We start from the raw sequence: 144,179 nt of genomic DNA on the forward strand, positions 1-144,179 counted from the left end.
TAATGAATAAATAAAGACATTTCGGGCGTATGCCCTGATCTTCAGATGGAGTTTTTCTCCCCCAAAATAAGCCTTACTCTTTTACAAACGTGCACAATGCTGTTACAATTATTGGAAAAATAAAATAAATAAATTTTAAAAAGGGACCCTTCTTTACCATTGCAGCCTTCTGAAGGTTTAGTATATCTGCCCTACACCCATCCCATTTGAGACTAGGAGGAGGACTTATGTATAAAGATGAGGTGCTTTGAGGGAGACCAGAGTCAAGAACCACAGAGTTCCTGTGGCTGTAAGCCTTTACTGCCATAAAATCCTTTCTAATGCCTGTTTCCATCAATTTGGGTGCCAAAGAAGTCAGCGTGTGTCAGGCAGCAGGAGCGTGTGAGGGAGCCCATTCTGTCAAGTAAAACAAGGTTTTCTTCAAAAAAATGCAAGATGCTGGAGTGTGTATTTTCAGCAGTAATTCTTTTCACACAGGAACTGGCAGGTTTTTTACTGTTGATACAGTGACAGTGACAATTTTAATCATTTTGAGCTTCCAGCTTCCAAACTCAGTCACAGATCTCAGATGCAAAGATTGCTTGCTGTGTTATTGCCCTCTGAAGAATACAAATGTGAAAATGAACCAAGTAACTAATTTCAGTATCTTCTTCTACACTTATCATTCTCTTCTGATGTCTCTTCATGTGTTTTAGTAAACTTTTTTTTTTTTTTTTTTTCCAAAAAATGCACTTAACAGTAAAGTGCGTATCAAAAGTACTTGAAATGAATATTCCAGTCTTGCAAATAAATACAAGTATTCACAGGAAAATGAGGACACGTTTGCACTTAAATCCTATTAACAGTGTTTCTGGAGATTGCTCATATGAGAGATGAGCAGCTATAGACTATATACTAACAGCAGACAAGAAAATTGGGTATTTTTTATTTTCATTTATTTATTTTTTAGGATATAACTAAGTATCCATTTGTAAAAATCCTTAGTCATCAACTTTTAATATATATTTTTAAAATATAATATTATTAACTACAACAAAGTTATGTGGTTGTTACCGTACCTATGGGCAGTCTGGCTTCATGAAGGCAGTCTGACACCTCTCAACTACTTCATTACCTTCATTGTGTTGGGGACTCCTGGCAACTTGGTGAAAAATGAGTTGTTACAATATTTGTTTAGAAATGTCAGCAAGAATACTATGATGATAACTAGAACTAGATGCATAAAAATCTTACCAATGACAATTGAGAAACTGTGAAATAAAGGTAGTATTTTTTTTTTTTTTACAGTATTTACAACATGTAAATCGGAGACAATTATTGAAATGCAGCACCAAATTTCATTGTGTCCTTTTTGTCAAGATTGCTTTTATTGTAAATGAAAATGTCATGATTGCTTTTATAAAATTTTTCAAGAAACTATGGACTACAGGATTTTTTTTTTTTTTTCTGAATACTTTCTCCTGGGTACTAGGTAGAAAACAAAATTCTTCCAGCATTACTTTGCACAAAATGACCAATCGAAAATGAAAACGGAGGAGGGAACCAGAAGGAAAAAAAAAAACAAACAACCAAATCACCACTCCTATACTTCACAGAATCCTAAAATTAAATGATGGCAATTAGGGGAATTGACCTGGAACCTCATGTGGACAATACAGTAAACACATACTGGCTTAACATACAACTGTAATTAAAATATTAAATAAAAAACAAGATGTCAGGATGCGCGAGGAATGGGATGAGGAGTAATACAGAAAAATAAAACCCGCATGTGTCAGCTGGGTGGTGCATTCACCTACATGCTTGTTGTGTATGTCACACCTCCGTCCCTGAACAAGGATGCTGAAGGTCAATGAGCTCTAAGGAAAGCCAGCAAAAACAACTTCTGGGGGCATAGAAATGCTCCTGTGTGACGAGTGGAAAGTTTGAAATTGTTTGGTTGTCTCAGGAAACCAATAAGCAGGACATGATGAAAAGGAAAAACAAACAAACAAACAAACACAAAAAAGGTTCTTTTATTTTTCTTTGTAGCGCAGAGTTCAGTTAAATTACAAAGTGGTATGTTTAAAGCCGGTAAGAAGATAATCCCCCCACGTACATTAATAAATTAATTTCCTCATAATACCAATGAAGTCAGGGACAAGACTGATAAAGGAACTGGACATTTGTATTGACAGGAATTATAGACAGCTACGGGTTATCGCAAATGTTTTTTGAAAGAGAATAGAGATGTCATTCATGGGTGTCTAAGGGCAAATCTTCTGATCACTCTGATCAGTCTGAGGATCTGATTAACCCTTCTCAACACTCATAACCTAATCAACACTCATGTAATCTTTTACAGCAGCCAGTACCGAAATCAGGATACCCAAGGCAGAGCCTATGCTTGCAGTGGCGGGTTAAACCTGGTTGCAATTGTCCCCCAGCACCAAGACCAACAGGATGCGGACCATGCCCCATCATAGCCCAGGTGCTTGGTCTCTGAAGGTGGGTGAGCTCCACTGGGCTCCACTCAGTGGCCAGGAACGAATGGAGAGAAAGCCAGTTGGCTCAGGGCAAGCATTTTTAGGGGTCTTTCTAGAAGGTTACCTCTACAGGCATTCGGTGTCAGCATGAGCTCAGGCACTGCTCAGTGGACTTAATGCAGACAAAGCCAGAAAGACCAGAAGTGTGCCTGTTTTGATGCAGGTATGTTTCCTCCTCCTTAAAGATCCTATGCTCCAGTATTTTTGCCTGCTTAGGCAATGGTTCCAGGTCTTTCATTCACATTCCCACTACTTCTTTGAGGCCACGTCCAACCGAGAGAGATTATTGTTTCCACATCCACCCTAAATGTATGCAGAGGCTTCTCTCCACCCCGGCAATGCTCTTACAGTAGCACTTTTCATCCGCCCAGCACATGATGGGCTTGAAAGTCCTGTTATACATGGTACAGGATGCAAGCTGGTGATGATACAGCAGAAGCTAAACTGTTTGATGTTTAAATTGCAGGCATCGAAGTCAGACGAAAGAGCACCTGGCTGGCTAGCATTAACTTTTCTGAACTAGGTGGGAAAAGAAGCTAGATGTAATCAATCTATTCTCTGGTCATTATTTGACTGTTACATTGGGTCATTTCTCCTCAGGAAGGAGAAGATAGAAACAGTAGCTTTATCTGGCTCTAAAACCTCCTCATTTGAGCATGGAAACCATTGCTTAAGAGAACAAATAAATAAAAGTACTTGTAGAATTAGGGTTTGGTGCATGCATACAATTTAAAGAACCCCCCCACAACATTATTTTTTTATAGCATCATATATCAAAGCAGGCATCGGATCTTTACTCCTTTAATTTTATATATAAAACCCTTAACTAATTATGTTTTTCTTTTGGCTTTCCCTACTTTGCCAGGACCTCTTGCATGGAAAAAAAGCAACCTTCCTGCCCATGTAGTTTCGGATTAAGTACACTTCCTAAGTATATCTGGAAAGGTTTGTCATAGCCTCATGAATCCCTGAATTAGCACATGAAAACGTTCACAATCTGTCCCATAATGAAAACCATGCTTTTATGAAATGAAGCAAGTGATTCATTCTTCAAGCGAATTTTTGCAGGGTGCTGTCTCGTTAAAAATGACAGAGTGACAAACTAATGACAATTATTTTAGTTGCTCCTCCTCTTGCAGTGGTATTTAGTTAGAAGTAACAGCTGAAAAGTACATTATGAGTTTCGGAGTATATTTAGACATACTAGTAGATTTGTCTTTGCATTTACATATATATATATTTATATATATGAAGACCAAGCACTAAATGAATAAACTGAGAAGAAAATGAACACATGCAAGTCTTACAGTGTTTTACAGGAGTTGCCATTTTCTATATTGAAGTAATGAACTCCAATATAACACAAAGAATATGCAGCAGGAAATTCATTTGCCATGTTGTTAAAAAATAAAATAAAAATCAACAACAGTGATCTGAAAATATCCCAATATTTAAAACAAAGGAAAAAAAATAGCATTGGAAAGGAGTAGCTCAGAACAAAAATGTACTAGTGGCTAACATCATTTTATTCTATGCTACAGAACAATTATTGTTATAGAGGTATTAGTCAACATTTACTGAGACACAAGGTTTCAGGCCATACAAGACTGGACATTCCTCAAGACAGAAGTCTTAAAGACGCAGAAGCAGGGTGTCCCTGTGTGCCATAAGATGAGCCGGTGGGGAAAAAGACTGATATGGTTGAACAGGGAACTTTTGCTGAGTCTCCAGAAGAAAAAGAGAGCTTTTGTCTGGTGAAAGAAGGGGCAGGCAACTCGGGGAGAGTACAAGGAAGTTGCCAGCATATGCAGGGAAAAAGTCAGAAAGGCCGAAGTCCAGTATGAGCTTAACCTGGTCGCTGTGGTAAAAAGACAACAAAGATGTTTTTACAAATATATTAACAGTAAGAGGAGGACCAAGGAGAATATCCATCCTTTACTGGATGCGGTGGGGAACATGACTGCTGAGGATAAGGAAAAGGCTGAAGTTATTAATGCCTTCTTTGCATCTGTCTTTGCATCTGGCACTAGTCAGACCACTTATCCTCAGGGTACTCAGCCTCCCAAGCTGGAAGTCTGGAACAGAGACCAGAATAAATGCCCCAAGGTTCAGGTGGAAACAGAAACCTGCTGCTCCACTGGGACTGTCACAAGCCCACGAGGCCAGATGGGATCCACCTGATGGTGCTGAGAGAGCAGTCATGGTCATCCAGAGAGGTCCCAGATGACTGGAGGTGACGCCCATCTGTAAGAAGGGTTGTAAGGAGGACCCGGGGATCTACAGGCCTGTCAGCCTGACCTTGGTACCAGGAAAGGTGATGGAACAGGTCATCTTGAATGCAATCACACAGCATGGGACAACCAGGGAATCGAGACCAGTCAGCATGGGTTCATGAAGGGCAAATCCTGCCTGACCAACCTCATCTTCTTCTATGACCAGATGACCTGCCTGGTAGATGAGGGAAAGGCAATTGATGTAGCCTACCTAGACTTCAGCAAGGCCTTTGACACAGTCTCCCGCAGTATTCTCCTGGAGAAGCTGGCAGCCCATGGCTTGGACAGGTACATGCTTTGCCAGGTTAAAAACTGGCTGGATGGCCAGGCCCAGAAGGAGGTGGTGAACAGAGTGAAAAACTGCTGGCGATGGGTCATCAGTGGTGTTCCCCAGGGACTGGTGATGGGGCCCATCCTCTTTAATATCTTTACTGATGACTTGGACAAGGGAATTGAGTGCACCCTCGGTAAGTTTGCAGACAACACCATGTTGGGGGGAAGTGTGGATCTGTCAGAGGGTAGAAAGGCCCTGCGGAGGGACCTGAACTGGACGTCTCAATGGGCAGAGGCCAATGGGATGAGGTTCAACATGGCTAAGTGCTGGGTCCTGTGCTTTGGCCACAATGACCCCACGCAGTGCTACAGGCTTGGGGCAGAGTGGAGAAGCAAGGTCTGGGGAGCTGGGGGTCAGCCACTTCTCACAGGTAACTAGTGATAGAACTAGAGGGAATGGCCTCAAGCTGTGCCAGGGGATGCTCAGGTTGGAAATGAGGAGACATTTCTTCGCAGAAGGAGCAGTCAGGCACTGGGACGGGTTGCCCAGGGGGGTGGTGGCGGCATCACCGTCCCTGGGGGCGTTCAAGGAAAGGTTGGACGTGGTGCTTAGGGACATGGTTCAGTGGGTGACACTGGTGGTAGGGGGATGGTTGGACCAGGTGATCTTGGAGGGCTTTTCCAATGTTAATGATTCTATAACACATCTGTCTTCTAAACTTTTCCTGAATTGAAACCCAGACCATTATCAGTGTCGAACTCCAGCTATAATTCTACAAGTAGACTCCAGACCCAGAGCCTAGTGTAGCTGCTATTGCTTCTCTGCGCACTGCTAAGTAACCATATGCACTTCATCCTCCTTTATGTAATAGCTATTGCAAAGTAAAAGTCAATAATATTTGAGTACCCAACAGTTCAAGGATGCATCTCACAGTCACATGAAAGGGGTGATTAAAGAACAACCCTGCACTTAGTGCTATTCTTTAAATGTGCAGGGTTAAAACTGACCAACTGTGCTGTACTACATACATAGCTCCACCAAACAAAGAGGAAGATAATCAAACAGCAAAGAAAAAAACTAGTTTTGTGTTCCAAATGAAGTTGCAAATTAAGAAGCTTAGTTTACTGACACAATTCATGAAATAATAACAAAATTAAAGCTAACTGAAGCTTTAAAAGAACAGCTACAAACATCTGAGTAAAGTCATACATTTCACTACACTTTTTATTTCAAACATTTACAGTCTTTTAGTTTCTTCTAAACAAAACTTGTTAATATAGATTTTTTGCTTTTCCTTAATGTTTTAAACCTCTACATTTTCCATTACATTGTCTCTACAATTTAGTATTTTATATATATAATATATATAAGTGCATTTTAGCATCTATTCACTTCCAGTGCTTGGAATGTTGTTGTTAAAAAAAAGCAGCATATTTGCTTATTAAATATGTTATGACACATTTAGGCTACAAAGGCCTACAAAATACACTATGAAAATGAAGAGGTCTTTCTGTGTTCACCTTCTTGTCACATGCAATTAAAACTGATAGACAATTGTAACACTGAACTAAATAAAAGGTATGGAACAGTCCTGAAGACCGTATGGGGTTACCAAAATCTTATTTCAGCTTTCCAGGTTAAAACCAGATACAGAGATTTGAAAATATTAAGATGATTTTTGATAAGACTTTAAATATCAGAGCTCAGCAAAGTTAAGCCTTGCTACATTATTGCCTTTTCAAATGCAGAGCTACTTAGTGTTTTGTTTTTTTTTTTTTTAAACTTGCTTTTCATGCGACTTGTTAAGCTAAAGCACTGTATGTAGCAATAATCTTTTATGAAATACTGAATTTTATACCTATAACAATTATATAGGCTATGCTTACATGACAAGAAAGACGACGCTTGATGTATAAACTCCATGCAAATAAACAAGTCATGAATTTGAAAACATCAGTAATGATCAGGCTGGTTTTCAAGAAGCTCACACCTTTGAAGGAAGATACTGAGCTCTGAGTCATCCAGGGAAAACTTGCCAGTATCAGAACAGAACAACCTGGCTTTTCTAAGTCATATCAGGTGTCACGTCAAAATGTGTAGCAGACATCCTCATGCCTCCAGCTTAAATCTGTGAGCAATTTTATTTGTCAAAATGTAAGAGTAAGCATTAAGCTTTGAATAGTCTAATTTTAGTGAGGATGATGGATTTAACATTTGTGGCCTTTAATTCCAGATGTAAACAGCTCTTAAAGCACCCCTTACTTACTCCATGATTATTTTCCATCTGTTAACTAGGCGGGAAAGTGGGCCTTAAAGGTGAAAAACACTATCAAAATAAATTGTGCTTCAGATGATTTGTAGTTGAGAAAATGCATAGCAATAGCAAAACTAATTTTGGAAGCTGAATATATACATGTTTGAGATAATTTTTCATGAGAAATACAGAAGAGCTTCCTGTCCAAGCTGCTAACCGAAACAATTTTAAATAGTATTTTCTTACAGTAAATAGCAGTTAAAACTATTTAGCTCGTTTTGATTCCCATAGAATGAACATCGAGTGAATAATTACAGCTATAATCTTTTCAAGTCTCTTTCCAAAAGTTTTCTGTAGAATTATGTCATTAAGACAGAGCTTTCTGCACATAACATGGCTATAATTCAATTGTACTTAATGGCTCCTACTTCATTTTACCCATTTGCCTTCATACTTAGGACTTTGTGAATGCTTTGCCATGGTTTGTAAAATTGATGACAGAACATTAAGTTTTCATTTATATACATAAAGAAACTGACTTAACGATAAAACTATAGGAAAAACCCATACACCTAATGAGGATAAAAAAAAAAATCTTTAAAGAATTTTTTTATTTAAATTCCACATCTTAGACACTGTGACAAAGTATAGTTTTGAAAACTGCATTAATTCTGAAACTTTTGTCCCTTACCATGCCCTCCCTCCAAATGAATGAGCCAATTTTATACATATCTACAGTATTTAATAAAGATATCCAAACCAGCCAAAGTTCTACATAAATGTTTCAGCACTTAAAAAGAAACATTTAATTTCTTCTCACTCGGCAAAATTAAATGGAAACACAGCATTTATCCAAATAAAGAATGCATTAAACTGTTTTCCTCTATGGGAAAAAGCAGTATCTTAATATGATGACTTAATAAAAACAACAGGTTAACTCAAGAAGGTAGAAACTCTGTTCTTGTTTAAGTATTTGCCAGTTAATCATATCTGATCAATAATAAACCAGTACTTCTTTTGGAGTCTGAATGAATGTTTTAAACATTATAAGTTATTTGATAGGGTATTCTATACATTCTTTGGCTATATATGTTAAGGAAGTTAAATACACATGAAAGCTACTAACTACAAGTACCTTAAAATAATACACATTTACAGATTATACAGGGATCAGAGTGCAAGCACGATACAAGCATTGTTTTCAGGGACTAAGTTACAACATCCATTTTTACATCCCAAACTGAAGGCTGTAGACAATCTTAAGATTCTTAGATTTAGAAATCTCCTTGCAGAGCTTCTTCACCAGCTAAGAATTCCTCAAACTAAACTGTTGCTTCATGGACTAACGTTATCATTTTCAATTATTAGATATAACCTGCAGTGTCTGTCTTTTTTCTTTAAAAGAATGAAGAAGTTCAGAAATTGCTCATATAAAGAACAGAAATACTGGTTGTATCCCAATATGGAATTATAACAATTTTTAGATTCTTTTACGTCTTTTGAAGATCTTTAGGAAACAAAACATGAAAGCAGAAATCCATGTCAGTTTTCAGAAAAAGTTTAGGGTTATAGTGATTTTGTGAAAAATGCTTAACTTTCTTCTTGCAGCATTTCTTCTATTTCCTTATCCCAGTTTTCATCACGTTTTTCTGATTCTGTCACCACCTCATACTCTTGAAGCTCTTGTTGCAATTCCTTTTCCCAGTCAGCAGTCTCTTCTGTTAGAGAGAAATTATTTGTGAGAATAAACTTGATGACATAAAACGTTACTTATTTATACAAAATGAGATGAATTTGCACTGAGTCTCACTTATGTCCCTTGAATTTTATGGACAGCCTTCTTTAAAAACTAAAGAAACCACAAGATCAAATATTCATCTTCTGACTGACCACAGATAGGAATTAATTAATATACTAATCTGTATTCTTGTGTGCACACTATACTAAAGAAAGATAAAAAGCAAATACATAGCTTAGCTGTAAAAAGCATCCATTTGCTAACTTGTTTCCTACAGACTTTCAGTTTACTATCAATGGAATCTCCCTGCATGCTTTTAAGTCTTGGGGGGATGTGGAGGGAAGCTGTGATATTTAGAAAATGAATGAAGTTACAAAGTTTGTTGAATATACTATTAAGAAAAAGACAGGATCAAATACTGTGGATAATTTTGAAGTGAAGCAATTATTCTCCTCACTGATATTTGTAACTAGACAAGCCCATTTAATCCCAGTTGAAGGTAATCATATTTCATACTTCAGGGCAAAAAAAAGAATGAGTCAGAAGGCACTCCTGTGTTTTTAAGCTCTGTTTAATTAAATTTGCCTACGATATGTAAGAGCATGGGGGAATAAGTAGGTGTTTGATGTGTTACTTGTTGGTTAGTACTTCAGCCTAGAAGGTGGGTAATTCCACAGTCCAAGTCAGTAAGGCCAGCTGAGATTTCTTTGAACAAATTACTCATTAATGCCTTATTGAAACACTTCCATAACAAATTTAGATGCAAGTTTGGCTACACATTGGAAAAAATAGCAATTTCAAAAACCAAGGATTCAGCAACATCCATAACACAATGAAAAATAACTTCTGTAAAACATATTATGATTATCTACTTATAAAAGTGTCTTCACTGTAAATAGTTCATTGAGTATGGCCAGAGCCATGTCATTATAGATTATTTTTATGCTATTTTACATCAGTATTAGTTCTTCTGAACCACTTTATTCTTAAAAAAAAAAAAAAAGACTGCTTTTTTTCCTTCTCATCATTGTGAAAGCTATTTGTTGAATGTTAACCATTCCAAACACATGTAAACCTTTTGCAGCAAAGGCACCTGGCAAACTCATAGTCTGGTGCAAATACTGACTTTTTAGCTGGCATCACAAGAAGCCTGACTTCCAAATACTGTACTCTACCTACAGTAAAGAAAAAAACACATGCACGTAATGACCTATGAAAGAGAATGGTAGACAAAACAGTACTTCACCGTCACTTTCATAAAACAGCCACCTAAGAATTGTTAGTTACTTTGGACTTACACTCTTCACAGATAACATTTTGTACAAGACAGGCTGGTGGTAAGAACTACTATTATTTTCTTTTTAAATCAACCTAACTTAGAATTACTGTATTTAAGACACAGAAGCTTTACCTTCTACTACTGAAGTCTCTTCTTTCTTTTTGTCTAGCACCAGTTGTTCCATTTCTTTTCTTAGGTCTTCCTGATTCAGATTACAGGCATCAAAGGCATCACTCACAAATTCTGATACACCTGGACTTGTGGAAATCTCTTCCTCATCCTGTAATAAGATAGTGTTGTAAAAGCTTACCCCAAAAGTGGGAGGATAGAATGTCACCAATATAAACTTATTCTCATTCAAATGACTGCCTTTTAGTTACAGCCAGAAAAAAAAAAAAAGACAGCAAACCAAATGCATCACCCTGACAATTCTTTGTGCAGTTAAGAACATTAGACATTTACTCTGAAAATGATCTGCTTTTCATCCTAGCCGCCTTTCTGCATTCTCTTAAAAACTTTAAAACTGTTTTTGTAGCATTCAGAAACAATACCAAACCCATAAATAGTTTAGAAAAGTACTTAAGACGTATACTAAAGTTTGACCATTAATTCAGTAACAGTTTTCTACACACAAATAAGATTAAGAGGAGTCTGTTCTTTAGAAATGTTTCTGGCTTAATTTAGTCCACTGTATATTATTGCCAAGTGAATGCACAGTTCTGCTTCTGCCAAGAGTTTTCTCTGGCACTGATTTTACAATCCAGAAATGAACAAGGGTCATTAAGTGTCTAAGGTAAAACTTTCTGCAGTGTCAAGCAAAGCTCTTCTTGCTCTTGCAACAAAATAATGTTGCTATGGCAATGCATAATTTAGATTTCCAGCACTTAAGCTTGACACTGCTGAAGAGTTGGACAAAACATAGTACACATTTTTATGAAGGTATCCACTGTGTTTAAATAGAATGCAAACCTTCTACTCTGAACATTTTTGAAATGCTTCTCCGAAGAGTAAAAAAATCTTTATTATTATAATGTACAGGATACTAATGAAAGTATACCTCAGATAAATTATTATTTCTTCTACTGAAAATTAATACTACGGCAGAACAGCAGCAAGTTAGAACTGGACTGTCAGATATTATAATAGTTTCAACTTACTTAAAAGGATGCATAATTAACTAAGAAATAACAGTTTCACGTAATAAATGCTAGATAAATATGTTTTTACCTCTTGAGATTTTATCTGAGGCTTTATTGTAACAGGTGGTGTTTTTGGCCGTATTGTTTCTAGCAAGAGAGAGAAAATCATAGATTACATGTAAATACATACAGATTTCATTTAATCAAACAGCTATTAAATATAGAAAGAAACAGAAGGAAACATCGTATTTTAAATTTTAATGAATCCTGGTAGTTAGCGGTTGAACTCATCTATAGGTGGTAAGGCATTTGCAACAAACACAAAACCTAAAGAAGGAAATTTCTGATCTTAATTAACTACGGCAAATTCAGCAAGCCATTTACTTATTATGAATCCAAAGTTAAATCACTGGAACCCCTCTGCCCCATTAAGCAATCCAAAGAACCACATAAATAGGAACAGCTGGAAATGGGGAAAAATGCTTTCTATAAAAAACTCAGATTGCATCACACGCTGCGAGATCTTTCAAGTACTAAGGTGTAGACTTCCTCAGGAAATAGAGGTACCACCTACCATGGAACTTATCAATCTTCCCTGCTTGGGTACTACTATTGACACGGGTATCAGCTCTTACATACAGCAGACTTATCTGCATGCATACCCCTAAACCCACACAAGAGCACTCCAGAGTCTCACCTTCTTTCACTCAGGCAGAAGTCACTGAAAAACAAACCCTAGGAGCTGCTGCATATTTCCTAAAACTCACTGCACATTCTCCACGTAGCAGCATGGTACTGGGAAGACAATGGTTGTTTACAAGGAAGTACAGATCTTTTTCTTGGTAGATAAATGAACACCCCAGCTTTCTTCCTCAGATTACTAGAGGGGTAGAGGGTTAATAATAAGAGATGTTTGCAGGAACAATTAACATGCTGGACAGGTTGTAGTAGTGATGGAGTGCTTGCTTAGCAGTTTATTTGTTTAAACGTGCAAAGCAGCTGTGAGCTTGCAGCTGTGTTTATTGCAGTGTAGCCGGGTGGACCTTTCCTGCTTACTCAGTGATTTCTGAAGAGGGAATTTTTTCAGGTTTAATTTCTAAAATTAAGATCAGCTCTAATTAAAATAATTCTCTAATTGGTAGCTGTCACAGCTTATACAGCTCATCTGCTAAACGGCCACTGCTCTGTCACATCCTCTTTTCTCCTTCCCCTCCCTAGATCTTCACAGCATCTGTTCTTGTACCCAACACCATGTCCAAAGAGGCTCTGCTATTCTCAGCCGTGGGAGGCTGTGGAACACGGCACTAACACTTTGCTGCTCAATGATGAGTGCCCAAAGCACTGGGCAGGAAAGGTGCCTCAAGCTTCACCTCCTTCTCTCATGCAGAAGCAGCACAGCACTGCTGTGCTGGGCCATGCACCAGTCTAATGCGACTAACATACCATCAGCACTGTTCTGCATCTACTGGCCTGCCGTCATCTCCTCCACTGCTGATGTGCTCTCTGCCCATGTGGTAACTTAATTCCCAAGTAAATAGCTCTGCCTGAAGGAGCAGAATCTAACATTTTGTTATAGAACTTATGTGCATATAGTTTCCAGGTCAGAACATGAAAAGCTTTCAATTTTTCCTTTTTTTCTCCTTTGCATGAATCATGCTAGTTAAACTTTGTAAAAACAACATGTAAGGAGGAGACAGATGGAGATAAAATGAAGGCAATTAATTCTTTTTTGTAGATGCTGGCTTTATGAGACACTCTGAATATTAAGAAAAGTTACCAACAGGCAAGTAATTCTAGTTCTACACCCTCCCCCCCCAATTAGGGAATCCAACCTTCAAAAGTCATGTAAAACAACACCAACACAGATGATTCAGAGCTCCCTACACTTATGAAGTCTTGAAATCAAACAAAACATATTTACTATAGTTTAGTAAATGTATCTTTGCCATTACATAAAATATAGCCACTAGGAAGGTTAACCTATCTGCATATCAGTCTTCTGAATCATGAGAACCTTCACAGGCCAAAAGATGCTGTATATTTTTTCTCCCCTAAATGAACATGTTTTGTTTTCAGTCACAATAGTAAGTTTTACTGGAAGAGCTCTTCGTGTATAATCCAGCAACTTTCTCTAGCAATTTCTAAGCACTTGGATGACTCAAAGATGACAGTTTTGTCGTTCAGTAAGTTCAGTTGCCCTGTTTCTCCTGTAGAGTTGAGACACTTCCACCAGAACAGACATGGGTTGGCAGATTTGAATACTGAACTTTTTTTTTTTTTTTAAATATGGTTGTAAAGGAAACCTTCAGCACTTAAATAGAAGTTTTTCTGTCATTAATTAAACTAGCCAATCAGTCACAACAGTGATAGCTTTTTTTTTCTGAAATTGGTTTACTGAAGCAGTGATATGCAGAAACAGAAATCAAAAAGCTCAGTGGTAAGGGGAAGCTTACTAATAGTAAACAGGCTTTGCAAGGAATATGCTTATCAATGATAATGAAGAAAATCTTTTGGCAGAACTAATGTTTTCTAGTCTTTCCAAATGCAATCAAAAGGACTAAAAGGCAGTAATAAATGAAAGGATTCAATATGAAGATGTACTGCAAGGCACTACAGAAACCAGAGAAGACAGTCACCACTCTTAACAGTCTACAGTATAATCCTATCAGTTGGTGTAATGCAAAATCTGAAGGAAAAGAAATCTAAAAGGGAATCCAAAAGAAAAAAAAAAAAAAAGAACAAAATTACCACTACCAACAACAAAAACAAGCCAAACCCCCGAACTCTCAAAAAAAAAAAAAAAAAATAAAGACATCCAAGAAGAAACAAAATGATGTAAATGCATTTAGATGGCAGTTAGGTGCAAAGGTTTATGAAACAGTGAGAAACCCAGCGATTTCCTGAGTTGGATGGCACCTATGCAGAGTAACAGTAAACACAATTTGCAACAGTATGACAAAAATGGGAGCTGAATGTGGTGAGACTGTAGGAGTGCTATGACATGAACAGTTAATTAGGAAACAAGCTTAAGCACAGCCTGCACCAGAAGCTAATGACAGAAAATTTCTAGTTTGATAAAACTGTTAGTGCAGGGCACTGAAGAGCAGTTCCTTTATACAAGGAAAAAAAGATAAAGTTGCAGCTTCCACAAAGCCAAATCTTGGGGGATCCTCAGTTAACATTTGGTAAGAAGTGAAAGAAGTGACTTTGTTTTCCTTTTATGTTTTCCTTCCGTCTTCCTTTTCTTTGATTTTTTTTTTTAACCCAGACATCTAATTATGTGAATTTTGTCAAGAATTAACATCTCTGATGCTGTTTTCTCTTTCATAGAGAGTTGGCGTTTTTCACTCATCTCAATCTATCCTTCCTTTATAATTGCTGACCAGTTTATGGCTTCCTGAAGAAATGGCTTTTTGGCACATATTTTGATAAGCATAATAGTTAAAAAAAAATGCATGAACACAAAAATATTTTATGAAAAAATCAAATTCTAAATAATAATAGTTATCAACAGCATTACTATACATCTTGTCTGATTTCCAATTAATGCAATTAAGTATGGAAAAAGTATAAAAAAGGAAGAAAAACGAGGTTCATGGTTTTGGGCAAGCACAATGTAAGGCACCTATGACAAGATGCTAGATTTACATCAGAATACAGAACTACATGATGTGAAAATCAGAGGGTATACTTTAGTAATCACTGCTAGTAAAAAAAAAAAAGTACAGAATTGAAGCTACTTATGCAGGTAAGATTAAAAAGAGAATGTGAATGCAATTGATCAGATGGAGTCTGTCAAATAGACAGACAGATGTAACAGACAAAACCATACAGCACAGCACAAAGGGGCAGGAGACTATCTGCTGAAACAGTTACCACAGAGGCAGGGAAGGTGACACCAAAATGCAGCACCTTCAGCAGCGTCAAAGTCAGCTGTGAGAATACAACCATGGAATAAGGACTACACTGGCACCACTCTGCTTTGTTTGTTCTAGATGGGGTCTTTGCCTGTGCTAACACACACACCCTGAACAAATCCTACGAGAAACAGAATGAGGTAAAGTGACCAAGGCATGCATACACACACAACAAAAACAAAAACAAACAAACAAAAAAAAAAACAATTTGAGGAAACTACAATCCTTTTTTCAAAAGTACCTTCTATGCAACATGCCAGCCCAACTCTGTAATCCCCCAATAACCTTCCCTGCAACCCAAGATTCAGCTGCCTGTATCCAAGGAACCAAGGCCCAGGTGAGTAACCTTGGCTCAGATTGTGTAGAAAGTTACCAAGTTGAGAAAAAAAGCTGTGAGAAAGTCTGTAAAAAGTTAAGAAAGGTGACATTAGAAGTAGCATTACAAAGATGGGATCATTAGCAGTGTAAAGACTAGAGAGGAAAATTATCAATATGCAAAGATATATCTGAAAGGGGGGGGAAAGGATTCAGCTTGACACTGATCAGCTGGTTGTCAGTCAGGCTGGCAGTGTTATCAGAACATCAGCACCAGTGGATTTGATGATTTTTATTTATTTTTGATCTGGGGATATGCAAATCTGTTCCAAGGTACAGCAAAGGCTTTATCCTCCTGCCCCAATGCCTATTCCACCTGTAAAAATTCCTTGGAGATGATGAATGTACCTAGCTTTGGCTATTATTTTATGAGCTACTAGATATCTTTTGCATCTTAGCCAGTAACTTCTTCACACTCTTAAGCTGTACATATTCCTGCTTGAAGAATTGGTTTGCATACAGGTAAAGATGCTCAGTGACTCAGAAGAAGGTCAGTAAGAATATGTTGCACAAACTGATCAGCACAACTGAAGAAACATATGCTAAGGAGGCTTTTTTTATCTCAAGGTTGAATCTTGGATAACCTTACGTAATGATCTTCCTCCATTTCTATAATACACTGCATGCCTTTCCATCTCCTATGTGCCTCTGCCACCACAGTAATTTTACCCCAATATCACTAACTTACTTCTGTTTGACCTGAGGCCTAAGCAAAACAACATGTGCTGAGACAACTGAGAGCAAAGGGCATGCTGGGTTGGCTAGGACCTGTTATCTGTCAGGTGAACCAAAGGTACCTGGGACTTCTAACAGGTCAAAAGAGCACACCAGAAACCACTGGTGGTGGAGAGCAGAGTACAAGATTTCATCTCTTGAGAGTTGCAGTCTTCTGGCAAAGTTGGCTGAAATTGCAAAACTGGTTAAAAGCACTGGGAGCCCCCTCCCCCCTTCTAACAAACAGAAGGAGTATGATGAGAAAAGTCCTAACTTCATAGAAAATCAAAGATAAGAATTCTGTCACCTGATGTATACAGTCAGTAGGCATGACTTTAACTTAATAAACTGTGCCAAAACTAATTTCTTCCACACCTGTCAGTTGACTATCCTCTTCTCTGCCTTTGTTCTCCTCTTTTTTTTCTACTGCTTGCTGTTGAGCAGCAAGTGCGGTGAGCTGTGCAGACTGTTTAATTAGGGACACTCTGTAGAAATAATTTCTCCAGAATACCTCCTCCTTTACACTAGAGAGAGAGAAACAGATATTGATTACTACATTTGGAAATATGTTTGCTTTCACCATCTAGCAATGAACAAAAAACAAATATGCAGAGGAAAGGGATAAACAGAGTTGCCTCCTGTAAAAACTTAGAAATTTGTGATATAAGCAATTAAAAAAAATCCATCATTATAAAAATTCTTGATCTCTTCCACAACAGTTACACTGTCTGTTCAAAACCAGTTTCCCTTGCTTGCAATACTACTGTTTTGTATTCTTTTGTCATTTCTCCAAGGGGCCTATGACTATCTGTAATCATCTCTTTGGGAGATCAATTACACCCTTGGATATGAAGTTCTTTGTTGCTGCATTTACCTTTGTTTGGGAAAAATGTTTTCAACTATTTACTAGACTAGACGTAAAAAAAGAGACTTCTTCTAAACTAAAAACAAGGGATCCTTAGTAGTTCCGAATTTTTAAGACTTCTGTTCTTTCCTTTAATTGCTGAACTGCAATGCACATGCAATATCCCATGTATTTGAAACTCGTAGATATAAAATGCTTAAAGAGGAAGTACAGAAAAGATTGAAGGAAGCAGAAAAAAAAAAGGAGTAAGGAATATTTACAGATACATTAAAAGTACTGCGTTAAAGTTACCAGCAAAAGTTACTTACTGTTTAGGGACGAGATCAAACCTCATCCTATTGAGAAGCTGATCTTCTTGTAACATCACCATCGCAACAGGGTACATTTGATCAAAGTCAAAATTAAACTGAACACCTGCTGGAGGATCCCTTAGAAAGTTTCGTTTATCCTTTGAAGAACATGAGATAGTTGTTAACTAATATCCGAAAAAGGTTATTGCATTTCACATACCCCACCACCAAATCCCACTTCTAACATAATTCTATTATAGCACAAAGCTGTAAAGCTTTTTTATAAAAATGAAAAATCATACTGCTGATCTACTTTGACTCAAGTTAATGCTGAAATAAATCCTGCTTACTTCGCCCAAGATCAATACTGTGACACACATTTAAAAAAAGTATTTTGAAAATAAATAATTTAACAAATGTCAGACAAACTTGCTTTGGAAAAACAAAAGCAGTTTTAATCTTTCCAACAAGATAAAAATCAGATAAATACTTACTGCTGATAAGGCCAGTATTTGTTGTTGAATTGTCTCTTCTTCATTGCTGTCTACCCAGGGAGGAACTGCTGCTTCTGTTATTGAAAGAAAAAAATATTTGCATTTGTACTACTTTAAAAAAACAAAAGTCACAAAAATAAGCAGACTTGCATCAGCAAGTTAGTTCATTGTTCCTTTTTCCTGAAAAAAGCCTGAGGCATAAGACATCCATAAGATCACTCTAGGCCTGGATCTTTGCTTTTCAGAGGTAAATAAAAACTTGAAAAAGTTGCCAATTTCTGTAATTAAAAAACAAAAACTGTGGAGGTTTCTTCAGTGTCAGAGTTTATTGCCTCTTTGTTTAATTACTGAAGTAAAGCTGTATAACTGGGTAAGCTGCCTGCAAATAGAAATTTCTAGATTTACTTTAAACATGTAAACTTTGCCTAAATTAAAATTTCAAAATACTTATTAGCATATTAATTTTCTGGTAACCAGAGGACACCAATTCTTCACCTATGGAGAAAAAAATTATAGATTTATAACAAATTACAATGAATTATACATTGAAAAAACATACTGCAGCTAACCTGATTTACATATTTACAAGAACGTTTCCAGAATAATTCTGTAGAATTACACAGAAAATAAACTATTCTAGATGTATAAAAATCTATTAATCTCTTCACTGCTGATGCAAATTCAGCTTGCGAAAATGCTATAATTCATCTGAACGAGTTAACACAACTCTTGTGCACTGAACTATCTATGCCTACTTGCCTATTCACTTGATATAAGCAAACTTTTACCCACATGGATTCATGTGCTAATGTGAATGCTAATCCTTTAGGTCATGCTAATCCATTAGGCCATCTCTCTCTCGGTCTCCCCTTTCTTGTCAATGTAGCCACCCAGTTTTATGAAACTTATAGGAATATTTCATCAGATTCCAAAGTTTACTCACAGATACAAGATTACCCATAAAGCCACTAATTATTCAAACAGTAACAAATTATTATATCCAGGTAACACATTAAGTGAGATATAACCCAAACGATGAAGCGTAAAGTAGAAAAAAGCACCTATTTTAAAGTCTCAGATAGATCCACTTGTCTTAATAGTGCATGGGTGGATAACTCATAGGATTTAGATCACAGATAATTACAGAGCAAAAGAGTTATGGGAAAGCAAAAGAGCAATTATGCCTTTAATGTAAGCAGAGCAACTACTCCTACGGTGACTCATTAATATTACAGTGCAACCCCTAACCCGTGTTTTTCATTATGAAAACGTGACGCCATTGCCAAAACTCAGAAGAAAGGTAATCAGCATGACTGTTTTCAATAAATACACAGGCTTAAAATTCAAAACAACTGTAAGGCAGCAGCTTTGCTAGCACACTGATCTTTCAGTTGATTTCAAAAGTTTAATTTAATTAAAAAGCCAAATCTAAACTTAGTAGTTAATGCAACAACTACATCACTTAACATCATGTTCCTATCCCACTGAATATATTGAAGTTCTGCCATATAAATGTTTCATTAAACAGAGAGATCTGTTGGATTAGGTCTGGACATAGCTCAATTACCCAGCCCCCAGAAAAATATAGTTTATGCAGTACCGTGTATTATTCAAAATAGTGTACGTTACCTGATTTTTTTGTTTGCTGTTCTTGGACAAACTTCTTTTGTTCCTTCTGAAAGTCTCCAATAATTGTCTAAAATAAAAATTAGGGAACCACAATAAATAAATTCACTTCCTTTGTTTCATGTCTGTTCAGATAATGCTTTCAAATGCATTTCAGTAACATATTTTCATATCTCTTTTCTCAGGCCCTTTCTGTAAGTTAAAGACTTTTTGTTGCAGTCATACATTCTACTTTACTCAAAAATTGAATTTTGCCTTTAAACTAAATGAACTCGTTCAAAAATTATATTTATAACTTTATTAAGTTCAGGGGACAAAGATCACAACAGAAAATCCTAGTGTATGGACTTAATCTGAACATCAGCATACTATGCTGATGTTCAGATTACCTTACCTTCTTACATATCAGACAGACAGACTGTTTAGATTTATTTAAGCATGTTTTCAGAAAGACTAAGAACTTAAAGATACCCTTGGTCTTACAGAAAGATTCAAGACTCAACTAAGAAATATATCCATTGCAATAAATCAGACTTACAAAATTGTTAAGTATGACTTTCAGAAGGTGTGCTTTGCTGAAATCAAATAATTTCTCCACCTATGTTGACAAACTTTCATCACAAAATTATGTTCAGAAATATCCTATATAGAAATTAACATTGAAAAATATGGAATGGTCATGGAAGAGTTATACACTTGATGTAAAACACCACATTGTGCCTTTTACAGCAAAAGTTTTAGATTTAGAATCATAGAATCATTTAGGCTGGAAAAGACCTCTAACATACCTGGTCTAACCTTTAACCTAGCACAGACAAGTCCACCGTGTCCCTAAGCAAGCCCCATGTCCCTAAGCTCTACATACACACATTTTTTGAAGACCTGCAGGGATGGTGACTCAACTGCTTCCCTGGGCAGCCTGTTCCAATACTTCACAACCTTTTCAGTAATGATTTTTTTCCTAGTAACCAACCTAAACTTCCCCTGGTGCAAACGTGAGGCCATTTAAAACAAATTTCATAGACAGGAATGCCATAACCTATGTAACAATGCCAATGTTGTTCTGTACTTGAAAGCACAGGCAAAAAAGAAAAGGAATGTTGCTGGAAGTTAGAAGTGAATACTTAAACTTATTGTAAGACATTTTAAGATATAAATTTTAAGCAGTAATCAAACGGATCAATCATTGTGGGTGCTGCTAGGTATAGGTATAAGTTACCTGAATTTTATCATTTACAGAATAAAATAATTTATACAGTTAAGAGAAAAGGTTTAGAATGCTATAGAAGCTATAATCCTATTTCTCCCATATGTAAGCTTTTACGTCAAAATACAGACTTTACATTACCTGAAGTACAGAGAAAAGAAAATTAAACTTTAGGCATAAGAAACTGTCACAAAGTACCTACAGCATATTTTGAGTGCTACTGCTTGCGTAATAAATGATCTAAGAAGCATGTGTGTAATAAATGAACCTTCTTAGTCTATTTTTCCTTTTTTTTCCCCAGCATCATTAAAATTATATCATAACAGAAATTTAGAAGTGTATTTTGATGATTAATTTGGAAAAAGACAAACATTTATTACAACAAAAAATGAATCTGACTGTATTAAAAAAAAAAAAAAAAAAGGGGGAATTCTTTAGTTTCTGGGAAGGGGTGTCTGAGAATAGCAGGAGGATGGGGCTGGCTGAATCTCCTGTGCCTGGCACTCCTGGATGCACGGTCCCACTACAACTGGCTTAGTTTTGGCCAGTTCCCTTCCAAGCTACCTTTGCTCTACAAAAAACACTTGCTGCAGAATTAAAGCAATTGGAGCCTACAGCCAAGAAATGGGAGGGCAAGAGATGAATGGCAGGGTGAGGGAAAAGAACAGGACCATAGCAAGGTATTTCATTAGCTCACTGGGTCTTATGAAAACATACCTGTATAGCTCTAGGCCCTTACTACACAATATCCACACAGCTGACCTCATTCTGAATCTTGCTACAAAGACATTTATGAAACATGCTATAGCATTTTCCTCCTGCCACTTAACTGGAAAAAGAAAAACAACTACACATCTCCCAACTCTAATGTCTCTAATTCTTCCAGCCTTTTCCCCTATTTCATCACTTATTGTTTTCTGCTGTTCTTTCTTATTTACATCCTGAAGGAAGTAAACACAGGTGCAGCACCTAGTAAAGCAGAGTTGACTTTTTTTTTTTGCACACCTATCCCCTGAATGAACATTTCAGTCACATCATTTACCATGACAGGAGATACCTGTAATTGAAATACGCAGTTCCTAAAACCAGCATAAAGAAATGTTACCCCATGCTGGATTTACTACACATTACCACAACAGTATGCAAGCAAATCTTTCAGATCAAGTATCGAGAAATAAAATACCTTATCAATGATACTGTCGATTTTTCCTTCTTCTACAGACTTCTTTATGGTCTGTGCTGTTTCAGCAACGGATTCAGATATCTTTTTTGTGGCAGCAGTGGCGAAATTGAAGAGGTAACCTTTCACAGATGAGAAGAACAAGAACTGAGAAAAGGTATCTTTACATCCAGTTCTCATACTAAAATCACATTTCTAGGTATTAATTTGGATACCTACTTGAAGTCTTCTTCCAAAATCATTTAACCTAGCTCTGACCTCCAAAGAACTGCTAAAATCCTATTTTTATCCCATTCTAGTTCACACGTTCTCTAGCGACAATGATCAAACCATGTTTGATCAAAATTTTTTTGTAAAACAAATTGTTATACTTGAATGTTGATTACCAAATCAAACACTCCCAATAGCTCTCGATACACTGCTTTCCAATCAATATTCTGAAACAATAGCTTTCATAATTTCACTTCAGCATTTGAGACCTTAAGCAATGAAGTAACTAGCAACAGTATTAAAACAATTATATGTTTTAGACTATCAACATGCACAATAAAGTCTGATGAAGTGAGACAAGTAAATGCATGAAAAAGTCTTGGTAACTAACACTTGACATTCCTTCACAATTCTTAAGACTGAAGCTTGCTCTTGCTGCTTGCCCTTTTCTGTTTCCCACTGTGGTGTTCTTCTAGCTCCATTAGAAACAGTGTGACAATGTTTATTTTTCTAAGTATGTTCAGTGGGAGAACAGCAACAACAATTACTTTAAAAACTGTAACTAGCATTTTTTTTTATATGGGCAGTGCTGAAGGGAAGAAAGGTGGCAGGGAAGGAACGATGTAGCACAGGCAGCAGCCTTGTATTGTCAGCTTCCAATTAAAGGAGTCAGAACAAAGACAAGCAGCAAGAGGTCTACCAGCAACCTTCAGAAAGATTAAATAGCAGTTTATTGACAGAGGATCTTAAAAACAACATTGACACTGTTTATTTCTCAGATAATTACACGATGTCACAAACACTTTATTACGCTTAATCAGATCTATTATTACCGTAATATCACTGCTACGGTATTTACAATGCCAGTAAGTGCCATAGTAAATAATATAATTCTAGGGTTAGGAGGAGGGAAGAAGTAATCATGGACCTAAATTGCATGGTAGCTACCGAAGTTACATTTGAGGCATTAGTAAGAACACAAAGCACGTGGGACAAAAAGGATCTTTCAGTTATCCTGGAACTGACCTGCACTTTTATACATGGGGCTTTCAAAACCAAACAACACTTCTGTTTAAAAGAAACAAATGAAAAAACACCTTTGTTTTCACAAAAATTCAAGTTCCTTATCAGTTAGAAATGTAACAAATAACCTTACCATGTGAAAAAAAAATATTGTTTTAACACATGGTTGCTCACCACTGGTAGAATGAATTACTTTGGAACACTCACATCACTTTCTGGAAAGCTGACTGTCATTCTCCGAAGCACATGAAACATTCTCTCTTCATGATACCACCGAATTAATACTGAAAAACGGAGAGGCCCAGCCAGTCCTTAAGCCAGCCAGTTTTTTTCATACACAACTTCCTTCTGTAAGGCACAGAATGGTGGCAAGCAAACTTCCTCCAACTACTCGCCTTTATCTTTGCTATCTGTTACCAGGCTTGACATCCCATCATGCGCTTCGTAAAACAAACACCTATCTTCTACCCTTCATGCAGAGAGAAGTACAGTATCCCTCTTGGGACAGCAGAGGAAGCAGCTGCCTACTGGATAGTTTCCTCCTGACAAGCTTTTATTGGTTATTTGATGCATCCAGGAAAGCTTCCTTTGCAATGCAATTGTTTTAAGCGCAAAGGACTCTGAAACAATTGCTGCCTGGCAACTTTTTGTTAGTGTTGAGCAAAGTGCTTTTGGCCAGTCCTGAAAACAGTCTGAAGAGTAATTTTTTTTTTCCTTTCCATTAAGGATGGATATTCTTCCAATGCCAAGGCACTTATAAAACCCCTGTACGAGGTGGTACTTAACCCTGGAATGGAATTAGTGGTGGAAAAACACTTTGACTTTCAAATGAAAGAGAAAGTTTCGGTTCCTCTTACAAATCTATGCCTGTATTAAGAATAGATACCTAACAATATTTTTATTATTAGTTTGGAATAACAATTTCTCCTAACCTAATGACAGAATAAGCACAAAAAAAAAAAAAAAAAAAAAGAACAAATATAAGGCTTCAGTTTTAGCAGTAGAGTACTTTTTAAGTGCTAGGGGAGTCTTACAACTACCTTGGTCATTAGTCATGCAAATATTTCTAGGGTTATCACGTGTTACAGTAGTGACGTCCTAGTTCTTACAAAAGGACCTTTCCATGACAGACTTTTCTGGTGTCACAGGGAACGTATGCACGGCTCTATTTACCAAAGTTTCTTTATCAGAGCAAATTATAGGATGGACGTTTTTTATCCATAACACTCAATACTTATTCTTCTTAAAATTCAAAGTATTTTTCCCTCCTGGATGATCAGAGAGGACAGCAGATTAAGACTTATTTACAACCACCACCGGACAAGCATCTGACCAAAGTACACGGGTAACTTGCTGCGTTTCAGCAACGCAAGACGAGCACATTAAAGCAACTCCTCAGACCAATGCCACAGAAGATCAGGACACCAGTGAGAACCCCCTTGCCTGCAGAGCTGTGTTTTGGAGGCATTTTAGTTAAGAATCTACAACCGCAGTGCAGAATCCTCACCTACAGCCCTACCTCGCTAGGGATAAGCTCCCCAAAATCATCAAAAAGGCATTATTTTCCTAGAAACGTTGACAAAAACCCATATGCACCACCGCTCCTGCAGAAACAGCAGGACCAGCGGCTAAGCAGGCCGCGTGTGGGCACCGGGTGTGGCGGGGCGGCGTGTGGGGGTTTTACCACTCGGACACTCACTGCCGAGTCCCTTGGCCTGGCTGAGGAGCGCCTCCGAGTCCGCCCGCTCCCGGCTCCGCGCGGCTTCATCTTCATCCTCCTCCTCCTCCTCCCGCTCCTTCTTCTGCTCCTCCTCCTCCTCAGCGGGGCCGCCGCCCTCCTCGGCCGGCAGCAGCCGCTTCTCCTCAGCCGCCGGCTCCAGCCCCAGCCAGCTGCCCAGCCCCCGCAACATGGCGGCCGGCCGCTGAACGGCGGTTAACGACAGTTAACGGCAGCACCCCACCATCCAACGGCCGACCCCCCTCGGGCTCCTTCCGCGTACGTCACTTCCGCGTGGGCGTGGCCTGGAGGCGGGGCGGGGCGGGGCTCACAAGCCCGGCTACGCCCCCCCCGCCCCCCCCTCAAATTTCATGTGCGCGTGCGCGCGCCTCGCGTGGACGCCGCGTGGAAAGGTAACGGCCGCGGCGCGAGGCTGCGCCTGCCCGGGGGGAGGGGCCCCAACGGCCGCCCCCCAACGGCCGCCCCCCAACGGCCGCTCCCCGCCGCGGCTGAGGGGAGGTGTTGGGGGGAGGCTGCTGAGGGGGTCCCGGTCCCGGTGCCCCCGGCCGGGCCCTGCCCGCCCCGCCCCGGCCCCGGAGCTCTGCGCTTTGTGTGGGAGCGGGGCGAGCTGGCAGGGAGCTGATGGGCTTCGTCGGCCCTCAGGGGCACGGCGTCGGCGGCTGGAGCTGCTGGTGGAGCTTCGCCCTCTCTTTCTTTCCCTCTTTTTTTTTTTTTTTTTTTTTTCTTTTCTTTCCATAAACAGCTTTTAAACTGACTTAAGACGGTTATGAAATGTTAACGCTGGCAACTCCGTTAGCTGACTTACGAAGAGTCAGAAGCAGAGTGTTTCCAAACCTTAAGATCTCTGCTATTTAAAAAAAAAAAAATAAAAAAATTGCCTATTAAAATTAAATCGCAAGGAAGAGTTATTTCCTAATTACGCGGATTAGGGTTTGTTTTCCTGCGGAGCGCGCTTTTCCTCCTCTGTGGGTCTTTAAAATTTGTCTTAACTGCAGTCTGGTTTGGCTCGTTTCAGTAAACAAATTCTGCATGTTTTTCATTTCGTGGTTTGCTTTGTATTACTCTGCAGTTGTTTTATTGGCATGCTTGCAGGTAGTGAGGGGGAAGGTAAGGAAACTTTCTCTCCCCGCATTAGTGTTTGCGGTGTGTCCGCCTATACCAGCCTTGAGTCAATTCCAAGGGTCCCTTTCTCCTGAGTTAAGTGCGTTTGATGGCTACAGTCTCCCTTTTGTCCACAGGGATGCAGAAGTGATGTTTTATTATTTGCTATTAGTTGTAAGAGCATTGATAACAACATTGTTACCTCCTTGAACTCTGTCTCTTGAAGCTGTAGACCATATTTATTTATGTTACTTAATAACCTAATAGGAGGAGCTACAACACTCATTCACAAGCTGCTGCTTACTACCAGTGTGTGGAGAACTGTGCTGCTTTTGTTTGTTGTAAGCACTGTTAGAGCATGTGCCGTTACATGTTGTGTTGAACATATTAGGTATGTCGGTAAGGAACGATGATTCTTGACCCTAAAATTGTTGCTCTGTGACAAAATGTTCAAGCATTAATCCAGGGATTAGCCCCTACATCTGCCTGGACGTAATGTGAGTGCAGTTATAAATAAGACATGTTCAACATCTGCCAGTTTCAGGTGGGGTGAGGAGATGGCAGTAAAATCTATGCTTGTGTGAAAGCCAGAAGAGGCAGGAGTATAGGAGGGACAGTGTCAGCAGCACATGATGAGAATAGCAGATTATCGCAACAAGAAGGATGAAGAAGAACTCTTAATTAGGATTGTAATTATCTAAATTTTTAATCAAAAGTCCTTGTGTTTTTGTAATAGTTCTGGGTCTGTTACCATCCACATTTGTCTTGCTCCCATGTAGGCATTCATATATTTCTGTGGTCTGGCTTAGTCTTGTCCTAAGTGCAAGTCCTTCTAGAGTAAAGTTCTCCAGCTCTAAAATCTGTATTTTTTTTTCCTCTCACTAGTTACTTGGAGAAGGAGAGTGAGTGGGTAGACATGGGAAGAAAGGCTTCTAGATTCACGATTAAGAATGTGCTATTGTGTAAATATGGATGTTTTGGTTCAGTTTTTATTTCTTGCTCTCATGATCCATTGTTCTGTAGGATATTGTAAGACCTTTGGTGATACACTTGATACAATGTGAATTGGAGAGGGGAGATCTGCTGAAAAATAGAGCAGATGGTATAGCACTCTGACTTTAATATGTATGGTTAGCTTTAATGTGTTTGATTAGCAGTCAGAATTTTTGGAAGGTAAATCTGGAGAGAGAATGTGACGCTGTGTTCTGGCTGATGTAGCAAGGAACAATCTTTGAGCTAACTGCTCAACACAAATTAAATTATTAATTTATTTAATTTAGAAAGAACCCAGGGTGAGATTTGTCTTCACAGATTCGTCTGCACGTTGTGCAGGATGGCATCCAGGCGGGTTTTGAATATCTCCAGAGAAGGAGACTCCACAGCCTCTCTGGGCAACCTGTTCCTGTGCTCTGTCACCCTCACGAGTAGTGCCCCCTCGTATTCAGACGGAGCCTCCCGTGCTTCAGTTTGTGCCCGTTGCCTCTCGTCCTGTCACTGGGCACAGCTGAAAAGAAACTGGCTCCATCCTCTCGACACCCTCCCCTCAGATATTTGTACACATTGATGAGGTCTCCCCTCAGTCTTCTCTTTTCTAGGCTAAACAGGCCCAGCTCTCTCAGCCTGTCCTCTTGCCTAACTTGTGGTTCTTGCCTAATTTGTGGTTACAAAAGATGTCTATTGCTGGCTGGCTATTCCCGTCATAGTAGAGAAATAGGTCAGATGAACAGGTCTTTGGCATCTCTACAGGGCAGTGCATCGAAATGGTGCCTCTTTTTCTACTGGCTGTGGAGAGGACTTACCCATATAGTTTAAATATGGGTGTATAAGCTGGGAGGGATTGATCCTGCTCCCAGATTCTAAAATGGTCATTTTGTTGTCAGTTCGTGACGGTCATTGCAACTTTGATTCTTGCATGCTGAGACTGTGTTCTTCCATGGCATGAATTTGCGTTATGTCAATGTACCTCTTTGTCATTTTAGATTTCCACCTGGAGATCTGTGTTCTCGTGCTGATTTTCCGATGAAGTACATCCTGGTAACTGGTGGTGTCATCTCAGGCATTGGCAAAGGGATCATCGCAAGCAGCATTGGCACCATACTGAAATCATGTGGTCTGCGTGTCACGGCAATCAAAATCGATCCTTACATAAACATAGATGCTGGAACATTTTCACCATATGAGCATGGTATGAAGGACGGTGCTGTTACCTTTTGCGTAAATTTTGTATTCATAATCATGCTTTTTTGTTTATTTTCTTTGAAAAACAGTACGATAGTAGTTATTAGTCATTTTACCACCTATTTGGCAACGCAAGTTTGTTCCCTACTGCATATTCTTAAGGACATTGTATGCTAAGTAAAGAGAGGTGAAGCCTGGTTGGTGAAGACACTTTTAAGAGTAGCTGCTTACTTTCTATGAAATTCTGCTTTGTTGGGAAAAATCCTAGCTGTTGGCCTTATTCAGTCTGTGCTATCTTCATTTCAACTGGATAAAAGATTGGAATGGTACTGCAAAACTTATTAGAAACTCTTTTCCTGGATGTTTCCTTGTGAATGCTCTTACTGGGATGTCAGGTGTCAGTGTCCCTGGCGTGAATGTCTTCATGAGAGTTAGATTAAGCTCTCATTTTTGACAATGAGGATCTAGTCAAAACAATCAGTGGAGCTCAGAGCTGACTGTCATGTCATTTTAAAGTAGATGCTTTGGTTGCTTGGTTCTCTTCATTGCTGATGAGCTGCAAGACACTCTGATTGGCATTTATAATGTTGAACATTACTTCATCTGTCATGCATATTACTTTTGGTGGTAAGACTCCTGCAATGACTTGAGATTGTGAGGGTGTATTCCTTCTGTGGATCACATATAAGGGACAAGGGGTCAAATGTGGTATCCAATTCCCTTATTACTTGTTTTTCCTCTGTTTGCAGAAGAATTTTTATAATGCTTCTGAAAAAAAAACACCAAACCAAAACCAAAACAAACAAACAAACCACACAGGGTGGTGGGGTAGTAAGTAGAAGATCATACAAGCCAAAGTGGCAAGCCTCTTTTATTAACATTTTGGGGGGAAATCTGATTGAATCAAAGGATTATAATTTAGAGATTTCCACTTAAAGCTGTCTTTGTTGTTTTTTTTTTTTTCATAATACAATTTTTATTCCCCAAAGGCCTGCTGTTGAGAAATGTCAGTTCCACTCTGCTTCTGTTGGCTTTAATAGTAAATTAGTGGTTAAAAGAAGGAACTCATTGCCTCATGGAATCAGGCATAAATCTTCCTCTCTGTTCCATGTATTATGATATTTTTCTTTTGTTTTGTTAAACTGCTCATTGGATTGTGGTATCTAGGTGGGATGTAAATTTTCATAGTGTACAGCATTCCTCTACCTTCAAGGGAATTGTTTCTTTTCTTTTGTGCAGAGTTTTCCAGCTTTACCCTAGCATCTAGCGAATTTAGATCCTTCAGAGGTTGATGGGCTTCAGAATTATTTAGAGACTCTTTGCTTTAAGAGAAATCTGAACCCTGAAGAATATTTTCATTAGATTTTCCAGAGTCAGAAATAACCCTTGCTGTGGGCATAGTGAACTGAATATATGAGATTAAACAACTGAACAATAAATAGTTACCACACTTGAATAAGCATTTATGTACATCATAACTTCACTCCTGATCCAAGCCTTAATCATTAAAATAGTTCCATACAATAAGAATTTATCGTGAAACACTTTGAAAGTGGGTGATATTTCATGCTTATAAAAGCACAGCTTTTGTCTGCCACATGTAAATTGATGTTTTATTTATTACTTATTTATGATTCCTGAAATTACTGTCTTCTGATTGGGGATTGTAGCATGATGTTGAAATATGGGTTAAATATTTTTAAGTCACTTTAATATTTTTGGCAATATAACTTACATTCACTTTCAAAACTATTAGTGACTGAGGGATAGACATTCAATGTAGAAATAATGACTTGGATATTAAGACACAGAATGACAACACAGGTCCAGTTGCAGCATGTATTTTATTGGTATGTCATTGCAATGTGTCTTCTTTTAAGAGAAATGTTTCTTCAATTTGAAGATATGTTTGTGGTACACCTACACGTTTAATAACTTGTGATTATTTTATTGCTTTTCTGTAATGATTTTCATCCTAAACTTTCCTATGTTTTTTTTTTTTTTTTTTCCACTTTCTTCTTTTCAGGTGAAGTTTTTGTACTGAATGATGGTGGAGAAGTTGACTTAGATTTAGGAAATTATGAGAGATTCTTGGACATTAATCTCTATAAAGATAACAATATCACCACTGGAAAGATATATCAGCATGTTATCAATAAGGAAAGACATGGTGATTATCTGGGAAAGACTGTTCAAGGTAGGATTTTAAATTCTGTGGTATACTAATCCACTCAGACTTTATAAAAATAGAGTGGGAAAAACAAGCTGTTTCTTGCTGCATCAGCTTATTCCTCTCTCCTTCCTAGGAGATCTGGGAATATTTCTGTAATGTTGGGCTTCTGGGTTCAAGGAAATAAGGAGTATAAACAAAAGAGGTTGTTTCCTTTTGACTTCCTGCTTGTTTTTCCCTCCTTGCATGCAAAAACTGGTATTTGTACATTCGAGATGTGCTTGCCTTAGTGCTTTTACTTTGTCTTATAGTTGTTCCACACATCACTGATGCAGTTCAAGAATGGGTAATGAATCAGGCAAAAGTTCCTGTGGATGATGACAGAAAAGAGCCACAAATCTGTGTAATTGAGGCAAGTATAGAGTATTTTAGGATCTATATCCATAGTGAACACAAAGAGCTAGCTTGCTTTGTCTTTTATATTTACTGTAAAAAACAAAATCAGACTGAAGTTTTATGGTGAGCAATAATACAAAACATGTTTTGTATTCTTTATAATTTGTTCTGCTAATGATAGGCATGGTCTTACTCCTGTACAGTTTCTGTTAACTTGACTAAATCCTTTCCAGAATACTGCTGAAAGGGAGTTGCTTAAGAGTTTATTAATTTATAAAATTAAGACAGTCAATTACTCTAACTTGAAGTATCTCTTCCAGGTTACAGACATTTGACTGAAGCTGCATACTGTTCATAGCATTGAGAAAAAGGGTAATACCTGAAACACCCACAGCCAGTAGGAGAGCCTGGAGCATTTTAGCTTTCTGTATGACTTCAAATGTTCCACATTGTTGCTTCTGGAATATTTGCAGGGATATACTTAAACATTGTATAAGTTAGTTTCCCTTTTTCTGTTTATGTATTTAAGATCTCTGGAAGTAACTTTGTTAATCGTTTAACCCACTGATGTTCTGCAGTATTGAACTCTGGATTTTTACCTGTCCTTAGTAATGTGTGAAGACAACTGAAAGAAAGGCAGTCATTAACTGCTAGGTATTACTATTAGAGCAGAATGTACAGAAGAAGATCACACCTGAGAAGAATGTGTCATAGATTTCATGCCTGAAGCCACAGCTGTATGATAAATTTCAAGACCTAGGTCATCAAGTTGGTCAGGATTTCTTACACAGAAAAGAATATTTTGGTTACAATATAAATATATGTATAGGTCTCTTATGATGTGGACAGTGACTCAACTGCTTCATTTAAAGTAAAAGTAAAAGCAGTAAATATAGAAGTCGCTCAAGAACATTAATAAGAGATGAGCTTGTCAGTCTTTTAACTTCAAACATGTTTTTGTTTCCTCCATGTTAAGTTTTTTTTCTTTTGTTATATCTCTAGCCTCATAAAAATACCTACCTTTACTCTTATAATTCTAATGAATTCTTTTTCCATTGCAAAACTCTGAGGGAGTTAGGCTGAGTATGTGTGTCAAGAACAAATGCGGTTGTCAGAAGTTTTTCTGGTAGTGAACACAAACGTGCAGCTCTGTCAGAAGCCACATGGTGGCACAAAAGGATCATTCTGAAACTTGCTTTCCAAGACTTCCATGCTAGACTGTTTTATTCAGTGTTTAGTTTACTAATGCTCTTTATGTCTTTAAAAGACATCTAATTCACGTCTTTAAGTCAGGTTTATCATGGGCTTAGTCTTGGACTTTGGGTTGGTAACAGATATTTAAATGTTTATAATATATTATTTGCATTGTTTATATAGCATTTATCAACATTCAAAAGCCATGATAATACTGCTAGATGTTTGTATCTTGTTGGTTCTGACTGCTTATTAATCTGTCTGTGAGGAAAATGTATAGCTGAATGCCTCTATACAAAAACAGTCACATCAGTCTAACTATTCATTAACGTTTGTTAACTGCTTAAAAGTTAGTAAAAGTATGGTGCTTATTCCATAGCACCATACATCTGCCTATGGGAATCTTATGTGTTTGGTGTAAAGTCAATATAAAGAAACATGCAAATTGTTTTGTTTTCCACAAGAAATATGCGGAATAGATGAGGGCTCTTTGTAGAGCATGCCTGCAAATTTTAGGGTTTCCTAGATAAAAAAAAAAAAAAAAAAAAAAAAAATCCAATAACTTGTCGAATCTGTAAAAAGTAGACTCTTTAAAAAAAAAAATTAATACTTTCTGCCACTGATGGATTCAACCTTTCTTTTTCAGCTGGGAGGAACTATTGGAGACATTGAAGGAATGCCATTTGTTGAAGCATTTAGACAGTTTCAGTTCAAAGCAAAAAGAGAGAACTTCTGTAACATCCACGTTAGTCTAGTACCACAGGTAAGTTATTAAAATAAACATTTTAATTATTGGCAACTTTTATTCTGTATTGAGTTTTATATTTGTTTACTCCTCTAATTAAAAAGGGATGTTGGAGGTGTTTAGAAATTGAGATGAAAGCCAGTCTCATTTGTGTAAATAAAAGCCTTGTTAATTACTTTATTGATGTGAGAATGTGTTTTAATGTTCTAAGTTATTAAAAAAAAAAGTTAATAAACACTAATTTATCTAGAAAGCTAAATATGCGTTTTGCGCTGGAAGGTTCTGGTACACTATGATCCCAGTAGGAAAGGTACTCTGCCTCTGGAAGATATTTAAAATTGTTTGAGATAACGCTGTAAGGAACGGATAATATAGATAATCTTACATCCCTTCAGGTGGAAAGAACCCCAGATGATGTTGCATTGAACTACATGCAGCATGCTGGGCTGACTCCATCCATAGAAGGGATTCTTCCCTTTTGTTCATTTGAACTTATACAACTTTCTTACAAGGAAACAACTCTGTCATTTCTGCTGTTAAGCACAAACAATGTTCTCATGAAAACTTGTTGCTGCATTCTTAGGTAAAGACAAGGTCAGATAGGTCATCTAAGTTTTGGTACCAAGTGTGAGCTGCTTGCATGCTCTTCTGGTACAATGAGCTGGTTGAGTTTATTTCATGGCTATTTATCCTACAGCCAAGGATTTGGTGCAGAACAACGCTGTCTGAAGGCCAGGCTGGATGTCCAGCTCAGCTCAGCATTACATAGGTCTGGGTCTACTCAGGTTAACTGTTACGTGGATCACTAACTCCCTGATGTACAGTATTTGAGTCAGGGCCACTACAACTTACTGTATGGGGCTGAAAGTATTTTTCTTTATATTTTATTTCACAAGTAGGTTTTATTTTATGAGATAAGTATTCACTGGAGAGATCTTGTTAATGCAATGCTGATAATGATGAGAAGATCACACTTTGTATACATAAAAAGAGAATATTTATCACTGCCTCTAATATTCAGCGGGTTTTATTCTGTGAATTATTTCTGAGCACTGAAGGCTTTGTGCTGTTGGACACTGCACTTATTAGCAAAGTCCAAATTTTGAAATATTCTTCTCTTATCTGAGTCAATTATATTGTAACTTTTACTTTGAAAGACTAATAACAAAATAAACTTGACCTAAATTAGGGCCATGTGCTTCTTCACAGAATTTTTAATGTTTGTAATAGTTATAGTGCCATTTATTTTTCTGGCACATTGTCGCTCTGTTTTGATATGCTCACTTCCTGCAAGTAAGTTAAAAGTGAAAAGTCATTGCAAGTAATAATACAACTTCTCTGCTAATAGATTTTGTTTAATAAAGTTGTTATTTGAGCTCTAAAAATACGTCTTTCTAGCCTAATGCCACCGGTGAACAGAAGACAAAACCAACACAGAACAGTGTTCGAGCACTGAGGGGTCTAGGCTTGTCTCCAGATTTGGTGAGTTCATTAGTCAATAAATGCAGTTTTGTTTACAGGTCATCTAGAAATATCTGTGCATAACCAGTGGAAAAAAAAGGAGCCTTAGTCTCCCACAATAGACAAGAAATTTAGAAGAAATGCAACATACATGCGGTACTACTTGACTAAAGACACAGGAAGTTACTCCTATTTAAGTTAACATAATCCAAATAGCTCTTAGCAAAATCTTGAGCCTCTATTTATGTTCTTCTAATAGGATTTTTGCAGAAAAATCATTCTGTATTGCTTAAAAATAATCTTAAGTGCAGATGTCTCAGTCACTTTGTGGGAAGACCTAGAAGAGCTAGAATGCTTCTGGCTTCTAACATTTTTTTCTCTAGTTTCTTTTTATGCATGGTTAAGAAGAAGCAATCCTACCTGTGAAGTATAGCCTTTAAAAAGGAAATATGAAACACATGGGTGAATCCTCAAAGTAAGGTTCTTCAATTTCTTTCTTTTGTTGGACTTACACCATGTAGTGTAATGAACTCAAAGGAAACACGTTTCATGTTATGTGTTGGCAGATGATGACAAATGCTCACCTTCATTTCTCTCTCCCTGGTGCCTAGAAATGAGTATGTGCTTATTTCCTGGATGCATTGGTTGCTTCACTGGCACTGTTCCTAGGGAGCAGAGAGGAGACTTAAGTTAATTACAGCTCCCTGTTGTGATACCTGTATGCCACTGAGTGATGTTAATCTGCTTGCTCAAGTGTTGCTGCTAGCAGCAAAGCCAGGGCAGTGCAGCTTCAAATGCCAATACAACCACAGTTCAAACTTACACTTTGTGTTTTCCTGAGCTGCAGGTAATGCAGCTGAACTGCGTTTCTAGTTTTTCAAGAAAGAAAGAGAATAATTTTTGCTCTTTCATGTGAGGTTGCTTGTCAAGTCAAAGAATATTTTCCATATTTAATTCTGGAAGTCATTGAGCCCTTTCCATTGCCATAAAGTCTGTTGGTAGAAAAAGCTTCCTACCTAACTCTTCTCAGAAATGAAAGAATGGTCACTGGTTCTGTATAATATTTATATCTTCACAAAGGAGGAATATTCTTAAAAGAATAGTTGCACAACTAGATTCTGTGTTGTACTTCTTTCTGTTTGTTTTTTTTTTTTTTTTTTTTTCTCCTTGAACTTTTGCAAGAAGTGACTTTTTGGCTTATGTGCTTTTCTAGTTTCTAGATGTCCTAAGGGCCTCATCTTGTTGCTACTTTCGAAGGAAGAGTACAGCTACTTGAATTAGTGACAGAAATCTGGTGGGAATGGATTCGATTTAAAAAAAAAAAAAAAAAAAAAAGCATTTATGACACAATTTGCCACATCAATTGAAAACATGTGAGGTGTGTTAAAAATATTAAAGGTCTTTCCATCCTTTTTCACAAATCCACTTAAAAGTATAACTGAGATTTCATCAGGGTTGGCCTCCTGTAGAGCAAAGCTGTCTTGGGAGAAGCTGACTAAAGCATCCAAAGCAGAGTAAATGAGCAAACTAATGATTAAACGGTGTGGGCAATCTTGGCTCAGAGCAGACTGGCTTAAGCCCTGGCCCAAATACTACTTCAACTGCTAACGCAATATGAATGAGAACAAAGAATCTGCCACACACCAGCCTCAACTCCTACTTGAAATAAAACCCCTTTTTTACACTTTGAATTTTCTAATTACAAGATAAAAACAGTTCTGTGTCAATATCTGGTATTCTGATGCAGGGTAACTTTGCATTTTTTGATAACATCGATAATGTTTTCCTATGAGGTTGCACACACAACTTTTTTTTCCTTGAAAATTTCTACAATCACTAACCAGAATTTTTACTGTTAGTAGATAAATGTTGAATGTTTATGTAATGAGAAGAGGTAACCTGTTCTCATTATGAGAATATGTAGATACTTGTCAAGTCATCAGCAATTCACAAGGCCATTGATAATCTGTACATTATCAACTGTACTGATGTTTGTACTGTAGGCACAGTTTTCAAATAACTGTATATGAATTGGATAGGAGAGAGCATGTGCTTACTTATTTACTTATCCACACAGATTTTATTTTGTAACAGGACCTAGAGTTTTAAGTTTATCAATTTGCATGTTTTAAACTACAAATCCACTGGTTTTATAAGTAAGGTGTATGAAGGATGTGTTTTGGTAGCTTCAAACTGTTGTAACCTGTTAACTATAATAGGTTGAGGAAGGAAAGGATTTTATTTGTGCAGTGCTGCTCTATGTTCCAAGCTTCAGGGCCTGAAGTTCAAAATCCCTTTTGTGGTATTAATTGCATATGGAAAGTTGAATGTGATTTTTGTAGGCCTTTAAGATAATTGCCTGTGTCCAGCTTCCCCCCCCCCCCCCCCCCCCCCCCCAGAGTAATTTTTAAAGCTTGTTAAATGTTTGTGTGTGGAAAAGGAAAGCAGACTAGTCTAGTCACTCTCTCACATTTTGATTTCTTGCCTGGGGCAGTTCTGGGGCACTGTACTACTTTATTTATTTATTTATTTTTACTGCTGATGTTGAGCAGCAAAGCATAGGGAAATTACAGTGCGAACAACACCTCTTGGCCATGTCGGTAAGATGCTAGGGCACTGCTTCAAGAAAATCTGTAAATGGTTGCTCTTTTTCTTGGTGCAAGGCCAAGACAACACCTGGGGAAGCTCCTAGAACAGCAGTTGGGTGGGCTTCCTTGGCAAGCTGTGCCACCAGGCTGCCTGATGTAAGCTTGGCTTGACCTGTTGGCGATAGCTGCTGCCTTGCTGTCTGGTCCTGGGCGTCCCTGAGGTGGCATGCTGGGCCAGTCTCAGCTGTCTGTATACGGGAGCCTTTCTGTCCTCTGTGGAGGGTTCTAAGTGCTTAATGAATACACTGTGTCTGCAGATTTAATGGACTCTGTTGCTGCATTTTGAAAGCTGATTATATGTTTGTCTTTGCTGCCCTATTCAATTGAATTGTTCATTGTCTTATTTCTATTATGTTGCTTTGAGCTGCTTCTTGGCCACTGTTATCGTAGTTTTGTGTTTACGTGCTGCTTCTGATGTTTTTGATTTCTGTGACTCTATTAAATTGAATCTTGTCTCAGCAAGAAGGATGATAGATTCCCTAGTGGATTGATCATGTGTTTGTTCATACTATCAACGTTTATGAATAATATTTTCAAATAGGATCCAGTTCTTAAGTATAAATTGTGCTTAGTTTAAGAGAATGCACAAATTGTTACACAAACCTTTATTGATTATTAGTATGTGCACTAATTTTCCCTTATTTTTGGCATCGATTTTCCTGATTCTAGAAGTTTTTGCAAGGATAGAAGTTGATTAGAGTTCATCAATATCAGTGTAGCTAAACTGCATTCTAGCAAGGTGATCAAAGTTCAGCTACAAGTTTCTGAACAAAAAAGGGCTTAAGGTAGTTATGTTGCTAGAAAGACAGGGAAAACAGTGAGTTCACCTTTTATTGGTACAACTTTCTTTTAAACTTTCAAGATTCAAAATAATTTGAGGTAGGAGACTAAGTTACCAGCAGGCACATACAGAGAGCAGTTTTGCATTTAGAGTTAGTTGCCTGAAATGAGATACTGGAAAAAAAAAAAAATCCCTTCCAACAAACACCAAAACACACACTTGTTTTCTTTGCTGGTAAAAAAAAAAAAAAAAAAAAAAGACAATATTTTCTAAAATTCCCAAGTTTTATGTTTATCAGCAAAATAATTGCACCAGAAGAAGTCCACAAAGAGAGAATTTTCTCTTCTTCAGCCTTCTTTTTACAATGATTTACAAATTAAGAATTACAAAGAATGTGCTGAAATACTGAAATGGTAGAAAACATGCATATCAGCTAAGTATTATTGCTCTGAACTTACCTGATAAGATCAAAATATTTTTGATTCATACTTACAAAGCTTCTTGACTAAAGAATATTTCAATAGTAGCTACAAGGAAGAACATGAGGAAGTAGCTTGTAGAGGATGCCAAAGAAAGATTAATACAAATGGGTCAGTAAGGGCAGGTTGACTGATTACTTCTGCCTTGCTAGAAGATACATGTGAGCTATGATATATTGATAGAGCTCCAAAAGAGGGCAGAAAGAAAAAGGTGTACTTGCTTGCACTATGCTTCCAAAGGATGTGAGCCTTGTCATGACCAGTATTGAGAATCTTCTATTGTTTTTTTTCTGGTGAAGATTTATGATTTTTTTTCCCCAATATTATGACAGATTGTCTGCAGAAGTGCAAAACCTATAGAAATGGCAGTGAAGGAAAAGATCTCAATGTTCTGCCATGTGGAGCCAGAGCAGGTCAGTACTTTACTCATTGTGAAATATGTGGGACAGTATACAAAGATATCTGTGTATTTCTCTTTTCCACTATAGACTATTCCATTAATATGTAATCGATTTTCCAATTTTTTTCTGTTTGTCATGTACGCTATAGCACTTTAACATATAAAAATTCCTGATATTTTAAAAGTTTCATATGTTGAGCAATTGTTAACAATTTAAATGTGTGTTATGTTTGGTACAATTACTGAATGGATTGTAAAAAGTTAATAAAAGGAATCAATTTTTAGTGCATGGTTAATTGCTATACATTGGCATGAAAACCATGCACTTTCATAGATTGTTTGAAGCTATGGTTGGTTATTGTCCATAAATCATCTCAGGTGGTTATAATAATGGATGATCGAAGCTATCTCTAAAGCTAGGGATTTTACTTATGTCCATAGATCATCACAGCCACGTGAACGCTCTTCCTGGGATAATATGTAATAGGTTATTCATGTCCTTTAACATGCTTAGAACATCTACAGTGTAGTTATATATATCCTTTTGTAATTCATGTATTTTGGCCTTAATTGTGGTGATTGATATTCAAATATTAATTTTGATAAATCAAATGCTCTTTAATTTTTTTCCAAGTGAGATCATGTTATAACTCGAAGTAATGGATAATATTAAAGGGATAATAGATGCCAACAGTGATGCTGTATTTCACATATGTATTACTGTTAACCTCTCTGCAGTTGTGTAAGAAAAAGCTTTTTGTCGTAAAATCTCAGATATAGACATACAGCATAGCATGGTCATTACTTTATCCCACTTGCTGCCTGCCACCTTACTGTTAGTGGAAGGCAATTCACTTAAAATATCTTCATGGAAAATCCTTTGTGGTTTCTCCCCAGCCCAAGAGAGGCAACTGGAAATTGAATCAAACAGAAATTGTGTGTGCTTCTCTGGCAGCATCAGGTCCCTCAGATAGCAGCACAATCCTCTGGCATATCACCCATTCTTCCCAGTTCTGTGTTCTCTCCAAACTTGCTGATGCTGTGCTATTCCGTATGGTCCAGTTCGTTAATGTGGGTGTTAAACAGGAGTGGACCAGTATTGACCCTCTGGAGTATGCTGCTAGTTACTGGCCTCCAAGTAGACTTTGCACCACTGGCACCACCCTCTATGCTCAGCCATTCATCCAGTTTCTAATCCACCCCTCTGCTCACCCATCCTGTACATCAACAAAGTATCTGTGTGGATCTTGTGGGAGATGGTGTCAAGGACCTTACTGAAGTTTAGGTAGACAACATCCATGGTTCTTCCCTCGTCTCCCAAGGCAACTGTTTCATCGTAGAAGCTTACTGATTTGATCAAGTATGATTTTCCCTTGGAGAATCCATGCTGACCACTCTTGATTTCTTGTTCTCATGTGCCTGGAAATGTTTTCCAGGATTGTGACAACTAGTCCTTGAAAACCACATGCTACTTTGTCCACAGTCTTCCTCTAAGTGTATTTTTTATTTTGCTTTTATCGGGTGACTCTTCTCTCGTCAGTTCAAAGGATATACTACCAAAACACGAGCAGTGTCTTTGGCCTGTTCCGGGGCTGTCACAGTAAACAAGACTAATCTAGAGCAGCTAGTGGTTCTTTTTAATGTTTTATGCTTAAGTTGGTAGCTGATAGCTACCAATTTTGGAAGACCAGTTGGATAAGCCTTTCTCCCACTGTAGGACGGCAGTGATTACACTTTTTTGCTGTTGAATGGGCACACACAGAGGTGTGAAGTAGCATCCATGTTTACATATATACGTGGTGAATACAAGTAAGTCAAGGATCACTAACTAAGCGAAGTATCCTTTACTTCTTGTGTACACTTGTACTCAGGATTCCAAACTCTACTCTCTTGCATAAGCCAAGTGCAGTGAACTTAACTACAAGCAGTTTGGACACTGCTTATAAATAAGCGTTCTTAATTAAATGGCCCTTGAATGGGCTATACTTGTCATTTAATTACATAATCCAATTCACTAAGAATTCTTCTAGGAAACTTCATCACATTGTGCTTGGGTCTGTTTTGTAAGGTTTCATGTTCTTTCTTTCCCAGTTAATATTCTTCAAGTTTGTGAGAGAGGAAGAAAAAGGGTTTGGTAGCAAGCATGACTGCTTGTGTGGCCAGAAGTTTGTGTTAAAACTGATGTGTCAACTGACTTGCCAATAGCCTTGACAAGCTCTATTTATATGATGGTGTAATGAAGAAGTGAAATTAATTTTTATATATTAACTTTCCCTAGTAGATTTAGTGGGACCTAAAATATTGTCTGTACTGTGTTTTTCTGTTGGGATAGAGTTAGTTTGGGATTTGTTACGAAAATTGTACTGATAACACAAGGATATTTTAGTTATTGTTGAGCAGTGCTAGCACAGAGTCAACAGTGTGTGATAAAACCCTGCTTTACTGGAAGTAGCTCAACATCTCCTGCTGATGGGAAGTAGTGAAATAATTCTTATTTTGTTTTGCTTGTACCTTTTGCTTTATCTCTTAAACTGTCTTTATTTCAGCCCAGGAGCTTTCTCACTTTTACTGTTGCAGTTCTTTCTCCCCATCCTGCTGGGGTGAGTGAACAAGCAGCCGTGTGCTGCTTAGCTGTCTATTGGGGTTACATTACACTACAACAACTGCCCTGCTCATTCAAAAGAAAAGAACTTAAAAAGTAGAATGTATGTGGAATACAAAATGTATGTAGTATACAAAATAAAACGTATGTTTACCATGAGAAATATTTAGATAAGACTTTTGTATTGTGCTTTTTTTATTAGGTCATATTTATCCATGATGTTTCTTCTACTTACCGAGTACCAATTCTCTTAGAGGAGCAAGGCATCATTAAATATTTTAAACAGAGGTTAAATTTACCCATTGATGACCAGCCAAGTGATCTGCTAATGAAATGGAGGAAAATGGCTGACAGGTATTTTAACTCCTGCTGCTCTTTCAAATGCAGAAGTGTTTGAATTCAAGTTAGGTTTTTAGCTGCACTGAAGTGAACAAATTGGGCTTGGGTCAGGAGCATGCTGCTACTGCAACACCTGTGGAAGCTCTGGGTTTAAAAGCATTGACACTTTGGGGATTTTAGAAGGTGTTTTGTAAAGTTAAGAAAAAAAAAAAAAGTGAACATTGTGAAAATTGGGGTAATAACTAGATACCTTGTTTTTGTCAGATATGAAAGGTTGCTGAAGGTGTGTTCCATAGCTCTCGTTGGCAAGTATACAAAACTAAGTGATTGCTATGCATCTGTTTTCAAGGCTCTGGAACACTCTGCGCTGGCAATTAATCACAAACTGGATTTAATGGTGAGGATATTTCTGGATTTTGCTTTCAGGAATATTTTGAATATGCTTTACTAGTTTTTGTCATATAAAGTCATTTTAATTCATATGGAAATTAGAAAATGAATTGTGTATAAATACAGACTAGCTAAAAGCTTCTTTTTTTTAAAAAGACTTGTTTAGAGATCAGTTTATTAGGAACTAGGATTATCTGAAAGGAACACTGTGACTACTCAAAACTGGATCTGATCATTTGATTTACTCTCAAAGGTGGGTTTTATTTGTTCTAGTGAGACTGCTTATTGTTTTAAGAAGATTAGTTTAAGAAAGACAAAAGAAAACCAGTAAATTGAAAAGCAATTGACTTTCTTTTTAAAATCTGGTGTCTGAAGCTGATGTTCTTCATTGCAGTTAATTTCTTGAGAGCAGTCAAATTTATCTTCAGGATTCTAGTGACATCAGAATTAGGTCAGTTTCTCCAAGAAAGTAGTTGCTCTATTTACCATAAAGTACTATTAGAGACAAATAAGACGTTTGTCTTGTTTTAATGAGAACAGGAAGTTGAACTATGTGGAAATCTGTTACCAGCTTCCTATTCCTGGAACTATCCATTTCCATTGCAGAGTTTTGCTGCTTGGGGTGGAAAGGTGTGGGGTGGAGAACTGGTGTGAAGGTGTCTATTAGTATCAGTTAAGGGGTACAGAGGATGTTTTGGCATCTTGCAGTAGCAAAATGGTAGTAAATAGTCAAAGTATCAGCACTAACATGCTGCTGCAGTGTGGTTCCTGTAGTGATGCAAGATATTGATTAAAGGGGGCCGCTGAAATCTTTTTTCTGTAGGTAATCTGTATAGAGAGAAGTGGGTTAATTTGTTGTCTGGGGAGGTGGAAGGAAGCACTTCTTACAGAAAAGGGGGAAAAAAAACCACAAACCCATAGAAAATGTTTAATGTCTTTCATAATGATATGGAAGATGGGGTGGAGTGCACCTTCAGCAAGTCTGAAGGTGATACCAAACTGAGGGAGGAGCTCTTGGTATGGTGGAAGGCAGGGCTGCTATTCAAAGGGACCTTAGGCCATAGGAATGGGCTGACAGAAACCTCATGAAGTTCAACAAAGGCAAATGCAAAGTCCTGCATGTGACGTTGAGTAACATGAAAGTAAAGAAAGTCAACATCTGAGGCCATGCTAAGCAAGAGCATAGCAGGCAAGTTGAGGGTAGTCACTGTTTGCTTCTGTGCGGTACTTCTGAGACCACATTTGGAGCACGGTATTCAGCTTTTGTCTCCCCAGTACAAGATGTGCACTGCACAGTGAAGTGAGTCTGAGATAGGGCCACCAAGATTAGAGGGATGAAGTGCACAGCAGATGAAGAGAGGCTGAGAAGTTAAGGTTGTTCAGTCTGGAGAAGGAAAACTCTAGGCAATCTTTATATCAGTTCAATTTCTCCATACACAAATGGGTACTGTCATTTCTGATAATACGGCTTTTTTGGTGGGTAGAGACTATGCTATTCTCAGAAAGACTTTGGTAAAACCAAGAACTAAACTCCGATACTTCATTTCTCTAATGCAGTATATAACCACCCCACTCACTTGCTCTAGTGGTACCTAAGGGGCCATGCTTAATACTGGCAGTAGTGATTCTAATGCAAGACCTCTGTTAGGACATACATAACTCCCTCTCTACAGTTGATGCTTTCAAATCAGTCCACAGGAGTACCTTTCTCGTGGGCTAGACAATGGAGGTTTATCCAGTCTTAAGGTAAGATTAGTTAAAAAGTGGCACCCAAAGCTAGTAAAGGGAACATGCTGACTACATTTCATTTGGATATCAGGATAAGGTCAGCACCAACCTTTGTGTGGTGCCCTGATGTCTATAGGAAGAAAAGCTGGGTATACAGCTGTAGAGCACTCTAGCAAGTCCGCTTACCTGGAGGGTAGGAAAATTAGGACTGGAGGTGGCCAGAGCTCTGGAGTTGCATGCAAAGAAAGAAACAAATATTTGGGTCTTCATTGTAGTAGTTAAAGGCTTACTCAGAAATTCGTTGAAACTCTTTATAGCCATATTATATAAAAGTTGGTTATATAGTGTGTGCTGCTCTTTCTGTGGAAGAAAATACTAGTTTACTACATATTTTTCTTTTGTAGTACATAGATTCAACAGAACTTGAACGTTCTACAGAAGTGGAGAACTCAGTGAAATATCACCAGGCATGGCACAAGCTATGCAAAGCAGAGTAAGTGGCATTGGGTATTTTGTGTCCCAAATGTAGAGTGTGATATTTACTTCATGTGATGAAAAATTCTTCAGTGGATCGTTTCTCAGTGCATCCAGACTTTTGTTATGGAAGCAGATGCATTTGCACGATTGGTGACAAGTCTTGGACATAGCAAATTATAGTATCAGCCTATATCCTTAAACTCTGTTGTAATCCCTTTGGACAAGTTACAGTTAGGTGTGTTTTTGTTTATTTTTGGATAGCTAGACAAAATACTTTCCTTACAGTGCAGTCAGTTGTCAATGATTTTCTTTCTCAACATGCATCATGGTGTAAAGAAGTTAGATAAAAGCTTAGTAAATGCCTATGGTACTCTGAAAACCTCTTTGTTAAGAGTTGTTGGGCTTTCAATTTGTACTTGTAAAGGCATGTAATTTATTGTCCGAACACAGTCGTTTCTTCATTATTACTTAGTACCCATAAAGTTTAAGGTTTAAGATCCTGAAGTTGTGACTACGTATCTAGTTTATTCAAGCAATATATATTTAAGCAGTGAGAATTTCACTGTGAAGTATGGGGTAAGATGAGACAGGCTGTGTAGATGAGACAAATGTCCAAATTTAAATTCTGTGTATCTGGAATGATAATACAAAACATGCCTTTCATGCACTGTAACTGCTTGCTCTTCTGTAACCTAAAAAGTCTTTCTAAACTTGTATGGACTTCTTTTTTGCTGGCTTAATTCTGTGTGTTGGATGTTATGTATATGGCTTTCATTGCAGTGGCATTCTTGTCCCAGGAGGGTTTGGAATTAGAGGAACAGAAGGCAAACTCCAAGCTATCTCTTGGGCAAGAACAAAGAAAAAACCTTTTCTTGGTAAGATCATTAGTGTCAGAATTTACTGTGTTTTGGAGGTATATAGAAAGCTAATTGATTTGATATCTTAAAAACAAACAAAAAACTTTGTAGACTACCTCCTCTACCCCCTCCACCCCAGCATGTGGTTGGTGAGTAAAAAAGAACAATAGAATCAGTATAATACTAGGGAGGGATCCTGTCTTGGGGAAGTACGTGTGCTGTTGTGAATATCTGCCTTGGAAATAATGCCCTGGCTCACTATAGCTGCTGTATGAGGAAAGAAGAGAAAGACCATTCCCACTCCAAAGGCTTTATTTGCTATGTTCACATTTTATTTAGAGAATCTGTGCTTCTTGATTGAATTAAATCACAGTCATTGTACTTATCAATTCATGGATAGAAAACATAGCTCCCTTTAGAGACATTTGCTATATCAAATATTTTTTGTTGATATACTGATCTATCTTATTACAGTAATGTTTAAAGATGCCATCTGGCATATGAGATAGATGCTTTTTGTGTAAATGCCTTTGAAGCTTTGGTTCCTGCCCTAGATTTCCTACAATTTTATAAGTAACAGCGACTACTTTGGCTAGTTGCTAAAGTAAAATTTGATTCTGGACATAAGCAAAAGCTTTAGCGTTTGTTTATCTTTACAGTAATTATTAGCAAAATAGATGGGAGAGGAAAAAAAACAACAACATTTTTTTTGCACAGAATTGTTTCATATATATTCACAATTTGCCACATTTTGAAAAATCTGTTTTACCTTGAATTGCTGTTTTTGTTTTATCTTTTTGGTAAGTCTGTGTGTATACACTGGGTACCAAGATTTCTAAACAAGCAGTCACATTTAAGATGAAAAGAGCAAGTGCTTTTGCTGTCCTGCTCTTTGTGCTGTTAAATTCTGTGGTTTTGTTTCTCTTTTAGGAGTTTGCCTGGGAATGCAATTAGCAGTTGTGGAATTTGCAAGAAACTGTTTAAATTGGAAAGGTAAGCTCAGAATGCTAGTGTGGATATGATTTGCTTAGATGAAATATTCTGTACCTGAAATATGTATCTATTATTAGATATATTATATAGATCCTATGATTATTCTTAGCTCAAACTGGTCATGTTGCAAGAGCTAAGCACCCTGTGTAAAAAGGAGTAGGTTCTATGCCAATTGCTTGAAACCTGCTTCCTGACTTAAAGAATGTAGCAGAAAGTGTGGTCATGGTTCACCCCTGTGGTCTTTCTCTAGAGTGCACAGGTGGTGATGAGTAAAAGGTGAGGAGAGTTTTTCTCTCTTTCGCATACTTTCTTAGTTAGAATAGCCAAACCATAGCTGTTGCAGTAGTAATTTGGAGAGATTTAGCTCACCAGCAAACTATTACCACTAAGAACTGAGAAGAAGAAAGTTTGGGAAGTAGGAAGTGAAGTATGAGTATGTGTGACTGAGGCCATATAATCCCTGTGGCTGTTTCAAAAGTGGTGCAATATGTGTTTCAACACATGGGATTGCAGCTCAGATGCAGGCAAGTCCTAAAATGACGTAGAACTGTTCTTGTGAGCCTGTAGTGTGTGTAGATCAACGTTAATGTATTGAGTTTGTTTTGAACTTTTTTTCAGATGCAAATTCTACAGAATTTGACCCAGACACAAAAAACCCTGTTGTAAGTACTGGTTTTTCTCCTACTTGTGTTTTGCGAGCATAAATCTTAGGTTAAAAAGAGAGTTAACTATGTAAGTTAAGGTTTATCTATATTTTTACGTGGTAGGACATGAAAAGGTGTCCATTGTCCTTATTCAGTATTGCTTAAAAAGGTATTTAATTTTTGAATAGTCCCTTGCCTTCACCTGCTAACTTCTCAAATTTGCTGTGGCATTGTTTTTGTAAGTTGTGTAATGGATTCCTTGGCTGTAGACAAGTGGGAGTAGACAATGTTTAAATTGGCTTTACTAGTAATAAAATATAAAGGGAAGCTGGAAAGTGTAGCACAAAGCTATTACCAGAATATAATTTTATATATAAAAAAAATAGATTATATGGAAAGCTGTTGATTTTTTTTTCTTTCCTTTATTTGAATAGTATTAAATAGGCACTCCTTCCCCCTGCCCCCACCCCCAAAATGCATATGCATCTCACAGTTCTCTGCTTTAGAAAAATTGCAGTGCTGTAAATAAGACAGGGCTCTCAGTATAGGATGCCAATGGTAGAATTTTAGAGTGGAGTTCCTACAGATATATTCTAGGTCAGGAGAGTATGGTATCATGTGACCATAATGTTAAAGCTTACAAATGATCAGTAAGAAAGGGTTTGTAAGAAAAACAACAGAAAAGTACATGTAGGAAAACACTACCTTGGTGCAGGACCTTTTAGTGGATTAGGTGGATGGCTCACTGTGCAGAAACAAGTAGCTTATTAACTTCCTTCACAATAATTTTGTTGGGATTTGTAAGTAAAATGTGTTTATATTCACATCTACTTAGTCTGTAACATGCAAATAGTTTTTTTTTTTTTTTTTTTTTTTTTTTTTTTTTTTTTAAGTATTTGACCTGTTTGTCAATATTGCTTATACACATTGTAGGGATAATCTAGTGTGAACTTGTGTGAACTTTTGAAGGTAGATTAGAGACCTTCAGAGTTCCAATCAGTGTGAGACTTCGTGGTGTCTGGACATGTACTTAAGTGAATAAACTATGTATTTGGCATCAAATCTGTGTTTGGCATCATAACAGGTCTCTTCTTTCACCTTTCTTGAATGTACTTTTTCTCCATTTCATAATAGCAATGTGTTGTAAAATGTGGAAATTGTTGAAAATTTACTGTAAATTTTTGGGGAAGCAAGAATGATTCTGGGACATCTTTGTTTCTAGGGCGTTTCAGTGATAGTTTTAAATGTACAGGATACTTTGCTATTGTCAGGTAGAATAAGGCAGAGTTTCTTCTTCTATTGCCACCTTATGTTTATTTAACTGCCAAAAGTGATGTTTGAAGTTTTTCAAGGTACTTTTATTTTTCTAGTAATTCCAAGCATCTTTGCTTCAGTAGGCAATGGCTGTAACGCTATTAGAGATGATTTTTTTTTCTTTAAATAACTGATAGACCTTGATTTTGTGTCTGAATCAGCATCAGCTTCTTTGACAGAAGTTTGAATCTAATCTGGATCATAAAACTGGCTATTTGGACTCATGATTATCTTTACATTATTAACTGTGATCTGCTGTAATTGCAGAAAGTTTCTGCTCTTCCATTCTAATAAACTGTTGGTTTTGGATAAGTACTGGCTAAGTTTTGATGCTGAGAGCTGGTGGTCTAAACTAGGCTTGTAGGTCTCCCCAATAAAATTCAGCAGAAAATGCTTGCAAATAACAAGTTGTTCAGTTTTGCCCACCTGCCCTACTTCACTGCGTGATGGGAGATCCTTCTGCCTGGTGTAAAGTAGGGTCCTAATTTTCAGGGACCTGAAGTCATGGAGTGTGGGATACATCTTACGTAACTTCAGATGACTGCATTTCAGCTGGTCCCCTCAGGTACCTTTTCAGGATGCAGTCAGATCATGTATTTCAGAAGCCTGCTTCAGGAAGGGGTGAGTCACCCATTGGAATTGCCTGTTTGTCTCCAGTATTCTGAGGATTGTTCACGGTAGCTGGCTTAGATGGAGAGCTCAACATTCAGCTGAAGTCTGCAACATGGAAGCTTGTCTGCTGCAGCCCTACTGGCAGTTTTTTCTGTTATAGAAATGGTAGCATTTATCAGTACTATATAACATCTTGACATCTCAGTTCTGTGTGAGAAACAGCTGTGAGTCATCCCTATATCATTGCACTAGAGGAATCTTGCACTATCAATAATTATAACTGTGAAATAATCTGTTTTAGCAGAGTCTGCCTAATGCTAAAAAACTTAAGATATTCTATATAATAACAAATCAATAAAAATGATTGGAAGAGAAGCAGATTAGTAGAGTTTGTGAACTACTGAGCTGATGTAGCTGTTTCATTATCTATGAAAGTTGGGAACACCATATCAGCACTAATAATATCTTGTGATGCCACTGTGATTTAGCTGAGTCCTAATTTAGAACCAAAGCAGTGTACTTTTCTTTTGATTCCTGCTCCTTTGGAAACTGAAGGGGGAGAAGAAAGGCACTAGTGAGTCATCAGTTCTATTTTCTTTAATTTTTTAGAAGAAGGAAAAGATGGAAAAATGCAGTTCCTCAGGAGAACTGAGGGGCAGCTATAAAATATGCATCTCTCTATATCCCTTCTCAGTTTAAGCATTCAAATACTCAAAACAGTTTTTACCAAAATAGGTATTTTCTTCTAAAGTACACATGAAGTCTTGGTGTACTTTGAAAGTCAAAAGGCAAATAAGGAAGCAATCTCTAAAAGTTTTTGTTCTCATTCACCTATTTCTCTGCATCTCTGAAAACAGGATTTTTTTTTCAATTAAAAATAAAAACTGAGATTGTCAAGTTATAATGTAACTTGCAATTAGGCTTCCAAAGGAAATACAAGTGACTGAAATGGCGAGAAATGATTATTGTTAACTCTGTCTCTCAATTAAAATGGCACGAGTTGTACTATAGATGAGCATCGTATGAATAACAAGTCCTGAACACTGTTACTTTTAAAGTTTTTAGTGTGAGACAATGTAACTTGTTCTGTTTTGAACAATAATGCACAACTGAACATGCAAATGCAGTGTTGCATGCAATGCTGAATATCTGTTTCATTTCAGCTATGCATCCATTTCTTATTCTATTGACTACCACTACAACAATATTACTCAACCTGGGCTCTGCAAAATCATCTGTGAGAAAAAAATAATCCTAAAGCTGAATATCGATGTGGTGAAAACTTAGAAGAAATGCCAGCTAGAATTTGAAAATATTAATAGTCTGAGGGTAATAAGTTGTATTTGAGAGATTTGAAATAATTTGATATTTTTCATTTTTCATGATACTTTCATTTTAAGTTTAAATTTGAGATGTTTACTCTGAAGAAAAAAGAACAATCGTAGAGTCACAGAATCATTAAGGTTTGAAAAGACCTCCAAGATCACCTGGTCCAACCATCCCCCTACCACCAATGTCATCCACTAAACCATGTCCCTAAGCACCAGGTCTAATCTCTCTTGAAATGCCCCTGGGGACAGTGACTCCACCACCTCCCCGGGCAACCCATTCCAATGCCTGACTGCTCTTTCTGAGAAGAAATGTCTGCTAATTTCCAACCTAAACCGCCCCTGGTGCAATTTGAGTCCATTCCCTCTAGTCATATCTCTAGTTACCTATGAGGAAAGGCTGACCCCCAGCTCCCCACACCTTCCTTTCAGGTACCTGTAGAGAGCAGTGAGGTCTATCCTGATCCTTCTCTTCTCCAGACTAAACAACCCCAATTCCCTCAGCCGTTCCTCACAGGACTTATGCTCCAGGCCCCTCACCAGCTCCATAGCCCTTCTCTGGACACGCTTCAGGGCCTCGATGTCCTTCTTGTAGTGAGGGGCCCAAAGCTGAACACAGCACTCAAGGTGCGGCCTCACCGGAGCAGAGTACAAGGGGATGATCACCTCACTGGCCCTGCTGGCTGCGCTATTCCTGATACAAGCCAGGATGCTGTTGGCCTTCTTGGCTACCTGTGCACACTGCTGGCTTGCGTTCAGGCAAGCATCGAGCAGCACACCCAGATCCTCTTCCTCTGCACAGCTTTTGAGACACTCTGCCCAAGGCCTGTAGCACTGCATGGGGTTGTTGTGGCCAAAGTGCAGGACCCAGCACTTAGCCAAGTTGAACCTCATCCCATTGGCCTCTGCGCCTTGACCCATCCTGTCCAGGTCCCTCTGCAGGGCCTTCCTACCCTCCAACAGATCCACGCTTCCCCCCAGCTTGGTGTCATCTGCAAACTTATTGAGGGTGCACTCAATTCCCTCATCCAAGTCATCAATAAAGATATTAAAGAGGATGGGCCCCATCACCAGTCCCTGGGAAACACCACTGATAACCAGTCGCCAGCTCTGTTCACCACCTCCTTCTGGGCCTGGCCATCCAGCCAGTTTTTAACCCAGTAAAGTGTGTACCTGTCCAAGCCATGGGCTGCCAGCTTCTTCAGGAGAATACCGTGGGAGACTGCATGGGCTGTTCTGAAGCCTAGGTAGACCACGTCAACAACCTGTGCCTCAACCCTGCAGTGGGTCACCCAGTCGTAGAAGATGAGGTTGGTCAGGCAGAACTTGCCTTTCATGCGCCAATGCTGACTGGGCCCGATTCCCCTGTTGTCCTGCACATGCTGTGTGATTGCAAACAAGATGGCCTGTTCTGTGATCTTTTGATATAGGAGTTTTTATCTGTTTCCACCAGACCATGCATTTTGCGTTAAATTACCATGTTAAGTTTTTAGGTTCAGTTTTTCTTCAATACAGGTTTGATTTCATTAAGAAAAATTAAGTGTAAGAGCACTGATCGGTCCTGCACATTTCTTTTCTCATCTTGGTTGATTATTTATAGGTCATGTTCCAATTACATTTTCCTAAGCTTTCTGCTCTGCTTTCCAGCCCTTTGGATAATGACAATAGGTAAATTATTATTGTTCTTTGCTGGAAAGGTAGCTCTTTAGAAAAGTAATGCGCTGACATCAGAGTAGTGCTTAGCATGAGTTTTGCATTGCAAATGATAATTTTAACTAACAATATTTCCTTTAAGATAATAATAATTCCTTTTTAAAAGAATCTGTGTATTCTGTGAGATGCTAGTGAAGTTGATTCCCCAGGTGGCAAAACCAATTTGCATTTAGTTCCATCTTCTTTGTCTTTTCGGTTCACTTCTTCTACTTTTAAACTTTGATTATTTTTTTTGTTGAAAAAAATGAAAAGGCTCAAATTTTATTTCAGGTGCATCTGGTACCATTATAGAAAAAAAATAATTTATGAAGTAATCCTTCTATTTAAAGCTACTCTTAATTGTGACCATGGTTATTCATGAACTATTTCATCTTATGTAGCATCGTGAAACTTCAAGTATTGTATAGAATAAAATAAAGTGCATGTTCTACAAACTCAAGAAATTATGTAGAAATAGATTTTGCCAGTAGGTGGCGCTCTTATAACACATTTATGGATGCTCACTTGTCCCATTCAAGATGTCAGTAACCTGATTGAACTCTAAAATATAAAATGTTCCTTTTCATCTGTTAGAAAACATCTGTCCTGCTCATGCAAAGGCACTTCTTTAAGTTCTGTGATAGTGTATGAAGTAGCTAACATTGATTAGTAAGCAAATATGTATGTGGTGCATTTTGTATTAAAATTAAAGTATATTGTTAATTTAGAAAAGTATTTTTTTCATAAACCAGAAAAAAATACTGAGCGTTATGACTTTAGTTTTCTCCCAAGAAACATAACACACTTTAACAGCTAAAGGGTTTGTGTAGAAGTATGGCCCAGGAACCTGTAAGAACATTGATATTATGTTTAAATACCTTAATTTTTGAGGCTGCTATGCATGCTGCACTGCTGTGAAGTGCTTTATTCTGCATTCTTTAGTGGGGAAATTCAGGCATGGGAGTAACTCATATGGGGGCTTCAATGCACTTGATATGCTTTCCCATTATCTTGAGTCTTAAAGTCCTTAAGTGACATTGAGATCTGGACCTAATTGGTCTGTTAGGATAATGGGTAGATGTTGGTGTTAAAATTAAGTCCAAAATTTTTAGTTCTATAGTAGGATTAGTGCCTAATCCAGTGAGTTAGTTTCCTGTCAAGTGTACTGATGGCAAGGTTTTGGTAGCAGGGGGCTGCAGGGGTGGCCTCTGTGAGCAGAGCCCAGCAGCTGCCCCACGTCAGATCAGAGCCAGCTCCAAAAGGGACCTGCTGCTGGCCAGGGCTGAGCCAGGGTGTGATGCTGGGTGGGAGAGCAGATTTAAGAAAGGGGTAAAAAAAGCCTGCTGTGCAACAGCAGCTGGGAGAGCAAGGAGTGAGAAGCAGCCCTGCAGCCCCCCAGGTGAGTGCAGCAGGAGGGCAGAAGGTGCTCCAGGCAGGCAGCAGCAGTTCCCCTGCAGCCTGTTCAGAGGCCCCTGGTGGAGCAGGCTGTCCCCCTGCAGCCCATGGGTCCCACATGGAGCAGATCTCCACGCTGCAGCCCCCCCATGGGTGGAGGAGCCCCCGGTGGAGCAGGTGGATGTGGCCTGGAGGAGGCTGTGGCCCATGGAGAGCCCCCGCAGGAGCAGGCCCCGGGACGGAGCTGCAGCCCGTGGAGAGGAGCCCACGCAGGAGCAGGGGGTCTGGGGGGAGCTGCCGCCCACCCGTGGGGGACCCGTGCTGGAGCAGTTTGCTCCTGGGGGATGGATGGACCCCGTGGGACAGAGCCGTGTGGGAGCAGTGCTTGAAGAGCTGCTGCCTGTGGATAGCCCCCGTTGGCTCGGTTGGGGAAGGATGGCATCCCATGGGAGGGACCCCACGGGGAGCAGGGGCAGGGAGGGACCGTGAGGGAGCAGCGATGAAGCGTCAGGGACTGACTGCAGCCTCAGGGACTGACCTCAGCCCCCATTCTTAGTTCCCCTGTGCTGCTTGGGGGGTGGATGGAGAAGAGGGTGTATGGAGGGGAGGTTGTTTTTAGTTTACTTTTAGTTTCTCACTGCTCTAGGTTGTTTGTAATAGGCAATAAATTACATTAATCTCCCTACTCTGAGTCTGTTTTGCCCGTGATGATGATTGTTGAGTTATCTCCCTGTTCTTACCTCAACTCCTGAGCCATTTTCATTCTGTTTTCTCCCCCTTTCCCTTGAGTGAGAGAGCAGTTGTGGTGCAGCTTGGCTGCCCAGCTGAGTAAAAGTTCCCTTTCTCCTCCTTTCTCTTTTTCATTAATTTCCTTTTGATAAAGTAAATAATAATCCCCAAGAAATATGCTGAAAATATATGTGTCACAGGGAATCATGCAATTAAAAGGTTTAAACCATGCCAAATAGATGTAATGGATGTTTTAATTTGAAAAGCAATCACTTAGTTCCTATATATACTTATGCATTCTCATTTATAAGTTTTGTAACAAAAAGGACATAAATGCTTATGTAAATATAGCTTGAAACTAAGATGGAAATTTGCAGTCATCATATTTAACATAGCAATTTTACCTTGTTATTGAAAATAAATACCTTGTGTTTTGGTTTTTGTTTTTTTTTGTTTCTTTTTGGAAAGTTTGAAGTGCTTGCCATATGGAAATGTCATCCTCTATGAATGATGAAGCTGAACTGGACAGACTATTAGATAGTATACACTAGGGGGACACCGTCCAAATGGAATGACATATCTTCTTTTGTATGTTTTCTAGAAAGCATTTTATTTGAATTGCTCTAGAGGTCAAAATAATTAACTCAGGCAAAGCAGGGTTTGTTAAACAACATTTTCTCAAATAACATTTTAGTAGTGTGAAATAAAGATGGTTAGTTCCAAACTAATTTTTAGGCAGCCTAGCTGGAAAGTGTGCCTAGCCAACAAGCAGGGAACACAATGCAAGACTTAATCCGTTGTATGTCGTATAAATCTTTATTCTGTATTTTTTAAAATCGCAACAAGGAAATCTGTGGATTTACATTTGTACATATATTGTCCGTGAATGCCAGGCTCTTCTCCCACAAAGCAGCGATACCCATTCTTGTAGATGCCTCACTGTCCTGTACTGGTTATCTTTTTTATCAGCATCACAAACTCATCAAAGCTGACACTTCCATCATTATTTTTGTCCAATGATTTAATAACGTTGTCAAGTGAGAATGAGTCCTGTTTTGGTAGAGGAAAAAAAAAAAAAAAAAAGTGAATTGCCACAACGATTTTCCTATGAGGAACATTGCCAAGAAGCAATCAGTCAGTAAGAGTGTTGCTTGAAGATGTTACTAATTGTATTTACCAGTTTTACTGGTTGAACTGGAACTATAGTGCCTGCTATTGCCTGCCAAAAATGTTAACAAAGTTACAGTAACAATTTGAGAAGTATAAACTATTGTTTGCTTTTTCACTTGCCATTTCAGTAGGTGACTATAACCTGAGTGCTCCTAAATAATAGTTTATACTACCAAGACATCCACATATACCTTGTGAAAAAGCCAGTGTATCTGTCATAACCAAACTACAAGTATTACTCAGACAGGTTACTTCAGTTTTGTGGGTAAATTTTGTTTGGGTTACATTACAAAATATAACAAAAAGAGCAGGTGCAACAGCTGCAGCATGCACATAGTCAGCATTGAAAATTAACATGCACACCACCTACTGCTTTATTAGATGCTAATCTAGGGCGCACATGTGCTATTTGAAAACGTGTTGCTACTTTCAGCAATCTTTGGACCAGGACCTGAGAGTCTCATTCCTTCCCCTTTTCTCCTCTTTAGTAGGAATATTGTGTTCACTGTTGGAAAATTCATGTTAAACTAATAAATCCAGTTTACATTATTAGCTTCTCTTCTTCATATGTGACATTCTGGTCCTCATTATAAAAATAGCTTTGAATATAATATATATATGTTGTTCTTTTTTTTTTTTATGTCTGTTTTGTACTGTTCTGTCCTCCTTTTATGTTATTATGTTATTAATATGGTATATTTCTGCAAGCAGAGTAAATGGTTGAAAATGTCTGATATCCAGATGAAAAAATGCATTATTTTTTTTTCTGAACGCTTCCATTTCCACATACCTGTGGAAATAGGCCCTTCCCTAATGGTCTACAGCTAATACAAAAAGCATGATCTTTCTGAATTTACCATCACATTTCCTTTAAACTTTGGTAATTAATTTCTTCTGACAGTTGTTTTTAAAAGGGAAAACAGCTTCATGTATTCTATGAAGTTGTTTGTTTAAAGAAGCCACTTCCTGCTAGTGAAATAACTGAACTGGATTGCAGTTCTTAAAATACTGGATTTTCTAGTGAGATGCAACTTCTTTCCGACCTCTAGCAAAAATTGCTCTTGTTTTGTTTTGCTATCCAAAAGACATTATTTGAGATGTATTTTATCTGCCTAGCAAGGGAATGTAGATTGAATCCTAATACGGTTTACGAAAGATGTGGCAGAGAATATATATGAAATCAGAAATTTCTTTTTGAAGAAAGAAAAGAAAAGAAATTTCTTCCAGTGACAGGAAATTGATTTTTCTCTCTCTGGTTTGGTGGCATCTCTTTTCTTCGCTTGGCATCTTTCTGAAGTTTGCTTAGTTTGTGATGGTGAGAAAGTTGACTAGAAAGAAATTGGACCATGTCTCTTACTTTTAAATTTGCCCTACTGTTTGACTTATAGATTTTTCTATGTATTTTCTAGATTGAAAATACATTATTTAGATTGAAGCAAAACATATAAGACTCAGATGCGGTATTCTAGGTGAAAATTGGATAACATTAAAAACTTTTTAGATTTTTGTATGTTATTACATAGGACTTTTTTATTTTTATAAACTCTCTACATAGTTATCTGTTTGGAGCTGTTTATTAATGTGAATAAAGTTTCATAAACCAACCCTTAAGGATTATTTATGGAGGTTGTGAAACCATTTGGGCACTTAATCTGCCTTTCAAAAGATACTTGCAAAAGTATCTCCTTTTTCCTATCTATTTCATAGGAAGTATGATGAACATAACAAGAGTGAGACTCACCTTCAGGTACTGTGCAAATTGATTCTGAAGCAGATTTTTCAATCCACCGATGGACAGTGCAGAGGTGCTACCCTCCATTAAAGCATATTGGGTAAAATATTTCAGAAGGTTATCATTGAGTAAATGTTCCATGTTTCTCAGATGTTGTCTTGTAGAATATCTGGAAACAAAGCAGACAATAATAATACTATGTATCAAAATGTTTTTTGAAATACATCTGACACCCAGTTTGTTGGATTATTAAACATGAAAAATCATCAATACATAACCTAGATAAAAAGATTATTATTTTTTTCTGTAAAACTAGCTTAACTCTTATGGGGAAAAATATTTAAATTAGATTCAAAGATTAGAAGCACCCAAGGTGTTTAGGTCTTGCTTACCTCTCTCAAAATCCAGAGCCTTCAAAAGTATCCAGCACAAGTGAGAGTCTCAGACTGGGGCTACCTTTATAGTTGCTTGCATGCTCCACCCCGATTATGAAACTAGTATTTGTCATTGAGTCAGTGCAGTAGTTCTATTGTATTTTCAGTAGTCAAAGGAATAGGGTACCTTGGCAGTATAAGTGACTAATTTTTTATTTTTATTTTTTATTTTCTGAAATAGGCCACAATCAGCACCTACTACTGCACTTGATGTAGGTGTCCTTGGTCTTTATAGGCCATCCTGGAGAGGTTTTTTTCTCAATTTGTGTATTTTATACTTCAAGACATATCATACTCAAAGCAGCCTGAAAAAGGCTTCTGTGGGGATACGTATAGCATTTGTTCTTGTTATATTATTATATAGACTTTTGGAAATGCTAAAAAAAAAATATGTTTTTAAATAGATTTAAGCATATATAAAACATGAAGGAGACAATTGCCCTTTTTATGAATTGATGATTACCAACGCCAAAGCCTATTCTCCAAATTTTGTGCTATTTCTTAGCATAGGAGAACAACAAATGTGCTCAGGGATGAAATTTTGGTTGCCAATATTAAGAATCCAAACACCCCATGACGTGAATGGAAAAAGAATGAGCCATTCTTAATGGGAAAGTTAAATCTAAGGTTCTGAAAAATTGTTCCTTTTTGGGGAGCATTACTGAGTATTGTGTTCAGCAGGTTCTGAAATCATGTTCAACTGATGGTCTGTGGGGCATGTTTGAGTGATGTTCTGCCCCAGAGGCTGATGCTTCAGATCCCAATGCAGAGTGAAGTACTGATGCTGTTTTTGCGTAGTGTGATGAGTTGGTGGCTCTGGCTGTGGTTTCCAATCTACTTGATATCTACTACTGTTGGGTTCTGGTGTTTAGCTCTGTGCCTGCTGACTAGCTCTTTTGCCCTGAGCATCACTTACTGAGAAAATTTTGCACGTCTCCTGAACCAAGAGCTTTGTGGGTCTGTAAAAGATGGATTTGATGGGGGGTGGGTGGGGGGGACATTTTTTTGAAACTGCAGGCATATGGGTTTAAGATACATGCCAGGTAAGTTAGAGGTTTCCTGGGTAGACTTTCTTCAGCAAACTTTGCTAAATGAATCATATAGATGTACACCTTGCATTAGCAGCCTACTTACATGTGCTTATACTCAGCTTCCTGAAGTGTCATAGCCAATAGAATTGGGAAAGTCCTCTAGAGATCATCTAATTCATTATTCCCTTTCCCCTAGATTGTGATCACTGCTATTTATGTTGGATACCTGCTTAAGCTATTCTGAAGTGCTTAAATAATGGAGACTCCCCAGCCTCCTTATCTGCTTTGGTGCTTATCTTTATTATTAGACAAAAGCCAAGTGTCCAATAAGACATAGGATAATGTCTGAGTGCCTTGCTGCACTTAAACCCTTTTTACTACAAATAGGGAAAACAGACTATTGTCTATGTTCTTAAAAAGGTGTTTAACATAGAGAAATCCCATTTTTCCCCCCCTTTTTTTTCTTGTTCAGAAATCCTTGCTAGTTTAATCTTCCTTTGGGAGTCCTTCTTCCTAGATCTACTCAGCTTCTCTTGGCTTTCTCCAGTTGGTTTACATCTTCCTCAAGATGCTGTTGGAAGCTGTAGGGATTGTTTACCACTCTGAATGGGTGCTCATGGTGTTGCAGTTTAAATTAGTGCCTGAAGCACTTGGTTGATGGTGGGAGCCTGTACGTAATTTTACAGGAAGGTATCAGGCTACAGTGTTTCATAGTAGAAGACGTTGTCAAGTTTCCTCTTGCTTTATTCCAAGCTTGTTGTGGAGAGGACATATATATTGTTTTCAAATTCAGCACAAAAGTCTGGTGTTAGCTTGAGGGTCAGAGAACTGGGGTCAGGCATCCCCCAGTCTGCGTCTGTCCAACTGAGAGATGAAGCTGGAAACACACTTCCTCCTGTTTGCTTCTTGACTCAAAGTCAGTAGCTGCTGCTGTCCTCACTAGCAGAACCTCTACTGCTGCCACTGTAGAAGATGGTATCAGTGCAAGTAAGTCTATGAGTCTATAAGGTATTGTATGGATTGGGACAGTCCCATACACCAAAATGAACCATGAACTCTAAGCTCATTCCTGACAATAAGATAGAATCCATTTTCTTTTTAATTTCTTTTCCCGAACAAAATGAAAAATATCTTTCTTTCTCCTGCTATCTTGTTCTTAACTTCTGGTAGATGATGAAATTTTAACAGTAGTGAATTACCAGGTGATCTGCTAATGCTCCTACTTCCCTTCTGCTAATTTAGCTTGCTTATAGCTCCTGCATGTAGGAGCCTTGCAACACTTTGTCCCTTTCAGAAGCAGTGTCAGGAACCTGATGTGCCTGATGTGTATTACCATCATAGAATCGTAGAATGGCTTGGGTTGGAAGAGTCGGTAAAGATCGTCTAGTTCCTAGTATTGATGACATTACAGTATTTGCAGAATTCCTTTAAATTTCAAATGGCTTGTCTTTACTTGTACCACAGGCACTTTGCTGTCACCAGTCTTGAAGACGTAGTGGTAACTTGCTTAGTAGTATGGAAGCAGAATTGTATTTCGAGGGATAACAACTCAAGGAATTCAGCACATTAGCCTTGTTAACCTGTTAAGGATTCATTAAGAAAGAAGATCTGATTGCAAAATAGCATAACCAGTTTTACTGAAGCATCTACCCATGGCAGTGAGAGACTGATGTCTGGAAATGTAGTGACCCACTTAAGAGTTACGCAGGAGTTGTAGCTGAATCTTGGGATGAATCCAGTCTCCTCTGATCAGTTTTATTCACAAAATACTATGATCTGTGAGGGGTAATCTGAATGACGGAGAGGAAGAGTTGGGACCTGTAGTTTGATCTCCCAATTCTTTGTCCTCTTCTCTCTCAGACTGACCGCCCCCTCCAATGATTTATGTGGTATGTCTGTCTGAGCTCTGTATCAGAGTCCTAACAGAGCTCAGTTTGACAGGCCCCTGTTGATTCTCCACAACACCACTTTGTACAACATAATTGCTGTTCTGAAATAGGTACAAAGTTTATCCGGTGCCACCCAGCATTTGCAGAATGCTGTCCAGAGGTAAGGAATTGTGGTCATTATCTAAGAATTTGAACAAAAGTTCAAGTATGTTACTGTTGCCACTATTAGGTGATGTGTGACTAGCAGGCAGCAGCATTTATCTATGCTGAAGAACAGTCCTTGGTATCAAGCTTTGACTGATGTCTGTGCAAGCTGACTTCCAGTGTAGAAGAAGCATTCCAGATTTGGTTACAATGTTTTGCAGCTCTTTCTTGGGTATATGAATATATATTGTTCCTGCAGTTTATGGCATAATTCAGTTGGGTTTGCCCTGGGCTAGAGAAGTCATGTTAGCAAGCACTGCATCCTTTTGGAATTGACATTTTCACTGTAGCTTAGATACAAGGCCATTAGCAAAAACAAACAAAAACCCTGAGCTGATCATGAGTTGTCAATCTTTTTAGGGATGCACATCACATATGTCCCTGTGATAATTGTGTTCCACTTTCTGTGATGGTGTCTGCGGATTCAAAGTTCACTCAAAATTGGCTGTTGCTGTGTATTGGCCCGATAAACTGTCTTACTGGCATATTTGAAGCAAGCAATTCCAATCATGCTGGAGAGTAAGAGAATATGAGCTGCAGGGATGGCTGAAGTGTGGGCACCGCTGCTAGTGGTAGGAGTGGTGGAGCTTACGGCATCATGGTCACAAGATCTTGATGCATGTTTAATTATGGATTAAGTAGAGTGTTAACTCGGGTGCTATCATTTTTTGTCTGTGTCACATCCTTTTTTCCACTGTGGATTGCTGAATGGCATGTGAATCTGTGCACCTTGTTTACCTTAACATGCTGGACTATAAACTGGGTTAGTCTTGGAGTAGATTTCCATGCCACTGACACTGCTGAAAGGGACAGGGCCTATGCCAGAGAGGTGGGGCTGCTGTCACCTGGGGGCAACAACTGTCTCAGTCATCCTGTTTAATCCTCTGCTGATGGGTTAACACCCTACCCATCCGGTATTTTTCCAGTTTCCCAGGTGTATTTTTGACTACTATCACCACTGTTACTTGCATGGGAGTCCTGATGAGTTAAGAGCTATCTGAGGAGTGTCTGAGGCCTATGTTGCAGCCTGCCTGCGGTATAGAAATGTCTACTGTCAAGGTGAAGTTGGCTATAACTGAGAACATATGATTGTGATTGTTGTACACATGGAAAGAAAGAGCAGGGGTTGTTAATGTGCTCAGTATTCAGTTATTTCTGCTTGTATACTGCTTGTGCATCATCTCTAGCTTATAGACATCAGTCATTAGATCAAAGCCCTCTGTTTGGTCAGTTGTCTCCAGCCATTCTTGCACCATCTACAAAAAAAAAAAGGTTTTAAAGCTGGGGTGCTGGTAGTCTACACGTAGGACCTTTCACAAGGTGTACATTGGTGGAGGTGAGAGCTAATTCTAGTGCAAATCTGGGGAGTTGTGGTAGAACTTTCTGATGTTGCCAGTGCCATGAGATCTTACTGTCATAAAAAAAGAGAAAGGACAGATTGGGAGATAAGGAGCATCCAGTTAACAAATTCTCTGAAAATGATTAAATAATTTTGTGTGAGAAGTTCAGAGAGCTGCGCTACAGCCATTGTAGTGAACCTGCCATTGCTCTAAGGTATGACACTGTTATATGCAAGTTGAAGATGAATTATAAAATCCTTTATGTGTCACAAGTGATGCATTCCTTATGTTAACATTTCTATTGTTGTCAGGCTTTAAGTGGTGATGTGTAAAAGGGCTGTCTCATCTCACAAATGAAACTTGAACTATATGGGTTATCCTTGTTATACTGTAACTATACCTCATAAGATGTTGAAGGTGTCTCCCTAAACAGGACTGGGTGGGGCTGCTACAGGGATGAATAATTTAATATGATGCATTGTTTGTAGTCAGCTTTAAATTGGTGGTGTTATTCATTGTAGCTATATGTGTCAGCTTATGTTGTCATATGGACACATCTGGCAGACAAATAATGGTATCGCAGAAGCTCTCTGTGATACAGATATTCCATGCTACATGAGACAGTTTTGAGGGAGAATGTGTTTCAGGAAGAGGTTTTGGAAGGGGTTTTATCCTTCCACTTTCTGAGCCTTGGCTCATGTAGCAGTGCAATAAGGCTGCTGTTTATATATACGCTGCAGCTGAAATTTACAGTTAGTGTAATTGGTAAATATATATATTTATTTGTTCCTTCCTAAACAATTTTTTTTTTTGAATTTGAGGGTGCTCAAAAATGCATAAATGTGCATTTCAGCAAGGCACATGTGGGTTTACCAAGGAGTAACATTTTGTTGAGTTTCTCATAGGGCAAAATTAGGTAAGTATAAGTAAGCAAATGCAGTAAAAGTGGCATTAGAAAGTTCTTTATTTTCCTGGTGAGATTGTCTGCTCTCAGCTGTTGTCTGGCCTTGCAGGTTCCTGAGCTCTCTAGATGTTTCAGTTTTATCTCAGAACCCTGCCTCAGCATGAACGTGAAGCTGATGAGTAGGATCAGGTTCGGTATTTTTTTCAAAGTGTTACTGCTCTCATTAGTGCAAAACCTGAAGGACGAACAGTTCAAAAGAGGCCTAGAGATGCACTTTAATAAACAACATGGTCATGTAATGTTGGAATCACTTGGAATTGAGATGTCTAAATCCCAAAGCATGAAAGATGCTAGTAAGTAACTCCTTTGTCCAGCTTAATTTTATCTAGAGATACCTGCGTTCTGCTTTCATGCAAGTTCAGGACTGCTGTCAGTGAACAAAATAAACCAGCACAATCCCAATAGTGAGTCAGAAACGGTGTCTGATTGTCTCGATCCTGGAAGGGCCTTATCCAATATGTATTCTTGCATCTTATCTGATATGCTTTGAAAAGGGGCCTGATATGAGTTAATGATGCTTGTTTACAAAACAAGCCAACAGCTCAAGGTGGCATTTTGTATATTAATGTGGTAGGTTACTCTTGATTTTGTTTGTGTGCATGTGTTGAGGATGGGGAATCCTGGGTTCTGGCTTCTCTTTCTAAAACTATTTTGCCTTTTATAATAAAGATCAGGAGCTGGGATAGTGAGAACTCTGAAGTTTTGACCACATGTGGCAGTGTGTGCTGTTGAACAGGATGCCTGGATGTCCTTTTACACTGAGCAGGGACAATGGGCCCTCAGCACAGTTAAAATGTTCAAGGCCCTGGAAGTAAAACTCTGAAGTCTTTTTAACACAATTTTGCTACAAGGAGCCTTTGGGGCACTGTGACCCTGTTGCAGCTATTTTGGCATTTCTGCTGAAGTAGAAGGGAATTTCTGAGACATTACCATGGTGCTTCAGTAAAGGTGCTTGCCCTAGGAAACAAGCACTTTCCTGCAGGATTGAGTGCATTTGGGGAAAACGTCAGCAACTGTGTGAGGTGCTCTTAAGGGAGACAGAAATGAAGGTAATTCTGTAATTCTCTGGTAGCCACCTCTAAATCTATGTTCAGTTCCTGTGCCTTCAGCACCCTTGTTAGAACAACCAGGTCAGCCTCGCTGTCCTAGCCACTCAGCAGCACAAAATGCAGAGGCAAAGAAATAAATAGCATAGGTGACTAGGCAGTGGTAAGAACCGTAGACTCTCCCTTTGATTCAGAGAAAGGGGTGCTTATGTGCTCTGTCTGAGCTCCAGTAGTTGCTAATTCTCAGAATTCTGCAAGTGTGAAATGCCTAGCATTAGTAAGATTATTGGTTGTATTCTGGGATATGTTTGATATTTTTATTACCAGTGTGAACCATAATAAAAATGATATTATAAAGTAATGGCTTTACCTTTGGCATACAAATCTCTCATTTCTTAGCACTACAGTGTAGTGATTTGTAGATATAATAGATATTCACTGATTTCTTTCCAAGGGAAGGTTGTCAAAAAGCTCTCTAAATAAATTGCCACGAATAACTCTGCTTGTCATCTCTGTTAGGAGAATTTGGGACAATGGAAGCAAAAGATGCTTCTTTTTTTTTTCTTTTTATTTTTTCAATTTTTTTTCCCCTCTCCAATTTGACCAAGTCAAGTGTTACCCTAGGACATGAGGAAAACCAAAGCTTAAATCATAAACCCAGGATTATGGTAAGAGTAGCTATTGTCTAAGAATACCAAGCAGGTGTCTTTGTGATTATGGCCTATTGACAGACATATATCTGTACAAAAGCTATAGTCAAGAATGGATAATGCTTGTGCATCTGGCTTAATTTTAGTTTTTCTAATTTAAAATAATTATTCAATCATAACTTCAGTAACAGCAGTAGTAGTTTGGAAGTTCTCAGTTTACGCAAATGCATCAAATGAGCAGTTTTTATAAATTATAAAACAGAATTTCAAAGAAGTAGATTTGCATTTTACTATAAACTGAATTTAACAAGTTATTCATGTCAGTCATAACTCATTTGTAAGTCGTGCCAGTGAAGAACCTGCCTATCAATTAAGTCGAATTTAAGATTCAACATCACAGCCAATTTCATTTATTTTTGGTTGGTGACTAGCCTTGCCTTCAACACAGAAAGGATTTTCCTTCTCACCAATAATATGAGGAATTTCACAGCTTTTGTGTAACAAAGTATAGCTTTAAACATTTTCTTAGCTTCTTGAACTTAATTTTCTTAACTTCTTAAAGGTAACTCTTTGGATTTGGAACCAAGAATGGAGACAATTCTATAAGAAAGTTTTAAGTGCCTTTAGCTTAAAAGGATGCTCACCAAGTGTAAAGTGGAGCTAGGCCTTAAGGTTAGGATCAATTTGGAACAGACCTATGTAAACCAAAGATACCTGTGCATGCTGTGTATTTCAGAACTGGCATAGCATCGACAAAAAGGAGACACATTGGTTTTCCTCTGAGACATTACTAAAGATGATTTTTTCCCCCCATCTCTGCACATTTGTCTTCTCTTGTCCATTGCATCCTACAATTAAAAAGCCCCAAAATCTAGCCGTGAAGAACGGGGAATTATACATTTGAAAATAATGAAGATTTATGTATAAAAACACTTGGTGATTATTTGTTGTGGCTAAAATATAATATAAATTTAATTAGCTGTGGCTTCTATTGGGATTATCATTTGGCCTGGCTAATTACAGACAGCCGGCGTAGGGATTGGAGATTAACTTGCCATGAAACTGTTAGCATTGGTCTTCACTGATGAAAAGGAAGCCCAACAGTTGCCCAAGAGCCTGGCAAAAATACAAAAACCTCAGTATTGCTCAATCTGTAAACTGAAAAATAAGTTTTGACAAATCACAGCAGACATGCTGTGTCTGCAAATAGCAGATCAGCAACCATTGCTTTCTTGCACAGCTTGACTCTGTGCAAAACTTCTTTTTTTTTTTTTTTTTCCCTTGTGGCAAAGAAGTATCCTAAACTTTCTCAGTATAATCCATTTTAAATAGAGATAATTAGATAAACCTTCTTGCAAAGCTTGTGTTCTTTTACTGTAAGTGATAGTAACAAAACCAGTATGAATTCTGCAAGATGAAGTAAATTACTGTTTTTGAAATTTATGATCTTTAGCCCCATTATGTGTTGGATATATTTATATTAACACCTCCTCAGCTAACTTACCTGCTTTTTCCCTTTGTTGTCTCAGCTGGAACTTAAGTGACAGGACAAATTTAATCATCCGTCTTTTGGGGGTGTTAGAAAACCAGTACTTAAGCAAGCAGCTGAAATAGATTCTAAAAGTTTTTTTCATTAGGGACTTGATTGTATTTCTTTTTCATTCCACCATGTCCTTGTAAACTAAGCAAATCCTGAAGTTTGAGTGGCAAGTGACACTGAGAAGACACTTATTTGAGAATAAAAAAATAATAATAAAAGGGAAGCACCTTGCTTTCTTTTTAGAGCCATGATAGAACTGATGAAATGTATTTGTGAACTGTTAGAGGCTTGCCTGGGAATCGATTGGATTTTACAGTACGGAGATATCATTAGCTGCCTTGTTTCTAAAATGTAGGAGTAAGATTAGGTATCTCAGAAGTGCTCATTTCTTCTTCTACTAGGTTAAATAAGTCACTTAATCTATATTAATTTTCTCATTCACCAAAAAGAGATAATGAAACATCCTTGTCTTTGTGAAGTGCCTTGATGCCTACAAAGGAGATGTTTTATGCAGCAGCTGAGAACTTCCATCATTTTTGTAACAGCTTTGCAGACATCTGGAAGTGAGAACTGGAATTGAACATATGCCTAAGGGTGCAAGGGGAAGAAAAAAATTGAGGAATTCAAATCAGTTGCATAGTTTTATTGGATTTAATGAGACGTGAGTGGTCTATTCATTATGTTTGTAACTATATAATTTTAATAACAACAACAACAGAAAACTATTAGCCAAGGTTTTCCTTTTAATAAATATCTACCCTTTTTTCCTCCCCAATAAATTTATCTGCTGAAAGTGAGGTAGAAGGAGACGAAAAGGTTACCCAGAAGGGAAAATTCTGTAATTAATTCTGTATATATTTGCCTGTCATCCTTGACTTGTATGTGGTAATAAGATAGCGTGCAGTAAGGTAGTGGACAACAGAACTCCATTTGCAGTGGTTTCCATAGAGGTTAATTGTAGACCTATGCTTTGTAACTTAACATTTTTTCATGTGCTCTCTGACTTCTCATTCTGCTGTCATAGATACAAGCTGTTAGAGGTGCAGGTGAAGGATAAAAATGATTTTCATAGGGGCACCATTAAATGGAGGATTGCTTTGGCGTGAGAGGTTGTAGCAGCTCCGTGTTCCTTTGTTACCTGCTGTGCTGGCTGCACCTTGTGTCCCGTCCTGTGCCAGCTGGTGACACAGCCTACAGCTTCTGCTGTGTGGCAATACAGGCGTTCTTTTGCTGGTTGCTTCGTAAACATTTTGAGCGTAGCTTTTGAGGGGACTGTTGCATTATCTGCTGCAGTGATCTGTAGCCTGCCACCCACACTTTTCACAGAGGGTGTCTGAATTATTTTGGGTGTGTTCACCTGATGTCATGCTAATTAAATACCTGCTTGATTTGTGGCAGCGTAAAGGTGATATTACTCTAGATGTTACTTTCTTTGAAACAATATAGGTACAATGCTTCCGGTAGGCTTTCACCATATGGTTGCTAAACGAGAAGTGATCTAAAGATCCATTTCTCCTCTCTGGCCTTTTTGCTAAGAGTTCTCCACATGTGTGCATACATCTTCTTTGCTCCTTTCTTCCTTTTTGTTCTTGTCTTATATTCTCATGCTTTTCTTATCTGAGATGGATTTTATTTTTTTGTAGCGTGTTCTATGTTCATCTCTACAAATCTACATATTAATTTTTAATTCTTTTGGTTATGTGGTCTGTTAGCAAACCAGAAGTGCAGAGGTATGTCTGTACTTTCATGTTAACTCCAGGCTGGAGCCCACAGTCTAATCCAGGCATTACAGTGGTCCTCACAGGCTCTTTGTGGTGGGAGAAAGTGATGGACATGCAGAACTTGACCCCAGATACCTGTGTAGATGCAACTAAAGAAAGCATATTCCAAGGAATTTTTGTTATTTGATGTTGAGGGCAAGAGAGTTAATGTAATAAGGGAAGGCTGACAAGGAGTGCAGAACTACGTGAAGATCTGGACAATGATGTTTATCAGATTTCTGGGGGAGGCAGAAGACCCAAGGCAAGACAGGAAGGATCCTGCTTAGAAGGAAGACATCATGGCTTCAGCTTGAAGTAAAAGGGATTTGGATTGTAGGTCATAAATCATCTTCCAGAGTTAAGATTCTTCAAGGCAAGATGATCTTTAGACAGATGAAACTTCTCTGAGTGGAAACAGGAAATAATTAAATGTAATATAGAGCGTGTGACTTGAAGCATCCCTGAAGTGGCTGGCAGGTGTAATTAAGGTAATTTATCTTTGCTATGAGGTTAATATATATATCATTCCTTTTTCTGAAAGGTTTTCTGAAACTGATGAGATGTGTACAGTTGTTGTATACACAGTAATGAAAATGCCAAGGTACTTTTTTTCTTTTCCTAGGTAATCTAACTCACAAAGTTGTATCTTTGAAACAATCTCCTTATGCTATCTTCTTTTGGTTCTAATATAGTTCACAATATTCTTAGAAAATCCTAGAATTTGAAGTCAGTGCCTTGATTACCTTTCTACGAGATGCAGCAGTTGCTTTAGTTCTTCCAGTTCTCCAGCTGATATGAGAAAGGTTACGGTGTATTTGTGGCAAGGAGGATAACAACTCCTGGAGGTAATCTGCACTGCTGCTCTTCACTTCATGGGGGGTGGGAAAGAAAATCACATTACTCATTGCCGGAGAGCTTTCCAGGGGACTAGATGTCTGTTCTGTATGACTAATGATATATCCAGCATGCAGATTGTTCTCTGTAACTTTGGGAAAGTTACAGACATCGGAGACTAGATAGGCCAAGGTACGTGTATTGTCTCAGGCATCCCATGGAAGGCAGGAATAGGAGTAGATAAAATTACAGTGATTGTGCCAGAGGCTTTCTGCCAAAAAATTCCCTGTTATAGTATGTCTATTCTGCTATTAGTCCATAAGATTATCGCTGTTAGAATCTCTCAAATTGGTAAATCAAGTAAATGGGAGGACCACTAGGTAACAGGGCAGCCAACTTCAGTTCCATAAGCTCTTTCATTTTGTGTGGTTTTATTATGAGTAACAGAATGTTACTGGGTGGAGGCATGACTTTTAAATGACGACTTTCAATTTATTTTAAAAATAAACTAAAATAGAAGCTTTCAAAGAAGAATGTAAAATATTCCAATGTCTGCATAGTAGATATGAATTGCTGTTCAAACAGAAAAGTGATCCTGCTTGCCTTCTGAAAAAAGTTGCTATAGCTTGCATAGTGTTGTTTCTGGTTATGATACTTTGTCAGGTGCTATTTCAAAGTTTAAAAAGAGAAACCAAAGAAAAGGAGATGGAAGATAAATGCGACATTGCTGTAAATGAGTTTGAGACTTACTCTAGCCTTCATTATCTTCTCTAGAAAGTTATAGCTTAAGAATAAAAGAAGAGTTGAGAAGAAAACAGGCTTGCTCATCAGAACAAATTGCTTCAATTAAAGTTACAGTGGTTGGCCTGAATTGTTTCTTTGTGTGGTTTTGCAGAGTGGACTCAGCTGAGTGCTTGTTAAGCTAATTAGATTTGTCACAGGATTTTGGCACTAGGACTAGAGTAACATTTACTTTCACAACTGTCTGCAGTAGTTCTATATCACTTCAGTGGTGTGCTTGTTTTTTTATTTTTTTTGGCAACAATATGCAACCTACAAAATACTTTATAGAAGAAGTTTGATGTGTTCACTCAGAAGTGTCTTTAAGTCTTTAAAGCATTTCAAGATATTTTCTCACTGCTTTGCTTTTTATTGACATCTTGGATTGTGTTTTTTTTTATTTTTTATTTTTTTTATTTAATGGTTTTGTTCTTAGAAATTGCAAATTAAAAGATTAGGAATGTTTTTCTGAGTGAACATATTTTTTCATTCTATTCAGCTTATTTTCATAAAACGCTCACCTACCGGAGACACTAATATAATTCAGCTAATAGAGAATTCTCTTCTTGATGTAGAAATGTCACATTTTAAATTCTGGTATCTATTCAAAAAGTGTCTGTTTCAAGAGGTGATCAATCAATAAAGCTCATGGTCTGCCTCTGATATTTGGGCATGGTATGAAGCCTAATAACTTCATTGGAAGGAATGACACTGGACTGTTTCTTATATATCTGTGGCACAGAAATCTTTATGGACTTAGAATCCTTTTATTTTTCTCTTTCATTCATTTACTCCAAATTTTTAAATGAGGCATTTCTTAAGGCAGTGTTAAGCAATGTGATAGTATGCGCTTTTTTCCTCTTCAGTTTAAAGCCTCAGTTTAATGATATCTTAACCAAAGGTACAGTAACTAAAGCTAATTGGTGAATTCATCTTAAACTTCGTGAAGTTTAACTTGGGCAAGCATATTTTGTTAAAGAAAAATGATTTATCAGACCAAACCACGGATGGGATGAAGCTATATCTTTGAAAACAGAAGCTAAACCACAAAAAATACAGATACGTTTACGTTTGTATTCTTATAACTGATATGGATTTCATCCTCTGGATGGTGTTTGCCCTTTTACTTTCATCTGGGAGTAGAGCTCTCGCATGAAAACTTTCAGTCTTTTTCAGTATTGAAGAACTATTAGCTTTTTTTGTTTGTTTGTTTGTTTCATCTAAATAGCTATCCTTTCAGTAGGATGTTTTTACATCACCAATAAATGAAATAAATAATCTACAGATGTATTTATTTTCTATTGCAATAACTGTTTTATTTTAGCATGTGCACTTAATTTCAGCACATCTGTGGCAAATGTTCCTCCATGACTGTTTTGGCAGGCCTGGAAAAGGAAACAAATGGCTGTGGTGAGATTACTCAAATGAAACTTTTGAACTGATTCAGGACTTTTCTAGGGATTTGTTCTCCCCTGAAAAATGTTAGCAGGGAAGTTTTATACAATGGCAAAAGTACTTTCCAAGCACAATGAAAACAAAACTAGGGCAATCTACAAATTTCTGCTTGCTGAACACTCTTTTTCTAAAAGAAATGGCTTTGCTCCTGGATCAGGAGCATTTCGGATCCTGGATCATCAATTACAAAATTAACCACTTGGCAGGTCTGGAACATAGACAGGATATTGGGGTGATCTGTGACACCATTCTGCGGTAAGGATTAGAGGTTGGAATCCGGGCAGTCTTGCTTGCAAGTCTGGAAGTGTTCGGATTATGCTGGTGAAATGGGATGGAAACCAGTTGCTAGTTCTCCTTGTGTTACCTAAGGACATATTCTTTTTTTTTTTTTTTTTGTTTTGTTTTTGTTTTTGTTTTTAATGGTAGATAAGTAGAATTTGTTCAAGAAATGCTAGGAGAGTGTAGGTCATGCTATTGAGTATGGTCTGGAAGTTGATACTACAAATTCATCTCGCTGAAGGTCTGGAAGAGCAAACACCTGAAGTAATCCATTTTTCCTGTGGCTTAGTGCTTGCTGATAATGAAGTGATTCTGACTAACACTACCTTGTTAACAAATGAGAAGTAAGTAGAATGGATGCTTGCTTGTGCAAGATAACTCAGGGAGGGTAGAGAAAGTACAGAACATAGTGGATCATACGTTGTGCTTTGTCTCTGCTAAGGACAATCTCACCTCTCTTTGACTACTTTGCATGGCTTAGGCAGTGGACTGGTCTGTGCTGAGTCTTCTGTGGCAGTTGCTGGTAAGACAGAAGCAGTCTCTTGGTCAGGGACCATAAAGTATACTGCTGTTTAACCAGCCTCAGGCTGTGTGTGATTATCCCCATGTCAGCTTCGTGCCTGGGGTGTTTGATGAAGAGAACACAAGACTGTCTCCCTCTCTAGGGTCCTTCTCCTGCTTCAGAATGCCCTGAGAGAGATTTGCTTATTGACTTCTTTTTTTCTGACATATTTCATGTAGATTGAAGTGACTTTGGTAAAGGTAAAATTTAATCTAGTGACTTCAGCTGAAGGTCCCCCTCAAATGCAGTGACAGTTTTGATTGTTGAATAGTTGTATGTGGTAGGGAGGGAAGACTTTCTCCTAGCTGCAGGTATCCTCCCGATCATACTGAAATTACATCAGTGAGCATTTGGTCATTAATTGCCATGTGAACTGAACCAGTCCAAAGTCTGAGAACACTCGTCCATTTACAGTAACTCAAGTCTGTAGCAAATCCTGCACTTCCTGGCATGGCACGACTGGCACCCTGGTATCTTTCTGTAGCCAGCACTGTCTAATCTTGTTTATTTCATTAACGTTAACAATCTGAAAGCTTGCATTGGTTAAGTATTTAAGCTCTGGGATGTGTGGTTGGCAAAATTAGAGTGAGTTCTGAAATGCCGTTAGGCAATATCTGTATTGCTCTGCATATCAGCATCTCCATTAGCTTTCTTAGTTCACTGCATTACAGTAATGAATGAGTGAGTGAGCAATGTTTGAAAAAGCAGTACACCTTTTGTGACATTTTTCCTGAAGAAAATACTACAAAACATTCTGTACCAGAATTTCTGCTTATTCATGCAGAATCCTTCTTAGAGAATTTTTTTCGGATCTAATTAAATAAATACCTTAGGACAACTATTTAATCCTAAAATGGGAAACAACAAATTTCTGGAAAAGAGGATTGTCCAAACTGGAAAATGGTTGGCAATAACATGCTGCAGGATGGTCACAGATATTCAGGATAAAAGGAAACCTTGCAAGCAGAACAATAACTTGGGTAAAGAAGCCATGTAAATTAGTTTCCAAAATTTAAGAAATTTAAGCTGATATTTGTTGGGATGTTTGGATACTGTGCTGTGGTTCTGTGAAGAGGCAGAGGACAGGATTTTTCAAGCTGGTTACTCAGATCTCTGTAGCTGCATGAATCAGCTATTGATGGTTTCTGCTTTGATCTCATACATGATGGTTGTCATTTTTTTGGAAAACAAACATTACTTCAAAAGTAAACCAGAGTAACAGAGCACTGAGTATTCTGAAAACTTCAAGTACCTTTATGGCAATTAATTGTATCCTAGAGGGCCAAATGCTTTGGATAGGTGGGCAGTGGTGGGGTTTGCTTGGAACTTGGAGAGCTTTAAGGGGCTAAAGGATTTGGGCAGGTGTGCTCACTTTGCACCTTCTTTTGATAATTGAAAATGTTAAATCCCTGGCTTTGTATGAATGAAGAGCAGCTTAACCTGACAAGTTGGAAGCTCTCAGCACCCCACTCAGCATTGCATCACTTTTTTTTTTTTTTTTTCTTAAAAATGTATATATATAATTTCTAAAATGCCACTGTAAGTGTTCCATTTTTAGCGATCAGACCTGCTTGCTGGTGAAGTTACTGTGACTGAAACAGATCAGACTGAATCTAGCAAGTGTTGCCTAATTCTGCAGAGAAACAATGCAAGAGTTGATAAATGAATGGGTCCTCTAGTTGACATTATATCTTTGGTTTTGTGTTGCTGTGCTTTTTTTTTTTTTTTTTTTCTTCAAATCCTTGCTCAGCAGGGACTCCTACACAAGAGTGCTTGCCTTTGTATTCCCCATTCCTGACACCTTTCCCTGTGCACATCTCTTAGGTGCTCATTCTTAGGGCCTCTTTTCAGTGTTCGGTTTATCTTTAGGATCAGGGCTTGTCCTGGTGCTTTGATCAGCACTTACATGAACAGTGATTTCTTTCAGCAATGGCATTTGGTTACCAGACAAGAACAGAGAAAAAAAAAAAAAAAAAGCAAAAACTCTAAAAACCCACTTCCAAAGATAACTTACCAAACAGTTGTTCAAATCAAACAATTCTTTCCCCTTCTTTCCACCCCCTAGCCCTCATGCTCCTCCCCCCCCCCCCCAGCGTAACCAAGGTAGACGTATTCTTCAAAATGGCATTGCTGGATGTGAAGCAAAACAAAGACAGAACTTAATGGTCCTGTGATGGTGCTGTGGCGATTAGTAAAGTGATACATGTTGGATTTTCAGAGCCTTGGTTGCTGTACGTTGAGTGTCTGAACTTTTCTCATTAGCTTTAATATGTTTTCTAATGACAATGAAACAATTCAAGCAGCAGATTTCTGAAGGAAAACTGTATTTCATGGGTAGTTAAAGTTGCTTTTCATCAGTACTGTGATTTAATATCCATCAGACTGTTTTATATCTCGAATGTGCTTTGTGGTATGTCAGTGATTTGTTACCTGTTTCATGTTGGCTGTCTGGTGTGTAATATGTGATCTCTGTAAAATCCCTGTAGTGTTAGCAGTTTTCAGAGATTTGAGTAAAAAAGGCCTAATTAATGCCTTATCTCTTCCTACACCCTCCTTACAGAAGCTTTTTTGTTGCTTGTGGTTCCTCTTGTTCTTTGCTGTTTTTGCTCTTCAAAGAACTAATGCACAGTGACAGCTGATGTATGCTGTGGAGGGAAGCATAAGCTCTTTGAAGAATCTATTCAGTTATTCAGAGTAACCACCACTTCAAGATTTGTCTTTTATCTGATCAAATGAATTCCATAAAATATGGCAAAGTTTTCCATAATGCGAGTTGATTTTCTGATGCTTATTACTATCCTTGGGCTGTAGGGCAGCAGTGTTGCTTCTTTGAAAGTTGCTTTCACAGACCTTGTTGCAAACTCACATAACATATAAACATTGAAGGTTGTGCTGTGATAGCTGCTGAAATCGAGCAGAACCACAGAACATACCAAAACGTAAGATCCAGAGTCAGAGTAGCCCTGCGTTACTAATTCAAAAGTAGCTTCTTTCCTCACCCGACTACAAAAACTAATATCAGAAGCCTTTTTTCTTACTATGATAAACCTAGAAATCTTGGAGAAGATTGAGAGCTGGTTTATAATGCAACATATCAGTAACAAAACATGAACACACGCAGTAAGTTGCTTGATGTTGAAACTCGATAGGGCTTTTACATTGGTACAAAATCTGCCACTGATAGAAACAAGATTGAACAGTTGTATAATGCAATATTTCTTAAAATACATCTCAGTTAAGACTTAGCAGACATTAATGCACATTTTAAGGTTGTATCCTCTTCTGATTATGTGACCCTGACCACAGATACATGAAGCATACATTTGACAACTGATGGTTTTGAGTCTTCCTGAAGAACACATTTAAACATAGTAAATCAGTGAAATTTTCTACGGCCTGCATAGGCAGGTCCACTTAATTTGGAACCAGTGTTTTAATTAAGCAGTTTGAGTTGAGCAATGTCTTTCAAGAAGTTACCATCTCCCATATCGTATCCCCATAGTTCTGTTCATGGTATTGTTCTCAGAATATTTTGATAGAAGATCTTAGTTCAGCAAATAATGAAAGGCAAGAAAACAGTGAAATATAAATTTCTCTGGGGGGCGTGGGATGACCTCAATATTACCATGATTCAGTTAACAAATTTAGATCAAGACATTCAGACTCAAATTTTTAGGATGAAGAATCTGAAGGTGAGGTTAGGGGGCAGTAGTTAGGTGCTTGATATATTTTTGAGAATGAAGGAATGTCAAGTCTTCACTTTAGCCTCCTTTTTTTTTTTTTTAAACCTTATCGTTTTTCTTGTCAACTGCAAATGCTCATGAAACAGCCACTGAAGTGGATTTTTCATGTTTTTGTGACTGGAAGAGAAGCATGTGATTGAAAATATTTGGTAGCTGCTTGGGACCATTTCATCTCCATTTGATGGGAATCAGGAGTACAACTTTAAAATTATCTGTAGTGTGGGTATAAGCAAGTAAATAAAATCTCCTGGAAAACTTGTGTGTGGTTTCAGAGGGCCAGAGTATTTGACATATATACACAGTTTATTGTAAGCACTCTAACTGCTTCTGTTGTCTTGTGCTGTGTGTTTATTTTATTTTATTTTATTTATTTTTTTTTATATCTACTATTACAGAAAAGAAGTGAAAGTAAATGGAAGGAAATAAGACAGTCTTGTCATTTTTAAAGTAGCATGGATTTAATGAATGATTTTATTTTGAGTATTTTTTGAGTTTATTCTTTGAGGTGTGGTTTTTTTTAAGCTGCACAGTCCACCTTTGGGTTTTTGGGAGGTAATTAGAGGATATGTAATACCCTACTGGTTTGATCACAACTTCTGCTCATGACATTTTATAATGAGTATATAGTTTATAAATAACATTTCGAAGGTATAAGGTTATACAGAGATAATTGCACAGCTGAAATGCATTGGCACAAGGCCAAAGGCTAAGCACTTTCCACCATCCCTTGTAAATTGAATAACTTCACTTTATGAAGTGTATCATCAGAAATTGTTTTCATTACTCCCAGAGGGCAAATTAAGGTTAATAAAAATCCACTTCCAGATTACCCAGATGTGTGAATCTTTGTATTTTTAGAACCTTTCCTTGTCAATCATATTTCTTACTGAGTATGTATATGCAAATACAGGCATGTAGGTCATAGTTTCAGCTCATTTCTACTATTCTGAATGGTTTTACCTCTGTGAGACAGACTTCCTGTAAACACAACTGTGAGACTCATCAGGATTATTCAGACTGAGTAAAATTAAACACCATCCTTCCCTTAAGCTGTCCTTCCTCACATCCACTGAATTCCATTGTTTTGGGATTTCGTTTAACCCATGAAGCAGCCATTTGACCCATCTGCTTCAGTCCACAAAACCACTGTATATCCTCTTTTTTAAATGTTAAGTAGCATGTTCTCCATGTGAGGCAACCCAGTATTCTGTGGATGCTTAGGCCATCTGAGAAACAGAATCACAGCATGGCTGAGGCTGTTGGGCCCCTCTGGGCTCACCTGCTCCAAGCCCTGCCCAAGCAGGGACACCCAGAGCAGGCTGCCCAGGCCCATCTCCAGGTGGCTTTTGGAGTTCCCCAAGGAGGAGACTCCACAGCCTCTCTGGGCAGCCTGTGCCAGGGCTCCTCACCCGCACAGCACAGAAGTGCTGCCTGGTGCTCAGAGGGAGCCTCCTGGGCTCCAGTTTGTGCCCAGTGCTCTTGTCCTGGCACCACTGAAAAAGTAACATTTTTGTAAAAGTGATTTAGGAGGGAAGTTTCATCAGTTTTCTCCCTGTCATAAATTAATTATGCATATAATCTGAAATAGCACACATGTAGAACTCATCTCTTTCAGTACCCTGCTTTAACAATGTTAAAGACTTGTTACAAGTTCTGTCTTCTGTTCATTCTGCTTCCCTGTGTCCTCCCCTTCTCAAAAAAAAAAAAAATGGAAAAAAAGAGAACTTCCACTGTCTTACCAAGACAGCTGTTTCTGTCTCTTAGTGTAAGAAAGAACATTGTATATAATTAACAGTATAAGGAAAAATATAAGAAAGGGCCTAGTGTACAGTAATACTGAGAATAAAGCATTAGGAAAACCAAAGAGAAATTCTAATTGGAAATTCTTGGAAGAAAACTCGATGATGTTACAATTTATAAATCTATGCAGTCTTTTATGTGATTGTTGCATTTTTTTTTTTTCTTTGTTGGACAAAACAATGTTTAAACCATTTTTCTCTAAAGGTCATTGACATGCCAGAACACAATCCTGGAGATATGGGTGGAACCATGAGACTGGGGAAGAGGAGGACTGTTTTCAAAACACAAAATTCTATTTTAAGTAAGTTATATTTTTGCTCTTATCACTTGCCTTTTGGATAGGAACTCTGTAACATGGCAAAGCAAGAATACCAAAGTACATTTTGTTAAAGGACTACAGCCTCAAGCAAGCAGTTGGGTGGCAGCTTCCTTGAGCTCATACACCTTGAGCTTTACACCTTGAGTGGCACTACTGTTTTTGAAAAAGTGTCTCCTTAGAATTAAGTCATATGCTGCTTTTTGCAAAATTCCAGTATTATTGCTCTACAAATTTTTGGAGATCTTTTTGACAGTCCAGTTCTTGTCCAAACCTCCTAAGTGAGACAGTATTCCAAATGATGCTAGAATAAATTAAAGTGGAGTTCAGGCCATGGCTGTGATAGAGATGATTAAATGCCAGTTTACTAAATATCTTAAACTTACTCCTTGTTGGTTTTCAATGTAGAGCATTCCAGATTAGGCTCAGAGGGCTGCGAGAATCATTTGGGTAAAGAGATCAGGAAAACAGAGAGAAAAACAACATTCAGTTTGTCACTGGAGGTATGGCAGCTGCCAGGCACAATCTATTAAAATGGAACAGATGTTAATAAAAGGCTGCAGAGCTTCCTTCACTGCATGCACATTTTGCATACAAGTGTTGTAAAACCTGCAGGGATTTTATGTTGCTTTTTCATTCTTTTTTTTTTTCTCTTCATTATTATTAATTTGTGTATTACAGTGTAAATTAGTTTACTCGTGGTGTTCACACTCTAAAGTCTAAGCTACTTGTGTTTGAGGAAAGTTGAGTATGAAACCTGAATAAACTCAGGTAACTGTAAATTCAAAGAAATTAGTCATCACTCAGAAAAACAGAAAGCTGGAATGAGACGAATAGTATTATGTGTTTTCCATGTGAAAAAAGTAAGGTTTAAATTACAAGCCATATTTGTAACAGCTATTAAAGTAACACATCAGTGTTAATTGCTTTTTTTTTTGTGTATTCAGGGAAACTTTACGGCGATGAAACGTTTGTAGAGGAGCGACACAGGCATCGATATGAGGTAAGCTCTGCTCATACATTTTGTGCTCAAAACTTAAATCTTAAGCAAATCATGTTTCTCTTTGTAGGCATGATTTGCTTTAAAGCCAATGAGAGATTTCTTAAGTAAACTTAAAACAAGGTTTACTAATGGTAAGGTAGAGACATTTAGGTTGGAAGGAACCTCTTTATTTTGTTCACATACATGCCTGGAGCTGAGTCAGCTTTAAAATTAGATCAGGATTCTCAAGGTTTTGTCCCATTTTCTCTTGAATTTCTCTGGAGAGGGATGTTCCACAATATCTTTGGACAATTTGTTCTAATGCTTAAACACTTAGTTTGAACCATTCTTCCAGTATGTCTAATAGGAGATTCCCTTGGGCACTTTGTCATCTATCTCTCACTCTTCTGCTGAGAACTTCTGAGCAGAGTGTCTCTCCATCTTCCTTATACTATCCCATTAGATAATTCAACAACCAGATCCATACTTCACCTTCACTTCTCCAGGCTGAACAAACCAAGCTCCTTCAGTCTCTTCTCCTGTGTTGTATGTGCTCCAGCCCTCTGACCATCCTGGTGGACCTCTTCTGGATTTGCAATATTTTGTCAATGGCTGTCTTGTACTGAGGGGCCTGAAACTGGACACAGTATTGTAGAGGTGTTCTTGCAAGCATTCAACAGAGGGGAGCAGAGCAGTCTACTGTCTTAGTAAAACTTTTTGAGAGTGATGTTAGCTACTGACTTGACTTCCTGTGAAGTATTTGAAAGGTACAGGTCTATAATCCTTAAGGAGATTGTTCTTGGTCTGCCTAGGCTTAGATTATGCTTAGGAAGTCCACATTCTTCCACGGTCTAAATGTAAGCAGACTTCAGGCATTCACAACTCGGAGGCTAATTCAGATCATTTGCTTCTTAGTAGTCATCCAGGGGAATGGTTGGGTTACATGATCCTGGAGGTCTTTTCCAACCTTAATGATTCTATGATTCTACAGGCCTTTGATATAGGTCCACACCTCTGCTATAGGAGCACACTTCTGTTTGAGAATATCTGAGCAAAGGTGTCTCTGTATGTTCAAAATTCTATCATGCAAGTAGACGGGCACTAGCTGGACACCATCTCTGGGATGGTTCAGAAGGCACCTGAATCCATAAGCATCTCTAGAGTAGCCTGAAGTATCAAATGTATGCATGTTACAAATTGATTGAGTCAGCGTTAAGTTTCCTTAAAAAGCTGGGAGGAGAATGTGATGGTAGTGCTCAAAGTCTGAATATTAATGGAGTGGTTAGATCATCAGCAAGGAAATGAAACAGCTTACTCCAGAGCTCCTGTTTGAGGGATTTTGAACCACAGCTCATGTCAGAGACTGCTGAATTGTGGTATGCAAAGAGGAAGTCAATCTTCCCCCCTGCTATGATGGACCATTTCAAAAATGAGGAATGCAAGCTCTTCATCAGGAGGACAGCAAGCAAGAGGGACCCTGGCTTTAATCTTCTGTATGTATTTATTGTTAAGGTTTTAAATTACTGATTCATCTAATATAAAATGAGCGTGCCCATTTCTGAATACTTCCACCAGAGAGTTGTCAAAACAAGAAAGCAAAAATCCCTAATTCTTTTCCCAATTATTTTCATTCCTTTATACATACTAAAAGCGCTACAATTAACTAGTACATATTGTTAAATAATAATAAAAAAAATAGAACCACAATTTTATTATTATAATTTTCAATATTTCAGGTGAACCCCGAACTGACTCACAGCTTTGAAGAGAAAGGTTTGAAATTTGTTGGCCATGATACAGAAGGGAACAGAATGGAAATTATTGAATTGGAGAGTAAGTGTCTCACTTGTCTGTAGTACTTTCTGCATCTATTCAAACTATGTAAACTATAGGTAGCTAAATGGCACGTAGACCAACACATAGCTGTCAAAACAGCCAGGATCATATTAGGGAGTACTGTTGACTCCACTTGTGTATTACAATAGGTGAAGATTCAGAGGATTTTATCAGCCAGTGTCTTATACTTCTCAAGGACTCTGCATGTATCAGATTATCAGGGAGACACTTACTCCTTTTCCAAAAGGTCATAGTTCTAGCTCAGTGGCTATGTGGAATTATAACATGATTTGGGAGTCTGTCTAGTTCAACCCTCTGTTCAATACAGGGCTACCCTCAAATACAGATCAGGTTTCCAAGAGCCATATCCAGTCAAGTTGTGACTGTCTCCAAGTTGGTTATTGGTTGGACTTCAAACCACTCACCACTATTCTTTGAACCCAGTCTAGACATTTTTAACGCATTTTGTAGTCTACCCATTCCATCCATAGCTCCCAACTTGGGTGCTAGGAAACTGTAAAAGCCTTGCTAAAGTCAGAATTAAGGAAAGCTACTGCTCTCCCCTGATCTGAAGACTGATTATTCATAGTTCCTTTACTGTCCTTTGTGGGTCTGAAAATGGCTTTATTTCGCATTCTTGCCATAAACCAAATTTAGGCTGACTGGCCTCTAGATCCCTAGATCCTTCTTGTCTTTGTTGAAGATGGGCATGGTGACTCTCTTTTTCTAGTCATCAGGTACTTCTCACGGTCACCTTGACCTTTTAAAGGTATAAGCCAGCTTTGCAATGATGTTGGCCCTAAGCACCTTTGGATCTTCTCAGTCAGGTTTCAATAACTCATATATACTGAGTTTGCTTGAGTTTATGAAATATGCATACATGCTATATAACCAAAGTATAAAACATCACTGTAAAACTGTGACATCTGCATCCTTGCAGATAGAGACCTTTAAAACTTGACTAGGCAAAGTTGTCAGCAACCTGATTTAATTCTGAAGTTGAACCTGCTTTGAGCAGGAGTCGGGACTAGAGACCTCCCAGGGTATCTTCCAAACTCAGTCAGTTTGTGTCCGATTACCCCTTGTTTATAATCATAGGGAAAAAAAAACACAAGTATGAATATCATATAGAAAGCAAATTCCTTTCTTTCACAGAAGCTACTCAGATAAATGAGAGTTTGATTCTGTAGAAATCTGGTAGCATTGGACTACTTTAGCAAGTAAAGCTTGATGTATTTTCTAAAGCATTCCAAGACAAAAAGGAGCTACAGTGCATGTTTTTATTGAAAATTTATACAGAGCAGCTGTTAGAAATAGTCGTTTTGGTTTTGCTTGAACCCTTGAGTAACTCCTTGCTTTTAAGTCACTGTTGGCAGGATGAGTACCAGGCACCTGAATATGTTGGCTACCTTACAAGATTTTTTTTTTCCTTTTCTTAAATGGCCAAAAATTACCATTGTGTCGTGGTTTAACCCGACCGGCAGCTAAACACCACGCAGCCGTTCGCTCACCCTCCCCCCTCCCTCTCTGGGACGGGGGAGAGAAATGGAAAGTGAAGCCCGTGAGTTGAGATAAAGACAGTTTAATAAGACAGGAAAAAAAAAAAAACAAAAATAATAATAACAATAATAATAATGATGATACAATGGTGATAATACGAAAGTAATAATAGTATGTACAAACAAGTGATGCACAATGCAATTGCTCACCACCCGCTGACCGATGCCCAGCCTAACCCCGAGCAGTCCGGCCCCCTCCCCCCGGCTAGCCACCCCTATATATTGTTTAGCATGACGTCAGATGGTATGGAATACCCCTTTGGCTAGTTTGGGTCACCTGTCCTGGGTCTGTCCCCTCCCAGCTCTTACTGCACCCCCCAGCCTGCCCGTTTGCAGGACAGAGCAAAGGCTGAGATGTCCTTGGCTTAGTATAAGCACTGCTCTGCAACAATTAAAGCATCGGGGTGTTATCAGCACTCTTCTCATTCTAAGCCAAAACACAGCATTCCACCAGCTACTAGGAAGAAAATTAATTCTGTGCTAACTGAAACCAGGACACATTGGTTTAGATAAACTCCATGCACAGAAACATATCATGAGAACACGTTATCATTCTATATAGAGTGCTATTTCTGACATGATGTGAGAATTCATTTCGTACTCCAAGGTATATTGAAGAACGGTCTTGTGATTTTGAATAAGGGTTTGAATGTAGACATCTCCTTATAGTTTCAAGCAGCTGCACCATAGAGAGTAAAATGAGAGCAAAAAATACATAAACTACTAATTGTCATGGTATTCTTTATTTAGTTTGTTCCTGGTAGATGCATGTTTGTTCCTGTTGTGCATGTTGGTGACTGGTTGGGAGGCTATTTTGTCTGTCCTGCATGAAACAACTTCTATAGAGAGCATCATGAAATAAATCAGGCAGGATTTTTAAATTGCATGTTACTGTGAAAAGAATAAAAGCAGCAGTATAACCTGGAATTATTTCACAATGGGCTGCTAGGAGACTCTGATTACTAAAGAAGAAAAACAATCATCATAGGGAGGAAGCACAGAAATAACGTTATACCAGATAGCTCAGGCAAAACTGTTAGCAAAATATCCCCACAGGAAATATACGATACTTTGTCATTGTCTTGTTTTACCGCTTTAAAGAACTAAATTGCATAGTAGAGAGAAAGAAGTTATGGGATAATTTTAGGATCCCAGGTTCTTTTTTAAGACATAGCAGCAGAGGGAAGAGCAGTATACTTGTTTATATTGTTTATCTTCAAAGAAGAAAACCCCTGCTTTCTTGTTATGCCTTATTCTGTACTGCAGAGAAATTCCTTGAATGTTTGGGATTGTTTTGGAAATTGTCAAACCAGAAGGGGTCTGTGGTTAATTTCATCCAGTGTTCTGATACAAGAATTGGTTAATGTTAGCTTCTTTCAACTCTTATTCAAAGAAGGAACAGGTGCACAGCATGGAAGAGCATGAAAATAATGTTCTATCCTTATTTTTCCAAAGAAGACAGGAGGGATACAGAAGCAGCTGTAACAAGGTGCTATGACTGGAGAAATAGAAAGATAAAGATTTAAGAGAAGACAAACCAGCACATCTTGATTAGTGCAATAAATGGTGTTGAATGATGTTACTGTCATCCTTCATCACCCAGGATAAACTGCAGGAAAGAAGGGTACCATAAGAAATGGACATAATTTGGCTGTAAAAAGCGTGGCCTGTTAATTAGGAAATATTTTCTAAGCAAAATGAGGGACTATCAGAAGAACTTTCCAGTGGGAGCAAAAAAATCCCAGTGGACGTTATGGGAGAGCTTTGACCATTTGTATGTGAGACTGTGATGTCACTGCATTCAATAACAGGAGACTAGACTTAACAGCCCAGCAGACCTCTTGCAGGCCCAGTTATCTGAAGCTTGTTTTTCCCTATTTTCTGTGTATATTGCTTTCATATTCATCTCAGTGTGTGTAAATAGTTGCTGTAAGGCAATGCCTCGTCTTTCAGGAAATTCTGTTTTCCCTTCAGGTATGTGTAAGTGCATGTTCTGAATATGTATGCGTGCTTAAATGTAAATAAATGTTGGATACCAAAACATTATGAAAAATAACATGAAATAGGTAAAATTAGGGTTGCCTATGCAGCGTTTTTCTCCTTACATGTCTGTACAGATTTATTATTCAGCTTTTAGTTACATCATTGTGCACAGTTAAGTTGAATCACAGGATGATTTTTCATTAATTTGCTTTATTAACCGTCTGCCACTGTTGTCAGTTGCTTTCCATGGAATAAAGTTGAGGTTACCACTGTCCCACCCTTAAATTCACACATGCTGATCTGGTTTCTAGACTGCTGTGTGAAATCTTGAATAAACTTTTGTTCTAACAATTCTATTATTCTCTTCCTACATCTTCTAATTTTCTTTGACATCTGTCTTGTAGACCACCCATATTTTGTGGGAGTTCAGTTCCACCCAGAGTTTTCCTCAAGACCTATGAAACCTTCACCTCCATACCTTGGACTGTTACTTGCAGCAACTGGAACACTCAATGCATACCTGCAACGTGGTTGTAAACTGTCTCCAAGGTAATCTTTCCTTCTTACCTGCTTGGAGTTTCACAGTCACTTTGTTGGAGGGATTATCCTGTCCAGCTTTTCAGAAGTCCAGAAAAGGAGTTCTTCATATATTAATATATTTGTTCTGTGCAAGCCTAGCATAAACCCTGGTATAAAAGTATCTATAAGCAGTGAGCATATTCTTTGATTTCCTCATTTTCAGAGACCATTAGAGCTACAGTCAAATTTGTACATTGTAATCAGAAGGAAGTAAAACAAACAAACAAAAACCATTAATAAACCTAAGTTTCTAGCCTACTGTGTTAACTTCTCTTTCCCTGTAAGACTATCATTCATAGATTTGCTAGAGGATCAAGCAATGAAGCATTCTTATCCAACAGTATTTTAATGGCCACAATAACAAAACTGAAAACCCTGGTTCTATTTTGCAGTAGCCGAATAATTAATACTGTCTAGTAGAAAGAGACCTGAAACAAAACAGCTTTAATATCTTTAAACTTATGGAAAAGTTTGGATCTAGATTAAAACTGTGGTTCAGCCATACTAGTTGTTTTATGTTTTCTTCAGGCATCTCAGTTGCCTTGGACATAGTTTTTAGTGTGTTTGTGGAGTGTAGCAATACTTTTCAATCAGTGTTAGCTCATTTTTGTTTATTTGAATTATATTAATAAAAGTTACAATTTTGTTAATAAATTTCATGTTAATAAAGGTGTCAGAGGAAATCCTAGGGTATAATAACAAAAAGGAATAAAAAACTTTTAGAATCATTAAACAGTAACACGGAACAGATCCAACCCTGGCTTGCTGGCTTTTCCTATAAACAAGGCATTGAACTTAGTAGTTTTGTTTTCCTTGAGCATTGCTTTTTATTCTTAAATAGAGCTCCTTTTCTTATGAGAAAAATAGAAATTTTAGAAATTTTACTGAGGTTTTAGTAGGAATGGAGCCAAGCCAGACCAGAACAATCCATTTTGTTACTTCTCTCCTTACGGATATCACCTGTCTTTCATAAATGCAGTTTGCCTTCGCTTATTCTGGCCATTCTGCAGTTGCATACATACAGAGATAATTTTTCTGATCTGCGAAGTACAGTGTGATCAAAGTATTCCTGTTACCTTAACCAAAAAATTCATGTTACCTTAACCTGTTACCTTTCCCTAAAGGGGAAATTGGTAATATGGTAGTTTTCAGCACAATGATCTTCAGGCGTTTCCTCTTGTGCTTTCTGCCTCACAGCTGGTTGTGTTTCCCTGCTCCTGATATCCTTCTCTTCCCACTTCCTCCCATGAATATACCTATTCATCTCTCTGAGAGAAAGAAGAACTTGCTTTGAATAAATAGTCTGCATGTGTCCTACTAATTTCGATTGAAATCCCTTGGCAATGTAGTGAATGTTTTCTAACCTTGCCCTGAGGTTGCAGCAATTACTGAATGTGCTGCACTTAACTTCTATTGAACATATATTAACTCAAGTAAGTTTATACACAACTTTTTCCTTCCTGTTCATACTAAAAACTCCAGCCAACGCTTTAATATTTAGCAAAGACAAGTTCAAACCCCAAAACTTTATATATAAAAGAAAATAAAACAATCAATCAAACATACAAGAAAATAGATCTTAGCATTTACTTTGTTACACAGGAAACAGGCCCCTCTGTCCCCACCTAGAGAGAAACAGCATAGGAAAAGCAAAAGATTCTGAGGCTAAAATAGGAGCATTTATATTACACCACAACCACTCATATTAACCTATCCACCTGCTGCGTGGAAAGGATTTCCAGTTTAAACCTTTAAACCCCAGAATGGTAATGATGTCATTGAACAATGAAGCTAAGACATGCAGTAACAAGACTGTTTGAAACAAATTTGAGAAGAGGATTTTCTGTACACCTCACCCTGTACTGCCTACGTGAGTTGTAGTCATGCTGTTGACTGCAGCAAAGATGTAACCTGAAAAAGAATTTGTGGAGGCCAGCAAGTTGAGAAAAATATTACCTAAACTATATTAAAAAGATCAACCAACCAACCAAAAAAATAAATAAAAGTAAAGTTAATGTTGCAGCCCTGAGACAAAGGGAAATGCATATTTCAGCATGAGATTCTTAACAGGAAATCATTACGTTAGAATGTTTAACAGCCCCATAATTAGGACACAATTTTAGAACATCTGACACATGGACAGAAGCCCTAGCTTCTAAGCTAAGCAAACAGTTGATTTAAAGATGCATCACACTTCTTAGGAGAGTGTCCTAAATAAATTAAAGCAAATAAAGCTTCACTTAGAGTTCTTTTTGTGAGGCTTGCTCTGGTAAATGCCCTGAAAATGCTTACACGCAGGTATAAGCCTACATATTTGAGAAAGGAATGCCTCGTCTGGGATAAATTTAGTTCCTAGGAACTTTGATGCTTGGAGGTAGTCAAGAACTGTGGATCAAAGTATCTCAGTGGTGAGATATTACTTAGTTACCCAAATTGGTAAAGTGGTACTTGAGCATCTAAGTTGCCTTTGTGACTTCCAGTGCTTAAAGATGTAAGTGCCTAATGATCATTCGCTTCAGTTCCTGGTGAATGTTTTTATATCATGATCTTTTCCAAATCTTTACATGGAAGTACTGAAGTCACCGTTTCACACAGAGCAAAGGTAGATGTATGGCTGTTTACGTGATTCATTTCAAAGGACAGAAAAGACCAGAACCACAAGGAACTCTCAAAAAGTATACAAATCCCTCAAATACAGAGCTCTTCTTTAAAATAAACCAAAATATTTTAATACAAAACTAATGGAGGAAGAGGGAAACTTCAGATGTAATGTTGTTTTTTGAAGAGTCTTACGGAATTTCACTTGGAAAAAGTAACGAGAGCTGTTTTATCTTTGGGCACTATCCTATGGAATGCAAAACCACTAATGGACAACAAAGCCATGCTGCAGTGGGCATTTTTTCTTCTTTCCCTGAAGCCAACATCTTTATTAATGGCCAGCAAAATTAGGCTATAGCACATTAATGATCATTGCAAATAGTTTCAAATAAGGGAGAGCTGAAAGCACTATTCCGAACAAAGAAATAGTATAAACAGATCCAGAGAATTTAGAAACTTAAGCTGTAAATAATTAAATGCTATGATTCTGTGAAGGAGGAGGGCAACTGGGTAAAGGTAAATAATTTAAACACAAATGTTTAGTAAAAGGGGAGGGTATGTAGTAAATGAGATGTTCCTAAGTGAGAAAGTATTGGCAAATAAGACTGTTGCCAACATAAATTTCTCCAAATCATTTGTGAACATGCTAAGGGAAGAAACCAATGCAGCACCATTTAGTAAGAGTAATCTGTTAAGTTCTGGGCAGGTTATTAATAAAAGGTGTCCCATAAGTCATATTCAGGGACAAAGACCAAAAGTGGTCAAAGGATAGAAAGTAATCCATAAAGAAAAAAAAAATCAAACACACCAAAAACCTTAGAAGATGGGTTTGTCCATGTGGTGCTCACTGCACTGACACTAGTTCTGTAGGGAGGTTTGGGCAAGCACATGTAAACAGAACAGGAAAAAGCCTGTGTGACTTTTTCTGGTGTGTGAGTGACAACGAAGATATTGGTAAGGCTATCCCTGATGTCCCCTGTTAAGTACTTGGGTCCACCTACTCTGCAGGTGGGAAGACGGAATGACTCATGGTATTGCAAAAGGACCTCTCAGAGTTGCTCCAAAATTAGAGTATGGCATATAGCATTGAAAGGGTTGGACCTCTTTAGAACTGACAGTGGTATATGATGTGTCATATTGATAGTTTTAAAGGCTAAAGGATGTTATCAAAGAAGCACTGTTGAAGAATTACAAGTAGCTGTAACGAAATTCATTTTTTTGAAGGTGAAAAGTGATCAAGAAAGATTTTGTGAGTTACACTTTTCAGTAGCATAACTAACCTGTCACTTAATACTTCATAAACTAGAATGTGTGATATCCTTAGCAGCATAAGTTAGCAGGACAAATAGGATGAAAGGAACTGTCCTACTTGTCCCAAACAATAACACATCTGGCCATCTGGCACAGTGTTATATTTCTGCTATTAGCAAAAGCCTGGCACCGCAGAGGAAAGTGAAGAAAATCGTGTGGCTTGAAGACTAGTCAGAGAGTAGCAGGAGAGGGACTGTTTCACTTAAAAAAGAAAAAAAAAAAAAAAAAAAAAAAGAAAAAGACAATTCAGAAGCCAGGGGTGGCAGCTGTACTGGTAGGGGTTGTATTCTCACCAGCAGGAAGCAGTGCCACAATCCCCAGAGGAGGCAAGAGGAGAGGCTCCAGTGGCAGTCACTGCAACTACTGTTGCAGTTCACTGCAAAGTGAAATACCAGTTGGGTACTGTATTTCTGTTAGCTATGGTTAGATTAGGTAAGGATCAAAGTGACCAAAATTCTTCATCTCTGTAACCTCAGTAGACTGTCTTGAAGATTGACCAGAGGTAGTGACACTATGAACTCCGTGGTTTTTTTTTTTTTTTTTTTTTTTCCCTTCTTCTTCTTGGCCTTATCTTTATACTGCAGACCTCATGGGGGGGAAAAAAAGGACTAGAACTGCTGTGGTGGCCACGGAGTTGCTCACTATCTCCTTTTTGTTATATGAATCTAGTGTTGTAAGCGTGGTTACAAACAAGATGTATATCTTGGCCAAGATGTTTATTAATTTTTGCAAAAACTGAGAGAAAAGTTGCTGAAGGAAGTTATAAGCATATTTTTTCATTTGAGGATTCACTGTGAAAAAGAATTTCATAAAGGAAAAGCCAGGCTTATATGATTTATTTCCCATCACCACACATACACACTTTCATAGCCAGCACATTTAATTAAGATTTATACAGCATATGAAATAGTAGTAGATGTGAGCACAAAATATCCATTTCATTTTTATGTTTAATATCTGTGTAGCAACTCAGTGTTGTTTGGAAGGAAGAAGACATTTATTTACCTGAGAGGTAATGGCTATTTTGTGGTTAATACCACCTGGAGTTTTTCTTCACATTATTTGTCAGTTGAATATAGTTCATATCATAGGAAATGTTAGGAACTTCACATCACTGTTGGTTTGAGGCGATAGCACCCGGGCCCAGATATACCAAGATTCATGTGTGCCTGTTTGTAGCTTAGCTCTTGAAGGAGTTCAGGTCTTCTGGGAGCCTAATTTCATCTTGTTAACATGATGCCACAGGTTCTGGGGATGCTTAGAGAAACAATTCAAACAGATGAAACTGTGAGACTGACAATTACCTGTGTATGAAGCCCAAGGGTTGACCATTACCTCGGTATTTCCCCTCTCTTTCTTGCCACTGTGGCCTGCCTGTTAGAAATAAAATTGACTTACATCCAGCACAACCATTCTAAATTAGGAAAGACAGTGGGGTGCTACTGCAAAACAGTCAAAAAAAGTAGTGACAAGAGCCCTTTTCTGGGAAGTGGATTCAAACCTTGTGCTGACTGGGCAGTGTGGGAACAGGAACAAAGTTGTCATCTGCCAAGTCAGTGGTTTAGCCTCTGGGCTAGTAGCTAGTCAAGCTGCTAGCCACCCTCAGCTTCTACAAGCAGAAAACGGATTGAAAAGTTGGGGTTGATAAGTCAAGGAAGTGACTGAAGCATCCAGCAATGTGTGACAGCTCCTATGGGTAACTGGCTCCAAAACCTGCATCACTGAGGGGGGGAGGGCTGATGATGAGAATGTTTGGTGGAGATAAATGCCTAACTCTCTTCAAGAGATGAAGATAAGCAGCTCTCCATTCACTTCATTGGTCCCTGAGTATTTTTACTTAGATGCCTGAGGGCCTTATAAGGGTATAGGAAGATCTGGGTTATATTTTTGTGCTGCCACTAGGCAGCAAAGACAATAAAAACATGTAATGCAGAGAGCACTCGGTTCTCTGAAGGTTTTGGGCTTAAACCAGAGTTATCGTGGGACTGCACAGCTCTCTGCAATCAGTAATTTTGCTTTGTGTTCTATGGACAATTTTTGCTATTTTGCTGTGATGTGAAAATGTAAAACTGTTTTAATAATACTGAATTTTTATTCCATGTTTCCACGGGTACTTTCAGAAAGAAGTAAGTACAGTGTCAGTGATGTTGTGTTTGTGTGTGTGTGCATCTGGCATGCTTGATCATACTGTTAACAACACTTTCCTCACTTGAACTGTGTAATTGTTCGGCAGCTGGAAAAATAATTGAATTGAGCATTTCTAGTTAGCCTGATGTGGCACAGTCTTTACAAGATCCACATCAACAACATGCAAAGAAAGGGCATAATACTGTAGGCAAAGTCTTAATAGTTGTTAGAACAGTCAGAATATCTACCCTGTCTTGTACAGAAGTTACTACAGTGGTTTGGTGTAGTTGTGGGAGGCTCCCTGAACAGTCAGAGGTAGAAATTAAAGAGATGGCTGTTGGTTCTTCTCCTCCCCTCTCACTCTATTAAAATGGCTATGTTTTTATTTAATCTTTACTCATGTTTTTGCAAAGTGGAGGAGGTGAAATTCGGTCTAGAAAACAGTGCTTAGTAACGAGCATGAGTATGACTGAGTGCAGTTTGTTCACTATTCCACATTAGAGTCTGGATCAAAGATCTCCAGCTGTGGGGTTACATAGTTCCCCTTGAAACACTACAGTTACTGCAGGTCAACTGATAAGGCCGTGTCTAGGTGGGTCACGGGTTGGTTTTGTGCTTGATGACCCAATGGGAGCTCATGCCCAGAGGCAGGGAGTGTTACGTGACTGAGGTCCTGTTGGCTTGGTGATTAAGAGTAAGATGTAACAAGATAGGTATGTGATGGCTGGAGTAGAGGTGATACCCAAGTCTGGCACCCACGCAAACGAGGTCTGACATCCCTACCTGTGTTCTGTTAACCATACACTGCTCTCCGAAGTGTTGCAGAACTGACCAGCATTATTGCTGTTCACATATACTTGTCAGTTCCCCAGACTCCCTTTGCTGGCTTCTAATCTTGGGAAACTCAGATATCTGGAAAACAGACTGTAGAGGTGGAGCTTGGTGAGGAGGAGGTTGAGTCTGGAGGTTTTTCTGAAGAGGTGCAGTGTGTGCACTCACAGTTAAGATAAACCTGGAGACCTGATAGACATCACTGGGTAGATACCACAAGGCCCTGTCCAGCTAACTAAGAATTTGTGGTTTGTGGGTACTTCTTTCTTTCAGTCACTGTGGTGATTTCCGTCCTTCACTGTTTCCTTGTTCTAGCCACTTATAAAATGATCATTTGCATGGCAGCTTGTTCTGTGAAAAACAGTCTATTTCTCTCAGGAAATAACAGAAGGGGGTAAAACCTCAGGAAAAAGTGTCAGGATAATGCGTGGTGGAATGGAAATGATTGATGTTCTTACTGGAAAAGCAAGAATCATAATTTAAATATAAATATAAGCTTTCTGAGTAAATAAAGTCGTCGTCTTTGGTCATTTTCTTTACCATAAAAAAGAAATTCCTTCTAGTCTTACGCTGAATACCTGTTATGCTCCATGCTGTTGATTATGATTGCATGTGTATGGCACTAGCAAACTATAGAATGAATATACAGTATCCAAACAAACAAACAAACCACAAATAGAACATATATATATATATTTTTTATGGTGGAACATTGTCTCTTAGACTCTAGAACATCAGTTCTTAGACTCCAAACTTTCTCGCAGAAGCCCATTTCTATAGAGAAATAGAATATTATATATTCTAAAATACAAAAATTGAGCAGTAGGTTAATATAGTTTTCTGGAAATGGGTTGCATTTGAGGAAAGTGTTTATCATACTCATCATCTGGGTTGGAGGGCTTGAAGTAAAACATGTATTGCTGTTCATATTTTCTAACTGTGTATTGCTTTTAACAGTGACAGCTACAGTGACCTCAGTGATGACAGCTCTCCAGAGAAAGAGTTTCGTAATTCAGAAACAAGCTGAAATGGTTGTATGAGAACACAGAAATGGACAATGCTATTGAGGTAAACTGAATTGTTTTGATACTGCTTTATGACATTTATTTGTTCTTGACTTAAAACAGGAGACAAAGTTACCTTGATTCTCCCCTTTGTTTCAAATCCCGTCTGAGAGCTTATGTTTTCTTCCTTGCCTGCAGCAGTTAATTATTCTCCTTTTCTGCTGCTTAACTCAGCAATTACATTATTAAAGTCTGCTAAGTGTTTTGGGTACAGCTTATATGTAGGATGCTGTACAAAATCAAGTTGTGTTAGTGTTACAAGATACAATGAAAGCACGTTCAAATATCGTGTTTTCTGTTACTTCAGTTTGCAAGTTTGGATCACTTTGAGTACACCATGTTGATACAACTTTTTATTTTGCCTTAATATAACAATGCATAAAATAAAATTACAAGTGAATATGAAATACATTCCAAGATAAATACTTGGAGTTAATCTGCATAGTGATTAATACACAAACAAGTTTTGTAAAATTGTGTCTTTGTTTGCCACAGTGATGCTTCTTATAGGGCTGGTTGTTTTTTTTTGCCTGTAAAGATGGTAGCCTAACATTGCTGGTAGGTGAGATTCCGTTTCAGTCTGGAGATCATATTTCCTGTGAGCCACCTGACCTCTGCAGAGTCTGGGACCACTGCAGAATCTGGGTCTGAATCTCAGTCTCACTTTTCTCAACACACGTTCATCAGAGTTTTATCTGGCAAGGAACTCTTATCCATATGTACATTCACGCTTCTTAGTATTTCTGAGCACTTCTGTAAGCAGGATACAACTTTTCCCTGCTCTGATTTTATTCCAGTCACATCGTGTAGTTACTAAGCAGCTGTGCTTAATCACTAAGCTAGTGATTGAGGCTGTATATGAATGATGCATTTCCACCTGATGATTAAAATACTGTTGAGATGCTAGAAATTGGAGTTTTGTCCTTAGCCACAACATGGGTTTCTTCTGTGACATTTATTTATTCTTCTCTCTCATGCATCACGTATTAAAGATGATACTACATCCCTAAATCGTGAGAAAGGAGAATAGAATGTTGAATGATTGCATGATCTGGTGCATGCAGGTGCAGTACTGATGCATGTCCAAGAATGACCAAAAAACCAAGTAGACATAATGTTTCTTTTCACTCTTGCCCAGATCCTTCCTACCTCCAAACATTGCTATGGCTCTGTTTCTTCAGACTGTCATATAGTGCAGGACAGGCCCTTTAGCTCTGATCTTGCTTTTTCTCAATAGGACTTATGAATGACAATTGTCTGTTTACCATAGCAGTTGTGACTTTTTCAGTGCTTGGATGAATGTTCTTATGTGATGCTTTCAAGCGCAGTAGCCAGTAGTCACAGACATGTCACTGGTGAATACCAACTGTATTCAACAGAATTACTCCAGAAGGAATTCCAGATCTAAACAAATGATAGAATACCTGTAGTGTTTACCATGCAACTACTTTGGAGTTGAAAGAAACTGGCATAAGGATAAGGTAAACTGAGTTACAGAAGAAATGTTTTTAATAATTATTTTTTTTCCTTTTGTTCTTCCTTTCCCTCCCTCTTTTTATGTTACAGAAAGTTGGAAATGGGGCAATACTGAATAGAACAAAGTGGAAGAGTAAGCTGCTTGTGCTCCTTACTACAAGAATACAGTATCTCCTCACATACTATTTTCAATTATTCTCCTTACAGAAAACAGTTCTTCTGTCCTTTAGCAAAATCTGTTTGTATAAATGCTGTTTCTCTTTAAAGATGACGTAAATGGTTGTGCACCTTGGCTGTTAATCATTATTGATCTTGTTCTATATTTCAGAATGATCTTAGGTGAATATGCATTATTTCACCAGTTCACAGTTATTCTTGCTTTGAAGGAAGGCTTGATTGTTTTCATTTCACCTTAGAACAGTAAGATGAAATACATTTGTCTTTGTCAATGAGGAGGGAATACATGAAAAATTTAAGGGGCAGTTGTCCATGAGCAGTAGAGAAAGGTTTTGGGTTTGTTTCCCTGTTAAGCTTGTTGTATGTATGTGTATATATATTTTTCTTTCCTTTTTTTTTTTTTTTTTTTTGGTGTTCAATATGTACAAATGAGAAATTGTTTTTGTATTTCAGCTGTTTGTGATTATAATAATTGATGTTGGATATGCATGTCTTTTCTCTTGGCTTTTATATGTGATTCCATTTGACAAAAATTCAAGTTTGTTTGCTCTGTTTCCCCTGAAAGTCTGATAATATCGAACCTACCAAGTTACAGAAGTGATATTAGAAGGCGTTTTTGTATTCATATTTTGTAAGAGAGAAAGTAAATGCACTCATATTTTAAAATGCAAGCTGTATGCTTGCACAAAAGTTGTAGAAGAACCAGTCATAAACGTGGAGCATAATCTGGGATCCAGTTGTATGACACTCATTTAATTTCAACAATTGAATATAACACTGAATTAAAGTTCACCCTTGTTTTCCCTCATCCAGTAACCACACCATGGTGATGGGACTCACTTGCAGTAGGACAAAACAGTGTATTTAAATTTAGAAATCACAAGTTACTTCATTGTGTGACACCTGCAGGCTGCTCTTGCAAAGCCAGGACAATAGCCTGAATCACTGAGACAGAAAGGGAAGGTGAGAAGTGCTGTACTGCCTGTAAGGCTGGATCCCATTAGCACAGTGGCATCAGAGGAGATGGACCTAAGCTATGTAATTGATAGGCCCCAAATGCTTGAGGCACCCCTTCCTATAAAACATTTTAATTGTTAGTTTTGTTTCACTATGATTTTGGGCAAAGTGGCTTTTTTTTTTTAGTAGATCAAAAGGTAAATATCTGTACAAAAACAAAAAGCACCATGTCTCTCTTACAGTTTTGTAAAACAGTAAGTTTGAGAGCTTTGTATTGCTTTATGAAATCTCAGGTTACTCAAACAATATCTCTCTTCACTAAAGAAGCTTTAATGGTAATGAAATAAAAAGTGTTCCTATGGAAGTGGTTGTTTTAAAGTGTTTTGCAAATATGTGCCTTACAAATAGCAGGTATTGTCAGAACTGGTATCACTTTATGTCTTTCCCAATGAGAGAGACTGGCTACTGGTTTGTGAAAATCAAATCATTTCCTAACTCCATCTGTAATGTTCAAATGTATTTTCAAATATATTTAATGGTATTATTCAGAAGTGTTTAGATGCTGTCTTAAAGAATCTTGGTGCCAGTTGTGAGCTGTGGTGTCAGAGAGGGAATTTTTCAGTCTGTCATTTCCAGTTGTATTGTCTGTGATGTGGCCACATCTGTCTGATGTGTATGTTCCTGGTTCATCAAGATGAAACAGTAGGAGTTAAATGTCCTAGGAAACTGCTAAAGTTGGTTTTTTATAGCTGTGTTACAGAGAAGTTGTGATTTATCTGCCCAAAAAATGAGGGAGAAAAAGAAACACAACATGGAATGGAGCTGGAAACAGCACCTTAATCTTCTAGTGCCCTTCCAAACCTCTTCCTGCTAACTATGCTGCACAAAAGACTCTGTCCTGGAGATAGATGCCCTGTGGCAGTGATGTGTCTATCTCCCACTTGAGCTGATAGAGGCAGCACATGCTATTTCCAAAACTGAAGAAGGCAAACAGGCCTTTTCCAGCCAATTCTGGGCTACATTAGGAAGAGTGTTGCCTTCAGATTGAAGATTTTCTCTCTTCTCTACTCAGTGCTGTTAAAGCCACACTTGGAGTAGTATGTCCAGTAATGGGCTTCCCAGTACAAGAGGAAACATGAGCATACTGGAGAGAGTCCAGTGAAAGACCACGAAGATGAATAAGGGAGTGGAGCGCCTCTCATGTGAGGAAAGGCTGAGAAAGCTGGGACTGTTCAGCCTAGGGAAGAGAAGACTCGGGGGAACTTGGCAAAGTATACAAAAATACTTGAAGGGAAGGTACAAAGAAGATGGAACCAGGCTCTTTTGGGTGGTGCCCCAGTGCCGGGACAAAAGGCAGTGGGCAGGAACTGGAGCACAGGGGCCTCTCTGTCAACACCAGGCAGCACTTCTGTGCTGTGTTGGCTGATGGAGCACTGGCACGGGATGCCCAGAGAGGTCATGGAGTCTCCTCCTTGGAGATCTTCAAAAACCACCTGGAGATGAGCCTGGGCAGCCTGCTCTGGGTTTCCCTGCTCTGGAAGGGGAGTTGGACCAGACAACTTCTAGAGGTCCATTTCAACCTCAAGCATTCTAGGAAAAGGAGTATTGTTGTCATGAGCAGCCTATTGCTAAGCTTCACTAGCTTAAGAGAGAAGAGAATGTGAAAAGCCAAAAGTTTTACACACAATTGTAAGTGTGAAGAAATTATTGCTAAGCATGGGCAGAGGGCAAAATTAGAAAGTTGGATATTTATCCCTTTGAAACCAAATGTTCATGAAGTATGCTTTTTATGTATTTTCAGACCTCTCATCCTGTTCCAGTAAGGATCTCCAGTGGAAATACATTCATTTCCTGGTGTTACATATATAGCAGAGAGCAGTATTTTGTTAGCACTGACAGGACAAGAAAGCCTGCTAGTATGGAAGTGCACACCAAGTTTTATCGAAGTGAGGTTGCTTGTGTGGTTTTTATTTGCATGCGAATAATGAAATTTGGATTCTTGTAAGGGGTAACAATGAAATAAAGCAGTTTGCTCTGGATTTATCATTCCATAATGTCCATATATAGTATATAATCTCCATATGGTATATAATGGAAGAGATATAGAAGAGAGATACATTGACTGTGGGAGCCCGGTCTGCTTCCATGCTCTCTGTGATCTTGTCCTGACAGGCTGTTGAGCAGGTGACTTAATGTACTAAACTGTCTAGACCAGGTACCACTGGTGTAAACTCTTCTTTAATACATGCTTGGAGAACATCAAGCTCTGAAATCTAGATTTTCTATCCTCTGTTGACTCATTGACTGTTGCCCAGGCCCAAGGTCTGTATTTGTAACAGTAAATGAATTAGAGCAGGGACAGTAGTCTGTTCTGAGTCCAACTGCAGTGGTGACGATTGTATCCATTCAGCTAAACCTTTATGGACATGCTGGAATGAGTCCAGTGAAGGGCAATTGAGATGGAGCGTCTGTGATATGAGAGGCTAAGAGAGCTGACGTCATTAGCGTGGAGAAGCGAAGGCTTAAAGGGGGATCTTATCAAAGTATAATGTGATGTTCCCTTCCCTGATGTGAAGGGAATGAAGGTGGAGGAAGACTCTTCTCAGTAGTGCCCAGTGACAGAAGATGAGGCAATGAGCAGGAACTGAAACAGAGGAAATTCTACTCAAATATAGGATATAACTCAGGCATGGTTCTCCTAAAATTTCTCTGCAGGCATCTGAGCCCTGCCTTGTCAGGAAAATATTGGGGGTTTTGAACAACAGCTTGAAAGTAGAGGACGCATTCTCCGCGAGAGCTTCTGCAAACAGGAATTGCAGCCCCAAGCCAAAGGAAGTTTTTGGCAGAGAAGAGGCAGATTGGCAATGACCGCAAGGGCACGGCCTTGCTGCCCAAAAGGATGTGGAGGGGGTTAAGGAAGAATTTAGTGTCAAAGCACCAGACAAGTTAACAGTCTGAGCTAACCTCCTCATGGAAGCAATGTTAGTTACCATAGCAAAGCAAATGAAATGTTCTCCCCAAACTGTGTGCGTCTTGATGACAGTAGGGAGTGTAATTACAGCACACAGGACTTCTGAGTCAGCCGGGCTACGGCTGACAGTGAAGCCAGGTCACCATGGAAATGAACGGGGGCTGTAGAAACCGATGTGGGACTGGCTCAGGCTCATTTCCCTCAACTTCAGTTTGTAACAGTGTATGTAACCGTGTGTGTTACACCTGAGGTGGCTGAAATTTGCTGACAAAGGGAGTAAAGGGGAGATCAAGGAAGGAATCAGAATAACATTATGCTCTGTGAGAGCACTTGGCCTCCTCCAGTATCCTGGGGAAGCTCACTGCAGTGTGACAGAGGAGAAAACAAACAATACAATCCTTACAATACGTAGGACTGACTAACACCTGATCCTGGCACATAAACTGGAGGAGGCTCCTTAACTTGATCATCTATGTAAAAGTCCTGTTATACTTATGTGTCTCAGCATTTCATCCCACGTGGTGCTTAGTTTCTCTCTGGTACCATAGCAAATCAGTAGTGGCAAGCTCTGATAGCTTCCACGTGAGGTCTTTCTCTTGCCAGTTCACTTTGTACACAGTGTTGACACGGTCACTGCTATGTTAAAGGATTTCATACATCTTTCCAATTAGCAGCCATTATATTTTTTGTAGCAATTAATTTAGTGTCTCAGATATTTCTCACCAGATTGGGGTGTCAGTACTGTCTGGATTTTTCAAGCATTCTTCTATACCTGAATTGTTGACCACCATAAACTGACAGGATTAAATAAATTAAAGACTTGTTTAAAATAAAATGAATTAAGGGCTAAAATGAAATGAATTAAGGACTTGTCTATGGGGCAGTTGAGTGATCAGATGCAGTCAGTATGGGTTTATGAAAGGCAAGTCCTTCCTGACTAACCTGATCTTCTATGACAAGATGACCTGCTTAGTAGAAGAGGGAAAGGCTGCGGATGTTTACCTAAATTTTAGTAAAACAGCAGTATAGGCTTGGGGAAGAGTCACGGGTAATTTGTCCATCAGAAAAGGACATGGGGGTGCTGGTCAACAGCCTGCTGAACGTGAGCCAGCATTGTGCCCAGCTGGTCAGGAAGGCCGACGGCATCCTGGCCTGCATCAGAAATAATGTGGCCAGCAGGGCCAGGGAAGTGACCGTCCCCTTGCATGCAGCACTGGTGAGACTTCTGAGGAGCAACTGAGGGCATGGGGTTGTTTAGTCTGGAGAGGACAAGGCTGAGGGGAGACCTTATTGCTCTCTACAACTACCTGAAAGGAGGTTGCAGTGAGGAGGGTCAGTCTCTTTTTGCAGGTGGCAAGTGATAGGATGTAAGGAGATAGCATCAAACTGCACCAGGGGAAGGTTAGATTAGATGAGGAGAGGATTGTTGAGCATTGAATGGGCTGCCCTGGGAAGTGGTGGAGTCCCCATCCCTGGAGGTGTTTAACAAATGTGGATGTGGCAGTAAGGGGCATGGTTTAGTGATGGGGACTTAGCAGGTCAGGGTGATGGTTGGACCTGATGATCTTGAAGATCTTTTCCAACCTAGATGATTCTATGATTCTGTGAAAACAAGGATATAAAAAGAATCTACATGTTTTCTACCATAAAAGAGTTTTATATTTGTGTAATCATATAATGACTGAGAATATTTACATAAACATCTGTTAGCTATCCAAAGAAAAAAATGTGTTGCTTCAGCTGAGTTAGAAATAGTTCCAAGAATGTTGATTTTCCAATCATTGGTTGATTTTTTTTGCTCTTACCTGTGTGCCACTTTCATGGAGTACAGAAGTGGACTAATCCTGTTCTTTATTCTTATACCTGTGACTCATCTTCAGTACTGTCTGGTTCCCTGCTCCTTAAAATTCTTTCTGGATTGCAGAATCTAGCATCCTGGTCTGACCTAGCTGACCTGTTGCTACAATAATGACTATTAAACTGTCTTTCATTTTGTAAAACCTGTGTACTTTAATCTTTATGCTTTGATGGTTTGTTTGTACGTGAAATATTTTCTCTCCTTGTAACATCCTCAGCTGAGGAAATTGGTTGCATTATTGGACCTCCTGGTAACGTGCTCTTACTAGAAAACCAGCTTTTCCTGAAATGTAGGCAGCATCCCGTGTTTCAGGAGTGCTGTGGGAAAGGTAAGTCTGTCTTTTCTACCTCTGTGGACTGTCTGATTAAAAATTTAAGAAACTTAACAATTGGAAACTACTACTGAAGTTAACAATAATATAGTATGGATAACCTAAGAACTGACTCAAGTCTTGGATTAAAGCACAATCCAAAACTTAATCTATTTAAAGGAATAGTTGGGATAGTCTAATCTCAGTTTCTGCATACCATAATCTCACCCAGTAATAGCTTCAATAAACTCCTGATTTCACAGAGTTCATTTGAGAATTAAAAATGTGACCTCAGGTATCATTTAGTATGAGTATCACTTCTCCTGTCTTTGGAACATGCTCTTTCTTGTCCAAGTCTGAATTAGCAAGTTGGAGAAATAATTCAGTTTTGACACAAACCCTCTCCATTTACTGCGTATCATTGGTTTCTCACAGCAGTTTTTGTGCACCAAATTTCAGTTCCTTTTGGAGGAACTAGAACTGAAGATCCATTCCAAATCTTGGGGTGAATCAGTTCAGAACCCATATGGGGGCCTCCAACGTGCATCTAATGTGTATGCACCAATGGAAAGCACTCAAACCATCGAGTGCTCCAGTGACACTCAGAAATGCTTCCTACGCTACGTGGGTGATGTGTTCACCATCCTGTCTGCCATTTGGCTGTCACACCTCAACTCTCTTCAATTCATTTTCCATTCCTACTCTCCTCTGCAATGTTTAACACCCTCTTTTTCCACCGCTTAGAAAATTCAGAGGTCCAGTCTGGGGCCTTGAGAAAACTACACCGCTCGTAGATACGTTCTAGAGGTTTCTTGGGCAGCAGGTTATCAAAGTGAGTGTCCTGGGAGGCTGCTGGTCTCCTGACTACTGATGTAAGGACTGGCAAGCAAGGTTGCATTACATTTCAAAATGTGAAGGGAATGTTCTTGAACAACTGGCATCAGGGCTGTCTGGCAGGTGTTTTCCTGTTATGGAGAGCTTCCAGAAGTCTTCAAGTGGGAGCACACTGCTGAGCCAGTCTGGACTTCTGGGCCTTTGATTCTCCATGCAGGAGAATAAGGAGGATTCCCCGTGGCATTCCTATAGCTGACTTAGCATAGGACCCCTGTGAAGGCACATCCAGAGAAGTCCCATCAGCCCTTTCCTTACAGCTTACCTTAGCAATGTGCTGTCAACATGATGTGTTCCAGCTGCCATGATTATTGCTCACTCCAGCAAACTCTGCCATTATACACAAGGATCTTGGAGGCCTGGGTCTGAGAGCGGAGTGTGCTGATGGAGACCAAGGCAAAGACACCACTGAGTGTGCCAATCTTTTCCATGTCCTTTGTCATTAGGTCACCTGCTCTGTTCAACAGAAAACCCGTGTTTTACCTAGTCTTTATTTATCTGCTCGGATATTCTGTCTTCCCTCAAGGAAAAGGAGATGTAATAGGTTGTGTGCCTGGTACTTCAAGGTGGTGTTACTGAGGCTTCAGGACAAACTTCAGCACGCTTCCTTTCTTACCCTCTTCCCAGTGCAACAAAGCATGAAGAGCCACATGATAACGAGACCTTAGTCCAACTCACAGCAGGGAGGCAGCAGTGCCACTCAGGAAGGGCATGAGGTGGAACAGAAACAAGATTTCTACATATGAAATATTCTACAGATGGTGGTGATGGGGTTGCCAACACACTAATGCCAGCTGTCAGAAGCACATGTACTGACAGGGTGGCCCAAAGGGACTGTGGCTGAGGAAGCAAGGATGAATATGGCAAGGTCACACCAAAAAGTGTCAACTCATGTATGTTGAAACATTTGGCTCTGGGTCAGGCTGTATTTATTCTGAAGTAAATACCAAACCAAATATTAAAGGAGCGCAATTGGGCAGCACTGACCACTTCAAACTATGACTCCAGTCCTGTTGTGCCAAGTTACTGGGAAACCAGCTGAAGTCCAGACCTGCAAAGAGCAAGACCCAGAGAAGAGCTTTCAGCCTAAATACCTTAAAAGAGGACTAGGATACGAGCTGAGTACCTGTATTGACGACCATCACACAGAGTTTTCTCACTGCAGCTGCCACACAATCAAGCAGGCCTGTAAACTCACTGTGTCTTCATTTTTTGCGGAAAGCTCCCACAAATTTTGGCACACATGTCCTGCTCTGAGTTGCTGAGACTGTATTTATCTCCTCTTGAGACCAAAAAGCAGGTAGCACTGTGTTCAAGCCACCCTGGATGGCCTGATCTGGGTCCTCTTTGAGCCCAGCAAGTGTCCCACTTGAGAGGTGGGACATTGTGCAAAATGCAGCACCACTGTCATTGTTTTAAAGCAGGTGAACCATGCTCATCTAAGCACCTGCACAGCATCAATTTAGCTAAATGTCAATGTCTATGTATGAGGTACTCACTGCAGGCTCCTTTTATAATCAGCAGAGAACAACAGGCACTTTTCAGTCATCCTTAACAAATCAGATGAATCACGCACGGATATTGCTTCTTTCTTGTCATGAACCGTAAAGAAGAGCCTGGCCCCCGTGGCTCGCATGTCTGTGGTTGGATGAATCCAGTTCCGAAGCATAGATGCTGAAATGGGAATTAGTCACTATCACCAGCCTATCATTTCCAATTGGCTAGATATAACTTGTGCCCTTGTTATGGGGAATTCAGGTAAGCAGATTCACCCCTGGTTGAAGCTTCCCTAGAGTACAATATTCATCATTCCTGTAGGTCTTAACTCATCCTCACGATATTTGAAGACTCAAATTTAGCAACTATTTCTTGCCTAAGCCTAGCCAGGATCCTGTGTCAGTCTCCCCAGTGTGTTTGCTCAGAACAGCACTCTGAATACCCTTGCTGGGCAGAGCTCCTTGCAAGACAGCAGCAGCAGCAGCATCTGCATTTCCACTGCCATTTAGTGGCCTCCCTCCCTTGCCATAGTCTCAGAATGATTTGGGCTGGAAGGGAATTTAAAGATCACCTGGTCCCAACAACCCTTCTATGGGCAGAGATGCCACTCACTAGATCAGGTTGCCCAAAGACACATCCACTGTGACTTTGAACACTGTCAGGGATGGGATATCCACATCTTCTTTGGGAAACCCATTCCAGTGCTTCACCACTCTCATAGCAAAGAATTTATTCCTTACATTTAAATTTCCCCTCTTTTAATTTAAAGCCATTCCCCCTTGTCCTATCCCTACACTCCCTGACGAAGAGTCCCTCCCAAGCATTCCTGCAGGCCCCCTTTGGGTACTGGAAGGCTGCTGTAAGGTCTCCCAGAGCCTTCACTTCTTCAGGCTGAAGGCTCTTCTCAGTTCCAATACCAAACCCTGACGAACACCACTTATCACTGGCCTCCACCTGGACAATGTTGATTGCAGCTCTTTGAGAGCAACCATCCAGCTAATTCCTTATCCATCAAGTGCTCCAACTGTCAAATCCATGTTTGTCCAATTTAGAGACAAGGATGTCATGCGGGACTGTGTCAAATGCTTTCCACAAGTCCAGGTAGATGATATCAGTTGTTTTTCCCTTATCCACAAGTGGAAGGCCACCAAATTTGTCAGGCACAATTTTCTCCCAGTGAAGCCATGTTGGCTGTCACCAATCACCTCCTTATTTTCCATGTGCCTTAGCATAGTTTCCAGGAGGATCTGCTCCGTGATCTCACCAGGCACAGAGGTGAGGCTGGAAACAATAATCTGTTTCCTACAGCACTTCCCCAGGAGCATAGGGACTCCTGGTTAATTTTATCCTGAGTTTAAGTGGCAGCCAGACCCCATTTCCTTTGGGGGTCAATCCCTCAATATGGTTAAAATCCATTCTAAGACCCAATGTTCATTGGTGTTGGGTCAATCTGCAAAAAAGACACCATTCTTTTGTTGGAGAAACAGTAAGTATAGGATTCTGCAGATTAAGTAAGAGGTAGGCCCTTGGGAGGGAGGAAACCTGAGCCAGGTGTGTAGACTATGTATGTGTTTTAAGTAGCTATTGAATAAAATCCAGAAACAGTCCATCACAAAGAGCCCCGGAGCGTAGGCCCTCCCTTTATTATGCTAGTGTCATAATAAATAGGCTAATTAACCCTATTTTTTTCTTTTTTTTTTGGCCAAATGTGTCTTGAACCTTTTCTCCAAGGTGGCACAGATTCAACAGGAAGAAGTGATGGCACTTATTAATATTTTTTTTTTCCTTTATTTTTTTTTTTTCTCTCTAATGCTTGGAACTTGCTGCATCACCGCTTTGTCCATCCAGTTATTATCCCTGCTGGTTCATAACAGCCTGTGCCAACTTCTGTTTCTGCTAGTGCCAGCCTCAGGCTGGGGAATGCTTATTAGCTTTTCCTCTGCTGGATGTGCTACTCACTCATTCATCTGTCCTACCCAGGATTTTAATTTAGTTTATTCCAAGAGGGATATAAAGAAGCTTGTAAACATAAAAGAAAACTGTTCTCAGAGTGGTTCCACCACAATCACTACTTGGAAGAGCTTGAACTCCTGTTAACATACCTGCCTAATAATATGCCTTGATTGAGTCTCAGGGTTTGAGGAATTTGAATAAGCATCCAAGTTTGAACCATCAAACGTTAACTTCTAAGGCTTGTGGCTGGCTAATGTACTTTGCCTCTGCTCAGTCTTGGGAGCATAATGTGACAGCTTTTACAGAGTTTGGTCAGTGCTAAGTAATTGCTGAGCATAAAGCAGGTTCACAGTTCAGAGTTATTTCTGTGTATGCTGCTTTGGAAGATTTCCCCCCTCATACTGTTGATGTTATTACCAGACTTGTGCATACAGCCTCACAAGGATAGCAGCCTTGGGAGCGTATTCCTTCAGTTTTACACAAACTTTAAGAAAGGTTTGACCAACAAGCATTTCTCTCTGACCAGTTGAAGACACAAAGATCTCCTGGCTACGTTAATTTTGATAGCAGCACAGTATTGTGAGCAGGAGAGGGTCAGACCTCCCGAGGAGCATGAAGCAGGAGATTTGCTAGTGGCCTAGGAAGTGAATTAAGGATGACGTTATACATGTGATGACCCACTTTTACTAGATACAGCAGTGTAGCTCTGTGTTCACTAGCAAGTGAAGATGTGATTGCTCACTGAACTGAGAAGTGTGTAGATGAAGTCCTGGGGTTGTTTTAGTGGAGACTTTTGATAGGACTCTTACTGGGGCAGGCTGGAGTAATCACACAAAACAGGCAGATGGAGTTTATGTGCTTTGGTGCAGATATAAAAGTTTGACCAAGAACCTCAGCACAGCTTAAAATATAGCTGTGTAAATTAAAAATATAGGTACAAAATAAAATGCATACATGACTCTTCTCTGGAACTGTTTTTTTTCTAAGGTGATACCTTCAGCATCTGTTGGTCACCTCGTCTTGTCAGGTGGAGGAATATGTGAATGTGAAAGAGATAAAAGACTGTTATGCAGTCTGCTCGTTTGCTTGCTTTGATTTTCTAACAGTAATGAGCTTTAATTTGCAAGGGTGTTAATTTATGTCTCTTTTGTTTCTACTCTGTAGCCTTATCAAAATTCTGGCAATATTTAATGCAGTGTTTGGCAGCATGGACTTGATAAAAGAGCAGGTGCCTGCTGCCGTCTTAACTAATACCAGATGTTTTGCTCACTCTTGGACACATTTGTTGACATTTTGTAAAGTTAAAGAGAGAAGACACACTTGAAGGCAGATGTAATAATCTTCACTAAACTAAAAGATTTATCTAGACAATTTTGACAAGCTCTTAGATCATCTGAAGGAGAACTTGTGTACATGATTTTTTTTTTTTCTCAACACTATAACTTGGTCTAATAAAAATACTACTTCTCCCCACAAACCATGCCTCACTTTACTGTTGCCCCATCATTGCCGTGACAAAAATACCAAATCAGTTTAGCAGTATTTTTCTACTGTATTTCTCTGTCCCTTCTCTAGGGTAGTTCATGATGCTCTGTTACCTTATTTTTATTCTGTAAGGAATTAATCAGACTTTACTAGGCTTTTAGGTATTTCAGGATAGAAAAAAATAATAGATCCATCACCAGTTTCTCATTTGTGTTTTTGTGACAGGTCAACAATCCTTTAATAAGCTAAATATTTGCACTTACCATCCCTCTGACAGCTGAAAATTACATTATTTTTTTTTGAGTCAGAAAATGATTTGACTTACTATTGTCACGAAATAATTACTGAAGATGAATCCTTAATTCATAGATTGTTAAATATCTGCCGGTACATTTTGTTCACAATTATCTTCAACAGTATGGATGTTCTGGGTTTGGGACACTAAGGTGAAGTGATTAAGCTGAATGACAAAGACATTCTTCATGTCTGAAATTGAGAAAATTTCCCTGGTAATTAAAATGTTCCTTTTTTTTTTTTTTTTTTTTTTTTTTTTTTTTTTTTTCTGTTGCTCAGGTTGGATTTTATGAACTGTATCAGTGATGTTAAGTCCAACCCTTATGTGTACTTTTATTTGTCCTAGGAACTTCTTTCATCCTCAGACCTGCCAGGCTCTTCCTCTTTTGACTAACAACTCAGCAAAGGAGGACACCCTATATATTCTCCCAGGCTACCATTTATTAAAAAATATCCAAGTATTAGAGAAAACATTCTTTTACTTTATGTTCTTTTCCATAAAGTTTTCAAATAGTTGATTCAGAGAGTCTTTGCTTCCAAGAAGACTGTGTTGTAAAATTGCTTATTATGCCATCTTTTTCTTCTTTTATCTCACGTCTTACACTTTGCTTTTCTCAGCTTGCACCATACTTAATAAGTGAGAGTCCTGAAGAGAATTTTAAAGAAAGAAGCCTTTGCGTTTGGAAAAATAAACATTGCTTCTGGCAAAATATTCTTACTGTGTTTTCTTTCTCATTCCAGATTTTTGACCAGCTCAGTCTGGAGGTTTACGTATTTATATTTAATTTTAATTTATCTTACCCAGGGGCTTTTAGCTATAATTTCCTCTGAAATAAGTTTGATGAATCAGCAACTGGATGTCTATTATGCCTTCTTCCATGTTTCTTTAATGGACCTCATGTTTTCTTAGTTGTATTACTTTGAAAAACTACAAAAAAGTGAAGACTACCATACCTTTTTGTACATATTATCTGTGAATCCATTAGTCATTCCCCGTATGTCCTGCTTCTTATTGCCATGGCTATGCAGTTTTTGAGATATATATATATATATATATTAAAGGTAGCTTTAGTATCTCTGACCTGTATTGTAATTTGTAGGATAGATGTATGATCATAGGTGATCATAGCTGGTTTAGGCTCTGGAGAAGCTGCCCTCTTGTTAGAGTCCAGAACCAAGGCTTGAGAGCCAGGATCTTGTTCCTCACAGCATGATCTTAGGTAAGTGAATTTGTTAGTGCATGCCTCAATTCACCCAAATGGATGTCCTTTGGAAAGCATTGTGGATGAAAAGTACTGTATAAGTGTTTGGTGAGATGAAAAAATCATTTGAGGGATTATGGTTTCATGCATTATGACCTAAACTGAGATATATTTCAGATACCAGCTTTATAGTTAGATATAGCTCTTATGGATTTGAATGAGAATTTATAACTCCAAATACCAAATGAAGTTCATTCATCTGTCTATGTTACATATTAATGTACCCAAAGGCAATATTTGGCCCTCTGCTTTCAGCTAAGCTGTAAATGGTATGGGAAATTTATGTAACAGTGGCATTAAGAACTTAATTGCTTTAAAGCTAAATTGCTACAAAGGCTGTTCTACCAATGATCTACAATTAAAGATTTGTGCATTATGGTGAATTTGAAAATGAAAGTCCATCTGTGGAGAATAACCCATCTATCTAGTAATACGGAACTGAAATGCTACCACTGGATCATCAGCTTTGTTGCCTGAACATGTAAGCATTCAATGGTGAATTTATTATAAATCCATTTCCAAACACAATCCAGAATTCGCCCTTCTCTCATAAAATGAAATGTCAGTATTTTCTTAATATTTTTAATTTCTTCTACTAAATAAAAAGATTTCTTACAAGTGAGCTTTTGAAAAATTATGTATGCTGTTCATATTGTTTGCAGGGAAAATCATTGGAAGGGGTAACCTGGTATATTATTGCTTTCACACATTCTGACTACTATCCCAGATTATAAATTCATGTTCCTACTTTGCTTTCTCTGGCACTTACTGCAAGGCAAATAAAATATACAACTTTTATTCTTGCTTTATTCTTCCCTATAAATATTTGATTAGGCAACAAAGTATTGTGCTAATAAGCCTTACTGGCTTATACGGACTTGTTTTTCAGGTCATCCTCTAAGAAGGCCTAACCACATCCAAGGGAGAGCTGTAGCCAGACATCAGATCCTAAGAAGGAAAATGTGCCTGGTCTGAGAAGGATGGCTCACAGATTTCTAAGCTTAAAATGGAGGGGACGGGGAACTTCAACACAGCGGAATCGCCACTGGTTGCATGTGGAAGGTACCCAGCATAGACACTGTATTTAAAAATGATTACACTAGAAGTAGACCAAAGCAACTGTGTTTTGGTCTGGAGTAGGTTTATACAGAAATTGGATTCAGCAAGGCTAGGATTTTACATCTCGGAAACTCTTTTTCTCAGTTTCCATGGCATTTTTATTTCAATTAAGTCAGAATGAGAGCCTAGGTTCCTTGGCTGTAGGAAGTAATCTGAAGTCAAAATAAACATTTTAGAGGCACCATCTGAAATCAAGGGGTAATTTAGAAGAATGTGTCATGATATTGCCCATCTCAGTAGTAGTTTTTCTGCTGCTGCTTGAGCAGAGTGCTTCTAGTAAACATTGCAACAGCTGCAGCTGAGCTGTTGGTTTTGTGTGCCCCACGCATTGCAGACTGCTGTGGAAGATCTGTGATTTGGAGCCAGGTATCCCGTGCTTGAGCTCTTGGGAGAGCACTCCTGTAACCACCAGTGATAAGGAGCTAAGCCCTGGAGAGGCTGCCTGTGACTCCAGGCCAGGAGAGCTCCAGCTGAGGCTTGCCTTGCCAGCAGCACAGGTCTGCCCAGCCTGCGTGGGCTGGGGAGGTGTGAAGAGGTGAAGGTGACCGCGGTGGTGGCTGAGGCTGATGGCATCTCCTTGCTGAGGATGTGCCTCAGACAGTGCCTGCAAGCTGCTCAGCTAGCTGACGCACTTACCTGGCTCCCCGGGGCTCTTTGGCAGTGATAACTACCTTTTACCCAGTTATTTCTAGCCTGTTTCTACAAAGTTTGGAGGAAATTAACATCTCTGACACCCCTGCTTCCTTGTTGCACTTGATTGAAAATTTCCAAATGTTAAGAGCTCACTGACAGACTGAGGAAGAGACACAGAAGTCTCCTTTTCTTAGGAAACAGGAAAAAATGGTTATTATTACTGCATTTTCAACACCCCAAATCTCTTCCAAGGCTCACAGCCTTATGGCATGTAGATGGGACACAGCTCTTACCATAAGGAGCTTGTAATACATGTATGTTTTAACAAGATAGACAACAGAGACAAACAATTTCGAAGTGTTTAATACATCACTTCAGAAACAATTATGTTTTCAGAATTGGAGTCCAGAAGCTGCCTGCTGCCGTGTGTGCTCGGAGTCGTTTCCATTTACTGCAGATTTAAAAATCCAAATATTGAATTTGGTTGTGTGTAATGTATTTGGGGGAACGGGACATTAAAAGAAATTTTCAAGTGCTCTGCCTACCCTATGTAATACTATATCCCAAAGACCAAATTGCACTGTAATGTTACTTAACAATGCAATGAGCTGTAAAATAGACAGTTTTTATGCAGCTGAGCCCTCGAGCTTATTCCTACTTTTAAAGCACTGGTTTCTTACTGTGGAAACAAACAACTGAATAATATACATTGCTTTCTTTCATGTTCTTTATGCCACTATTATTTTTGACCAGGCAGGACAATAATATTATCTAAATGATCTAGATCGCTAGTTTTCTTCCTTAATAGGAAAGATAATGAATGGCTTTGTTTTGATGGCTTTATTGCCTGCAAGATAATGAAATATCCCAGCATGGATTTCATTAAGCTTTCTCTAGTCTCGCTATGATACACCCATTAAGAGGCCAGATCTCTTTGATGTGAAGGGAAGGAGATATTTCAAACAGTTTAACACATTGTGAAAATCTGGGCACAGTTGCCACCAAAGGAGTTGCTGGGTCTTTAGATCAAGGCTGGTTTTGGCCAAGAAAAACAGAAGCACTGATTCAGCTTATCAACGAGGAGAAGTTCATGATGCCATAGGTGTGAGGCTGGGAGAGCTTTGGCATTTAAACTTCCTTGTCATTCACAGGGTTCTAGGTTAGAGAGTGTGTGCTGCTTAAATACCTGAATACTCACACTGGTTTCATTCACTGGCTTCCAGGAGGTGGTGAGGAGCATAGGGCAGTCTTATTCCTAGCTGGTCTGGTCCCATGGAGAAGAGATTCAACATCAAGACAGCTGCAAGGAAGGACTTAAGGCTTTGGCTGGGAAGCAGTTTAACAACCTTAGGCTCAAATAAAGAAGGTTGTAAATAGTCAAATTGCCCATATTCTCATCCTGAGGATGGAAGAAGGCTAGGACTGGAGGGGAGAATATGAGTCCCCTGAGGTATTTTTCAACTAAAAAGTCATATTCTTGTTGTTACGAACAGCTGCATGTTTTATTTATACAATGAAGACAACAAGTACAAGGTCCATGTTGGAAAAAAATCAGGAAGACACACTGTATGAATACAAGAATATTATCTATTTGATCCTTACCTGAACAGGAGAACTTTGGGGATGGAAGTATGAGAGGCCAGAGAGTAAGGTTATGCACTGATGTAAAAAAAAAAATAATAAAAAAAATCAATTTGTTCTATTTCTCTCTCTCTCTCTCTCTCTCTCTCTTTTTTTTTTTTTTTTTTCCTTGCAATTGTTCCTGAAGAAAAAAGGCTCACACAGATTAAGGTTTAATATATGCCTTTTGGATTCAAGTGCACAGGAACCATAGAAACCCATAGAGAGAAATGCTGCAGTAATAAAATTGTAATCATCATAATAATTAAAAAAAAAAAAAAAGGAGGCTGAGGAGAATTGGAGCACCACAAGGTACCAAGGCAATGGGTTGCACCATGGCCAACATTTTATCATTTCTTTCTTTTTGCCTTGTTATCTCTGTGGTAGGCAATTGCCAGCTATAACCAGTGATTGTTTTTTCCTATAAAGGTATTATAACAATGTCCCAAGTAGTAAATAATAATATTAAAAATAAATAATTGGCAGCAACTGTTTAATGAATTAATGCAGGGAAAAGAGATTAATACTTGCAGTAGTCTCCTTCAGAAGGCCCATGTACTCCATATAACAAGATGCATGTACCAAAGGAAGAGGATCACAGAGGTGATGCCTGCCCAGGTTTTACCTGGGTTTCTCCCTCTCCAAGGAACAACTTCAGTGGGGATTACCAAACAGACTTGACTGCACCACTGCTGACAGCAGGATATGCTGTGACTTGAGATGAAGAGGTGAAAGTGGGTTTCCATTCTTCCCTCCTTCTCCTTTCATACTTGCCTGAAATTGGATTAGTTCTTTGCTGTGACTGAAGCTACAGTGACAGCTTCCTAAAGGTGGCTGGGCAATAGACCTTTCCCCATGGTTTTCCTACAAAGTACAAGTTAGTTCATACCTTAAAAAATCAGGATAGCTGATAGCTAGCACAGATTGAAACAAGATTTCAGGTTTTCAACCTATGCTGTGAAGAATTAATTGATATCCTCAGAGTTAAGTGTTGTCTTCTTTCCCACCAGTGTGGATAAGGAAGCTGAAGGGAGATGACAGAGTGCTTACCTGGGCGACTTGTCTCCATGACTGCTGCAGACAGGTAACAGTTGGATTGGTGGCTCTCTGTGATGAGGCAAAACATCAAAAGTGTAGTGCCTGGTCTCATCACTCACAGGCTCTGCACATCTAATGTAGTTTTGTTTAACGACACCTGCTTGTTAAGATTACTGAAGCCACATTATTTTGGGATGAAAATCAGAGAGATATTTGCTCATTGATGAGCCATATTTAGATGGTTTCACTGTGTCTGGCTCTTTTTTTTTTTTCAAAACCATGAAATTTATGACTTTTTTTTTTTTTTTTTTTTTGCTTTGTTTTGTTTAATAAATCACGATCTTGTGCATATTTGAATTACCTTTTTCTTCATGCGTTTTCAGAATTCCTACTCACAAAAGAGGAGACACAGGGAATAGGTCAGCCTTCTCCCATAGCTGATGGGTACCACTGAGGATCCTGTTATAAACAAAGAGTGCATATTACTTTGCTCTTTTCCAGGTAAGCCATCCCCCCGACATCTCCAATGCAAATGTTTATCAACTGCTGAAAGTATATCCAGCAGCATCTGGATATTCCTCACTTTCCTTTTTTTTTAGCATTATGTGGGCTAAATTGTGGCAGCAAACAGATGCTCTGGGACATAAACTTTGTACTAAGTATTTTCACAGCATAAATTTAGGATAGAGACAGATGATTCCTCCTGGAATACCTGTGATTTCAGAGGTGATTGCTCCCCCAGGTGGAGGAAAAATGAGGTCTCTTCTTCCACTTCAGGGCAAGTAAGACAGGGTAGGTTGAACTGGCTTCTAGTGAATATTAAATAAATCCAGCAGCTGGCACAGGACTGATTAAGGAGAGCTCAAGCAATCAGTTCTCCTGATTTGCACACAGTAGTGCTCACCTCCAGCAGGGAAGCAATAGCACATGGATTGACAGTCATTTCTGCACAGCACAACTGACCATGGTTAAATTAGCTTCTGAGGCCCCAGCCCAAGCAATTGAGTAACAAGTTTTTGGAGCCAGTCCTTAGAAGGTTGAATTTCTCAGATAAGAAATGGAACAAACATACAAACAAACCACCCAGGCTCAAGCCCATAGCAGGTCAGATAATAAAATGTTCAGTTTTATTTCTTCCCCAGTGGCTTGAAAGGATGATTATAACTAATCATCAAAGTGTGCTCTGACAGCTACTCCCAAACTCACTGAGACTTAAAGAGGTTAGGAGAGAATCCCCCTAGGCATTCTGGTGAAGGAGTTATTGATGGCTCTGTTGCATGGTTGGATAAAGCTTGGTTACCTCCTGTGTTGTGGACCAGGAATGATCCACACACCTGCTGGAAGAGTGACAGGACTCAGCGATTAATGCATTAAATTTACCTTACTGTTTTTTTTTTTTTAATATTTATTGATTGCTTTTATTTATTGATGTATTCATTGTATATTTACTGATTTAAATTTCTTTGGTTTTAGAGGAAATATTCATCACTATTCTCTCACAAGCAGGGGGAGTGTTCTCTCCTGCTTAGTGATGTGCCATATCCACTGCTTCCTTCCAGGCTTTCTTCCTCTCCTTGTCCTGGCTTTCCACATCGGCCGAGTCAGCACCTCTTAGACTGCAGTGAAGTTTCTCTTTGGCTTGCATCCAGCGGGCTTTCTCCCCATGGAAATCACCTTGGTGAGGATACTGGGACAAGCCAGGTCTTCCACAGAGTATGGAATCAGGCCATCACCTGGCTCAACATGGTCTTCTTGGTCCTCTTCCCACAGCTTTTTTTTCCTTCTAGTTCCCTTGAACCCTGTGTGCCTGGCCAGTCTTCTCCTGTCCTGTTATTGTGATTTGCACCTCTTGCTCATTCAAAGTGGGTTTGCTCCCTCCCTTGGGTTGCATAGGTACCACCAAAGGCATAATTGAGCATAAACACTTTGCTTGTCCCAGATAGGTCTGGAACGGCTGAGAAAGGTGTTCAGGGGACTTTCCCTGTACTTTAGTACAATGAAGGTCCTCTGGGTTGTGTCAGTGAGGGAGCTGGGCGCAGTGTGCTCAAGAAGGGCTGCACCTCTGGGCATTGAAGATGTCAGATACTCTACAGAGCATCTATGGGGGACCGTGAAGCTTAGCTGAGTTTAGAGGGGATCCCCTATGAGACTCTGTGCAAAAATAAAAGTCACATTCCTGACAACAGCTTTCACTTTCTATGGCACTTCAAACCACTCCTCCAAAGCAAGGGGCAAAAAGGCAGAAAGAAAAGCAAGGGACAAGACCATTTTTTGGCTATTTTTGTTCTAGGAAATGGTTGGCCTCTTCTTGCTAAACTTTACCGGAAGGATCAGTCAAAATTAGATATCACATATGGAAAATTTCAGTCCAGACAGATGAAGTTTTGCAAGAAATAATTAGCTCAGAAGTGGGCCTTTGAATAGGAAATGCTCAGCCACCTTCGTAGCAGGCAACACTACTAAATTTGCTATGACTAAGCCTTGGTATTGATTTTGTTGGCTGGTAGTGGAGAGATAGTTTGTCTGACTCCTGTAATTTAATTCAGTTAATTAGAACAAATGGCTATGTCATTTGCCAGGATCACTGCCTACTTGCCTGTTTTCTTTTTCCACGCATAACTTCTCGTATGCTGCCACAAGGACCATTAAACCACGGAATAAAGTTCCCACAAACCGACACTGTCTTTTTATATCTGAATTCTCTCTCTTTGCTGAAGCTAAGCCAAATGTTTAACTAACCACACTGTATGATTTCCAAGACTCCCAATGGGAACTACCCCTATCCAATTAGGGTATTTTAGTCATGGTGCTGCTAGTGCGGAGGGTCACACAGTGCGAGGACCTCCCTTTAAAAAGAAGATAGCTGCAGTGCCTGTTTATGTTTGCTTGGTGAGTCACAGGCTGTAGAGATAAGCTTCAGAGTGAATGAGACAAGGAGTCTAGGTTTGGTAACCTTGCCAGACTGCATCTTAAGCCATTTGCTGCCTGAACATGTCTCCGTCCTGACACCAGGTTTTCAGAGTTGTCAGTCAAAGGGCATTTTAAAGCAGCTAAGCACAGGTTTTGTGCTATTCTTTGTCACCTTGTTTTTCAGTTTAAGAGGCAGCCAGCTAAATCTGAGTATTGTAGATGATGTTGCACTCAGGGGCTGTTAGTGTAGGGGCAGATGTGGAATAAGGCTTTTCTCCCTCTACCTCTCTCCAGAGAGGAAATTCAATCAAGCTGTTATTTTGCTGTATCTAGAAAATAGGAAACTTCCTGTGTTGGTCACAAAGGGTGGTGCTGATTAGGAAAAAATTGGTACAAAGAGTGCTCAGCTGGAACGGGAACAAAGGAGAGGTGACAAGCCCAGGACATGTTTCCACAGTGAACATTGCTGTTCAGGGCCATACCATGAGTTTTTCTGCCCTGGCTCTTCATTCCAGCACAATCTTTTTCTTCATCTCCTCCTCCTCCTCCAGGGAGCCTCATCTACGCCCCACAGGAATGCTACTCATCCATACGGCAGGGCAGGGAGCCAGGAGGGCTGCCTTTAGGGGCAGGTGGGGAAAGCCCAGCTCTCCTCCCACCCTTTGTCTCTGCTGCTGAGCACCAGGAGTTGCTTTTGGAGCAGGTGGTGGAGTCGGGAGGTAAGAGGCACTGGAGCTGGGTTGTGCAGAGCGGCTGGGCTGGGCCGTGTTCTGTTCGGTGACGCCAGGCAGGGCGTGATGTCTGTGCTCTGAATGCTGTGTGTTTTATTTATAAACATGTGCCTGAACAACTCGAGGATTGCTGGTTGTACGTTTGTGTAACACTGCAATACACTCAGAGTGGCGGATCACCCATCAGCAGGCTGAACTCGTTCCTGCCCCCATTTAGTATGACAGCAGAGCACTTCAAAGCCCAAGATGCTCTGAAAAGGGCATTAAATGTTCTCACAAAAACCCAGGTGAGACATGCTTAAGCAATGCTAACCCTTTGCTGGGTCCCATTTTATTAATGAAAGTATAGTCTATCACTCTGGTCTCAACTTTCCTTATGGGTTTATCAGGTCTTTTGGCTCTACCCACATGGCCTTCAGACAAACCACATCTCCACCTTCTCTTTTTGAAGGGTTTATTTTTTTAAAAGTGGTTTGATGTCAAAAGCAACCTGTCCTCATAGCCTTCTACAATCAATAGGATGATTAGTGACTAGCCACAGAAAGCTAAGCAAAGACTAGAACAAGTGGCACAATCTGAGGAGGAAAGCGGTACTTTTCAGTCCTCACAGAAACCAAAATTAGTTTTTAACACCCTGTGGTGCGGTGAGAATTTTTAGCAATCAGCGTTCAGAGAACAGCTCGGATATGTCTGAGATGACACCCAGCATCAAATGCTGCTGGCTTCTCCCGTGGATCCTAGAGGACATCAGAAAATGTGCTTGGTAGCTGCCATGGTATGGTGAGTGTAATCTGGAAAGAGAAGGACCTCCCCAGGCAGGAGAAAACTCCACTGACATGCAAAGCTGGCTACTGCATAGGCTGCCATATCCTTTCTTGCACAGACTCCAAAAGAAGATGTACAGCAGCAGTGTGGATAGGCTTCAGCCCAGCTGTGTGTCGTTGGACTGGAGGCCTGAGCAGTTTCAAAGAACCAAGGAGTGGGGAAGACTTTCTCATCACTGCCTGCCATAGAGCTTGGGCTTTCTTTGCGCTGAGTTGTCAGCCCCATTGCCTTTGGAGGCTGGTTTAGTTTGTGCCCTCTGACAGAGCACTGTCCCACAGGGTCTGAGCAGGGCCAGGTGGTGACAGAGGTGGGATCCACCAGCAGTCCCAGCTGAGGCAAGGTAACAAATCAGACTGGAGCCTGGTCAACACCAACAGAGGCATGCCATGACATGGGTTTGAGGTCCATACTGCTGGCCAGGACTGGAGACACAACTCTGACTGGGATGCCCAGTTGGTGAGGGAGGCCCAAAGGGGACAGGGCTGGGCTCAGCCAATCCGCAGTGCAGCCCAATCTAGGATGGGGCAGGGCAGCTCCTGGTTTACACATTTCAAATCTTAACACTTGGCTTTCTCTGCAGGGGTTTTGCAGCATACTGTTTTGTAACAAATGTCTTGTTTTGTTGAGCTGCTGATATGGTGAAGAATGCATTAATACAGACCTCATAACATGCTTTTCTGTACTTCATCACTATCATGAAGTCCTTTATGAAATATTAAGAGTCTAGTTAAATGATGCCATTTCAGGAATAGCACTGAAACATCTTGACAATGAAATTAACTTCCTCAAACCAAGATCACCTCATTGTTTTTATTGAAACAGAGTATTTGGTTTGATAAGAAACAAGGAACAAAATGAGCTGAAAGCAATGCGAAACAAAACATCTTGTATTTCCCATAATCTATAAATGACATTCTCCAGATTTATGCACATGCACTTATTTCAGTGTGTGGGCCCAGAAAACAGTGCTGGGATGGTTAAAGTGTGGTGGAGAGTACTCTAAGAGCAAATTTCTGTAACCCTGGCAACATCCTGACTTGAAAATGTCTAGCTTCTTTCTTTGTCTGCCTTGTTTCTCTTAAAACTAACAATGAGGTTAAATTTACTAGTTTTCTTACAATGCTACAAATACACGTGAAGACAAACACTTCAAGGGATTATGAAGACATTAGCAAGAATGGCATTGAGAGTGACATTTTATTACTAATTTTACTAGAGAAAATGTACAGACTGTATTGTGTGCTGCAGAATTGTTTCACACACCTTTGACTTTTTTTTTACGAAGTTATCCCTCTGCTTGCTCATGTGAATATGTTTGAGAACATTAATATTTGAGTACTTCTCCAAGTTAAAAACATGCTAAGAATTCCAATATGACTGAGGAAACTAATTTCCCAGGTGTAGAATGAAGATAAATGGCAATAACAGCAGGGCACTGTTGTTTGTTTTTTGTTCTTTTTTTTTTTGGATTTTTTGTTAGTGACAGGCTTCCTCATTAATTGTCCACAGAAAAATCCAAAGGGACCATTAACACCATATATGTGATTTTCATGATAGTGGCCTCTGAACCTTATTTTATGTGTCAAGTCTGTGGCTATGGAATTAATTACAGTGTCTTTTGAAAGACTCCCAGGCTGGATCTCAGTTTTCCTGGCTTCAGGTACCTATAATGTTCATGAAGACTTGTTGCATTTGAGCTGTTTAGAATCTCTTCAGAATCCAAACAGAGAAATAGGCACTTGTAAGACTGATCAGCAAAACAGAAGGGATCGATCAACTAAAAAATTACAATTTGGAAATCAAGAAGATTATGACTGAAGTCAAAACTTCCAGAAAGGCACTCATTTAGAGTTTGTAATGCACATTCAAATGAGTAAGATATGTTTCTTCATTAATATAGATGCCCAAATAGACACATTATGGTAATCTAAAGATATCCTTACAAATAATTCTACTTTATCTCATTTTTAATTGAACCAAGTAATTCTGAACTTGGTGATAAAATATGTTGATTCACATTTGAATTCAAAGAGCTGAATGCTGATAAACTATGTAGTGAGGCAATATTCAGAATTATTGAAAGACTAATTAAAAGCAAGCAACTGGATGGGTAATGGGATAAAACACAACATGATTTATAGTCTCCTGACAACAGATTGTGCCAATTTTACTGAATACTTACCTCTTATGAGTTAATTAATTTTTGATACAGGGGAAATGAAATAGCTCCAGTCTGTCTGGACTTCAGTAAACCATTTCCTCATTGGAAATGATTAATCTGTCTGGAGTTTTGTGTATTGGTTAGTATGATAGTTAAGGAAATGGCAAATAATCAGATGGCAAGAAGCATGCAGTGGAGGGGAACTAATCAATAGGAAGAAAGAGAAGACTCGGATTCCTCAGGGATTGGATGTGGAACTCAGAAACATCTTAGAGTTTGTCAGAAAAAGCAGGAACACACTGGTGAACCCTTTTCATCATAACAGCTGGGAGGTAGGAGCAGTACAGGAACAACAGGATGGTCTTAAATCTTGACATAATAGAGTAGTAATGAAATTGTAAAAGTCAGAATTACAGTGTTGCTAAGTAGCAAAAATTCCTGCTGTAAGCTGGAATTCATCAGCTGGAAACAAATGAGGAAGGAAAATGACCTTGTAATACTGAACAGCTGCAGGATGAACAGGTTGAGATGCAACTGTGGGAGGGCTGAAGAGGGGTCTTTGGCTGGATCACGCAAAATACATCCTGAATTGACTGGAAAAATCTCATTTACCCTACCTGAACCACTGGTATTTCTCACCCAGAACATTGTGCATTGTTGAGAGGATGTGATTCTTTTTGAAGAGGAATATGAAGTTGGGTAAAAGGTAGAGAGGATGCTCAGAAGAGAGGAGAGCCTGTTTTCTTACAGTTAACCAAGGGGCTTTACTGCATTTAGCTGACCTAAATGTTGATACAAGAATGACTGGAAAAACATGGACAAGAAACATTTCAAAGTGGAAATGTTCCAACTGGTAGTTGGTTTCTAGTAAAAACAAACAAAACAACAACAACAAAAAACCAACAAACAACAATGTTATGTACTTGTCTCTTTGTGAAAAAATGTGTACAACATGGCTGATAGAGATGACAGAAGTCTGTAGGTCTGGTTCTGATGATCTGAGAGGATGCTTCAATCTTCTTTGCTCAATGAATCTCCTCTCATTGTCATTTTCTCAAGAAGTAGAGAAGAATTTTGGTAAAAATCCACTGAGTTCTCATGTCTTTCAAATAGGCATGCAATGGCAATGTGAAAAGGGGACATAATTAATGTCTAAGTATTGATCTCATCAGATATTCGGTATGGTGGTTTATATGAAAAAAAATCAAATTAAAATAAACAGTGTGTGTAGAATACAATTTTTCAGTAATAAGGAATATGTAATGAAGAAATGTTCTTCATATATATATAGATAATCAATTGCTGGTCTTCTTACACTCAATATTTCTCATCTAAAAATCTAACATAAAACGTGGAGGTAACTATACAAGTGTGTGTTATAATATATAGATATGTATAGGGTTATTCAATACAATTATAGAATAGGAACAGTTTGTACAAGAAAGTAACACATTTAAATAATCTTAACTGTGAATGTTAAGTTAAGGGAGAGTCTATAAAAGTCTGTTTACTTGTGTGACCATTTTAGACACCTTGTGATACTCTGTATGAAACACAGAAAATACAGTGTAGAGTACATAGGGCTAATAGGACCAAATCATGAGAGGGATGGTGATGCTAACAGAAATGCTTGCCTACTAAAAAAGGTATGCTGAAAAAGGAGAGGTCTTGCAGGACACAGATGTCACTTTTGCACTTGACAAAATTGTCCCTGAAATTCAGATATTTTCTGAGTTTACTACTTGTACTTTAAGTGGTGAGCAGCTGTATAGTTTACAGAGTGAGTGGCATGGTGAAGTGATAGGATGGGACTTTTTATTTATTGAGATTTACAGAAAACACCAACTTCTCTTTGCTGCCTGGTGTTGCTGCTGTTTTCAGAACTCAACAGCATATTTTGGGTCATTTTTTTCCATGAGTTTGGAAACAAAAACAAAAGCTGCATTATATAACTGTGCATAATAACTTAACTGTCCTTTTGTATTTATTTCTTTTTCTTTTAAGTAGAAAATGTTGCTAAATCACGGCTGCAATTATTTCATTCTTTTGTATCTATGTAATAGCTTCTACTTGACTTTCAGGAGGTCATTATGGTAAAGGCTTTTCGTTTACAAAAAACAACAAAAGCATTGATGTTACTTCCGGGAATGAGGATAAAATTGTTTCATTAGAGGGATCGTGTGTGCTGGTAATTACTTTTATATTTAGAATCGGAAATGACAATCTAAAATCAGAATATTTCATTAGTGATAATGAATTTTAATTTCTGATAAGTAAAGTATTCCCAAGGAAACTACAGATGTTAGAACTCCAGTGAAAAACTCTGGGAGAAGGTTAAAGAAACTGGGTTTTAGCACTTTTTGTTGTCCTTTGGCTTAATAGTAGTTATCAACAATCTATCTTTGTTAATTTCTTTTTAAATTGTAGAAACATAAAATATTATTTTATATTCATGATATTGATGATCATTTCAGTTCATATCAAGATAGACAGTGTATCCAAACATGACTTTTTTCTTATAGGAAAGTTTGAAACTGACCTGATGAGTAGCTTATGTGTAAATTTAATTGGTCTCAAGTACATATTTAGGATGAAAACAATGCTTGGCTTATTCTGAACCTGTGATTATTTTTGAAGTAAAGCTGTACTTGAAAGAAATCTAAAATGTTACAGAGCCTTCATCTCCTGGGCCAATATCTTTAAATGAACATGAAGGAATGATGCATAACCTATTTTAGGTGACTGATATAAATATGACTGGAGCAGCAAGAGAGAAGCTGTATCTCCAGTGAAAGACCTAGGAATAAGTTTTTCTGGCACCCAGAATCATATTTTCTGGGAAGCTCTTTGAAGATAGGCGGAGACTTCTCTGAGGTTTGTTTTTATTTCACAAATGGTTCAATGAGGAAAGAGTCTCCATGGCAAAACCTCCCCACAGAATTGACTGCCAAAATAATGGTCAATGGCAAGGTGAAGAGTGATGCCCAGGGACTTTGTGGAGCTTCATGTTTTGGAGACCCTTTCACTGATCATACTTCTTGCTGGTCCTCTCACTTCCCCTCCTTTTCCACATTTTACATGATTTCTCCCTGTGTACAGGGAATTCAGAGTGTTGTATCTATACACAGGGGCTCTTTGGAGTACTTTTTATCATGAACTAAGAACTATATGCCATAGCTTACTGTGCCTGTAACTATCAGTGGTCTTCTGGAGAACAACGTGTGGGTGGCATACCTTGATATGAATGTGAAATGTCTCTGTAGGCCTCAGAGCTGAGGACAGCTCAGTTCTCATTTCCCTCACCAAGATCATGTCAAAACTGATGTGAAATCCCAGCCTTGAGCTATAACAACCAAGATTTTGTGCTCCTGCCTTGCTTTAGAAAGTTCAGTCTATTACAATTCCCCACCCTGCTATCGGTGGATTATCCTGAAAGAGCCAAAGTAAAGTGGAGCAGATCTACAGAGAGAGCTGAGGAACAAACACTCCCCACTCATTCATGGTGGGAAATACATCGCTGTTACCAGAAAGACACCTAAGAATAAGTAACAGAGAGCAAGTCAAAACCAGATTAAGTGCAATAACAAGACTCTTTCAACAAAACAAGAGGGGGTGTGACTTTTGTGTCCGCATTTGAGATGCACACAAAGAGAGGAATGCTCTTAGAGGCAGCTGCTTTGGTTTGAAGTAGCGCAGGCTGAATGTTCTGCAAAAGACATCTGGTGAGGGCGGTGCAGGGGAGAGCTCAGACTCCTTTTCCCACAGTAACAGAGAGTGGGAAGGAGCTCTTAATAGTTTTGTGGCAGAGTCCCTTTTCTATTTCAAGGACTATTTTGCTGATATGTTTGTGCTGCTGTTTTGTTCAGGACTGTTTTCACAGGGCAGTATCCCATCATGTTGGGTGCTGGCCAAAGACCATCCTTGCCTCCAACTGGACAATATAATTAGCTGATGAGCTTCTGTGTGTAGACACGGGTGGATGGGCAGGGTGGTAGACAGCAACTGCAGAAACAGTAGGTGTCTTTGTGGTGTCGAGGTTTCAGCAGCCACAGAGCAAAGGGAACTTGAGGAGGACAATGAAACAGGCAGAGTATGAAGGAGCTGAAGAACCAGAGCACCTAGAGGTGCTTGAAAAACTCGAAAATCTAGTGTTTTCTGGCTTCTGTGGCATGACAGAAAATGGAGACATTCAGAGGACACTGCCCTGTTTCTATCAGAGCACAGCAGAAACCATGGAGAAATTCAGCAGTTGTGAAGCAACCATGAGGTGCAGTGCAGGAACCGTGCACTCCTGGTCCCTGTCCAGGATGTGATCACTCCCACATTTCCCTGTCACTTAACACCATAACAAAAATCATTTGCATTTGAAATCCAATAAAAAATTAACACTGCATTCACATCCCGTCTCCCCCCTGTGCTAGATTTTTAATTCAGTCACTTAGGAAATAAAATTGTATTTCAGCCAGGATTCAGTCTCTAGGTATGTTTGGTGACAGAAACACAGAGGCAGAATGAGCCATTCCCCATCATTGCTTCCTGAATGCCAGTATTCGGGAACCTGCCAGTAGTGGTATAAAAGTTTTTTCTCCAGCAGGAAAAGACTATTTCAAATGAGAAAGTAAACTGCAAATCCAACAGGATTTCCAATAGACTGGGAGAAGATGTGTGTGTGTGTATATAGTCAGAAAACAATAAATGGACAAAGGAAAAAGAAAAAGAAACTACTCTTCAGCAATGTTCTGAGAACTATAAAGAACTTGATATTCAATAATGCTTTGCATATGCAAATGATTTATTCCCATTATTTAATCAAATAAACCATTTAATTTATTTATTTTTTCTTAAAAAGTCTATCCACTCTGCCAACAGTGCTGTTTATTATGAAATACACTATTTTCAGATGGAATACAAACTATTTTTGAAAAACCCATCACTGCCAACTGTTAGATCATTGTCTGGCCATACACCCCTTCCCTTCCCAACTCGGCAGGCCACCTTAACTTCTCTCTCCTGCATTTAACAGCTCTCTGAAACCTAGGACAAAGTGCTTGTTTGGAAAGTAATATGTGGCTTATTTTAATGTGGTTCAGCAAGTTTGCAGGGTTGGCACAACGTGAGAGGACAGTTCTGCACTGCACATTGGCAGCCATCATTGGGTTCATCAGTGATATGCTGCAGCAATATTCTGCCTCATGCACATCTCTGGTACAATAAATCCAGCAATTTCATCTCTTGAACATGGGCAAGAGCTTCCACAGGAATAGACAGGAATTTTCCAGCCACTGGAATTGAATAAGAGCCTGCTTTCTCATTAGGTCTTGTGCTAGCTACTCTTTTTCCATTCATGATGTTCTGTTCTTTGACTGCTGTCCATCATCATTCATGCAGCTTTTACATTCACCTTCTACAGACCTATACCCTAACAAGCCCCTTTCCCCCTCATGTCCACATCAAGCAAATACAAAAACACTGTGAAGAAAAGTAAAAAAAAATAAAAAATCCACCCTCCTGCTTTTGCAGGCAAGAGCATCATGCAGTCCTTTTCAGAAACATGTCAAGCTCCATCTTAAGCATGACTTATTCCTTTATCCCCACATCTCTTAACAGGAAGGTTGCTCTAAAACCTTGTTGCTTTTATGTCTTGAAGCCTTTAACAAATCCTGATTACATGGTTACATGCCATTGAGGATGTGATGGTCTATACATATCCTGTGGTCAATTCATTTTTGAGTGTATACTGTGCAAATATCATCACACCCTGATTACCCCCAGCTCAGGCTTCTTCTGTCATCTTTTATGTCAGCTGTAAGCTTGTTAGAGGACAGAGTATTGTTGCATTTGTCCAAAGCACTATGTGTGCCTCAAGAATTGAATGAATAACGTGTTACACCTGTAAAGAATGAGTATGGACTTTAAAAGGTCAAGCAAAATGATATAAAATGATTTAATGGCACAATTTGTGATTAAAAATGGAACATTTTTAGTACTTAAAGAATCACAGAATCACAGAATTTTCTAGGTTGGAAGAGACCTCAAGGTCATCGAGTCCAACCTCCAACCTAACTCTAACAGCCCTCCACTAAACCATATCCCTAAGCTCTACATCTAAACGTCTTTTGAAGACTTCCAAGGATGGTGACTCCACCACTTCCCTGGGCAGCCTGTTCCAATGCCTCACAACCCTTTCAGTGAAGAAGTTCTTCCTAACATCCAGCCTAAAACTCCCCTGGCTCAACTTAAACCCATTCCCCCTCGTCCTGTCACCAGGCACGTGGGAGAACAGGCCAACCCCCACCTCGCTACAGCCTCCCTTGAGGTACCTAAAAAGAGCGATAAGGTCGCCCCTGAGCCTCCTCTTCTCCAGGCTGAACAAGCCCAGCTCCCTCAGCCGCTCCTCGTAGGACTTGTTCTCCAGGCCCCTCACCAGCTTTGTTGCCCTTCTCTGCACCCGCTCAAGCACCTCGATGTCCTTCTTGTAGCGAGGGGCCCAAAACTGAACACAGTACTCGAGGTGCGGCCTCACCAGAGCTGAGTACAGGGGGACGATCACCTCCCTAGCCCTGCTGGCCACACTGTTCCTAATACAAGCCAGGATGCCGTTGGCCTTCTTGGCCACCTGAGCACACTGCTGGCTCATATTCAGCCGACTGTCCACCATCACTCCCAGGTCCTTCTCTGCCTGGCAGCTTTCCAACCATTCCTCTCCCAGCCTGTAGCTCTGCTTGGGGTTATTGCGCCCCAGGTGCAGGACCCGGCACTTGGCCTTGTTGAACTTCATGCAGTTGACCTCAGCCCATCGGTGCAGCCTATCCAGATCCTCCTGCAGAGCTTTCCTACCCTCGAGCAGATCGACACACGCACCTAACTTGGTGTCATCTGCGAACTTACTGAGGGTGCACTCGATGCCCTCGTCCAGATCATCGATGAAGATATTAAAGAGGACCGGCCCCAGCACCGAGCCCTGGGGGATGCCACTAGTGACTGGCCTCCAACTGGACTTGGCTCCATTCACCACGACTCTTTGGGCCCGGCTATCCAGCCAGTTTCTAACCCAACGAAGCGTGCGCCAGTCCAAGCCAAGAGCAGCCAGTTTCTTGAGGAGAATGCTGTGGGAGACGGTGTCAAAAGCCTTGCTGAAGTCAAGGTAGACCACATCCACAGCCTTTCCCTCATCCACCCAGCGCGTCACTCTGTCATAGAAGGAGATCAGGTTCGTCAGGCATGACCTGCCTTTCATAAAGCCATGCTGACTGGGCCTGATAAAAAAAAAAGCTTAGTAAAAACATGTGATTATATATTTAGATAAGAAACAACTCAACAGAAGAGTAATAAATTGTGTTAGATATGGAGACTGATTAAATAGACACAGAAGGACTTTAAAAAAAAAAGTAAACATTATACAAGAGGAATAGAAGAATAATTTGATAATTAAGAAAGACATAAACTGATATTTTTCCCACTTGGGTATTTGACTTAGAAAAAGCAATTTTTACAGTCTCTAAAATCTCCTACCTCTAGGCTACAGTCTGCATATACTGAATATTTCTAAATGTCAGACCAACTGTCTGAAAGCAACAACCTTGCTCTACAGATGCGTTGACTATAATTAACAGTACAATTCTAGTAATGCAGTAGGAAGGAGAACTGGTCCAGAAATTTTCCTAGTGTTCCCCCAACCTCCTCAGTTGCATTTTTAGAAATGCGCAGTACTCATGCCAGTTAATTCATCTGTTCAATGCCTAATGTTGAGACAGATTTCATTTTCATTTTTCTCAGATTGTATTTTGATAGTTGTTTTTACAATTCTATTGACTATTTGCTCTATCAATGCTCTTTAACACAGTCTTGTAAGGTGAGAAATAAGGGGGAAAAGGTCACGTAATTTATAAAAGAAATGAATGACAGGATGAAGTAAAATGGTGATGTTTTATAGCTGCATCTCTTGGAACACAAGAGACAGAAAGGCATGGCATACAACAATACAAAAGCATGCATCAGCACTTTTAGTTATGCCACCCAGACAGGGTGAGAGCTGGGATAGAGCTGGGAATGAGGGAAACTCACGAAATAACTGTTTGGATTGTTGGGGAACTTTCCTAACTAGGAGATGTAAAGTTAAATGAGTTAAAATTAACAAAGGATTGAAAAAGAAATCAGAAACACTCTGTAACTAACTAAAGTCACAAACCTGATACATGGTAATTGAATCAGTATGCTTCTGTATGTGCAGAAAGGCAACAGTGATGAGTTAACCTGAGAAGAGTTTCCTATAACTGTTTCTGTCAGTATAAAGAGTAAAATGAAAAGCACTAAGGGCACTTTACTTATCAATCAATGTTAGTTTGTATAGGAGGTTTTACTGCAATAATTCCCCTCCTTCCAAATGCAAACTAAAGGAAGCCCTTTTTACATGTAGGTCTTCACGAGCAGCAGTGAAGGACAAAACTTCATAAGCCACTAGAATTTGTGAAGTATTTATTAGCAGTGGGTTATCTGGCCAATATTCTGCAAATATAATCATAATAGCTTAAAGTCTCTTTTCAGTGAAGCCTCTCAGTGGTCTTTTGCAAATGGGAGTAGAGAATGATGGCAGAGAGCTACGTTTTCATTTATTTTTTCAGCTCACAAGTAAATCAGTCTGTAACAATATACCTACCGAGAGTGTCTTCTTCTGATGTCAGTCACTCATTTTCCTGGGTGAACTGGAGCACTTTTCTGTATGAAAAATTAAGTGATACTAAATTTTGGAGAGTAGAAGACTACTTCTTTAGTGCTTATTCAATGAAAAGAAATGCATGTATTAAAAGCTTGGACATTCAAAAACAGAGAGGTTGAGAGGAATATGGAATTTTACATGGAGCCCATCAGTTTGGTGACACTGCTATTTGCTAGCCCTGTGATCTAGAAAGGTGATAATTAAAGTGTATTACTCTGGTTTCCTAAGAAACTAAGCTAATTCTCTGATGCTGCATGGATATATCCACCTTCAGCTCCCCTCACAATAACTTGCAAACTTCTGGTTCGGTTTCAGCCAAATTTGACAGTCTGTAGAAGGCCTCACGGACACTGCATTTCTGCTCATGTCCTTGCTGAGGGAAAGGCATTGCAGCCTCAGCTCAAGTCATACTAGTGGCCAGAAGATCCACACAGAGATGGAAGGGATACTCCAGCCACCTTCAAGGCCTCCAGTAGTTTGTTTGCCATGGCTGACTGTCAGCTGCATGGCACACAGGGACAGTAACACGTGAAAAGAGCTCTCCTCCATCAACAACTGGCTCCTAATGGAATTCTTTGGCATTTACTACTAATTAAGAAAACCCTGGATAATGGCAGTTTTCTCCTAATTAGCATTGTTTCTTTCTCCTCAGCAGGTTCATGCTGCAACCTTCATGCAATTCAGTTACCCGCAAGACATGAATCCATTGGAAACTGGGCTCCACTAGTTCTGTAACTGCTTCTTGAGACTTTTTCTTGAAGTAAGAATTTCTCTACTGCTGCTAGCAAACACAATTTTTAGTGTGTGCTATCAGCTATGTCTCTTCCTCTCTCCCACCACAGTTTTATGTGATGAGCAATTTGTTGATTCCAACCCAGCAGAAATGTTCCTGTCCTACTCTGCTATAGTACAATTTGCTCATGAAAGGCAAAAAACAAACAAACAAAAAAACCCAAACCAAAACCTGACAGTAGAATTCATTGCTATAATTTAGGGAGGTTTCAGCAAAATTAATGAGGTGCCATTACCAAGGGAACATGGGCTGTTTTCTGCATAATTACTACTATTTATATAACCATTGCATCCAATGTATTATTTTCACATGCTAGAAGCAACAACGAGCTTCCTTTGTGTTGGTGTGCATGAATAATACATTTCAGTGTCCAGGCACACCCTGTAGGAAATGAATAGGGACCAGTTTAAAGTCACAGAGCAGCTGCCTATTGGTTTTCTCGAGAGCGAGGCGTAAAAATAAAGCAGGATGTGAACTAAAAGGCTGTTGGTTTTATTATAATATCCCGTTGTTATTAATTGACAACAGCTGTGTGGCAAGTTGTGAGACACCCACTTCTGGAATGAAATGGCTCCAACTGAATTGAATGTATAGGATACTTAAAAGAGGCAGATATGGCAGTGAGAGAAAAATCACATCTCTATCTACACCTGCAAGGGAAGTCAGCTTCTTGCTCATCTGAATACAGCGTCGGTACCTGTTCTCGTGTTAATGTCAGTACAGGGATTCTTACATTTATTTCTCAACATTACATAATGCAAATTGATTCCCTCAGGGATGAATCGTTTGTAGAGACAACAGCAGAATAGTCTAATAGGCTTTAAATCAAGCAGTCTAACTTTTGTGGGCAGGGTTGTGTGTATGAGTGTGTGCGTGTGTGAGTGTGTTGGAATATATTTTAACTCTTCAGAATAAATCTTGCTACAGGTGGAAAGCAAAATGTCTACCTACTTTCAATGATAAAATGATTGCCTCCATAAATCAAAGCCATATTGTTGTCTGAGTTCATTTGAACGTTGTTGACAAAATTTATGTATGTTCTCCACATTGGTATTAGAGCAATAAAACTCCCTGGTGTTTTATTTTGCTAGTGGAAGCAAGACAAATGTAACATAATCTTGAAGATAGGTCGCAATAATGGGCTTCTGCCTGTGAGGGGTCAGAGCAGGGTGAGAGCAGGCACTGCTTGGAGAGTACAGAGGAAGAGGAGACCACTGAAGCTTAATGAATACTGATCTGATCCATGACACCATGAAATCACAAGTTCCCACTGTCCCAAAGGACTTTTCTTGGCTTATATAGATAAATTGCTTTAAGTGTCAGGCCAAACTGGGACAACAGGGTAAGGCAGGGATTTCTTCTCCTCTTAGTGTTCCCTTTACCCCACCTGAGAAAAGTGACCACCTCTTTAGAGGTGTAGAGCATCTTATGTGATTTTCCTTTGGCTCATTTGATCCAGCTTGAGTCAGTTCTTCTCTGAAATGACTGTATCTGGCTTGTGTCACACCCAGCAGTCTGCCTTTGACCTGTAAAAGAAAAATATTCCTTTTTCTCTGTATGACTACTGACAGCAGGGCTTAAGCATAAATCGATCAATCAATTAGTTTGCAGCGGTGAGTCTCTGTGTTGCTCTGCAGTAGCCAAGTTTTAGGCTCCATAAGACAGAAACTGGCAAAGGAAATGAAAATGGGGTCAGTGATGCCAGGAAGATGTTTCTGATGTACAAACAAAAGGCCTTTCCAGTGCAACTTGAATCCACAGTCATGGCCTTCATTTCCACAAGAAATGTTTTTCAGTACAGAAATATATTTTAGTTTATTTTCCCTTCTATGCTATCCAGGAATGTACCTTTTATTCTGTGACATGCTACATAATAACAAAGGCAGTCAGGATTTGCTAGTGGAAAAATCCTTCCCATTATAGCCTTGGCTACAGATCTTAGAAGTGTCTCAGCTGGGCCAGTTCCCTCTTCCTGATCACAGAGATGGGGAGGATGGGGAAATTTTGCCTGGTGAGGACCACCTTGACTGGGCAAGCCCTCAAAATCCTCTGCCCAGCTGAAGCCCAGCATGCTGGCAACTCAGAACTCCTCTGTCCTGTGCTGCTGCACTGTGGCCAGTGACACAGAGAGCAGGAGCCATGAGCTGGACCTGCAAATGCTGGGCAACTCCTCAGCTGCACCAGAGAGGCCAGAGGAAGGGTGTGCACTTCTACCTTGGTCGTTTAAGTGGAATAAAGACTCAGGAGACATCAAAGCCTCCTCAGATACCGTCTCTGCCCCTACTTATTTTCACCACTGCTGCAGCTACATCTGGTTTTCAAACTATAGGGGATATTGTGAAAAGTTGGGGGAATGGGAGAAAGGAGCAGGAAGAGATTTTTTTTTTCTTTATTTTTCCTTTCTTTCTTCTTTTGTGAATAAAAGCATGGGAGACTTCATATTTCGTAGAGCACAAGACAATGCCAGGGCATCTAGGATTTTTTTGAAAAGGAAGTTTGGAAAAACCTTAGTATAGGAAACTCTTAGTATTGGAAAACAGAAGTTAATCTTTATGATTTTGTAAACTTCATGGCTAGAACAATGTAATTCACTTCAAGCTAACAAAAATCAGTGTCTGTAGAAAATGCAACACGTTAAAAACTGGAAGTATGGAGGACTTACAGCAGCTGCAGGCAATGCTTGTTAGTTCAGCTGACCAACCAATATACAGTGTTGATGGGCGATAATTCATCATATGGTTTAGTGATGTGTCACTAAATTCTTCAGGCTGGAGTATCTTGGTCCAGCTATTTGACTCAATGGTACCTGTAACACCGAGCTCTTCAATTACATATTGAGGTATTATCTAAATCCATTCATTTTGTCTGTTTATAAATTAATACATAAATTAATCTTCTCCTGGGAAGGGTGTGCTGGGGACGAAGGTGAGCTGGGGGCTCCCTTGCAACCCCCACCTGGGCACTGGAGCCAGCTGCAGGGCTGCTGGGGCAGCTGTGTTAGTGCAGGCACGCAGGCAAACCTCAAGTTTTGTTCGGGAGGTGTCTTTACAGTAGACTTTCAGAAAACCCACCTGCCCTCCTTTTCCTGCTGTGTACACTTAAATTTGTACATACACAACAGTAAATAAAGTTAAAACCAGGCAAGAATCTTAAAGCAAATAGATCTAACAAAGTTAGCAGAAGACTAGCTGTTAGAGGGACTACACAGCATGGCATATGCTATCCAGGAGGCTCCTGGAATGTGTTGATGATAGCTTCCTTAGAAGCTAGCTGGCTTAGAGGAGCCAGCTAGGAGAGGTGCTGTGCTGGATCTCACCAATGAGGAAGAGATGGAGGGGAATGTAAAGCTCAAGGGCAGCCTTGGCTGCAATGATCACGAAATGGTGCAGTTCAAGATCCTTAGGGGAGTGCTATGCCAAGATCCCACATCAGGGCCAGGGCAATCCCAAGCATAAGTACATGGCTGGGCAGAGAATGGACTGAGAGCAGCTCCGAGGAGAAGAACCTGGGGGTTTTGGTTGAAGAGAAGTTCAACATGAACCAGCAATGTGCACTTGCATCCCAGAAAGCCAGCTGTGTCCTGGGATGCATCAAAAGCAGCATGGCCAGCAGGGCAAGGGAGGTGATTCTCCCCCTCTGCTCTGTTCTTGTGAGACCCCACCTGGAGCCCAGCCCTCAGCTCTGGGGCCCCCAGCACAAGAAGGACATGGACCTGTTGGAGTGATTCCAGAGGAGGGCCATGAGGATGATCAGAGGGCTGGAGCACCTCTCCTATGAAGGAGGGAGACAGTTGGGCGAGGCTGAGGGAGGGAGTTGGGGTTGTTCTGTCTGGAGAAGAGAAGGCTGCAGGGAGACCTTACAATGGCCTTACGGTGCCTAAAGGGGGCCTACAGGGAAGCTGGGGAGGGACTCTTTGTCAGGGAGTGTAGGGATGGGATAAGGAGGAACGGCTTCAAACTGAAAGAGGGTAGGTTTAGATTGAATATAAGGAAGAAATTCTTAGAGTGGTGGGGCACTGGCACAGGCTGCCCAGAGAAACTGTGGATGCCCCCATCCCTGGGGATGCTCAAGGCCAGGCTGGATGGGGCTTTGGGCAACCTGGTCTGGTGGGAGGTGTCCCTGACCATGGCAGGGGGGTCAGAACTGGATGATATTTGATGCCCCTTCCAGCCGAAACCATTCTGTGATGCTATGATTCTATTTTCAGCATTTATTTGTGTTTGGATTTGGGAAGAGTCTATGAGAGACAGTATTTTGCTGATAAAACCCAGAATGCTGTGAACTAAAAATAAAGTTATTTATATCTGTTAAAAAGGATTTAAAAAACTGTATGCAGAAAAGAACTGCTTGAGCATACATTTGGAAATGGAAACTGAGTGCATTTGAATCTAAGTATTCAAGTCTTGTCTTCTGTAAACATATGAACTTAAAGCTTTAAACAGCAAACTTCTCATTTTCTAAATTGTAAACTAAATATTAATGCTTTTAGTACTCAATACTTTTAGTACTCAATCTCAGTGTAGGAACCAATGAGTTAGGTTACAGACATCTCCACTTTTTTGTGTACATTTATGTTGTTACTGTGTTGCTACCTAGCTCAGAGATAAGTTCTAGCAAAAACATTGCTCACTCATTTCCAGCTCAAGCCAAAGTTATAGAAATTTGCACAGAGAGCAAACTAGTGTCCCCAGATTAATGCTGGCTCTGCTCTCATGGGTTACAGGGAGACCATGGAGCCCTGGCGAGCAGGGTGAGAAGCAGTGAGCAGTGCCCCAGTGATTACTAACCCCTAACTACTAACCCCTAGCTGGATGCCTGGGAGGTCCTTGGTGAACATGGGAGCACACAGGACTACGTCAGAAGACCTTGCTAGTTTGTATTTTCTTGTTGAGATTTGATAGGAGGGAACATCACCCACTGAAGGACAAGTGCATAATGACTCCTGATGGTTTTCCTGGAAGACTTCTTGATGGTCAGGCGGTCTGATGGTGTTTCATACCTGTTGACGTGACGACTGCTTTTATGGCTCCTAGCAACTAGTGTAATTGGTTATGCTTGTGTAACATTTATATAGGTATATAACCAGTAATATTCAGTGAGTAGCACTCCAGCATTTAAGTACTTTAAATACTAAGTATTTTAAATACTTAAAAGTAATCACTCTGTGTTCATTGCATTGATGATTTTCTAGGAGAAAACAATTTTGCCTTTTCTCTATTTGGTTACATCATGCTCTGTATGCATATGAATTTATTGTACATATATGTTAAAAAGAAGTTAAGAAGATAAAGTAATAAAAATTGCTCTGCCATCAATGTGGTGAGGAAAGGAATTACTGCTCTTCTCCCCTCCAAGCTTATTTCCACGTATTTTGTGGTAGTGTCAGCCTAGAGCAAAAACAGGGGTTTGCCTGTAATGAAGGATAAAAAAGAGCTGGTTTACCATCTAGAGATGGGGAGAAGGAAGGAGAATAAGAATCACAGGTCATGTCTTAAATACATTGTTCCAGTATTTTGTCTTTTGTTACAGTGCCTTTGTCTTGAAATACACATGCTTTGCATTATTATTATTATTAATATTATTTCATCTACATTTGTCTGTAACTGTGGGTTAAAAGTTCTATTTCAATTTATCCTGTTTGTCAGTTGTGCCTTAGAAAGGCTTTCAGAGCATTCTTGTTTGTCCTCTGGTCTTTGGAGGACATGAGGTGTTGGTCCTAGCAGATAAGTTCAGGCAGATATTACAGCTCCTTCAGGAGCCATGAGAAAAAGAAACCACTTCAGTACTGTTGCACTCCCCTGAATTTCCTTTAATGACGTTCTTACGTTGAAGAGTAATTGCTTGGGTTTGTTGTAGAAAACAAAAGCTGGTTACTTTAGCCAACGCGACACATCAAGGTGTCAAGATAATTATACAGGATACAGCTTATCAGGATACAACTGTTAAGTCTTTATACCTTTTATCATATTTTCTAGGCTCAAGAAATCTGTTCTCTTAGCAAATCATTTATTAAATCAATTCTAGACTTATTGGCTTTTGCATCTTTTTGCACAGTCCATTCACGTAATGTGGTCTTTCTGTTGGTTTCATAGAATTCCCCCCCATTCAGTTCAATTTATTAACGTTCATGTTGCCTGTTGCCATAGCAGTTAAAAACAGAGATAGCAGGAAAGTGCCCTAATTACAGAAGTGCATACTTCCCACAATACGAGTTAGCATTTGGTCTGCTGCGTTTTTCTGGTTGTCACCGTTTTTTGTTTTTATGCTCTGAACAGAAAACCAGTGCAGATGGAAGGGTGTTGGGTACTGTTGCATGGCCAGGATGCACAAACATCTGCGAAGGGTCCTTGGAGACCAGGCTATCACGCAGGGTGCCTGAAATCTGTGGGGAGAAACCTGCCAAACTGGGTGCTAGCAAAGTGCTACAATATGTTGAGGAACAGTAAATACATAATCTTTGAAGTTTTGTGATAAAATGTGAGACTAGAAATGTGAAAATTCAGTAAAATGAGCTACCTCATTGTACCTGCATTTTACCTTGGCAGTTAAACATCATCTGAGATGTGGCTGCTGCAGGTAGCAGGCACAGTGTCAGTGACATGGGAAACTGGCCTGGAGGTACCTCTCAGATGATCAGAAGGGAAAAAAAGAAATGAAGATGAAATACAGAGTAAACTCCAAAGGTAAAAGAAGAAAAGGCAATACTGGAGAAATGGGTTAAATTTTGAAGGTTCTTTGCTATTTAGAGACTTCTTATTAAGGAAGCTTGTAACCAGGTGAATGTGGGCAGAGGAAGAGGCTGGCTCTCCAGAATAACACTCTGATGCTTTTTTGCTTATGAGAATGCATGGATCCATGGCATATCCTCAGCAACATCTGCAAAAGAGTTCTGACAGAGCAGATGAGAACAGATGAATTCTTTGGGTACCTCCCACTGCTTGTAGGTTTCTTTTTTTTTTTTTTTTCTTTTTGTAACCTCATTCCCAGTTGCATAAATAAATTACATTACTCCTGTCCACTGTGAAAAAAAAATAATAAAAAATATATATTTGCTTTTCCCTTGAAGTGGGTCTAGCAACAAACACAGTTGCAAGGTGAGGTGACAATGGGGGATCCTGTGTTTACTGGAAGAGAAAGTCTGGTTAAAGGCTGGGCTGTAGTACCTGAGGAGCATGGGCTGGCCATGGCTCCCAGCAGAGCAGCTGCAGCGTGTCCTTCATGCCTCAGTTAGGGGGCTGGTGATGGAGACTATTTCAAGCTTTGGACACACTGACTTTGTTGGGGTTCCCTCCGTGATAAGCCAAAATACAAATGCTCCACACTGTGCTCAAGTCCTCAGTTTAGATGTAGTCTTTCAGAGTCATATTGACTTCAGGACCAGAGGTAAACTCTTATCTCTGGTTAACTCACCAGGATTATTATGACTGACTCTATTGCTACTTTTTTTTGCACCATGCTCACCCCTGCCATGTGTATATATATAAATATATATGTGGAAACAATGACATGAAGACAGTGAACAGAGAGGTGTTAACACGGGGGAAGCTTTTGCAGAGAAGCAGTTATCAGCTCTGCATGCAAGTTCTCATCACGTTAGCAGTGTGGCTGGTGACTTTTCTTAGTTCTCTGACTCGTGCTGGAGGGTTTCAGCCCTGATGCTATTGTATTTTGCAGACAACGTAGAAAGGCAAATTATAGAAAAAGAAGAGCTAATTTTTCCACATTAGCATAAGCAGTGAGCTTACAGGGGAAAGCTCGTAAATCTGACTGTAGATCAGAAGAGTCTGTATTCAGTACTGGCTTGGTTGCAGTAATTGTTAACTACAGTTGTACCCTACTTATCTACTGAAGTGGCTTGCTAATGGGTGTATGCTTTGTATGTATAAAAACATCAATAAATGACAGCCCAATATGGGGCTCAATGCTGCTAGTATTGCAAACCATATTTCCCTTTCCAGCAAAATATTTGTATAAATGCCAGTTTTCAATTAAAAGCTGTAATTTTATACATTGCAATTTCTGCATGTTAATAAGCATTTATTTTTTTCACCACACAGATTATCAGAAACATTTTGGGTTATCTGCTGAGAGAAATTGTATGGTTTTCTTTCAATATGAAAAAAACACATAACAGCTAAGAAACACTCGGATAAATATTCCCTCCCTCTTGCCCTTACCAAATTTATACCAATCCAGTCAGTAGGACTTCTCATTATGTTTATAATGAGGATTTTCTCCTACTTAGCTTGCCCGTAGGAATTCCATCTGAGTCATTTTTGTGAGGAGAGAGCAGGAAGGGAAAGCCCATGTGGTCTGTAACGTTCCTCTAAGCCCTTTGGATGGGATCCACAAATCTGGGCTACACTGTCTATTACCAACAACATATGGTTTTTATTTTTATTTTTATTTTTATTTTTATTTTTATTTTTATTTTTATTTTTATTTTTATTTTTATTTTTATTTTCCAGTGACACCCAAACTTAAGACTTTGTTGTCCTAAGCTGTCTCCCTTAGGGGAGATAACCCTTCTATTGCAAGGCCAGGTAAGAAATTAATCTGGCAGTGTGGCCAGCTGGTGCAGACTGGCTCAAATCTGTATTGTTCACACTGTTAATGCAGATTGATGATGCCTAAACTACATGGCACTTGGCCCTGGTTTCTGCTGGGTCCATGCGGATGCTCCTCTGACTCAAAGCTGGATTCACTTTTCTGTGTGTTATTTCAGTCTCTGTGCCTAAAACAACAGGAGGGCTGTGTTTTAAACTTTTTTGGGTGGTGTTTCCATAGAGTAGGATGTAAGATTACATCTGTTTGAGGATGCTAAGCCTCCTGGAGTATCGCTGAATGACCCCACAGGGAAGGAGAAGCCCATGCTTGGATACAGTCTAGAGGGAACTATTCTGCTGTCTTCTGGACTGGACATTTTCTCAATGATATCTTAGAGAGAATTAGTTGATGTGATCTGAAATATATCAAGGAATAAGGAGAGATATATACTCAAAGGCTCAGTGTGTAAATATTCTCCCTGGCCCTTTGTATTTATCATTGTTGACATTCATAAAGTCTGGAGGGTCTATCTTTTTTGTCCACTACCAAAGGAACTTAGGAAAGATTGTATATGAATCCTTATGTAGTTATATAAATGTCAGGGAAGCTGGCAGAAACATACCTGGAAGAACAGACGACAAACATATGCTGACTCAAATGAAGATCAAAGTCTCAGTTTTCCATCCAGCTCCTCCAGTAAAACTTCATGGAACTCAGTTTTGGGTTTGGATGACACCCTCCAATGTAATGAACTATATCTGGAATTTATAGAATGGTTTATCAACAAAATGCTACTTAGGCTGGAGGGCAACTCAGTTGTGAATATATAGGTAAAATTAATAATGAATTCCTTTATTATTGCACAAGGACAGGAAATCATACTTCTTGCACCCACAGATCCTCAAGAATTGTGCATGACATGAGGCACTAGAAATGGTCTGTGAAAACTTAAGGATGTTCAACAGAAGAAAGTTAAACTGATGTTAATTCTTATCTTTGGGGATTTTATTTTGGCCCAGCTCTGCAAGCAGACATAAAGTCTGATTGAGTTGTCTGAGCACAGTGTCAGTTTTTCTGCCCTTGATAGCTGGGACATCTGTGTGGGACAGGGGAATATACAGCCGTGGGAGGGCTATACCCTTGTGGAGCAGCATCTCTCAGCTGGGGAGATCTGTAGGACATCTCACGTGAGAAGAGATGCTCCTGTGTTGGCGACTGAACTGTGGCCACTGTTTGGAAAAAAAAAAAAAAAAGTATATATATTTATTTATTTCAAAAGAAATTAGCAACCAGACAATAAAAATGTGCTCTTTTTTGGCCTTGTCTCACATGGACTTTTATTTCACTCAGAGTCAGGAGATTCCCCATGTTTGCCACTGTAGTCACTAGTGGACACACTGAAAACAAAACACCATATTTTTCCTAAGAGTTTCACTCTCTCTCAGAATAAAACAGAAGAAAAAAGTGGTGGCCAGGACTTCTGCAGACCTACCAGTAATGGAAGCACTGGCTTTATCTCAAAGTTCTCCCCACCACATGTCAGGGATGAATCCTTACTGCTTCCTTCAGTCACTGTGGCCCATGTGAAGTTGATATAACTTTTCTTAAATGCACCCTCTGATCTATGCAAAATAATGTTTCAAAAATGTAATCACTGTGGTGCTCTTTTCTCCTTTTCCTTTCACCTGTAGGTCTTCAGCATCACCCAGGGTAGAAGGTGAAGATGATTTTCCTTTGGTTAATTTCCCTGTGTTTCAGCTATGTGAGCATGAGAAGGGCTGAACCCACCCAACTGTGAACTAGAGCATGTCAAAAGCTGGAGGGCAACATTAATAAGACAGATGACTTGAGACATTGCCTCTGAGGGGCAGGTTGAAAGAATTGCCTTTGGTTATATAAGGAGAGGATGGAGGTGGGGAACATCATAAAAGATTTATAATATGTAAATGGAAGCTGTGAACAGCATAACAATTGATTGTTTTCCATGTCGAATTGCTTTCCACAACTGGCAGGAAGTCATCAGTTTAATTGCAGGGAAGATATAAATCCAATTTTGGGAAAACAAGCAAACTGTAAAGATATGCAGTGACAGAGACATACATGTATGAGGTTTTGGAATCTCCTTCATCAGAAAACATTGAGAACTGTCTGGGCACTGATCAGACAGGGCCATCTCTCCCTCAGTGTGGGACAAGGATCTAATGGCTCCTTTAATTTCTTCTGCAGGTGATCCCTTTGCTATTTCCTCCACAGCAATACTCCCAGTAAGTTTCCTGAAAGAACAGCCCTATCCATGACATTAAGAAAAGAGGGGAAAAAAAAAAAAAAAAAAAAGACTATGGCACTCTGAGGTGAAAATGAGCACACTGTTGACTAGAAGGCCATGAATAGATGCCATGAAATCTTGAACAGTTTTGGATGCTTTGTATTTATATTATTCTTCTGTAAGCAAAATGTTAATATGCAATTTTAAATATTGGCTTTTAAGTCATACCAGAGGAGAGGTAAAAGGACTGCATACTCAGGGCTGTATATGTGCCTCTCTGCTCAGAGTCTTGCAGAGTGCTTTAATTTTCTTTGATAAAACACCAACTTCTGCAAATTTTAAGATGTCTTTTTAGCTCTTGGAGAGGGTGGTTTTCTTGCTAACTTTTCATGTGTATGCTGAATAGCTCATTACAGAATGCTCTGTACGTTTCTGTAGAGGAACTGTTGAATGATTTCATACCAATTATTAGGACCAGGAGAATCCCATCAGTATAGGTTGACATCTATGTCTAAAGAAAAATGTTCATCTTATACAGACAGGATGTGATAATGTGATAGAGCTCCAAGAATGCTAATATAATCCTCTACCTGAACATAAACCGGGATCTGGTATTTATTAGGTGACATAGTCTGAAAATGGATTTCAAATGGGCATTCCCCCCCCCCCCCCCCCCCCCCCCCCCCCCAATTATTCTGCAAAGGAATTCTGTGCATTTGAATGCACAGCAGATATTTTGTACAGTACCAGCAATTTCACTGGGGAAAAGGAATTGCTGAATCTAATATATAATTTTAACATATATATATTGAAATTCCTGCAGTGGGTAGCTTTGATGCTTTTGGTATGTTTGTGAGTCCAGGTATAGCCTAGAGCTATACCAGAATGACAGCAATCACATTTTCCTACTGCCAGTAAAAATTAGTCACCCATGAAGAGGGAATCAAACACTACCAACAGTTCACTGAGAATGAAATCTTGAATGGATGTGAAATTAATTCTTCTTCTCCTTTGTCATACTATAAATGAAGGAGATGTAATGGAACATGAGTTTGATCTGTCTGAAGCTATTCCCATTGAAGTAAGTAGGATGCTTCTAGATGACTTCATTGGCATTTTTGTTCAGCCTACAAAAATCTTTTGCACTAGCCAGAAGAAATGTTTTCTGAAGAAGAAATGAAGAAAAGGAAAGACACATAGATGTGATTTCTGAGTTGCAATTGCTTGATGTTTTTAGAGAAAATAAATAATAATAAAAAAAAGAACAGTGAAGAAAAAAATATATTATTTGTGAAATTAATTAATGGAAATAGTAACTGCAAAGTAATGGCCAATGAAAATACTGTTCAAAATTTATGAAAGGTAAAAATTCATTAGTGAACCTTGAGATACATCACAAACACCAAAGCACTGAGAGACTCTGAAATAACAAAAATAGCAATTTTTTTTCTTTGTAGGCTCATTTTGCTTATTGACTATAACTTTTCTAGCTATGTTTATTTTGTTACTATTTTGTCATGAGAAAAATATGCCAAACAGTACTCATAACCTTCTAAGCCATTACAACTTTGCTTGGTGCTAGGGCTGCATCTTCTCAGAGGAAGCTGAATCATAGAGTGACTGCAGAGCTCTAGCCAGTCTGAAGCTGATGCCTCATGTGTCCCTCCATGCTGGAACCCACTGAAAACTCCCCTCCATACTTCTGAAACTCCCTCTGGATCAGCCACAATGGTGAGGGAATACATCCTCACCCACTCAGTGTCACCTCAGCTTTGACAACATTCTCAGAAAGGCTGGCCTTTGCCCACAGGAGTTTCTGACTCACCTGTGAGTGCCTGTGTCAGCGTAGCAGCTGCTCTCAGTCCTTGCAGAGTCTGTGAGAGCAGGGAATTTCTCAGGTGGATAGTTCCTGTTGTCCAAGCTACGGTGACACTTCCTCATAAGGAAAAAAAATCATAGTTCTGTCACCTCAGTTAGGTACCTGAAGCTAATGGGATGGATTGACAAATTGACTTCAATATTACATAGGTAACTTTAGCCTTTTACCCACTTTTAAAATTCTAGCTATTGTAATTGAAGCCTTTGTTTCCCTGCAGGACTCCTTTCAGGAGCATTGGCACTGGTTTAGTGTTCTGGGGGTGACTACCAAATACCATACTCCCTATATGAAAGTTGAGAGTGGGGGATGTGTTCTTAACTGTAGGAGGAACCAGCCTGGAGAAACAAGCAAGAAATTAACATTTCTAAATGATCCAAGTGAAAAATTTGAATTAGATCAGTCCATTTTGGGGATGGGTAAGTTATCACTTTTGACAGTCTGATTTGGCTTCCTGATGTGCAAGAGCACACCTGTTGTGCAAAAGCACACATATTGTCGTGGACTATAGACAGGTTGAACAGCTTGATGCAACAACATTAAATCACACTGCGGTGCACTAGTTACTTAGATATTCATATCTCCATAGCTGGGAACTCAAATTTTTGTCTGTGCTAATATGGATGTACTTATGAACCAGGCAGGTACATGCAATGAGCTACATGTCCCCATTTCTCACTCCATCCCTTCACTTGGTTCTTTATTACAGGTGCCCTGAAGACTCAGAGGGAGATTTTGCAAGTCACACTGAATGACAAAATAAGAGGATAACTCCCACTGTGTGTTTGAAGTGCTCTTCAGAGCTTCTGTTTTTCTTGGCAATAGAGGCCAGTGTAGAAGTGTAGAGGTCTTAATGGAAAATGGAGGCCCAAAACCTGGTTACTTGAGTAATTATCTTCTCTATTAGATACTACTCAGATTTGGTTCTCCAAATTCAAAGCAGAGCAAAACAAAACAAAACAAAAACCAACTGTCCTCCCCAACTCCTTTTCCTCCCTCTCTCTCCAAACTGTCAAACTCCCAAGTCTGAAGAAAAACTTCAAATTAAGAAGTTTAAAAAGAAGGCTTTATTTATTTATTTATTTACTTATTAATTTTAAACTTCATGGTTAACATAAGGACAACATCAAAGTAGAAATGTCTCTAGAGATATAATGATAAATCTATTTTATTTTCCAAAATGCTGTTGCATCTCAGTGAAAGCTATTATCTACATAATTTGTGCTTAATTTTATTTCTCAAGTACTGGATTAAATTCTCCATTGTTGCTAAAGTGTGTCTGTGCTTTGATCTGTGTAAATTACCTCATGTAACAGGAAGTAGTCTGATTTTTCAGTAAAAGGTTATTTTTATATTTACATCTACCAGAAGAAAAATGACATTCTATACTCATACATTTTCTTACAGACGTGAGAATGGGAAAAAAATTCGATACACACATACACACACTCTCATCAGAGACTAAAGAGCAGAGGACCAGACCAGAGTGTGCTGGACATCTTAATATTACAGGTGCTTGAAAGGAAGCCAGCAGATGAAAGAATGTTTTTTTTTTTTTTTTTTTGAAATGCAGTTCTTTTCTCCCCCAGTCTTTGAGATGCAGTTAATTCCTTTTTATTTGAATTTACCTTCATGAAGGCAGACGAGATTAGCTTCAGTCAAAAGAACATGGCTACAGTAGAAAGGTGGCTACACTGTAAGGGTTTGCTTTTGCTTTGCAACATAACATCCGAGCAAAGAGTTCTTGAAGACTAGAGTTATCTCTGACTTAAAATAATGTCATTTAACTTGCCTCTTCCACATTTGTATTCCCAGGGGAAGAAAGCCACGGACTGAAGGTAGCATGAAGAATACTAGAGAGTGTCTATCAAGGCTGGGCAGAAGACAAAAGAAAGATGACATCAGTTACCTCTTTGTACTGTTCCGAGTGGCACATAATATGACAAATGAAAATTGCTTGCAACTGGTGAGGTGAAAAAAAGCTGTTGTTATGGAATAGGTACATGCCTTTGGCTATAAGACCAGCAAGACATCTTCCTACAGACTTCAGCTTGTCTTCCAAAAGTTAGTCATATAGGCTGGGAGAGAGCAGTGAATGTGTGAAAGCTCTATTCAGCAGGGTGCATGCTCTTGCATGTTGAATCCATGTTTAGTGCCTTTCTAGAGCCATGGCCAAAACCATTTAGAAATAATTGAGAAAAGTTATTTTTTCATTTGTTAGGTTATACAATAAAAGCCCTTCTACACACCCACAAAGGAGCTCAGAGAGACAATGGCAGGAGGGGGAGACCAAATAATACCCTGGCTACTCCTAGGCCCGTCCCAGGAGCCACCAGTCCATCACAGGCCTGTGTCCCCAAGCCCAGAGGAGCACAGGCACACAAAGGTAAGTGGAAACTCAAACTAAGGACTCAGAGGAATAAATGACATCTCCAAGCCTCTCCCAGGAGAACCTTAACTCCAGAGTGTGGGTGTGAAACCCATCACAAAAAGTCACCAGGACCATCTCTCCAAATGACCTTATGGATGTAGAAGGATTTCTGTCTGGTGATGGGACACATGGGATGCAGGGTAAAAGGGAGCGTGGGATCACACAGGACTTACTATGGGAAATTTAGGGAGGAACTAAAGATAGGAAAAGATGAAACTAAAAATTGGCGGAGAAGATCAGTTTAAGAAATCAGAATGACTGAGTATCATGGAATCAGATGAGAATTATTTGTAGAGATGTTATGTATGCATTTTTGACGTGTGCATAAGACAGTGTTGATAACACAACATTTGGGCATTGCTGAACAGTGCTTGCACAGCATCAAAGTATTATCCATTCTCCTTTTCCCACTTCCTCCCCCACCCCCAGAATCAAAGGCACAAGAAGCTAGGGGGGACACAGCCAGGACAGCTGACCTGAACTGACCAAAGGGATATTTCATACTGTAATATATTGGGCTCAGTGAAAAAAGCTCAAGGAAAGAGGAGAAATGGGGGACATATATCACTATTTTTTTTTTTTTTCCCCAGGACACGGTTATGTATGCTGAGTCCTTGCTTTCCAAAAAGTGGCTCTACAATTGCCCACTGATGGGAAGTAGAGAATAAATATATTTTGTTTTGCTTGCATGTACAGTTTTGGTTTTATATTTTAAACTGTCGTTATCTCAATCCATGCATTTTTCTTTTATTTCCTCTGCATCCTGCAAGAGTGAATGGCTGTGTGTGTGTTTGGCTGTTGCCGAGGGTCAACCCACCACAGTGTATTTTAATTTCAGTGTTATCTACATTATGTATATATGTGTGTATTACCTATATCAGCACATGTATATGCCACATGACTGTGTATCTCATGCTGGAAATTGTATAGGAATACCCAGTTCCCAATAGTTTGGATGGAAATAATTTTTGAATTGTTGTAATAGCTTAAAAGCAAGAGCCTTCAGAAATTGATCTCATCCATATGATAATGTGCAACACATACTGAGTAGAATCATAATGTCTTCATCTCATCACTTATTCTTTGCTCACTATTTCAACTCAGTTAAACTTTTGTAAGATCACCCACATTCTCTGAGGAGGTGAAACTGCTCTCCAAATACATTGCTTTTCCTTCACTTGCCTGGACAGGTCCATAGCACTGCTGAGA

At 39.1% G+C, this 144,179-nt stretch overlaps 2 protein-coding genes across 4 annotated transcripts; one reads left to right on the forward strand and one right to left on the reverse strand.

The window, feature by feature from the left end:
* Nucleotides 1-6,853: 6,853 nt before the first annotated feature.
* Nucleotides 6,854-25,382, reverse strand: SYAP1 (synapse associated protein 1). Its single transcript, XM_032192810.1, has 9 exons — nt 25,083-25,382; nt 22,154-22,272; nt 19,767-19,833; nt 18,138-18,211; nt 17,662-17,801; nt 16,864-17,012; nt 11,571-11,629; nt 10,476-10,623; nt 6,854-9,044 (listed from the first exon to the last, which is right to left on the reverse strand). Exons 1-9 carry the CDS (start codon nt 25,291-25,293, stop codon nt 8,917-8,919), a joined length of 1,095 nt encoding a protein of 364 aa, XP_032048701.1. The 5' UTR covers nt 25,294-25,382; the 3' UTR covers nt 6,854-8,916.
* A 91-nt stretch (nt 25,383-25,473) lies between these two features.
* Nucleotides 25,474-94,189, forward strand: CTPS2 (CTP synthase 2). 3 transcript variants are annotated; one of them, XM_032206571.1, is made up of 20 exons: nt 25,474-25,513; nt 28,202-28,407; nt 30,427-30,597; nt 30,882-30,982; nt 32,807-32,923; nt 34,304-34,387; nt 38,607-38,687; nt 41,479-41,630; nt 41,880-42,012; nt 44,138-44,226; nt 44,991-45,085; nt 45,998-46,060; nt 46,679-46,722; nt 77,192-77,288; nt 78,251-78,306; nt 80,022-80,118; nt 84,068-84,212; nt 90,272-90,277; nt 92,067-92,177; nt 93,740-94,189. In XM_032206571.1, exons 2-19 carry the CDS (start codon nt 28,242-28,244, stop codon nt 92,134-92,136), a joined length of 1,767 nt encoding a protein of 588 aa, XP_032062462.1. In that variant the 5' UTR covers nt 25,474-25,513; nt 28,202-28,241; the 3' UTR covers nt 92,137-92,177; nt 93,740-94,189. The 3 variants fall into 3 exon arrangements, with proteins under 3 accessions (XP_032062462.1, XP_032062478.1, XP_032062469.1); XM_032206578.1 differs by lacking the exon at nt 25,474-25,513 and adding an exon at nt 25,941-26,086; XM_032206587.1 differs by lacking the exon at nt 90,272-90,277.
* Nucleotides 94,190-144,179: the final 49,990 nt, after the last annotated feature.

Source organism: Aythya fuligula, chromosome 1, assembly GCF_009819795.1.
Source record: "Aythya fuligula isolate bAytFul2 chromosome 1, bAytFul2.pri, whole genome shotgun sequence".
In the NCBI taxonomy this organism is placed as follows: Eukaryota; Metazoa; Chordata; class Aves; order Anseriformes; family Anatidae; genus Aythya; species Aythya fuligula.

Bases quoted from the DNA above. Each gene is read 5' to 3' on its own strand.
- SYAP1 (XM_032192810.1), bottom strand. From the start codon at position 25,293: ATGTTGCGGGGGCTGGGCAGCTGGCTGGGGCTGGAGCCGGCGGCTGAG. The intron at 10,624-11,570 runs GTAAAAACATAT...ATCTTATTACAG, and splicing joins CTCAGATAAAATCTCAAGAG to GATGAGGAAGAGATTTCCAC. The intron at 9,045-10,475 runs GTAAAGCTTCTG...TCTCTCTAACAG, and splicing joins AGAGACTTCAGTAGTAGAAG to AAGAGACTGCTGACTGGGAA.
- CTPS2 (XM_032206571.1), top strand. From the start codon at position 28,242: ATGAAGTACATCCTGGTAACTGGTGGTGTCATCTCAGGCATTGGCAAA. The intron at 32,924-34,303 runs GTAAGTTATTAA...ACGTCTTTCTAG, and splicing joins ACGTTAGTCTAGTACCACAG to CCTAATGCCACCGGTGAACA. The intron at 34,388-38,606 runs GTGAGTTCATTA...ATATTATGACAG, and splicing joins TAGGCTTGTCTCCAGATTTG to ATTGTCTGCAGAAGTGCAAA.